The 144,179-nt window shown below is 46.3% G+C and overlaps 1 protein-coding gene and 1 long non-coding RNA gene across 3 annotated transcripts in view; one reads left to right on the top strand and one right to left on the bottom strand.

The window, feature by feature from the left end:
• Positions 1–17,503, bottom strand: part of IGFBP5 (insulin like growth factor binding protein 5) — a 22,978-nt gene extending 5,475 nt beyond the window's left edge. Inside the window, exons 1-3 of one of the 2 annotated variants that reach the window (XM_061148786.1) lie at positions 16,353–17,503; positions 2,215–2,444; positions 1,787–1,957 (exon numbers count right to left, since the gene is read on the bottom strand). In XM_061148786.1, the coding sequence (XP_061004769.1) occupies positions 1,787–1,957; positions 2,215–2,444; positions 16,353–16,686 (735 nt within the window). In that variant the 5' untranslated portion in view covers positions 16,687–17,503. The remainder of the gene's footprint in view (positions 1–1,786; positions 1,958–2,214; positions 2,445–16,352) is intronic. The other variant, XM_061148787.1, reaches the window with a different exon arrangement.
• Positions 17,504–64,971: 47,468 nt separating this feature from the next.
• Positions 64,972–105,958, top strand: LOC133060439 (uncharacterized). The gene is made up of 3 exons (XR_009693767.1): positions 64,972–64,999; positions 105,428–105,457; positions 105,941–105,958. It is a non-coding gene; the product is annotated as an uncharacterized LOC133060439 (long non-coding RNA).
• Positions 105,959–144,179: the final 38,221 nt, after the last annotated feature.

The raw sequence follows: 144,179 nt of genomic DNA, 5'->3' as shown, positions 1-144,179 counted from the left end.
GTCAGACACGACTGAGCGATTATCACTTTCACTTTCTTTACTGACTGAGTTATGAGGGAAGCCCATTAAATAATAGTAATACTAATAAAAAGCATCACTTGTATAGCTGTACCATATATAAGACACCACTTAACACTTAACTATACTGTAGATACTGTTCTAAGGGCTTTACAAAGATGAGTCTCACATAATCATGTGAGAACAACAGGTACAATTATTCTCCACTTTACACAAGAAACTATCGCCGGAGACATTAACCGACCGGGGTGAGAGGACACAGCTAGTAAGCAGGACCCCCAAGGACTCCCCCAAAGCTGCCCGGCTCTTGAGCCCTAACTTAGATGCTGTGGTTGTTTAGTCACTACGTCGTGTCCGACTCTTTGTGACCCCATGGACTGTAGCCCATAAGGCTGCACTGTCCATGGGATTTTCCAGGCAAGAACACTGGAGTGGGCTGCCATTTCTTTCTTTAGGGGAACTTCCTGACCCAGGGATCGAACCCGTGTCTCCTGCAGTGGCAGGCGGATTCTGTACCCCATGCTACCATCTAAGGGAACTTAGATGAGGGGTGCCCTTATGGAGCATCTGAGTCACCTGGGAGGGAACTTGTTGGAAACGCAAGTTCTCAGAGTCCACCCCAGACCTACTGATCAGAATCTCTGGGGTGGGACCCAGCAATCCGTGTGATGCTGATGCCCTCACGTGTACTCCTTAACAAGCTTACATGACCGGTTAACAAAGGGTAGACTGGCTGTGAATGGGTCACGAAATGATTTCAGGAGGTACATGGTAAAAATACATTTGAGAGTCATGTGTGTGTGCGTGCTAGGTCGCTTCAGTCATGTCTGACTCTTTGTGACCCCATGGACTGTAGCCTGTCAGGCTCCTCTGTCCATGGGATTCTCCAGGCAAGAATACCGTAGTGGGTTGCCATACTCTCCTCCAGGGGATCTTCCTGACTTGGGGATCCAACCCACGTCTCTTGCGTCTCCGGCATTGGCAGGTGGGTTCTTTACTAGCACCACCTGGGAAGCCCCATATATTTATGCATGTGTACCAGAAAACAACACGGACAACATGGGATGTGACACAGTGATAGAAAGTTTCCTTTTAGATGAACTCATGTACCTATGGTGAATCATTAAAACATGAGTAGATAGAACTCATGTACCTATGGTGACTCATTAAAACATGAGTAGATAACAGTGTAGGCGGGAATGGGGTCAGTCGTGATTGTGGTTGGAGCAAGGATACTGGTGTTTTGGGACACAGTGTTGTTAATGACAGAAATCCAAGCATTTAGAGGTGGAGATTTGGTGGCGTTAGTGGTAAAGGAGTGGGATGCTATTTTTTTCTTTAGGGGATCTTCCTCACCCAGGGATCGAATCTGTGTTTCCTTCAGTGGCAGGTGGATTCTTTACCCCTACACAGCCAGGGAACTCAGATGAGAAGACCTAAGAGACTCAGGTTCCATCGTGGAGGAGGGCATGGCAACCCAGTCCAGCATTCTTGCCTGGAGAATCCCATGGACTGAGGATCCTGGCAGGCATGGGGTCCACAGGGTTGCATAGAGTGGGACACGGCTGAAGCGACTTAGCATGCATGCCCTGAACGTGGGATATGGGATGGGGCATGCCTGCTTTCCTTCTTTCTTTTTTTTAAGTTTTACTGGAGTGGAGTTGGTCTACAATGCTGTGTTAGTTTCAGGGGTACAGTCTCTTCACTAAGTGGAGCTGGCGACACTGGATGTACCTGCTTTCTCTTGTAGAGAGAGGGCTTCACGTACCTGCTTTCTCTTGTAGAACCCTTTGCGGTCGCAGTTGGGCAGGTACACGGCGCGGGGCACCATCCGCGGGCTGGCTTTGAGCTCCTGCAGGGAAGCCTCCATGTGCCTTCGGCAGGGACCCTGTGTGCGGATCGGAGGCGTGAGAGGCGTGGCCAGGCCCCAGGGAGTCACCTAGACGTGCGGAATGCAGTGGCCGAGGTGTGTGGGTCAAGGGTCTGCACGGAAACTCACCACCTTGGGTCGAGATTAGGTGCTACCCAAGGTCTTCCTCTGCCTCCCGTGCCATGACCCCTGGGTGTATCAAGTGCTACCACGCATGCTCCTTTAGATAGCGGGGGTGGGGGTGGGGGGGCAGGTTAAAGCTGCGGGTGGCAGAGACCGAGGGTGCGGATATAGAGGGAGATGGAGAGAGGGTCCTTGAGCCTCACCTGCTCAGATTCCTGTCTCATCTCGGGCGCCGAGATGACCCGGGGATGGGCGGTGTTCTCAGCTCCCCCCACGAACTTGGACTGGGTCAGCTTCTTTCTGCGGTCCTTCTTCACAGCCTCGGCCTTCAGCTCCGAGATGCGGGTGTGCTTGGGCCGGAAGATCTTGGGTGAGTAGGTCTCCTCCGCCATTTCGGAGGTGGTGGGCTCCTCATGCTCACGGGAGTCTCTCTCTGCGGGGAAAAGCGGTGGAGGATTAGCTTCTGCCAGCTGAGAGCCAGCCGTGCGGAGCCCAGAGCTCCAAGCTTTGGAGCGAGGAGACGGGCTCTCTGCACCCCCATGGGGCTGCCCGAACTGGGGAAAGGGGAATGAGCATCAGGACAGGAGCCAACACGCCCGTGAGTGGTGGGAAGTCCAGAGGAGCAAACCTAGGGTGACTTCGTGGAGCAGGAGAGTGCTGGAAAAGTCAAGCTGATACAAGGAGGGAAGTGATGCAAGAGGAGGAGGACGGTCTGGGGGCAGGGAAGGGACTTGTTTGCTGGGAAGTGGAAATGGAAGTGGGAGTCGCTCAGTCCTGTCCGACTCTTTGTGACCCCAGGGATTGTAGCCTGCCAGGTTCCTCTGTTCATGGAATTCTCTAGACAAGACTACTGGAGTGTGTAGCCATTCCCTTCTCCAGGGGATCTTTCCAACCTAGGATTGAACCCAAGTGTCTTGCCTTGCGGATAGATTCTTTACCACCTGAGCCACCAGGGAAGGCCCTGGGGGCGGGAATCTGGCTAAATAGATGGGGAAGTGGCTAGAGGTGGGGCTGAGGTGTAAGAACACCATCTGGAGGTCAAGGCTGTAGGAGGAAAGGGATTGCTAGGGCCTGGACAAGAGGCCAAGTCCATCCTCTAGTGAGATCTTCCTGCTTTTGGAACCGCTGGAGTTGAGATACATCTGCATTTGGGGAACCGAGGGCAGGAGGGCCCTGGGGTGTCTGGACTAGCAGACCTGGGGGGAATCATAGGAGGAACAGGAGGAAGGGACCCGGGGAGAGCCAGAAATGTGGGATCCGGAGGGGATCAGTGCAGGCGGGTGGAGGTGGGGGGCATGGGAGCCTGAGGCCTTGCTCCCTGCTCAGAGCTGGCCCTGTGCTCTGTGCCCTGGGACATAACAGCTCCCGGCCAAGAGCGGCAGACAGCTGGCTGGGGCTGGAGTGGTTATATATAGCAGTGACTTGGTGACAGTCTATACTTAGCTGACTTATGACCTTTAAAGAACTAGGACTTTGTTCATGTATTTGTCGATCTTTTAATTCCAACCCCAACCCCCCAGCCTTTGGCCTTTTCTTGGTCCACAGATTTCCATGAAATTCCCCTCTCACAGACACCCTCCCCTGGGCCCCTCCTCTCAGCTCCCTGACCCCACCAGACCCGGATTGCTCTTCCCAGGTGGGCAGGGCATGGCCAGGATGCCCAGGGCCAGAGCAGGTGCAGGGCAGGATGGCCGGGGGCAGGGAGCCCTGTCTTCCCTGCTCTCTTTTCTTTTTCAGTTCTGGAAAAAGAAAATAGGGCTTTGGGGTGGCCCTGGAAAATGCAAGTGTTAGTTATTCTTTGTGACCCCATGGACTGTAGCCCACCAGGCGCCTCTGTCCATGGGATTCTCCAGGCAAGGATACAGGAGTGGGCAGCCATTCTCTTCTCCAGGGGATCTTCCCGACCCAGGGATGGAACCCCAGCCTCCTGCATTGTAGGCAGGTTCCTTACCATTTGAGCCACCAAGGATGAAGGGAAATCCTCCTCTCAGTGGGCTCCCCAGGAGGCGAGAAGAGGTGTGGAAAGGGAGCAGTTTGGTGAGAGGACAGTTGCATACCCCCAGGGCAGGAGTTCTCAGCCCAGGGGAAGTTCCAGGTGTGTGTTGAGGGAGGCATTTGGAGACCCGGCCTCACCTGGTCAGGATGGCAGGTGGCAGAAAGCACCCGAGCACCTGTTTGTCTCTTGGCTCAGGGTTTGTTGGATTTAACTGAATGAGTATCCAGCGTTTAAGCCCCTTTAGGGAAGCTCCCCGCCCTAAAGAAGCCTCCAGAGGTGTGCAGTGTTCTGGGTGGTTAGCTGATCTGGGTATTTATCCACAGGAGAGGAAGGGAAATAGTTTCTGGAGAAGAAGGTGGGAGGAGGCACATGGCAAGAGAGTGGGCAGGCTCTCCCCGAAGAGAACCCCGCACCGGGGTCTCTGACCCCTTCTGGCCTTTCACTCCCTCCTCCCACCACGTCCTGCCCCGGGCTCTGCCTCTAGTTTATCAAAACCCGCTGGAATGATGAACCGACACGGCGATGCACTGAGTCCGTGGAGTGGAGCCTTCTGGGGATTAGCTGACCATAAACCAGCTTTGTGGCATAAACCAGCTTTTCTTGGTTGTGGGATGAGCCGCGATGGGGGTAGAAGGCAGGGCGGAACAAGCCGATTTGGGGGACTCTGTACAAAGTGAAAGATTAGGGCTCTGCTATCTAGTAACTCAGGCCCAAACCTGAGGCTCAGATCTGGAAGAAGTTGGTTGAGGAGAGGAAAAGCTGACCATGGCCTGGTCCCATCTTACTGAGTGACCTGACCTGTCACTCAGCCTCCCTGGACATCACCAAGCATTCTGAGTGTCACCTGAGTGGTGCGGCAGGGGAGATGGCAAGAGGTGGTTGCTACTGAAAGGTTGGGAGCATTCTGGGGGTGCACGGCCACCCCTTCCCCAGTCAAGTTTGTAACCAGATGAAGGGAGGGGAAGTAGGGCCAGACAGCCGGGTGCTGACCAGTGTGTGGAAGAAGGATGAGCTTTCATCTGGGGCCACAAGTACATGCGTCCATCCCAGTGGTGCTCATTCTAGTTCTTAAAGACATCTGGGCTGAGGGTGCCACTCCCTGTCCTCTGGCCACCCATGTGTCCCTTTGGTCAGAGGGCGTCATCCTCCAGATGCCGTTGCACCTTCTCTTAGGGAGCTTCTGGCTCTGGCTTTGGTGGTCGTGCAAGTACATTGGCTCATGCCCCCCACCCCCAACCCTGCCATCGGCAGCTCTTCTCAAGACTCTTTATATTTTAGGATCTTTGAGAAGTGCTGTGGGCTGCCGTTAACCTGGAGTCATCTTTCCTGGGAGGAGCATGAGCTGTTCACAATTATTCAAGAAACTTTGGGGCAATTTACTTAGACTTCTCTCGGTCTTTCCTGTGAAGGTGTTAGCCTTGAGACTAAGCAAGGACAATACTGGGGAACGAAATTCTTGTACCTTCTTTGGTAGATTCTTGTACCTTCTCTGTGTTAGTCGCTCAGTCATGTCTGACTCTTTTTGATCCCATGGACTGTGGCTCCCCAGGCTCCTCTGTCCATGGGGATTCTCCAGGCAAGGATACTGGAGTGGGTTGCCATTCTCCAAGGAACTCCAGACACTTTTGCAAACCTTCTGTCCTTCCCCTGGCTTCACTAAGGCAGGATTCCCTCCCCAGTTTGCAGTCTCTTTGGCTGCTTCTGAAGGGCAGGCTTAAAGTTTTGATGTGCCTCCCAGGTTGTGCCGCCACTTAACCCCATGGGACCTATTACTTAGGCAGCGGGAGAGTCAAGTATCAGATACTAATCAGGGTCTTGTGGTCACCTGTAGGTTCCAGAGAGACAGCGGAAAGTTGGATCGGAGCCAGGGCAGGAGCCTGGAATATCAAAGGGCTGGAAAGTAAGACTGGAGCTGGGATGCCAGAGCCAGCTAGTCCTACTCAGCTGCTCTGTGGCCGAGTCATAAATAGGCTTGCAATTTCGGTAGGGTTTAAATTTTAGATAACTCAAGAAGGCACAGGTAGACTGGCAGCTCCCGAGCTGTTTCATCAAAAGAAAATGGGTCAGGGTTGCAAAAGCATTTAGGACTTTCTGGCTAAGTTGCGCTGCAAATGAATAGCAATCTCTCAGGTACTTAACAATGCAGTAGGTTCTGGAACTGTCGCCTGGCAGGTCAGTACCTGCATATGGCCAGTAGGTGGCGGAGGAGACTGATGGCTGCAGAACAGGCTTCCTTGTAGGAATTGTAAGCAGTTCTAAAATCTGGAACTTTTTGTGGTCTCCTCCTTTTACTTCTCTGACCACCACCCCAGTCTTCCTATCTCAGCATGCATTTAGAGTCAGGAAGATGGACATGCATAGACTGGGAATGACCTACGTGAGGCCAGGGATGGCGGGGAAGGGACAAGGCCATCAGTGTGTAAACCCTGGTTGTTTCTTTAGTCAACAATGCAAGCATAATGATTAGGGAAAGAAGGGAAGCAGATCAAGGACCTCCCTTCCTATCTCTAGCTGTCCTTTTGAAAGGATTCTGCAGAGAGCGTTCACTGTTGTCCCCTTCTTTGGGAAGCTGTGGAAGCAGGACCCTTTAATTCAGTGTCAAGGAAGCAAGGGCTCTCAGTGTCTTGATAGTTATCTTTAGGCTGAGTTCCGATTCTCTGCTCTGTTCTGCCCCTAGTCTTGCCAGCTGGCTCTCTGATGGTCCCAGCCCTGCCATGTTAGGGCAGCCAACTCAGTTTCTGCTTCATTCCTAAGATGCTGCCCACTCATACTAATACAACATCCACTGAGGCACCACCCTTGGCAACACGAAAAGCTGCTTGAAGACTGTGTCATCCTCATGTCAGTGAACTTTTTTTTTTTTTTTTGCTGTGCGGCTTGTGGAATTTTGGTCCCCCAACCAGGGATTGAACCCAGGCCCTGGCAGTAAAAATGCTGAGTCCTAATCACTGGGCCACCAGAGAATTTCCCCAGTGAATGTTGAGGGTGTGTGGGTGCAGGCCCGGCCGCTGTGAACCCAGACGCATCCCCAGTTGGGGCGGGGAGCACTTCTCACAGCACAAGCGCCAATGCATCTTCCTTCCCCAAGCTCACCACGGAGACCTGCTCCTATGATTGAAACTACAATCGAACATTCTACCCTGGCGTTCTTGGTCCTACCCTGACACCATCAACAGCCTGGGCCCAGACTGGTGGCCGTTTCCCACGCTATCTTGACTTAATAGTCAAAACTAGAGAAAAACGGGTGGATCAGATATTGTGACTTTGCTTACGGAAATTGAAGAAGCTGAGGCGTACTTGGAACTTGCAGTGCAGGAAGGATGTAGGGCTTTTCCAGGCCACCTGGACCTGGGAGAGGAAGAGTCTCTATTTCTTGCCAGTAGGCAAGAGGGATTCACCCAGAATTTCTCTGCCAGGAATGAAAAGGGGAGCTGGGTTTCCACCGGCTCTCATTCTAGCTCCCTCTGTGGAATTCAGACAGTCAACGTCTTAAGGGCAGAACTTTGTCATTTATCTTGGTCTCTCCAGCACATGGTCTTCAATAAAGAACCTTGAAATGGAGAGATGCGTGAATCGGCTCAGGGGACAAAGTGTAGGTCTAGGGGTAGTTATGCAAGGCTAGCTGCGGCATGTTGGAGCTAAGTGGATGCCCTGGGGGGTCATGTCACCCACAGACCTGCCTTTAAACACAGGGATTTGCTACAGAGAGAACAAGGGGCAGAGAGGTGGGCCTCAGGAGCGGGAAGAAGTAGGGTCCCCTACATTTACTGGGCTTCTTTGATCTAAGACTGTGCTGTTGAGTACGATAACCAGCAGCCACATGTGTCTATTGAAAAGAGTAAATATTAAATCAGATTATGAACTCAGCTTCTCAGTTACTTGAGGCACATCTCAAGTGCTCGATAGCCACATGGGGCTGGTGGCTACCGTGTTGGACAGCGATGACTGAGAACACTTTCTTCACTGCAGAAAATTCCACTGGACAGCTTGTCAGAGGGCCCTGATCCGTGCCTGGGGATGGCTGGATGCTCCGTGCTTCCTCCCCACTTTACCCTGTTTCCTAGCCAACCTGCAGCCTCCTGCTGTTCGCTACAACATGAGGCTTCTGGGAAAATGATGGATCAGCTGCTCACTGTTGAAAAAAATGTGAGACATGTCTCAGCCTCCTGAAGTCTGACCGTTTCCCAGCTGCAGATGTCAAGAGACTCAATTACATTGTGTGTGTCTCTGCATAAAAAAAAAGGGACAGGGACCGAGGGAGGGCTGTGAAGCCTCCTAGGGGAGCTGCACCATCCCCAGCCCTGCCCATGACATCGCTGACCAGGGCCTCCCTTGCCCCAGTCTTTCCTGGAAAATTGTTTTCTTTTCCTTTCTGGTCAGTAACAGACATGCATGTTCTGGGCTCTTTCTTCACCTGAATTATGGGCTGAAAAGGGAAGGAGCACGGACTTTGCAAGAGGAAAAGAAATCCACACAACCGTCATCCAAAGGAACCAGTTGCAGGTAGGGAGGAGTTGCAAATGGACATGCGGAGGGAGTCCTGCTGACTTGGGGTGCATGGCAAAGGTGGGGAGCAGATTCAGAGAGTCAGTGACTGGACCTTGAGAGCAACAGGCTTAGTCCTCTTAGCTCCTTTACAGCCCCCTCCCCATTTCAGGCCGGGAAAACCAACAGCCACATTGACCGACATAGGTATGTAATATCTCTATTCTGAGCAGGGAAATAAAGCCACCTTACAGCAAAGCAGATAAACAGAATCAGGAGTTGTACGACCAGCCCTTGACCGCCAGTCTCCCTTCTTGAGTGGAAGATGGGGCTGCTAACAGTGCTTCACTAAATCCTGATGCAGGATTTTGCCGTCTCTCAGTTGCTTCCTCCCATCTCCTTGCCTTAGTCTCATCTGACTTATGGGGAGGATGACAACAGCCCCCTCTTCATAGGGCTATGAGGATTCCACGAGTTGTTACGTGCTCGTGAACTCTCCGCACAGGTCTCTGCCTTCGTAAGGTCTCTGTTGCCTCCCACCTCCCCTGTTTGCATCATCAACTAAAAATCTGGTTGCTGTGATACGTGGCTGACAGGTGTCTGCTTGTAGATCACAAGGTCTCAGGCGCCTTGGACTGCAGAAAGCTCTGCTGGGAAGCGATGGCTCTACCCTCGTCCCCAGGGAGTTTAGGTTGCCAGCCCCAAGTGAGAGGAACTTTACCCAAGTGCTTCTGAGAAGCAGTTTCCACTTAAGAGAACACAAGGGAGTTTGTCCCTTGTGTCACCTCACTCCTTGAAGCTGCATTAAGGCACTAGGTCTCCTTGCCTGAAGTTGGAGACAGAAAAGGTGACCTACCACCTTTCACAGTGTAGATGTGGCAAGTGTCAGGTTGGCGACCCTTTCCCAGAATGAAAGACTGGGGTCCCACTCACACATCCTCTAGGTAAAAGAAAGGATCCTCCTCACTTTTTCTCCCTGAGGACGAACTAGGATGCAGGGCCGTGACTCTGGTATACATTTCTTGATTCCTGGGCAGCAGCTGGTGATAAATGTACACATGAGAAATACATGCTTATGCACAACACCCAGCATGAATTCTCCAGCCAGGTCTCTAGACTTGGGGAAGGTGGAGCATGCTCAGTAAAAACGTCTGTATCTGTTCCCTATTCGCCGCACCGCCCCCCCCCCCCCCCCCCGCCCCGCCACCCCACTCCGCCCAGGGAAGCCTGGCGTGCTGCAGTCCATGGGGTCACAAAGAGTCGGAGACGACTTAGCCACTGAGCAACAATAATGCACACCCCAAATCAGAAGCTAATGGAGGAGTGAGGTGGGGAGCAGCCTTTCAATGGGGTAAGGGGAGATAATGAGAGGGAGGAAGTGAGGGGCCGTTTCTCTGACCTGGCCACACTCCCACTGGTGACTCATCACGGCCCATTCAGAACAGCACCATTTAGCCAAATTCCCTGGAAAGCCCTGCATGACCAGAAGGGGGCGGCAGGGAGCAGATTGTTTGGACTCTTTCGTCGACGACCTCCCCACCCCCACCCCGGCCAGGTCCTCCTAAGAGAGGCTTGCTAGGGGTCAAACAAGAGTATGTCCTTTTTGGCGATTAAAGCCCAGATTCTTTTCCTTTTTGACTTTTTTGGAGCAGGAGCAGAGAGTGGAGACAGGTTCCCTTCACAGGTGTTTTTAAAATGTGGCTGTTAGAAAGCTTGAAATGACATTTGCATGTGGCTTATATTGTACTTCAGTTGGACAGTGCTGCTCTAAAGGGTCTGGAATGAGATGCCTCAGGCATCTCCCTCAGGCACAGGGAGACTGGGGAGCATGCTCAGTATAGCTTTACTGGTACAATCTACACAGTTCAGGATGACAAGGACCCACATAGAACATCACTGCAAGTCAGAATAGGTCACATGGGGCTGGATTCTGAGTGCAAATTCAATTTGGATCTTGCTTCAGGATTTGGCAGGAGAAGGGCTGGTCTCTGATGGTTTAGGATGGGGATCAAAAATGAGATAACCTAGGGGCTTCCCTGGTGCCTCAGTGGTAAAGAGTCTGCCTGCCAATGCAGGAGACGCAGGTTTGATCCCTGGTCCTGGAAGATCCCACCAAGAAGGAAAAAAAAAATGAGATTACCTATTTATTTTAAGGGGCTTCAGATGGGTCAGTGGTAAAAAAATCCACCTGCTGATGCAGGAGATTCAGGTTCGATCCCTGGGTCGGGAAGATCCCCTGGAGAAGGAAATGTGAAACCACTCCAGTATTCTTGCCTGGGAAATCCCAGGGACAGAATAGCCTGGTGGGCTACAGTCCATGGGGTCACAGAGTCCGATTCGACTGAGCATGCACATTTATTTTAGAACCCCCTCCAGGACTTCCTTGGTGGTCTAACCCATTGGGAAGAGAGTTTTATCTTATCTGCCTCCTTCTTGGGAATCCCCCAAGGGAGCAGCTGCCACAGCCTCCAAGGTGTGTGAGGATGGCGCTCAACAACTCCTCAGGTCAACTGGAGGCTTCCAGCTATAATCTGGAGGCCTTCCTCTCCTCTCCTTCTAAAAAAGCTCTGACTGTGTTAAAAAACCTGGCAGTTCTCTCTCTCTCTCTCTCCCTCTCTCTCTCTTCCTTACCAACTTTTGTGGCATGTGGTTTTCTCTCTTTGTTTCTGATGTGAAAATCCCCCGATCACTCCCTCATCCCACCTCACCCCACCCCAGCTTGGATCTCAACATCCTGCTGTCCCGCTCTGTGGAAGCTTGTGCTGGAGGAGGCTGGTTACCACGGGAAGCCAGCGGCTTCTATGCTGAGGGCTCCTTAGAGACTGTGGCCTGCTGCTCAGCCAAGGGGCAGCGAGGGCTTGCCTGCCTGCCCACATCAGGACAGCTCCCTGTCATTCAGAAAATGAGGTTTGGCACATGGGCCTGAAGTCTGGGCTGAACACACCCCTTTCCACCCTCCTTGCCCCCCCATCCCTCACCAAATCACTCGCCTAAGCCAGCTTTGCCTGCAAGACTGTGCAGAAAAAGGGATGGAACAGAACAAGATTGAAAATAAAGGGGTACTGCTTTCTCCACTTTGGGGCCACTTTGCTTCTCCTTAAACGGAGCACTCCAAGTTCTGAGCTCTTATTTCATCTTCACAGCATCCCCCCTCCACCCCTCCTGCTATGAGATGACAGCATTGGGTAATATTTGGCAAAGGCTTCATTGCAGGTTAGACCAGGCCCAGGCCAGAGCCCCAGGGACTTAAGTAAGAAAGGCAGGGAGGGCAGAACTAGGACTAGGAGGACTAGGCTCAACAAGATTCTAAGACTGAGTTCTAGCCTTGGCTCTGCCTCTAACCCTGCACCTAATTCTAAGCTTGTGGCTTGTACTTTGGGCTTCAGCGTCCTTATCTGTAAAATGAAGGCCTGACTGCCAAGATGCTGCGATCATGGCAGGTTCCTTCCAGCTGTAGCATTCTTTGGCCAATACCCAGGCAATTCCTGGAGAGACACTCGAACCTAGCTAAGCTGAGTGGCCAGGCAAGAAAGGCTACTTCACCTCTGATACAGATTCCCAGTCACTTCTTTGAATTTATATTAAAGAAGAAGAAAAAGACATCATAACAGAAATCATGGAAAGAACTGGAGTTGGAAACAAGAATGGGGAATTCTGTGGATAGAGGGAGAGGGGAGTGGAAGCTTAGAACTGTTTTTGTTTATTTGCTTATTTATTTTTGCAGATATGTAATAAATCTTACTGTTTTGGAAGACATATTTCCAGGTTACAATTGAAGGATGGTCTCTGGGCATGGTTGCAGACTGGACCCACCATAGTAAAAATGCAAAACAGACATGCAAACAAAACCCCACCAGATAGCGTCCATGTCATGGCAGCCATTCTCTGCCCTTTTCACTTCTGCTTCCGGTGGGACCTCATAGGTACCTGATCTGTTTACGATGTTCTTCCAGTTTCTGGAGGCAGTGCGCCTGGAGTGCGGTGGTCCCTTCTCCAAAATTTCATTTTCCATACATTAAATAATCCAGAGTTTTAAATACATTGCTCAAGTACAAAGTAAAAGCTTTAGACAAAAATCACCTTCCTTTCCTGCTATCTCCTCCCCTCTCCCCCCGCCTTAAAGGGACTGAGGTTTCTGTGGGGATTTCTGCTCCCATGCTCTTTGTTGTAACCTTCTGGTGACCCCTGGCTCCTAGGTCAGCTCGGTCCTCCCTCTGCAGCTGCAAGCCCACCTGCCTGCTCAAATCCAACCCTGAGCCCCAGGACTACCACAGCTGCTCTGGTTGAAAAGCCAAGCCCCCTGGGGATGTCTTGGAGTTGGGGGATGGAGAAGGGGGTGGGGTAGGAGGGAGGGATAAGAAAGTAGGGGGGGATGAAGCCTCACTGTGGCCAACTGTGCTTGCTCTTCCAGTCTGAGCTGACACGGCAGAAAGAGGAGGAAGGGAGGGGAGGGGGGAGGCAAGAAAAGTCGTTAAAAGCGCCCTCTTCTTGTCTTCCTAGTTCCCATTTTGGTTGGCTCTGGGCACAGCCAGCCTCTCAAAGACTTGTTTCAAAGGGAGGGGATAAGGGTGGGAAAGGAATCTGGCTCCTTCAGTTTTCCATGATCTTGTTCAATCCAGACACAAATTTGGCCAATAAACCTAAACCTGGAACTTGACTTCAACAGGGCATTTGGATTAGGCTGGGAATGGAAGCCAGGGTGATGGATGGCCAAACCCCTCAAAGAAGCAAAGGCTGAATGCATTTTTATTAAGGTAATTTTTCTTTCTTTCCAAGAAGCATATTTTCTGCTCTTCCCCTCTCTCTTATTTCTCAGTGACAGAACTGAAACCTAGCACCCACTTCCCCCTGTATCCCAAACTTAACGTCTCGAAGGCACAAGAGAGATCTTCCAGACCCGGGTAAAGTATGCGGGCCCGTAAAGCCGCAAGGCCCTTTCTCCAAAGAATGCCAGAGCAAAGCTCGGTCCTTCCCCGGACTCGACCCAACTCACCCATATTTATTGAGCTTGGTCCAATAAATATCTCCAGCCGTCACACACACTGCCCTCTGTTGCTATATCTATCTCTGCCCCTGAACTGGCCAAAATAAAATTCAGGGCCCGGAGCGCTCCCAGGACCCGCTCGCAGGCGGACTCCCTCTCCCGTTGCCCAGCAACGCGCCTAGCAAAACACCAGTCCCCGCCGGCCCTGCTCTCTTCCTCCCACAAGCTTTGGCGGCTAGCCATCTCTCCTTAGCTCCCCATTTCTGATTCTAGAAATGCACTTTTTTTGTTGTTGAAAAAAATCTATATCTATCTCTCTATACACATATTTTTGGTTAAATGTGTATATATACATACATCATCTATGTCTGTCTCTAAATCTACATTGGAAGGGGCAAATCCCAGTTCACACTGCTCGATATTGGTAGAGAGGCGTGGCGGTGGAACGTCGGGGTAGGGGGGAGCAGCAATTTTGGCTAAAGGAGCCGACACTCTCCTCCCTCTGTTCCTTTTCCTCTCTTTAAGTACTGTCGCTGCACCATCTCCAACTTTTGGGAGACCCACCCAAGCTGAAAAGCTCCAGCCAGGAGGGCCCACTCCCATCCCATCTGTCCGGGAGGAAGGCGTCAGTTCCAGCTACCGGTCAAGGGCAGCCATCCAGCAACCGGAGCGGGTCAGGCACCTGCTTTAGGAGAGGCGGAGTCTTTCAGAGGGGCTGGGATGCAGTGGGGGGAGGGGGAGGGGGGGGCCGCTCCATGCTTCAAGGCACTTTGAAGGTGGGGGCTGAGGAAGGGGTTGCAGAGAAGTCTAAAGGGCATCTCATCTTGCTTGGGACAAAAGCCCTTGTGTGTGTGTTGGTGGGGGGAGGGGTTGGGATGGAACTGGAAAGTTGGATGCGCCAGTTTGCTCTCCCAGCAATTGCGCGCGCTCACCCTCCACACCAACCACATCACACCAACCACACGGCTGGGCAAATAAAAGTGGGGCCAGAATGCGGCCAAGCGATACCCTGCATACTTTCGCTGTGACCGGATTGTTACCCAGAGCGCTGGCTCCCAAGCCAGGAAATCGATTCATGCCTTCCCCCCGCTCGGTGCCGGTGCTAAGCTTTTCCACACCACATCTCACAAGATGTAGCGGGGGGGGGGGAGGCGCGGGGGCGGGACCGCCTTTGAAAAATTGGCTCTTAATAAAAATAAGTTCACCAACTGTCCCCGGGGGCCTCCGGGGCCTGCACATTGCCCTCTCTCCCTTTTTTGCTGGCCGTAAACTGGAGAAACGCTACCTCTTGCAAAGCTGGACAGACAAAACCTGCAGGGTTTGCGGGAATCCAGGTCGAGCCCACGAAAGCTCTCGTGTCTCTCTTCTCAACCGCAGACGCACTCCTTTCCTACATGAGGGTGTCTATAGTTTGCAGTTAAGACAACTCATGTTGGGGTGCTCGTAATGGACGGAGATAGCAGGAAAAGGCATTGTCCCAGTAAGAAAATACCGCACAGAATAAACACAATTTAGCCAAGACTTAACCGCTTTGGGGGAGGACCAATGCTCAGAACCCAGACTTTTGTGTATGATTCATTAAACTTAAGAAAAAAAATTAAGATCAAGTAACTTTCCAAGAGGAAGCCGAACTGTTTCAATTGAGCAGGCAGCTCTGTCAACCTTTTAAACCCCAGCACTGATAATTTGGGGGCGGGGCAACCCGGGGGCGAGGCTACTTGGAGGTGGAGGGGAGGAGCCTGGTGCGTGGCTTTTCCGTCTCCGCCCCCTTGATTTTGCATTCTGCGTTTCCAGGGCCCCTCACCCCTTTACACCACACCCACTTGTGATCTGGCTTGAGAGCTCGAGGGGCGACGCGACAAGGCGGGGCATTAGCACTGGCGGGGAAGCTGCGGTATCTGAATTTCACATCTCTTCTCGTTTCCCACCCCTATAGCTACCTTTCTTCCTAGGTAAAATCTGAATAGGAGCAGGGGAAAGGAGTTCGATTCAGGAACACCCAGCCCTGGAACATCAAGCCCACCCTCCCTATTCCTTTCCTTCACTACCCCCCGCCCCCGATTTGCTCCACCTCCCCGCCGCCTCTGAGCTTGCCCAAAGTCACCTTTCTTTTCCTGGGAGGAAAAAGAGGTATTTTGCATTTCAGTATGTTTTACCGACGACCAGTCAATCATATCGAGTCAAGAGCAATGAGTGTGCACGTGGGAGGGGCATCAAAGCCCCCGCCCAAAAGGCAAGAGCTAACAAGGGTGCGTGCGTGCGTGTGTTGTGTGTGCACGTGAGTGTGCGTGTGCGCCCGTGTGTAGGGGGGGCGGGGTAGGAGAATGGAAACGTCAGGGAGGGACTGATTGCGGGGTAGGGGGCTGGGAGGGACAAAGGTAGAATTAGCACCGAAAACCGGTAACGCCTCTCTCGCCAGGTCCCCAGTTGAAGCAATATTTTAACAAAAGGCTTTTTTTTTTCAAGTTCAGAAAAAAAAAACAACCCCACAACATATTGGGTACATGGGGGTGGTGGAGAGGGAGTTGATCATATAAGATGCACACTTTCAGACTGCTGATTGAGTACCTGAGGATTTGCATCTAGAGAAGAAATAGGAGCTCAGAGTCACCGTTTAGTCGAGGGGGGAGGGGTGGGGCGAAGAAGGTGGGGGTAGGGACGAGGAGAAGGAGCGAAAACCCGGAGAGGCTCGGCTAGACCGACCCCTGGGGTAGCAGGATCGGCTGGGGCTCCGATTCCGAAGTGCAGGGACCCTCCCCGCCCTCCTCCCGGCCAGCACCCCGGCTCTAAGCCACTTACTGGGCAGAGCGCGCGGGGCCAGGCTGTCCCGTGCCCCCACCCCGCCACCCCGCCCGTGGCACACGGGGCGCGCTCACCGATCTTGGCTTGCTCGCGGTAGCTCTTTTCGTTCAGGCACACCCCGCGGCCGTGCAGCAGGGCGTGCAGCGGCTTCTCCTCGTCCTGCCGGGGAAGGCAACGCAGCCCCTGGGCGCAGCGCTCAGTGTAGACGCCGCACGACTGCCCCTCGGCCAGGGCGCAGGTCATGCAGCAGCCGCAGCCCGGCTCCTTGACCAGCTCGCAGCCCAGGGGGCTGGGGGGGCACATGGAGAGGGCTTTCTCGTCGCAAGGCTCGCAGTGCACGAAGGAGCCCAGACCCTGGGCCGGTCCCGCACAGGCGGCCAGAAGCAGGAGGAGCGCGGTGAGCACCATCTTCTCCGAGTCTCCCCCTTTACCTGGGGCGGGGCAGGAGCGCGAGAGTGCAGGGAGAAAGGGGCCAGGAAGGTGCGCGGAGCAATGTTGTTCTTTTTGGAAAAAAATTTCTGGCAGGTAGAGCAGGTGCCCTCCCCCGGACAATTGCAAAATGTAGGGAGCGATGGAGGGCTGGAGTGCCTGCAAGCAAGTCTCAATTGCAAAGATTACAGACTTGCAACAGGTAGGGGGAAAGGGATCCGCGCCCGGTGCACGCAGAGGAATCGGAGGCTGGAGAAACAAATCCCCCTCCCCACGAGTCTGACCTGGTCAGAATTGCGGCGGGGGAGCCAAAAATGGTTCACCTCCAAACAACCACCGGAAAAAAGGACTCGGAGGTTGTGGAGGAGAGGCGGTTGGTGGGGGTGGTGGGGGGGGGGGGAGAAAAATAGATTTCGTCTTCAAAATTTTTGTTTAAAATCTCAAAGTACACCCTGCTCCTTTCTAACCCTCAGCTGCCAGCGGCGCGCGGCTGCTGCGGAACAGGTAAGAGGCGGCGGCTGCAGCCGCGAAGGTGGGGGAAAAAATGTGGAAATCAAAAAATAAAAAAAAAAAAAAAAAAAAGGAAAGAAAACACACCAAATCTCCTAACACCTCTTTTCTCCCAACCTGCTAGCACCTTTTCGAAATTCGCAGGTTCTGCGTGAAGCCCGAAGAAAGGTGCAAACAGAGGAGAGGGTAGTAAAGAGGAGGGGGAAAAAAAAGGAAAAAACCCACACCGCTTTGCAGCTCTTTCCTAGCTCTTTTTCCCCCGGCAGAAGTTTCCAAAGAGACTACGGGCTCCGGTTGAGCCGGCGCTTTTAAATAGACGGCCCCTGGCTGCCAGCCAGTTTGTAGCTGCAATTTGAGCTCCCCAACACCCAACCCAGGCAAGGATGCCAAGGAGTACACTCACACGGGGTGGGGGTGGGGAGAGGCCTTCTAGACACACGGGGGCTCCCCTTCGCTGCCTGAACAGCGCCCTCCTCTCCCTAGAATGGAAGAAAGTGGTGAGGGGACGGGGGAGGGGGAGCGGGGAACAGAGCTGGAGCTGCCCAGAGAGGGAGAGGAGGTGGGGGTCGCGGGGGAGAAGAGAGTTGTTGCAGCGCGGTGGATACAATAAGGAGCAACTCCTCTCTGTCCCTCCCACCCTTTAGCTAGCCAAGGAAGGCTCAGGCTGGAGGGAGAAGAATTTTCTTATTAGCCAACTGGATATATAGAGTGCCCAAGAAATGCTACCTTAGCTGTGGGAAATGACTGTCTGCTGGTGTCTGAGTGACCAAGTAAGGGTGTGTGTGTGTGTGTGTGTAGTGTGTGTGTGGGGGAATGGGTGTTAGTGTAAGATGGCCAGCGAAGGGTGGTGAGGGGAAATAGAAAAGAAAAACTAAATTTTTCCCCTAAAAATCTGGGGAAGGGGATTTCATCTATTGTTTCTGTTGCTGGTGAAGTGACTGCCTTTGGTCACAGGGGGAAGGGGCCATTTTTCTTTAGTTACACTGGTGGCCCAGAGAAGCTGTGTGTGGACTTGCACCAAGGGACGTTGATAGCAGCAGCATCATAGGCAGCACTGAGTTACAGACACTGGCACTTGGGAGGAAATGCTGGTTCTGAAAATTGTGCCTGGAGGCCCACAGTGTCCTGCCCTGCTGTGGGGTTGTCAGAGGCAAGGAAGGTGGAGTGGAGTGATCCTGTCCCTCCAGGTTCTTTGAAAGGAGTATTTCTATGGGGCCACAGCCCTGGAGGGCATAGGTAACAGACCAGAGGGACCCCAGGTTATGAGGGACCCTCTTGGGAGCAGGCATAGCCCAGGAATTGGAGCTGCTGGCAGACCACGAGACCAGCTGATCCCGACAGGAAACACCGTGATCCCGTTTGAAACCTCAGAGGATCTATGGGAACCCTAGGGACCCTTCTTGAAAGGAAGGAAAGTGAATGTCTTCAAAGAAGGAAGGTGGGGATTTTAGTTTTTCCTGCACTTGGTATGGGGGGGGGGGGTGTGTGGCCTTCAGAGCCCCATCCGACAGCTGAGCAGCTGTGGCTGTCCCGTTTGAGGGAACTTGGGTCAATACTGTCACCCCTTTTACATTTCTCTTCGTCGCTCTGGAAGGGCTCTAACTTCCCTTTGGAGAAGGGGTTGCATTTCATGAAGTTTGCCACTAGACTGCACCCTCCTCTACGATAAGAATTCCTTCTGCTCGTAGAAAATATTTGTCTTCCCGGTTGGGTTCAGAAGCATCTCGCTCTATGCTGTTAACACCCCCAGATCCTGATCTCTCTTCCCACTTACCTACTTGCCAAAAGGCACATTTTAAAATCAAGGCAAAAATTTTCAGTTTTCTTTTGTTCGTATTGCCAGAGGGGCCTTAAGTGTTGGCTGGGAGAGGGAGGAGGAGCTGTGTGTAATGATTAAAAAAAAAAAAAAAGCAAGCGAGGCTCATTAGTATTGCTTCTCCTCTGTGTCTGGGGGCTCGGTAAGGTAGGAGGAAAATTAATATTCCCAACTCTGGTTGGAATATTTGAGGAGTGAGGGAGATCACGTATTATTTTCCCTTTTGTGTCAGGTTCGGACAGGGTGTTGTGTGTGTCCCAGCCCCTGCTCCTATTTCTGCACCGAGTCCGCGGCAAAGCCGGCTCTGGGCACACTGGTAGCATTTCAGATGAATGGGGAGATTGTGGTGCTGCTTCCAGAGAAACATGAGTTGCCTAGTTCCAGCCACCCTCTATTCTGAGAGAGACGGCCTCAGTGACACGTCTTTTTGTCTAGCCGACTTCCAGTGGCTGGAAAATAAAATGTGTGAAGACAGGTAAAAGGGAGAGGGGATGATTCACAGAGAAGTCGAAAAGGGTAGAGAGAAAGGAAGCCAGAGCTGGTCTGTGGGGTAGGGTGGCAGGGGGCCAGGGAGAGGGAGAGGGGTACTCTGCAAGCCTGTACACATTGTGACTGTCTGTCTCTCCATAGAGAAGTGGGCTTAGGTCATGAGAGGTTGACAGTTGGCTGATGGGACAGAAGCTGCCATCCAAGGGACCCTCAGCTAGGCAGGCTCCCTGGGAAGGCTTAAGAGAGAACTTTCTTGGTAACCTGGGCTAGTCTATGGCAATTTGGCTCAAAGATGGGCTCTTGGCCGGATGGCTTTGCCTCTAAGAGCTGGTAATTAACATCTGACAGTGGACTGGAAGATCTGTTCCAGGATGTTGGATTATGGGAGATGCCTTGGAGCCTTTCTTGATTCCATTTTCCCCTCCCCTGAGTTCTGAAGCCTTAGATCTGTCACCAGCACCTTTAGAGGATAGCTTGTGGGGAAAAAAAAGTTTGCATCAATGAATTTAGTTTTGTGGTGGGGAAGGGGGCACATTTGTGCCTGCCAGATTCAAATGTCAGAAGCTGGGGTTCCTTTCCTCCTTCTCTGTCAGGAGCTTCGCAATACTGCTTTCCAAACAGTATTGATGCCTTTCAACTACATCTTTCTTGGAAAAGTAAGAAGTTAAATATCATTCGCTTGTGTTCAGTTCCTCAGAGATCACCCTTTCCCATTCCTTTGAACGATTAACCAAATATCTTAAGAAATGCAACTGAGTAAAAGATTTGTGCTTAGGACAACTTTTCCAAGGATACATAGCATTTGTGTTTTATAAAGTTTGAGTCCTTTCCTGTGGTCATTTTTCATGAGTTTCTAAGTGATTCTTGAGCCCAGGGTGATGCCTGATGACTTGGGGAAGCGAGGCTTTTAATGGGACATAAAATATCATGGATTCCTCTGATTGGAGAAGAAAAATGTTAGCTAAGGATTTTGTCTTTATTCACTCCTAGTCATTGCTCTCCCTTCTGTCCTCGACGGATTTGCCTAAACTGTGAGTTATTATTCCTTTTTAAAGGTCCTATGGGATTGACTGGTCCTTTTCCCAAAGGAAAATGCCCTTTCACACTGGGCGTTTCAATGCTACCGCTTCATCCTGGTCTGAATCTAAGGTACGGTGACCCTTAAGAAATAAAGTCCCCCCAGTCACCCAGGTCCTGTCCCCCGCCACCCCCCCAAGATTAGGGAAATTCAGCAAGATTGAGATCTGTGCAGAAGAGCTAGTTAAGGCAGCTTTGTTGTAGTGATGGGGCTGAAGGCTAGGTGGCAGAATGGATACATCATTTAAAACACACCTCCTTAGGAGAAGGAGAAGAAGCTGAAGCTGGTGGAAGTCTGACAACAGAAATGGGGGGCAGGGGAAGCAACAGCACGGATGAACGGGTTGTATCGACGCCCCCGGGGTGCACTGTCCACCACCCCAGCCTCGGCACTGCCCTTTGCTGTGATAGCACCAATCCACCTGGAGCGAGGAGATCTTCTGAGTCTCCCCAGCAGCTGTATTCACAATCACTTTCCCTCTGAGCTGAGGACGGGCCAGGTCAGAACTTGATTACTTGGGGTTCATCAAAGGATGCCCTAAAGCTTCTCTGGTGAATAATTAGAAAATAGTCTTCAGCCAAAGTTCAGAGAAATGTCCTTTTGTTTCACATTTTAAAATGTTAATTATGGTATATTTCCAGCATTCAAAAAGCAGGAGATAACACAGTAGAGTAGATATCCCCTACTCACTACACACATTTACCACCTTAAGATTTTGCCGCCATCTTGTTAGAGGTTATTTATTTATTGTTTTATTTTTAAAGAAATTCAATGTTACGGAGAACAACTCACCCCTGGCTGCAGCCCCTTTTCCCTCTGCAGAGATAGCCCTCCTCCTGAAATAGTTCTGTATCCTTTCTGCACAGTGTTTTTCTAGGTTTTATGAAGTTTCTTAGAACGATTTTGGGGGTGAACCCATGGACTTCTTTTGACCTCATTTTGTAGCCGGGCTTGCTATGGCGGCCATTGAACTAGAGGCTAAACAGAACTCAGGCTGTCTTTTGAAGAAGTTGGAGCCAACTGCAGCTCAGAATGATTTGAATTTCTATGCAAGCAATATATAAGTTATAGTTTTAAGAATTTATGTTGGGAATTCCCTGGTGGTCCAGTGGTTAGGGCTCTGCACTTCCACTGCAGGGGCCACGGGTTCAATCCCTAGGGAAGCTAAGATCCCACAAGCTGAGTGGGCAGCACCCCCCTGCCCCCACCAATAGTAATGCATATAGAACCAGAAGGATATGCAGAATAGGGAGGGCTTCATGTTTCTGGTTGGAGGGCTCTTATTTTCTTGGGTCATGGGACCTGGTATGTCCTGACAACATGCAGGCCCAGGGCTGTGTGTGAGTTTTGGGAAAATGAGATTAACCAGGAAGAATGTGAGAGTTAGAACATAAAGAGGGTTGAGCATGGGAGAATTGATGCTTTCGAGCTGTGGTGCTGGAGAAGACTCTTAGAGTCCCTTGGATAACAAGGAGATCAAACCAGTCAATCCTAAAGGAAATCAACCCTGAATATTCATTGGAAGGACTGATGCTGAAGCTGAAGCTCCAATACTTCGGCCGCCTGATGCGAAGAACCAGCTCATTGGGAAAGATCCTGATGCTGGGAAAGACTGAAGGCAGGAGGAGAAGGGGACGACAGAGGATCAGATGGTTGGATGGCAACATCAACTCAATGGACATGAGCTTGAGCAAGCTCTGGGAGATGGTGAAGTACAGGGTAGCCTCGTGTACTGTAGTCCATGGGGTCTCGGACAGGACTTATCAACTCAACAACAACAGGAAAAGTGATCCATTGAGTCAGAAGACAGTGTGGGTAGACCCACATCTAGGAGGGATACAGATGGACTGATTAGGGAAAATGGAATGACATGGGATAGGAGGAAAGTGAAAGTGTTGCCTGCTTGAAGCAGGTTTGATATAATGCATTTGCATCATGAAAAGGTCAAATGCTAGTTTACCACCAGTAGTCCATAGGGCACATTTTTGTGAATTAGGAAAAGATGCCCTTCCCCAAGATGTTAGCACCTTACTTCTATTTGTCAGAAAAGTGTTATAACATGCAGATTTTGTTAGGAAAAATCAACTCTCCTACCCTTTCCAGTAAAGTGTCATAATGAAAGTGTGTATCTATGCTGTCTGCTGTGTAATACATGCATCTTAGGTGGGGCTCTTATTGTCCAGTGCACAGCCTGTATAGCTGTATGTGATGGTCCTGATGGGAAGAGTTGAGCCTGGTTTCCAAACCATCAGGAAGCACTGCTTTTCTACTAGTGTGGGAAGGATGGGTCCAGTGACATGACTTGGCTTGATCCCTTCCTAGGGTTGAGGGATGGGCGAGAACCCCTTCAAGGCAGCTGATTCAGCTGGGCCAGTCTACACCTTTGTGCCATTCCTCAGAGAAGCCATGCTTTTCTGTGCCCCCATGGCTTTGCACAACTGTCCCTTCTGACAAGAATGCCTTTCCGTCTCTGGGCTGATTGGTGAAACACTAGTCATCATGAAAGACTCAGATGAAACGATATCTACTTTGGAAGGTTTCTCTGACTCCCATGTGTGATTTTCTAAGAGCACCTAGCTGAGTAGTGGTGTTTATCCCACGTGGTTCTCTGTGTCCTCATCAATAAAATGGGGGAATAATATTGCCTACCCCTAGGGTTGTTGTGAGCCTTGAATGAGGTCATCTATGTGAACCAGGTGGAGCTAGTGGTAAAGAACTTGCCTGCCATTGCACGAGACAAAATAGACTCTAGTTTGATCCCTGAGTTGGGAAGATCCCCTGGAGGAGGGCACGGAAACCTACTGCAGTATTCTTGCCTGGAGAATCCCATGGACAGAGGAGCCTGGTGGACTATAATCCATAGGGTTGCAAAGGGTTGGATTCGACTGTCGTGACTTAGCATGCATATGAACCTCATTAGCACTTAGGATTACCTGCTGTACCCTTATCTTCCCATTAGACTAAATGTCTTGAAGGACCCAAGGTCTTACTCATCTTGATATCATATTTCCACTTCTCCTTCTTTCCCTACCTCTTGGCTGTGAGTTCCTAGTACAGTTCCTGGAGCAGAGAGCACTTCATAAATTATTTTTGAATGAAAAACATTTACCACCCCCTAATTATCCCAACATCTTCCTAAATGAGGTTTATCTCTTCATCATTCTGGCTGTTTTAAAATTCACGTTGATGTGTTTCTACTTTGTAACTTTATATACTGATCTGGTCAATCCTTTGTGTTTCAAATGTGAGTAATTTATGAACTCTTTAAAAATTACAATAAATTCCAATATACTCTTATTGTTGGACTTAAAATATGTTAATTGTAGTGTAACCTGAACACGTACAAACATATTAAGGAATGGGCTCCATACACTTATCTCACTGTGAAATCCAACAAATATGTAAATAAACTCAATCAAAACTACAAACTCAACAAAACCCAAAATGACAACATTAATTTAGTGTGTTGGTTGATGTTTGGTTGATGTTCTGCTGGAAATAAATCACTGTTCTTGTTGTGATTATGGTTTAACTGTTATGGTGCAGAGTTTTTGAGCTTGGCGTGCACATATTTGATGTCCTGTCTGATGAGTTAAGTCTCCCACTATTTTTTTTTTTTTTAAGCCATAGTGGAGTCATGGCTTAGATAGTGGTTAAAGTCAGCCTGACATACAAAAACTGAGTATAAGCAAAATTACCCAGGAAAACCCCTTAAATTGTTTGAAAAACAAAACAATACTGCAAAACCTTTGCTTTTATAACAGTCTCAGCACACCCAGCCTTTGCTCAGTTCCTATGGGTTGTCTCAGGATCAAAGCCATACCTACTCTTTGGCCCATTAGCACATGACGATCACAATGAAGTTAAGTGACTTCTACACCTTTGAAAATGAAAAATGTCTTCTATTCCTGGATACAAGGCTGAGGTGAGGAACTTGCATGCAACTGGGTGATGAGCTTTGGAGAAAAACACAAATTAAACAAATAACGTGAATAGCCTGTACTATTTTGGCTGGTGTGTGTGTGTGTGTGTGTGTGTGTGTGTGTGTGTGTATGTTTGGGGGGTATATTGGAGGTTGCGCACAGAGGTCATGAAGCCAGGGTGGTTGGCTACTTGTTTGTTGGTGAATGAGTGCTACGTTCAGCATGCCATCATGACTCACTAGGCCATCCTACTTGTACAGACTTAGAACAGGTAGAGGCACCAATTTGACTACCAAATAGGAAGTAGGAGCATCTTAACCATAAACCAACAGAAAAGACTAGCCATAAACCAACAGAAGGGACAACATGTGTTTGGAGCAAAGATCCAAAGACTGAGTGGAGAGAGAGGTGGGGTTTACTGAATTAGAGTAGGCTGAGTGTGAAGGGCAGCGTTCCCTGAGCCCCAAGCTTTGAATACTTCTGTCCTTTTATGTTAAAGCAGCTCAACCTTGGACAAATGACTTAACCTTCCTGTGGTTCAATTTATTCTGTAAAATGGGTTATGGTCCTTGTCAGTGGTTGTTGTGAGGGTTACATGAGATAATTGTGTATCTTGTTTAGCACAGCACCTATTGCATTGTGAATTAATTTGCTAGGGCTGCTGTAACAAAGTACCACAAACTGAGAGGCTTAAACAACAGAAATTTTATGTCTCATGGTTGGAGAGTCCAGAAGTCTGAGATCAAGGTGCTGGCAAGGCCACAGTATCTTGGAAAGCTCTAGGGAAGGATCTGTTCCAGGCCTGTCTCTTAGCTTCTGGTAGCTCCCCGGTTCATGGCAGCCTAACTCCAGTCTTCACACGCCGTTTCCCTGAGTGTGTATCTGTGTCCGAATTCCCCCTTTTAAAAGGACACGGGTCATAGTGGATTAGTGGCCCATCCCACTCCAGTGTGACTGCATCTTAACCAGTTATGTCTGCCAAGACCCTGTTTCCAAATGAGGGCACATTCTGGGAGTGAGGATTTCAACATGTGAATTTCGTGGGGATACAATTTCGTCTACGACACGGAGTTAACACCCCTGTGGTAGTTATTATTATTCACAATGCCTTCTTCAGTCTCCTTTCCATTGGGTAGTTTTATAGCTGGAATTTTCAGATCTTCTTCATTCTCATTGTCTCTCCTGGCCTGTTTATGTCTAGAAAGTGCCCTGAGACCAGGCGATTGGACAGTTGTGTTCACCATCGCGTTGTTAGGTGCTTAGAACAGCGATGGGCACGCTGCAGACACCCTGAAGTTTTGTGGATAAGTGAACAAAGTCTGTTTCTTTCCCCTTACTTCCTTCCCATTCCCACCCCCCCCCCCCCCCCGCCCCCCACCTTTGGACTGATTTCTCAGTTAGCCAGACTCTTTCTCTAGTTATCTTTTCTCGACTGCCAAGTATTAAAGGGGAAAGAAATGAAATCAAACAAATTTTAATTTCCTCTGTTGATAGTTATTAAATCCTCCCCAATCACTTACTCTCTGCAGCCAGTTAGAAACCTGGCCAGATGGCAGTGGGTAGTGGGGGTGTTGGTGGGGAGTGGAGGGGCCTGTGTTAGAGCCAGCTGGAGCCTACTTGGAGCACTTCCTGGGACTTGATGTTGGCCAGGACTAGGACTTGGGAATGAAGGGCACCCAACTCTACCCTGGGAGTCTGGAAAGAAACCCACGAGGTCAATATTGGCTCAAGAAGTTGAGAGTCAAAATCTACATCAGGAGCCACAGGCTGGAAATGTGTGTGTCTGTGTGGGTTAGTCACTCAGTCGTGTCCGACCCTTTTCAAGCCCGCAGATTGTAGCTCGCCAGGCTCCTCTGTCCATGGAATTCTCCAAAGAAGACTCAAAAGCCACATCAGGAGCCACAGGCTGGAAAGGTACAGGGGTTTTATTTAGTCTTCAGAAAGATGCATACCCACTTTGGTGCAATGACTCTCTGCTCCACAAACCACCAGCTCAGCTCAGGTCCCAAAGATGTGACCACCTTTGTCATATGGTGCCCTGGTCTGAAAACCAGGAATTCTATATAAATCTTGGACTCAGGCAGGAACTGGCGTGTCAGTTGTGGTAGTTTGAGGAGACTATGCTCTGTATTTTAGAGACCCAGAGGGGAGTTGTCATGGTCTAAAAACAAGTGACTGAAAGCTGAAAACACACTAATAATTTACTGATTGTCACCACCTATGCGTATATATAGCTATCCATCTACTTAGCTGTTTTCTCGCAGCTGTAGAACAGATGTCACAAATGCTCATAGCCCCTGGCAAATCACAGGATGCAGGCTGGTTGGGGGCTGGGGAGAAACTTGGGTTCGAGAGGTGCTGTTACAATTCACTTTCAGACTATCATTACCCTTTGAGATTATGAAAGCAGCATTGCCCCACCCTACTCTGACTTTTTTTTTTTTTTTTTAATTTACTGGCTGGCAGGGTGGTTTGGGATACATGTATACATATGGCTGAGACCCTCAGCTGTCCACCTGAACCCACCACAACATTGCTAATCAGCTCTGCCCCAACGCAGAATGTTTTTGTGTTTAAAAAAAGATTTCATTGGATATTTAATTTTATTACAAAATGCATCTTATTTTTATCATGGAGACTATCAAGTATACATAAAAGTAGAGAGAATAGTATAATAAATCCCCATGAGTCCATTCTTCAGCTGGAAGCAACCATTATTCCATAGCTCTATCACTCCACTTAGTTGCTCAGGTGTGTCCAACTCTTTGTGACCCTATAGTATGTAGCCTATATGGAGTGGGTTGCCATTTCCTTCTCTAGGGGATCTTCATGATCCAGGGATTGAACCTGCGTCTCCTGCATTGCAGGTGGATATCGCTGAGCCACTAGGGGAAGCCCATTCCATGGCTGTCCTGACCCGTATACACAGCTCTCTTCACTTCTTCCATTCCCTTTGACTGAGCTTTTAAAGCAAAATGAAAACATAATGCTTCAGCTTCAGGTACATGGTTATATTTATGGAGCTTCTTTGTTCTTGCATGCTGAAAATTTACCCAAACATTTCTACATAATAAACAGGGAGATGCTTTCCTTCTATATTATGGAAGAAGAAATCGGTGACCAATAAAAGAATATTTGAGGAAAGTGGGTTAGTGGAGGACAAGCGACTTTGAGGTTTCAGAGTTTGGACATCTGAGAGGATGGAGTGGGAGGCAGATAATCCAGACGGAGGAAGCACTGAAAAAAGATGGAGAGAAGGTGGCAGACAGGGTACGTCCGCTGAAGTTGCCCTGAGCGCAGAGAAGACAGCAGGGATGGTGGGAGAGATCTAAGGACTGTCCACAGAATCGTGGCAGTATGAGCATGAGTGCCCAGAGGGAAAGCTCTATGCAGAGAAGAGCACCTTGTTCTGAGTTTAGGAGGAGAATCCAAGTTATTGCCTGGAAACTGGTTATTATTCAGTTTCCCAGGAAGGCAGAGAGGTGGTACTGGGAGGAAGAAGTGATGGAGGACACTTGTTTGATTTGAACTTGGTGAAAGAAGTCAAGAACTGGTCATCATGTCAAGGTAGGAAGAGATTGGGGCATGTGGAGAGAAAGTAACCTTTGAAACAGCTGGGATGGACTGGGCAGGAGAGAGGAGTCCCAGGAAACTCAGAGGTGGATGTGACTCCCCGACTCCACAGATGGCAAACCTCTGTACCCACAACCAACAATTATCTGTTCCAAGAGAGAGAGGAGAAGAAAGGGAGGAGAAGAAGGATAACCTCTGCTGGTTTGAGTTTCTAACTTCAAGGAACATTTAGAGCCTCTTTTAATAGTTCACCTCATTAGGGTATATCTATAACCTCAGATATACAGCTGACACTACCCTTGTGACAGAAGGTGAAGAGGAACTGAAGAGCTGCTTGATGAAAGTGAAAGAGGAGGGTGAAAAAGCTGGCTTAAAACTCAACATTCAAAAAAGATCATGGCATTTGGTCCCATCACTTCATGGCAAGTAGATGGGGAAACAATGGAAACAATGACAGACTTTATTTTCTTGGGTTCCAAAATCACTGCACATGGTGACTACAGCCATGAAATTAAAAGACATTTACTCCTTTGAAGAAAAGCTATGACCAACCTAGACAGCATATTAAAAAGCAGAGACATTACTTTGCTGACAAAGGTCCATCTAGTCAAAGCTATGGTTTTCCCTGTAGTCATGTATGCATGTGAGAATTGGACCATAAAGAAGGCTGGGTGCTGAAGAATTGATGCTTTTGAACTGTGGTGTTGAAGAAGACTCCTGAAAGTCCCTTGGACAGCGAGGAGATTAAATCAGTCAATCTTAAAGGAAATCAACCTGAATATTCATTCTGCTGAGGCAGAAACTCCAATACCTGATGCAAAGAACTGACTCATTGGAAAAGACCCTGATCCTGGGAAAGATTGAAGGTAGGAGGAGAAGGGGACAACAGAGGATGAGATGGTTGGATGGCACCACAGATTTGATGGACATGAGTTTGAGTAAACTCCGGGAGTTGGTGATGGACAGGGAGGCCTGGCGAGCTGCAGTCCATGGGGTTGCAAAGAGTTGGACACAACTGAGTGACTGAACTGAACTGATTAGGGCAGGCCCACCCAGGATAATCTACCTTTTGATTCACTCAAAGTCAACTGCAAATTAATTGAATCTGCAAAGTCCCTTTACCTTTGCCATATAAGGTGACATAATCACAGGAGTTAACATTCTATTGTCATATTCTAGTGGTTAGAAGCAAGTTACATGTCCCACCAACACTCAAGGGGAGGAGATTAGAGAAGAGTATATGGGTCATTGGGGGTCATTTTGGAACAGTGCCTACCCCAGTGTTTGACAGGTCAATGCCATTTTTGTCCTCAGATTCCCCACAGGTACAATAATAGGACTTTGAGTCCTATGCGTGAGTACTAAATCTCATGCATAGATCTAACTGTCAAGAGAGAAAAGACTTAAGAGAGGAAGAAATATTAAGTTATTTTCAAGTTTCTCAAGTTCTGTAGTGTTTCAAAAAAGTCAGAGGAAGATACCAGCAAATGAACTCAAGTTAGCAGATGTTGAATGAGAGCACTTTACCCCAGGCACTGTCTTTCACTTTTTGTTACCAGAGACAAAAAGATGAGTGTGTTTGAGTGCATAGATCTTTACAGTTTTCTATAAGAAATTGGACATATATAGTTAGGACACAGTAGTCTAAAGGAAATACCTTAAGAGATGTAGGCAGCCTGGGGGCCTTAAGACCCACACTCGGGAGTATCCCGATAATACACACTTTAGTTGATGTCCTGTGGCTTCTGGTCACTTGCATGCATGCATGCAAGTCACTTCAGTCGTGTCTGACTCTTTGTGACCCCATGGAGCTTGCCCATTAGTCTCCTCTGTCCGTGGCATTCTCTAGGCAAGAATACTAGAATGTGTTGCCACACCCTCCTCTAGGGGATCTTCCTGACCCAGGGATCGAACCTGCATTTCTTACATCTCCTGCATTGGCAGCCAACTTCTTTACCACTAGGGCCACCTGGGAAGCCCTCTGGTCACTTGAGCACCTCCTTTTGTTTCTGATTGCCATGGAGATCATAACCAACTCCAGGGATGAACATATAGACTCTATTGTTGCCAGACTGTTCTTTGGCATTGGCTGACATCTGGTCAACCCCACGATACTAAAGCTGCACAGGCTGGCAGTGCAAAAGAGAATGACAATAAAGTCCTGGTGAAAAAAATCAGGTTTTCCAATTCTAACTTCCAGGGGTCATTCAAAGTATTAGGGATATGAGAGGAAGGGAAGACATTCAAGAAAATTGACGAGAAGTGTTTGGTCTGGGAGGGGAATCTACTCCTTTCCTAGGAGGTTGGTCCAGCCCACTCCATCTCACCCCCAAGTCTTTGAAGTGTGTTACCTGGACAGTGAGCTAAGCCAGGCTTGGCAGGAGGGGTGGGGAGGCTGTGTGGTCTGGCAGAGAGCAGGGCAGGGGGCAGAGGGATGGACTTGGATCTGCGACTGACTCACACCACCTCTCATGCCAGGCATTGCACCATTCAGTCCAGTTGGAAAATGAGGAAAAAACCCAAGTCAGGATCGCACCGAGAAATCCAGATGCCTTTCACAAGAATAAACAAGGCAGCTTTCCCTCCTCCCTGGTCTATGTTTCTCTGTGTGTATTTATGTCTATCTCTAGGTCTTTAGGGGTCTGTGTGTGTGTGTTTTAGCTGTGTTCATTTCTCTCTGTTTCCTGTCCTCTTACTTTCTCTGTGGAGTAGCTTCGGGATTTGTTTTTGGTCTCCACTTCTGTCACTGTCTTTAGGTTATAATTGGGCCGAGCCCATGGTGCCCCCCATGGGAGACTGATGGGCTACAGTCCATGGGGTTGCAGAGACTGGGACACGACTGAGTGACTAATACTTCTTTCATGGTGCCCCTCACCCCTCATGCCTCTCTTTAACTTCCCTGCTAATTCAAGTGAGGTCTGAATTTCTGTCACATCTTCTGACTGGTGTGTCTCAGCAAACCTCTGCCCCTCATCTCGACAATGGAAATGTTGAGGGTGGGGGAAGTAGAGAAAGCTCTTGACCTGGCAAAGGCCTTGCAGAGTCCTGGCTCTGTTGCTGGAGCAATGGCAGGGTTTTTTTTTTTTTTTAATTTTTATTGGCACTTCTGGTACAGGAACAAAGGAAAACAAAAACAAACAAAAAAGATCACTTATTTAAAGTGAGTACTTTTCTATGGCCTTGGATTTCATTTTCTCTGCCCCTCCCAACCCTACCCAGGGTCCCCAATGGTCCAAACTTCCTCCATTTTTCTACCATTTCATCCTTTCTATTTCCTCAGGAAAAGCAAATCCATTTTCCCTCTATCTGGCCTTCCTCCCTTCTCTTTCATCTTTATTTAGGGTGCTTTAGGGAGTAGATTGACTTTTTTGTGTGTGTTGGATTTGACTCCATTTGTAGAGAGAGAACCCTGTTTGGTGGCTGTGGCCAGAATGTCTGAATACATACTGGTTAGGAGTCATATAGACCTGAGTTGAACCATTTAGCTGAGTGATCCTGGTGAGTTACCTTTCTGAGTTTTAGTTTTCCTTACTTATAAAATGGAAATAAGCCTACTGTAGAGGAAGGGAATACTAAACAGGATAATATATGTAAAATTCTCATCATTCAGTCCACTAAATGAATGGGCTCCAACTTTCATACTCATGGGTAGTGGACACAAAGTAGGGCCACATCTTTTAAAGATGTCTTCTCATTGTCCTCCTTCCTCTCCTCTTGTCAGGCTTAATGATGATGGCCCTGCCCCTACTCATGCTTACCAAAGCTCAGTGCCCTAATCCTCTCTGCCAATCACAGTGATTGACTCCGGGTAGGATACCTGACCCCATCATGGCTCGCCAATGGGTAAGGCTGGGCTGATTAGATTTTCCCTTACATAAATGAGAATAAAAGACACTGAAGCAAGGACCAGTTGGTGGTGGTCACCGGAGCTAAGAAGTCTCTTAGGAGACTGGAGTAATGGGATTACAAGATGAACACGTACCCAGCAGCAAAAGGCCCTGACTCACATAGGCTCTTGGCTTTCTTGTCCCACAGTCCCATGATTTTCCTCACGATTCCATGACATTTCTGCTATCCTCTCAACAACCATGACTAACTGGAGAAAGTTTCTGCTCTTGGCAACCAAAGAGCTTTTACTAAAACATCTTCATGGATTTTCTGATTTGCAGTAGTGCTGGGCTCTCACGGAAGTCCTCTTCTCTCACCTTGAAGCATATTGGGATTGTGTGTCATTATGGAATGTCAACTCTATAAGAGGTTGTGTGGTAAGAGTTCATCATCCTGTCAGTTTTCATGCATAGGGATCTTTTACTCTTAGAAAACTCCTGATGTGCTGAACACTGGCCCTCTTGCTAAAGTTTAGATCTCTCTTTTCATAATTCTTTTTATTCCCCCTGGAATCCTTGTAGTGCTCTCTTTTTTCCCTCCAAATTCTTTGGGTTCCAGGAGACTGGAGATCTTTTTTCTGCATCCAAAAGAGCCGGAGTTTCTCAGCAGAGAGATCCTGGAGATATAAAACCCATTTTGAAACCTTAAACCATATCTTTCTCTCGAAAGATGGCTCTTGTCTCAGATCTTGAGGCTATGCCTCTGAAAATTCACCATATATTCACGGTCAGTCTTTCTTTGATTCTCCTGATAGTACCTGACTGGTTAAGTAAACTCATTCTGCCAACCTGGACATAGACACTCAGAGGAAGATGGTTTGCAGTACAGGTCTCTGAGGTGTGTCAGCTTTGGAAACCTGGGTAGTATGCCTCCTTCCCCACTCTCCCAGGCCGGTTGCCAAACTTCCAGCTACAATCCTGAGCTTTGGACGCTGAATTTGTTTTAGGAGAAGTAAAAAACATGAGGGATTCTGTTGATCTGTACCCAACAAGGGAAAGGTCTCTGACAGAGATGTTTCAAGGAATCCTACCAGGCACTTGGGAGATCTTTGCTTTTATCCACTAGGAGAGAGCACACCAACTTGGAGGATACACAGCTCTCTAGGTGATGAGCAGAGAAGGCACTTAGAGATGCCCTGAGACCCTGTTTCCATGGTGATGGTAGTCTCATGGAGCACAGGGTTGGGGGACACTCATAACAAGCTCAAAACGCACCTCTCACCCTTCAACACTAGATCTTCTAGGGTAACACCATTGCTGTCATGGACGTCTCTGGGATATTACCTTAGAAACCAGCTAAACCACTTCTTTGATTGTCTCTAGTTCCATGGGAATTAAACTTTTCATATAAGCTACACTTACAGCCTTTTCTTAGTCCAAACCGAACTGTTGTGGAGGGAAAAATTAGAATAAGTGTGCTAATAATCTTTTGGGATACCACAGATCTTTGGCTCTTGGTGAGTTTGCACACTGCAACACCTCAAACTTTGAGCCACTGACAGTCTTCCTAAGTGAGATCAGGAGTAAGGCAAATGGGTGAACGGCCTGAAAATAGCCTTCTTTTCCCTGTATCCTCAGCCATGGTAGCTTTCAGATGAAAATTGAGAAAATTCACAATGGATCAAGGTTCATGTTCAAGGTAGAGTGTGTATGTGGGGCTAGGAGAGAGAACTTTTGTGGGGGATCTAGAGGTAGATCCCTTAGGGTTAGGGGTGCCAAACAGGGTTTAGAATGGCCAGTTCAATTGGAATTTCAAATAAACAATGAATAAATTTAATATAAGTGTATTCCATGCTCTTCTAGAGCTTCAAAATCAGTGTGGTTAGTGACTGGAGCCCATGAAATTAAAAGATGATTGCTCCTTGGAAGAAAAACTAGACAAACCTAGACAGCACGTTAAAAAGCAGAGACATCACTTTGCCAACAAAGGTCCATATCGTCAAAGCTATGGTTTTTCCAGTAGTCATGTAGAGATGTGAGAGTTAGACCATAAAGAAGGCTGAGTACTGAAGAACTGATGCTTTCAAATTGTAGTGCTTTAGAAGATTTTTGAGAGTCCTTTGGACAGCAAGGAGATTAAGCCAGTCAATCCTAAAGGAGATCAACCCTGAATATTCATTGGAAGTACTGATGCTGAAGCTGAAGTTCTAATACTTTGGCCACCTGATGTGAAGAGTCAATTCATTGGAAAAGGCCCTGATACTGGGAAAGATTAAGGGCAGGAGAAGAAGGGGGCGACAGAGGATGAGATGGTCGGATGGCATCACTGACTCAATGGACATGAGTTTGAGCAAACTCGGGGAGATAGTGATGGATAGGGAAGCCTGGCATAGTACACTTCATGGGATTGCAAATAGTCGGACACGACTTAATGACTGAACAACAACAATGCAATATTTGAGACATATTTAAATTGTATCAGTTGTTTATCTGAAATTCAAATTTGACTGCTGTATTTATATATTTTTGTATTTTTCTGACAACTCTGCCTGGGGTGCGCACAGTCCCTGGTGACCCCAAAAGTTTGTGTGAAGGTGAAATATGCATAGATTTGCATGTGGGAGACATGGGTACTAAAGAGTTTCTGTGTCAACGTGTGTCTGTATCCTAGGAGGAAACAATATCTGGGTCTGAAATAATATTTTGTGTGTATTTTAAGTGATTCCAAAATTTGCTAATTTTTCTTTCCAAACATTTCCCAAGAACTTGGAGCTCCTTGGGGAATTCCAAAGGCCTTCCTAAAATTTGAGCAATTGATTCAATAGCCCCATTAGGCCATTTGGAATGAGCTAGCTAAAATTCTAAGAGTAACATGTAGATCTTTACCCCTTCTTTTTTGTTTTTTTAAAATCATTACTAAGGATTGTTCTCATCACCCTCCTCCTTCTCTCTTTGATGAGCCACCGAGGAGATAAAATATGAAGACAGAAGCTATAGGAGCTTAGGCGTGGTGGAGGAAAAAGAAATCGGCTCTTAGACGTTCCTGCGCAAGAGGGGCTTGCAGCAGGGCTTTGTGGGCGCGGTGAGAACAGGCTCTGGGCTGGGACTCAGGGAAATCTGGCAGCGGATGAATCAGTCCCAGGCAGGTTTAGGAATGGAGGACTCCACACAGCTGGCTCCGGGCGGCACAAAGGGAGTGGCAAGTGAGGGCTTTTAGCCTCAGGCTAAATCCTGGAGGAGCATGGGAGGGACAGGCAGCTTGACAGGTTACAACAGAAATCCAAAGCATTGCCTCGAGCTCTTTGGTTGCCGTGGAATGGAGGTGTAAGCTCAACTGCCAGTCTGGGGTGTCTGGATCTTTCTGTTCAAGGCAGATTTGTTACTGCCTGATGCTAGCTGTCAGAAGACTTGATCAGGATTAAGCGGTGTTAAGTGCAGGGCAGGGGTGGGAGGTGGGCTGGTCCTAGATTTTCCGCTCTGGCAAGCTTACCCTGCTTGCGTGGGTAGGACACACACTCTTGAACCAAGTGTTCCTGTGACATTCAGGTGAGCATCTCTCCTTCTTGGTGACCTTCTCTGGGGATACATTGGCCCCAGCCTGGAGCACACGCTCTGTCTCAGTGAGTGGCCACCAGCCAGTAGGAGGATGTTCAACCTCACTGGTGTCTCATTTTCCAAATCCAGACAATATGCCTGGCTGCAGATCCTGTAAAACTTGGGTTTGATCAAGTTGGAGGCTCAACCTGTTTGTGCAAGTGGGAAGTCAGGGTTCCTGCTGGCTTCCCTGTTCCCTGGCCAATGCACCCACCAGCCCGTTCTCTGCAGACACTGCCAAAGCATTTCCCTTCTCTGCCACATTTTGATTCCCATGTAACTGAGGGCCACAGACAAATTGATCTCTCCCCTTGGCTTCAGTTTTCTCATCTGTAAACTGGGTGGCACTTTATCCATCCCTCAGCCTCAAACTGAGATATCCTTGAAGCTTATGATGCTATAGATTAGATATGGAGTTACAGTTTCTCTCTCTTTTATAAAACTATTGTTAGATCTTTATTTTAAATACATTTTTTCTCTTTCCATTTTTAAAAAATTGTGGCATAGTTGATGCACAACACTACATGTTACAGGTGTGCAGTCTAGTGATTCACAATTTTAAAGGTTATAATCCATTTACAGTTATAAAGTATTGGTTGTGTTGTTGTAGACTATATCCTTGTAGTTTATTTTATACATAATAGTTTGCAACTCTTAATTCCCTACTCCTCTGTTGCTCTTCCTCCATCCCTCTCCCCACTGGTAACCATTAGTTTGTTCTCTATATCTGTGAGTCTGCTCCTTTTCTGTTATATTCATTAGTTTGTTGTGTTTCTAGATTCCATATATAAGTGGTATTTGTTTTTCTCTTATTTCAATAAGCGTAATAGCCCCCAAGTCCATCCATGTTGTTGAAAGATTTCATTCTCTCTGTGACTGAGCATATGGATATTCCACTATATATATAAAATAAATATATATTTACATGTGTATATTTATATAAAAAACATAATATTGGGACTTCCCTGATGGTTCAGTGGTGAAGAATCCATCTGCTAATGCAGGAGACGCAGGTTCAATCCCTGGGTCACGAAGATCCCCTGAAGAAGAGAATGGCAATACACTCCAGTATTCTTGCCTGGGAAATCCCATGGACAGAGGAGCCTGGAAGGCTACAGTCCTTGGGGTCACAAATGGGTCTGACACGACTTAGCAACTAAACAACAGCACAAGATAATATTATTCAGCCATAAAAAATAAGATGGGGTATATACAGATAAAAGATGTGATATATATATGATGTATATATAAAATGTGATATATATGTTTATATATAATGGAATATGTCATATCTTCTTTATTTGTATGATACACTTAGGTTGCTACCATGGAGTTGGAATCTCTTTGTAAAGCTTCTTGAGGTTGATTGCCCCTAATATTTCCTTTTTCTTTAAGGCAAATATTGTATTTATATATTATATTTACCTATGATTGGAAGATATATTCCTGATTTATTATCTCCGTATTCAAATTTCAAAGTAACAAAATAATAATTTTATACACTATATAATCCAGATATAATAATTTGGTCCAGATGACCAAATTCATTGTTCACAGCGTGGGCAGAACCCTCTGCCTTCAAACTTTTTAAGCTAGTTTAACTTTCAGCTCTGAGTCCTGGTCGCAGTCTTGAGATCACAGAAGGTTAGGGGCTGGAATTACTCAGTCACAGGGATGAGCTTCAAGTTCAGAGGTGAGGAGAGGGTTCCTGGAAGTGACCAATGAAGCTTCATTGGTAGAGGAAGACAAGGGCAGAGGGCACAGGGGCTGAACCAGAGGGGCCTGGCGAGGGCCTCTGTGTTCACCCTTGCGTCTCCACTCCGTAGAACAGGGGTTGCCTTAGAGCAGCAGCAGCCAGTAAATCTGATGTAAGAACGTTCTTCTCGTAGCTTCCAGAATTTAAAGACAGGGCCCAGTAGGACCCTTAAATGGACCCAGGAGATCCCAGGACGCCAGGAGCTACAAGCCCTTGATTACTGAGGGGGCCCAGCCAGTAGTTCCAGCTCCTGGAAGGCACGGTCAGGTTGCTTTTACAAGAATGGCCTAGGGACGGCCCCACACAATGACACTGGATTGGGGCCTACAGACTCCATATTGCTCAGGCCATGAATCAAAGCCCTCAACACTGTGGTCAAACAATACAAAGTGGACGCCCTTCTTGATGTTAATCAATGTACACATGACCCAAAAGGAGAAACTCTCTGCCTGCCACTGGATGGGAAAATGTTTATGAAAGAAACACTGCAGGATGGCATAGTTGGCACCTAGAAGTCTGATGTCTGGCTGATACGTACGGTCACTGCCTTGTTGTTCTGTCCAGCAGCGAGGGATAGAAATCCAGTCTTTCCACTCTCCAGAAGTTCCAGCCACAGACCCTTCTTCTCCAAGTCTAAAAGTTCTCCCTGGTACCCACACCCATAGGCTGGACAGTAGCTCGCCTCCCAGGAAGTCTCCGGCCTGACCTCCACGTTTTCCTCCTCTTCCTCTGAGTCATTGCTACCGCTCAGCATCATACAGTTCCAGATGTCTTCGCCCATGGGGTTCATGATAGACTTGCATCCTGTGGGTTTGTGCTTGCAGAAGTGGCCCAGGATGCAGGGCCTGGGGCCCTCAGCAGGGGGCAGGTAAGTGCGGGTGACGGGCCTCCGCTTGGCATGGTTATAGGGCAGGATGCTCTGCCACAGGTCCTGGCCGTCTGGCCAGCACGCCTGGTGTCAGGGCCTGAGAAGCATGCTTGGGGGCAAGTCGCTCAGCACCTCCCTGCATCTCAGCCAGTGCCCCTCACCAGTGGGCCTTCACTTTGCCGCCTCCTTTTTCTTAAATTTGAAGATTCATGAAGATCTTGAAACACAGTTCTTGGGAGTGTCAAGAATCTACTGTACATCAAAATATTGATAGTGTGTTATCTCTGGTGGTTGGAAGAATGATCTTAAGTGTCTTCTTTGTAGCTTTTTCATGAATATGCATTACTTGTGGAGAAATTAACATTACCTTTAAATGCTGTCTTGAGGTTAGGCTTTTTGTTAACCTTTTTCTGGAGGATGCTGGATGGGTGAGCAGTGTGTAGAGGTGGGGATCCAATTCAAGTGGGCCCAGCCAGCTCCTACCTTCCTGCAACAGAGTGTTGCCAGGAATCAGATAATGGGGAAAGGAGATGGAGGAGGAGGCAGGAGAGTAAAAGAGAAAACCGCACTGTCACAAAAAGCTCAGAACTCCCCTTTCAACCTTTCCCTTGTAATTAGTTGGTACAGCTAGCGGGGAAGAGCTCTTGGTAAGTTAGAACTTGTCGGGCCCCCGTCCTCGGGATGTTTAAGACTTGCTCAAGTGTTTGGGGAAAGCTTAGTTCTCAGATAGCTCCTCCTCCTTCCCTGTCTTTTTATTTTAATTCCCTGCCTGGAGGGGATTTGCAAAGAGTTGGAAACTTTCTAATGCCCTGACCAAAGAACCTTCTCTCCAGGGCTGGTCTGGGGATGCTGGGATGAATTTGGTTGAAGCAGGTTTCTCTCTGCAGTGATTTGGGAGCTGACTCTGCAAAGTTCTTGAGGGGAGCAGTGGGGGAGAAAGAAGGGTGGCCAGGGTCCCAGAGGGTCAAGTGCATCTGCCTCTTATAAGGTCTCTGTGATTGCATCATTAGGTCCACTCAGATAATCCAGGACAATCTCCCCATGTCAGTATTATTGGCTTCCACCTATAAAATCCTTTTTGCCATAGTTGTGTCTGACTCTTTGCAACTCCGTGGACGGTATTCTGCCAGGCTCCTCTGTCTATGGAATTTTCCAGGCAAGAAAACTGGAGTGGGTTGCTGTTTCCTTCTCCAGGGGATCTTTCCGACCTAGGGATTGACCTATGTCTCTTACATCCCCTGCATTGACAGGCTTACTCTTTACCATTAGCACCACCTGAAGATGCCCCTTTTGTCATATCAGGTAGCCTATTCACAGAATAGAGATTAAGACATGGACATCCTTGGGGTGCATTATTCAGTCTACCACAGATGTTTTGCTGAAAGTTTTGTTTTAGGTTTGAAGGACTTGTTAACAAAAGAAACTGCTGGCTACCCAAAAACAATTTCAATTTTTTATAAAATAATTATTTAACTTAACTTCAATACACAGTTCTTGGAAGAAAAGAAAGAGAAACAGTAGAGAGGAGTAGCAGCATGTACATTACCCAGTTGGGCCGAAACCTACATCCAGACTTGAACAGTGCTGGGAAGTCCCGAATGACAGTAATCTGAAGTCCCACATGGGAAAGGGTCCCCAGTGGTGGGTCCACTCAATGGGTGAGACTTCAAATTGCAGTTTTGGGGGTTTGTCATCAGTTTGCATGCAAAAACGCAGCTCTGGTTTTTCTTTAACTTTTACAATGCCGTCTGTTTCACCTTGTGAGTCATAAGATTTTCCAGACCCCAGGTGACTAACCAGGTCCCCAGGGGATCCAGAAATTCCAAGACCCACACCCTCTCTTATCTAAAGTGCCTCTTGGTTTGTTGGTGACAACTGTGCTTCCTGGCAGGCATGTTGTCCAGGCAGAGTCAGAAGTCGGTCAGAGGCCTGCTCTCCTGCTTTTGAAGCCTGAGCAAGACTAATTCCATTTTAATTTCCCTAACAACAGAGATGGTTTTTGCTTCTAGAACAGTTGTTTCTACCTTCCTGTGTTGTAGTCCCAGTAAACAAACTCCTATTTACCAAACACAGCCTCTGGCCTTGAGCTGGACCAAAAGTTCTATGAGGAACACCTAGTAACTTTCTGTACTCTTTCTGATGCTGGAGCTATTATTTTTATCCTCATTCTGTGCTGTGCTTAGTCGCTCAGTTGTGTCCAACTCTTTGCGAACCCATGGAGCCTGCCAGGCTCCTCTGTCTGTGGAATTCTTCAGGCAAGAATGCTGGAGTGCGTTGCCATGCCCTCCTCTAGGGTATCTTCCCAACCCAGGGATCGAACCCAGGTCTCCCACATTGCAGGTGGATTCTTTACCACCTGATCTACCAGGGAAGCCCCCTCATTCTACAGAGAAGAAATTAAAGCCTGAGATTTGAGTGACTTGCTAAGATCACACAGTCAAGGACCTGAGATTTGAACCCAGGTCTGTAATGGCAACCCACTCCAGTATTCTTGCCTGGAAAATCCCATGGACGAAGAAGCCTGGTGGGCTACAGTCCATGGGGTCGCAAAGAGTCGGACACGACTGAGTGACTTCACTTCACTTACTGTTTGGTTCCAAGATCATTCTCTTCCACATCTCACTCTTATGACCATGGTAGCAATCCCCTTGAGAAAACTCCCATTGGTCCTTGCTCATTCCCTTATGTAGACCCCCCCACATCGTACTGGGATTAGTCAGGGTGACCAATAGAATACCATGAAAGTGAAGGTGGGTGTCTTCTGCAGTTAGGGCATCAAAGACATTGTAACCATGCTCTCTCTTGGACACTCACTCTGGGGAACTAGAGGCCATCCCACAAGCCTCTCAAGCAACCTGTGAAGAGGTCCACATGGTGAGTGACTGAGGTTCCTTGCCGCAGACCTAGCTGGCATCTCGAAACACCTAGAGCCCAAACCTTCCAGCTGGGACACTCGGGAAACTGTAAGACAATAAACTTTTTTGTTTTGTGCTTTTTAGCCACTACTTCTTGAAGTAATTTGTTACACAGCTATTTATAACTAATATAAGGCCCAAGTTCTAGAAATGTGGGCAAGTTTGTTCTGAGTTCTAGCTATGCAAAAGAGGTGCTGGTCAGACCTTGATCCTCTGAAGCTTAAGTTCTGTTCCAACCACTTAGCACCTAAACTTGGAGTGAAGAACCCAACAGTTATAGAATGTTTCTCCTTCCCGAGCCACTTTCCCCAAAGAGCAGAAATACTGTTCATCTATTATCCGACAGCTCTACGACCATCCATGGATCCATAATGCCCATAAATGATTCTGTCAAGCCCGAACTCCTTTGGCTGGCATTTCCCCTTCCCATCTCTCTCATGTTACAGCCCTTCTGGTCTCATTTTTCACTGATCCTCAGGCTGACCCTTCAGGCCTGGTTGGACCAAGGTGTTCACTGCTACACTCTCTTCTTGGTCATTGATTTGTACTGATCTTCCCCCATTAGTTGCAAAGGAACGCACAAATCCAAAAGGAGAATCTGCTAGGTACTAGAAGCCAATGAAGGATACTCTTTATGTGCAGTGTCTCTATTTGCACAATAAGCCATTTTTACAGAGAAGGGAATGGAGGTGAAATGACCTGCCCAAAGTCTTAGGGGAAGTAGGTGATGGAATCAGTACTGACAGTCAAGCCCGCTCAGCCTTGTGGCTGTAAGCTCAGGATTTTTCCACTACACAGTCTTTCATCTGACTCACATTTCTGTGGAATTTTACAATTTTAAAGCCCCTGCCTGTGATCATCTTTACTGAGCTTCACAACAACCCAGGGTGATAGAGCAGGGACTGCTTACCCTTTTTCACAGATGATAAACTCCATGGGGAAGAGTATTCGTCCCCATGGGGACAAATGTCAGAGCTGTGATTCCAAGTTAATCTCTGCCTCCAGACCCACCGCTCTTTCTTCTGTCTTCTCTTTGAACCTCTCCCCAAACTTACCAGAGAGTTCTGTGTATCACTTACTCAGTGCATATTTGTTGGCTGATTAAAATTTTAATGTATTCTTTAGTAAATGGAACTTCCCTGATAGCTCAGTTGGTAAAGAATCTGCCTGCAATGCGGGATACCTGGGTTCGAACCCTGGGTTGGAAAGATCCCCTGGAGAAGGGAAAGGCTACCCACTCCACTGTTCTTGCCTGGAGAATTCCATAGACTGTATAGTCCATGGGGTCGCAAGAGTCGGACACGACTGAGCGACTTTCACTTTCACTGTAAATGGTACAGAGAGAGTCTGATGGCTGGAGAATTATCTGTGATGACTGAGACTGACTTAAAGAAAAAGCTATGAGGACAAACTCCAGGAGGAGCTTTATGATTGAAAGGCTGAGAATAGTAACACAGTGTTGAACAAAGGAAATATGGTATTAACTCTGCTGGGGAATCCCTAAGAACGACCCATCCTTACCTGGATTTACAAAAGTTCTGTTTGTTTTTAGGGGCAGGGGATGGACAAAATGAGCTATAGAGGGTCCAGCATCCATGCCTCTGGTGTGGATGTCATTGTTATCTGAGTCACTGAGCCAGAACAAAGAAGAGAAAGAACGTTGTTACGTTCTTTGTAGGGGATTACCCAGTGCTCAGGAATTCAGCTGATGAAATTCTACAGAGAGATTCTTGGGGACAAGTCATATAAGATCAGGTTCCTTGGGCCTGTGAAGCTTCACAGGTTGTCCCACCCATGCATAGTCCTTACATATCATGAGACACTCCAGAGGGTGCTCAATGAGTATCTGCTGAATGATTGATTGAAAGTCACATAAATGGATAAATGGACAGCTGTGGCTTTCTCCTGTTTCTCTAGGGTTCTCACGGTGTTTCACCCTGTCCCAGACACCCATCCCAGTTACAACTGTTCTTTATTGTTACGGCTTCCTTTGGCTCTAACCACTTGCAAATCAAATCCATTGGACTCTTGTCCTGCCTTCTGTGGGCATAGTCCAGGACTGGTCACCCCCGGCCGGTGATCATCTTCCCTGTTTTTTTTTTTTTTTTTTTTAAGCGCCTTTCATTGGGATTCAGAACATACTTGGAGTAAGAGATGTGAAGAGACTCAGGCATAGCCAGAAAGCAACCTTGAGCACTGGGGTGTCTTCGGGGGCTAAGTTTTCCTTTCAGAATCCACTCTGGGGGGTTTGTGAGTGAGGGGGCCATTCCCCGGATTCCGCTGGCCTCCATCTGGGGGCCAGGAGACATGGCTGACTCAGGATCGATCACACGTGAGTCTGCATGTATGATCTTGAACACGTTCTTCCTGACCTGTGCCTGGGCCACTTCACTGTGAATGGGGTGGTCAGATTCCTTCATTCTGCTGTCCACTCATCAGTTGTTTTCTGAGCATCTGTGGTGTGCCAGGCTTTGATGACACGTTCCTCAACACAATACAGGGACAGTATGTACAAGGAGAGGAAGAGAAAAACCAATGAAAGCAATGAACAAGTGGGGAGAAGATGCAATGTCAGGTGAGTGTGGGGAAGGTAAGTACAGACGGGCAAGTAGGGGGTGACTGATGGGGGTCTACTTTAGGTAAGGTGGTCATGGCAGGTGTTTCCCAAGAGGTGACATTTGAGCAGAGATGTGAAGAAAGGAGGGAACAGGCCAGGCATGTCTCTGAAAGAGTGGATCCTCAGAAAAGGGACAGCAAGTTCAGAGGGCTTTGAAAATAACCTATTTAGTGTATTTAAGAAGCTGCAAGGGACTTCACCGATGGTTCACTTGGCTTCCCTGGTGACTCAGATGGTAAAGAATCTGCCTGCAATGCAGGAGACCTGGGTTCGATCCCTGGGTTGGGAAGATCCCTTGGAGAAGGGAATGGCAACCCATTCCAGTATTTTTGCCTGGAGAATTCCATGGACAGAGGAGCCTGGCAGGCTACAGTCCATGGGGTTGCAAAGAGTTAGACACAACTGAGTGACTGACAATTTCAATGATTAAGAATCTGCCTGCCAATGCAGGGGACACAGGTTTGATCCCTGTTCTGGGAACTGAGACCCCACATGCCGCCGGGGACCTAAGCCTGTGGACCACAACTAGAGAGCAGCCCTCACTCACCCCAACTAGAGAAGGCCTGTGCACTGTAACAAAGACCCAGCACAGCCATTAAAGTGTCCGACTCTTTGCGACCCCATGGACTGTGGCCCACCAGGCTCCTCAGTCCACGGGGCTCTCCAGGTAAGAATACTAGAGTACATTGTCATTCCCTTTTCAGGGGGATCTTCCTGACCCAGGGATAGAACCCGGGGTTCCTGCATTGCAGGCAGATTCTTTACCATCTGAGCCACTAGGGAAGCCTTAACTAAATACTTAAAAAACAACAGCAGCAGCAAGGAAGCCAGGTAGGGACAAAGTGCAGAGAAGTCACCAGGGCCGGATCACATGGTAAGGACCTTGGATGACCTCTTGAGTGACTGGGGCAGTCATGGGTCTCTGAGAACAGGGGGCTGGCGAGGTCTGACAAGTGTGTTAGAAGGGGAACTTGATCCCGAGAGGTCCGACCTGGGCTGCTCCCAGTCCCAGGCTCAGGAGATCAGGCTTGGTATGGGAGGGGGCAGGGTGGCCCCAAAGCGAGGTCCTGCCCAAGAGGCAGACTTTGTGAGCTGTGCCAGGACAGACCGAGGGAACCTGCCTGCCCATGCCTCATCCTGTTCCTGCTCCAGGGCGGCAACCCAGACCTCGGTGAGCAGTAACACAGAGCTGACTGACAGATGAACCCACACCCCCAAACCATAGGCTGTGGTGGCCTCGGGGTTGGGGCGTGGGATACTAACTTAGGGGTTAGATGTTTGGGGTCTTGGCCACTCCCAAAGGATATGTTCTTCCCTCTTTAGAAAACTCCTTCCTCTTCCCTCCCCTCTTTTCTCTAGTTTCCCTTAGCACCATCTTTATTTTTCCAGTCAATTCCCTTTTCTTCCTTATCTATATCCAGCCTCCAAGGACTGCATAGCAGCTCCTAAAAGTTGAGAGCTTATTAAATAAAATCTAGTAAGATGAGCTCCCTGGGGAGGTGGGAGGGGGGGATCGGGATGGGGAATACGTGTAAATATATGGCTGATTCATATCAATGTATGACAAAACCCACTGGGAAAAAAAAAAATAAATAAAGGGGAAAAAAAAAAAAGATGAGCTCCCTGGCCCATCGAAAAGCTAAGACAGTTGCCTTTGTTCCGGAAACTAGAAAGATGTAGTTTCTGATGTTAGGGATTGTGATTCTGGAGTCCTCTAAAACCTCCTAGTAGGTCCCAGGGAATTACATATTGTGATAAGACCGAGGATGTAGGTCCACCCAAGGCATTCTGGGAAGACAGGGGAGGGAGCGCTGATCCAGCAGAGTGGGGCGGGGCCATCAGGGAAGTCTTCACAGAGAAGGGGCTGTTTGCAATAGGGTTTGAAAGGTGGGTCAGATTTTGCCAGAGAGAGAAAAGTTGTATGCGAGAGAATGTTAGGAAAGGCCAAGAGCAAGGAGACTGGTGTGTCTGGGGAGTGACCAGTCAGTTATCTAAATTAAACATCAAAAAGTCTTACCTTAGTGGAAAAATCAGATGTGCTAGTTGTTTGATCCCATCCGGTAGTTTTTGTTTTGTTTTGAAGTAACTATCACTAAATAAACAGCATAAACACAGATGATCTTCAGGTAATAAATGAGATTAAATATTTGTATTATGTTTGGGTCAAAGGATGAATATAATGAGAGAAGGGAGGAGAAGGTTGGGGTCAGGGACAGGAGATTTCCTGTTTAGACAGAATGGTGTCTGGTCAGTTAGCGACATTTGATCCTGAAAGGAAAAAAAAAAGAAAGTTTGGGAAGCCTGGTTGAAAGATTTCAAAACACTCCACTCAATTGGAAAACCACTTCTCAGATCTCCTACTCTCTTTTCCTAGAAATGGTTCATTTTGTTAAGAGTATTAAGAGAAGAAGGGATTTAAAGAGAAGACATTCTGATTCAAAATAAGAATACCTAGTGTTCCTACCACACCTTTCTCCCAAGGAGCTCGGGTTGCTGGAGAGAAATTATGTCATTAATTCCTCACCTCATTCCCGCCTCCTTTTCCCTCAAATTATCCCCCTCACCCCAGCTTCCCTGATAGCTCAGATGGTAAAGAATCAGCCTGCAATGCAGGAAACCTAGATTCCATCGCTCGATCCCTGGTTCAGGAAGATCCCCTGAAGGAAATTGCAACACATTCCAAAGCACTGGTAGAGCGAGGAAGTGCTTCTTGATACCTAACTCAAATCTCTTTAGCTGTAGTGGAGCCTCATTTTTGGGGGCATTGGTTCCAATTGGCACAAAGAACAAGTGTCTTGCCCCTCTCGCATCAAGAAGCTTCAGAAACTTCCCTCAACTGGCCAATTTTTAAAGTTAATTTGTTAGATCCTCCATCTTGCAAATGAGAAAGCTAGACGTTTCCAAAGCTGACGGGAGGGAAATCCTTGCCTCCTGCCTGCTTGTGGGGGTGGACCACTGACTCAAGGATTCTTGGGCCAGTACTGAGCTCAGAGCCCTCTCCTGTGCATGACAGACGAGAGCAGCCAGTTCTGACGGTTCCCTGTCCTGTCCCTGTCCCTGTCGGAGCTCCCTGTCCCTGACGGAGCTTTCTGGAAAGGATGAAGCACGTATGTGTGTGTGCTGAGTCATTCAGTCGTGCCCCAGTCTTTGTGACCCCAGGGACTGCAGCCCCCCAGGCTCCTCTTTCCATGTGGATTCTCCAGGCAAGAATACTGGAGTGGGTTGCCATTCCCTTCTCCAGGAGATCTTCCCGACCCAGGGATCAAACCTGTGTCTCCTGCAATGCAGGTGGATTCTTTCCTGTCTAAGCCACCAGGATAACATGTGTCCACAAAAAGCTAAACATCAACTTAAGCATTAAATGTCAATGCAAGATAACCATGGACAATATCATGAAGAAGAGTATTATTATAATACTTTAAATAATCATAGCTAATGTTTATTGAGCACTTGTTATGTGCCAGGCCTGTCCTGAGTGTTCTGGGAAAGGTCAGTTTTCATTCCAATCCCAAAGAAAGACAATGCCAAAGAATGCTCAAACTACTGCACAATTGCACTCATCTCACACGCTAGTAAAGTAATGCTCAAAATTCTCCAAGCCAGGCTTCAGCAATACGTGAACTGTGAACTTCCAGATGTTCAAGCTAGTTTTAGAAAAGGCAGAGGAACCAGAGATCAAATTGCCAACATCCTCTGGATCATCAAAAAAGCAAGAGAGTTCCAGAAAGACATCTATTTCTGCTTTATTGACTATGCCAAAGCCTTTGACTGTGTGGATCACAATACACTGTGGAAAATTCTTTAAGAGATGGGAATACCAGACCACCTGACCTGCCTCTTGAGAAACCTGTATGCAGGTCAGGAAGCAACAGTTAGAACTGGACATGGAAAAACAGACTGGTTTCAAATAGGAAAAGGAGCACGTCAAGGCTGTATATTGTCACCTTGCTTATTTAACTTATATGCAGAGTACATCATGAGAAACACTGGGCTGGATGAAGCACAAGCTGGAATCAAGATTGCCGGGAGAAATATCAATAACCTCAGATATGCAGATGACACCACCCTTACGACAGAAAGTGAGAAGAACTAAAGAGCCTCTTGATGAAAGTGAAAGAGGAGAGTGAAAAAGTTGGTTTAAAGCTCAACATTCAGAAAAAAAAGATCATGGCATCCGGTCCCATCACTTCATGGCAAATAGATGGGGAAACAGTGGAAACAGCAGCTGACTTTATTTTGGGGGCTCTAAAATCACTGCAGATGGTGATTGCAGCCATGAAATTAAAAGACACTTGCTTCTTGGAAAGAAAGTTATGACCAACCTAAATGGCATATTGAAAAGCAGAGACATTACTTTGCCAACAAAGGTCCGTCTAATCAAGGCTATGGTTTGTCCAGTGGTCATGTATGGTTGTGAGAGTTGGACTATAAAGAAAGCTGAGTGCCGAAGAATTGATGCTTTTGAACTGTGGTGTTGGAGAAGACTCTTGAGGATCCCTTGGGCTGCAAGGAGATCCAACCAGTCCATCCTAAAGGAGATCAGTCCTGGGTGTTCATTGGAAGGACTGATACTGAAGCTGAAACGCCAATACTTTGGCCACCTGATGCTAAGAGCTGACTCATTGGAAAAGACCCTGATGCTGGGAAAGATTGAGGGCAGGAGGAGAAGGGGATGGCAGAGGATGAGATGGTTGGATGGCATCACTGACTCAATGAACATGGGTTTGGGTGGACTCTGGGAGTTGGTAATGGACAGGGAGGCCTGGCATGCTGCAGTTCATGGGGTCGCAAAGAGTTGGACACGACTGAGTGACTGAACTGATACTGATCTTTACTATTCCCTTCTGAGGTAAGAATGATTATCTCGTAGAAAGGACAAAGCTGAGTCATAGAAATATCGAAAACCTTGCCTGAGATCACAAAGTTAGTAAATGTAAGAATCCACGATGTGACTCCAGATTACTTAATACCAGAGTATGAATAATTAAATTCCAATAGGGAGAAAAAGCAATTTAAAAATATTTATTTATTTATTTTTGACTGTGCTGGGTCTTCGTTGCTGCGTGGGCTTTTTTTCTAGTTGGGGTGCACAGGCTTCTTACTGCAGTGGATTCTTTTGTTGCAGAGCACAATTTCTAGGGCGCTTGGGCTTCAGTAATCATGACTCCTAGGCTCTAGAGCACGGGCTCAATAGTTGTTGCACGCAGGCTTAATTGCTCCACGACATGTGGGATCTTCCTGGCTCAGGGATCAAACCCATGTCTCCTGCATTGGCAGGTGGATTCTTTACCACTGAGCCAGCAGGGAGGCCCCCAAAGCAATTTTTTTCATGATGGGACATTGATCAGATTCTGATACTTATACATGTCTGAGGGAGTGTATGTTTTGGAGAAGGTGCAAGGGGTTTCAAACATCAAACTGTGACTGGCAGGGCTACTGTGACTTCTCTAACTTTAGTAAGACCAAAAATTCAATTGTCAACATATTATAGAGATAGCTGGATGGTTCCCAAGGCAGAGTAGGTAGAGAGAGCTGGGGTTGAACAGGCAAGACAGATGTCATGGAGAAGGTGGGATTGGAGTGCAGAATATGTGGGGGAGGTAGCTGAGGGCACCCTTTCCTGCCCTAGAGATGTGTCTCTAAGTGTCTAAGTTATTGCGTTAGGCAACTGTCTTTAGTCATTATATCAGATAGGATGTGCTTATTTGCAAGTAATAGAGAATTTCCCTGCTATTGGCTTAAACCAAAAAGGGGATGTTTTAGCTTGTATAATCAGCAAGTCCAGTTGAGTGGTGGACTTCAGGCAAGACCCAGTCAGGGCGCCAGCTCTCTGTGTCTCTCAGTTCTGCCCTCTACGTGTTGGCTTTGTCTTCAGGTTGCTTTTCTCAGGGTTGCAAGATGGCAGCGTACAGTAGCCATGGCTACACACTTCTTGATCTTGTCCACCCTCAACCAACAGGCTAAAGTCCTGTGCAGGAATGGTGGGATCCAGTGTGAAGGAAAATGTGGGCATCTTGTTCAAAAATTATTGAGAATTTCACAGAGGAAAAACCAGAATATTAAACCAATTATGGAATCCTAGTAAGTAAAGAGCCCTGGGTGACTGTATCGGTCATATGCCCATGAGGTTGATTACGGTCCTATGCTTATTCTTCTTGGGCTAACTTGAACTAATTATTGTGATTCCCAGAAGGGTACCATGAACTGATTGACTTATTTGAATTATTGTTGTTTCTTGGACCAATTATTCCTTTTTTTTTAAATTTAATTTTTCTTTTCTATTGGAGTATAGTTGATTTACAATATTGTGTTAGTTTCAGGTGTACACCAAAGTGATTCAGTTATGCATATACATATATCTGCTCTTTTTCTGATTCTTTTCCCATATAGGTTATTACATAATATTGAGTAGAGTTCTCTGTGCTTACAGTAGGTCCTCATTGATTATCTATTTTATAAATAGTGGTATATATATGTTAATCCCAAACTCCTAATTTATCACCTGCTCCCCACCGTTTCCCCTTTGGTAACCATAAATTTGTTTTCAAAGCCTATGAGCCTGTTTATGTTTTATAAGTAAATTCATTTATATCATTTTTTAAGATTCCACATATAAGAGATAGCATCTGATATTTGCCTTTCTCATCTGATTTACTTCACTTAGTATGATAATCTCTAGGTCCATCCGTATTGCGACAAATGGCATTATTTCACTCTTTTTTATGGATGGGTAATATTCCGTTGTTTATATGTACTACATCCTCTTTATCCAATGGACATTTAGGTTGCTTCCATGTCTTGGCTATTGTAAATAGTGCTGCAATGAACATTGGGGTGCATGTGTCTTTTTGAATTATTGTTTTCTCTGGATATATACCCAGGAGTGGGATTGCTGTGTCATATGGTAGCTCTATTTTTAGTTTTTTAAAGATCTTCCCTACTGTTCTCCATAGTGGCTGTACCAATTTACATTTTCACCAACAGCGTAGGAGGTTTTTCTTCAGGCCCTCTCCAGCATGTATTGTTTGTAGAGTTTTTGATAATGGCCATTCTGACTGGTGTGACGTGATACTTCTCTGTAGTTTTAATTTGCATTTCTCCGATAGTTAGTGATGGTGAGCATTTTTTCATGTGCTTTTTGGCCATCTGTATGTCTTCTTTGGAGAAATGTCTATTTAGATCTTCTGCCCATTTTTGATTGGGTTGTTTGTTTTGTTGATATTGAGCTGCATGAGCTCTCTGTATCCATATATTTTGGAGATTAATCCCTATCAGTCCCTTCATTTACAAATATTTCCCCCCATTCTGTAGGTTGTCTTTTTGTTTTGTTTATGATTTCCTTTGCTGGACCCACTCCTATGATAAGTTGGGTGAAATTATCTGATTAGCTTAGACCAATCAGGACTCAGCTTTGGAGTTCAGGTTGGGTCATGCTCTACCCAAATTACAAGTGCTGCAAAACAAAGACGGTGGAGTGAGGCATTGTTGGCTCTGTGCATGGCTTCATAATGCGTGGATTAGACAGTATCTCCCAGCCAGATGAGCACCCGGAATAGGCTCCCATTTCAAGAAGTAGCCTTGTTGTATTCTCCTTCCTCTTGTTCAGAGCAAATCATGCTTCCCTCTGGTGAGCAGAGGAGAGCATAGATTTCAGGCAGTACGGAGTTAGGGTAAGAATTCTTGAATTTGCACTTCTAGGTTTCTGTTCAAAGGAATGAAATCTGGATCTTGAAGAGTTATCTGCACGCCCATTCTCATCGTAGCATTGTTCACAATAGCCAACTATGGAAACAGCCATGCAGTGTCTGTCAAGAGATGAATGGATCAAGAAAATGAATATATTTACAATGGACCCCTGATGCGAAGTACTGACTCATGAGAAAAGACCCTGGTGCTGGGAAAGATTGAAGGCAGGAGGAGAAGGGGGTGACAGAGGATGAGAGGGTTGGATGGCACGATTCGATGAGCATGAGTTTGAGCAAGCTCTGGGAGGTGGTGATGGATGGGAAGCCTGGTGCGCTGCACTCCTTGGGGTCACAAAGAGTCAGACATGACTGAGTGACTGAACTGAACTGATTACTCAGCTTTAAAAAAGAAGGAACATCTGCCATTTGCAATAATGTGGATGAACTATTTCTCTAGTTCTACAGTTTTAGAGTTCACATATATATGATACTATGCACTCTTTGTCTTTCTGTGTTTGGATTATTTCACTAAGCATAAAGGACAGAGGAACCTGGCAGGCTGCAAAGAGTCGGACACAACTGAGTGACTAACCACACAGAGAAATAGAGAGCAAGATGGTGGTCTTCAGGGGCTAGGGGGTGGAGTGGGGAAATGGGGTGATGTTGGTTTAAGGGCATAGATTTCAGTTATGAGTAAATTCTGGGAAGCTAAAGTAAAGCATGGTGACTATGAAAAGAAAGAGTTAGTCACTCAGTTGTGTCCGACTCTTGCCACCCCATGAACTGTAGCCTGCCAGGCTCCTCTGTCCATTGGATTCTCCAGGCAAGAATACTGGAGTGGGTTGCCATTCCCTTCTCCAGGGGATCTTCCCCACCCGGGGATCAAACTCTGGTCTCCTGCATTGCAGGCAAATTCTTTACCATCTGAGCCACCAGGGAAGTCCTCTAATATTTTATTGTATACTTAAAATTTGCTAGAAGAATAATAGAGCTTAAGTGTTCTCACCACACACACTACACACATGCACGAATGGTAACATATGAAGGGATGGATATGTTTAATAGCTTGATTGTGGTAATCTTTAGACATCTACTTATGTCAAAACACTATACTATACACCTTAAATATATACCTTTTTTTTTTTGGTCAATCATACCTCAGTAAAGTTGGGGGAGAAAGATGATTCTGTGTGAGCTACTTGCAAGCAGATTTAAGATCAGTGCTACTGCAGTAAATGAATGTGACCACCACACTGTAAAACTTGTGAATAGTGTTTAAACATACATGTATGAAAGATATTTTTAATTCTAAAAAAAAAAACACATTGAGGTTAACCTCTCTGCTTGATTCCTCACCAGGTACATTATCTTGAACATATAACCTTATTTCACTATTACTGTTTCCTAACTTTGAAGAAAAACAAGGCCAGCCTTACTCTTTCCATAGGCTGATGTGACAATCAGATGAGATTATATAAGTGAAAATGCATTTCAACCTGGTCGGGACAATATGCATGAAAAAGATAGCTGTTATTTAAAGTCTGTGGGCTTAAACATCTTGAAGGCTTAACATGCAAGTCTTTCCCAGATTTTATATAGGAAATAGGGGAATGGGAAGTGGAAAGAAAGATGAATTGGGCAGGGTAATTCAGGAAGGTCATGAAAAAAGGCTCTTGAGCTTTAAAAATGAGGCAAAAGGTGATGGGTATTAAAGCTAGAATACAGAATCGAGTTTCTTGTCCAAAGCAGTAATTTCAAAGGCAAATCATTCTAGTTTCTTACTGACATATAAAATCACCTCTTGGTCTCCCCCACTGGGTCCCCTACCACCTCCCCTCTGATCTCCTTTCCTTAACCCCCACTCCCCACACATAATTCTTAAGCTGCTTCTACTGTCTTTCCCATCACTTTTCTGGTGCCGTGGCTCCATGTCCTCTAGGCAATTTGGAAAGTATCACCAGTCATCGGTCCTTAATAGTCGAGGGAGAAAAGAATGGAATTATGTTCCAACAGGTTCCCAGGGCTCAGGCCTCTGGTTCATGCCTCCCTCCAACCTGAGATTCCAGCATCCATCATTCTTGACAGTTGCTTGCACGGGGACGCCCCTTCCAAGTCTGTAAATCCCAGGTGCTCCAACAGGGAGGGCAACTTGCCTGCAGCCTATCAACACATCTAGATGGCTATCTTGTCGTAAACACCTGCAACACTGAAGGCGCATCTACAGGTAAATTAGATGTTACCCAGCCAGCCTAAAGGTGGTTATTGCAACAGTTCACCCCATCGTGTCCTCTTCTGCCTCACTACCTCCAAGCCAAAAATGCCACAGCCTGATTTTGTACTATCGCACATAAAATGATATGCTAAAAGACAACACTAACCCTTCCAGGCCCCCTTGGTTGCCCTGAAACTTTGATTCTTGTAGATGTGGGAACAACTAAAGATGTTACCTTGCTCATTCTTCTATTTCTAGGCAAATCTATCCATTCAGATAATCTCAGGAAGGGGTTTGTATAGGCCTTTTCCTAGAAATTACTATAGAAGGAGTTGTTGTAGTGTCTTTGGGTCACCTGTTCTAGTGCTTTTCAACTTGACATTTTGGTGAAACTTCATGATTATGAGAACACATGTATCAGCTGCTCAAGATCCATTTTCTCTTTTTTTTCTGAAACCACCACCCTGATTTCACAGGGTGGAATTACCTGTGGGTGCAGTGTGTGTGTGTTCACTCAGTCGTATCTGACTCTTTGTGATCCTGTGGACTGTGGCCCGCCAGGCTTCTCTGTCCATGGAATTTCCCAGGCCAAAATACTGGAGTGGGTTGCCATTTCCTCCTCCAGGGGATCTTCCTGACCCAGGGATGGAACCCGTGTCTCTTGCATCTCCTGCATGAACAGGCATATTCTTTACCAACTGTGCTACCTAGGAAGTGGGTGCAGACTTGGTCTCGGTAAAGTCCTGCCCTGGTCTAACCAAGAGGTGGGTCCATGCCCCAGCTAGTGGATTTTCTGTCTTGAGACTTAGTGGAGATTAGTGAGCCGGATGAGCCATGCTGGTGGAGCCCATTCCAGAGGGGCTCCTGGTACACTGGGCTTCTTCGCTGCCCGACACTTGCCCTGACCCACTCTGGACCCAGCCTGCCTGAACCTGACCTCCAGTTTTTCCTTTGATCTTGGGATCCAGCTATGTCAACCTCCAAAGTAATCGCCAATCCCCAGGTGAGTTCTCTTTGTGCGGTTCAGGTGCAGCTGGAGGGGAGCTGGGTGCCCTCTCCTCTAGCCCGATAGCTGTGTCGTCCCCTTAGGTGGCTTGAGCCCCTGGCCTCGCTCTGTGCTCTTGGAGCCTTGGGCAGCCATCCAGCTCTCAGGTGTGAATACACACACTTTTCAGATTTTCAGCCTTTGCTCATTGCCAAGGCCATTTCTACCTAGGGTTCATAGTGGCACCCGCGTAAACCCCGAGTCCCTTCTCTCCTGCCACCTGCCACTTTACCAGCAGGAGTAATCACAGGATGATCGTGTTAGCCTTGGATCAGATTTTAGCAAGAGGTCCTCTGACCTGGTTTTCTCATTTTCCAGATGAGGGAATGGAGGCCTAAGAAAGATCAGGGAGTTTGTGAAGATCACAGAGTTAGCAGTGATTCGTCTTTTTCGGAAAACTGAAGAAATGAATCAGGAATCCTGGAGAACGCTGGCAGGTGGGTTTGTGTTATTTCGATGAGAGGCTCTAGCCCCAGTGGCCATGAGAGACAGCAGAATGGGTTCCTGGGATGTTATGGCTTGGCTATCAACCAGGCTGTACGTACAGTGATAATTCAGGACATCTGTCCAGCATGGGATAGACATTTCCAGAGATGCTTGTATAATGTCTTTCCAAGTGTCTGTTAATAGAACAGGTTCTTTGGGAAACCAGGGAGGTGTGGTCAGATGGAGGTTGGAGTGTTGCCGGATGGTGAGACTGTGGGAGGGATTTGCTTGTGGATTGGGGAGGGGGATGAGAAAATTCCTGAAGTCCCCACAAACCCCCAGATTCTACAAATCTCGCTAAGCTGGGACTCAACCCAGGCCTGGAGTCGTTTTGTTGTTTGCTTATTTGATTTTCAGCTAGGGCATGCTGCCTCTGCCCAGACCATTAGGGCCATCAAAGGTCACCATGGCCATCCTTCCACCTCTTCACTCCTATAAAGCTGACCGAAGTCTTATCACGATAGGAAATACCCCAGGGAGGCAAATTCATTCTCTCTGGACCCCATGCTTTGGTTTCATATGCTTTAGATTAGGAAGTTCCTCCCAGTGTTATCCCTGGGTGTGGATTTCATTCTTCCCTTCTCTGCTGGGCAAATTGTATTAACCAATTCATGAAACGTTTATTGAGCCCTATGGTGTAACACTGTGCTAAACTAAAGGAATATCGAGATGGACGAGTCGGAGTTCACATGTTCTTCAGCTCCAACTGTCCAGGAAGCCAGATTTCAGATTCAGGTCACTGGCCTACCCCCTCGCCCCCTGCCTGCTGCATCCCTCCCCTGCCCACCCCCCCAATACAGGATTCAGTTATAGCCATGGCCCCTGCAGGGTTTGCTTTTTTCTGGGGGCTGTTCTTTGGAGCACAGTTAGTCCAGGTGTTGGTGGGCAGTGAGATGCCTTCGGAGTCTGAGACATTTTCCCCTCCTTTCTCACAATTGCTGATGAGAGATCACACTCCTTCCATTTATGAATTTGCTGCTCATTGAAATGTAAATCTTTCTAAAGAGAAGATTCAGATATGCTCTGATCAGTTGCAGCTGATGTCTATGTAATTGGTGATGAAATAAGATGTTTTCTTACTTTCATATAATTAAAAAAGTTACCCCTGACCACTAGAGAAAAACTGGAATATAGAGAAAATGCATAAATAAAGAAACAAAAAATCACCCATGTTCTTAAAACCCAGAGACAACTGTGGTTGAAGTTTTGTTCTAGTTTCTAGTGGGGCATATTGCTTAGTTTACTGAGAGGATAAAAGCAAAATCTCTCAGCAAGGTGTTAGGCTAGTTACTAGCTTTGTGTTCTTCTACAAATGACTAAAATCTTTTTTTTTGCTTCAGTTACCTCATCTGTAAAATGGGGATAATTGTGGTGGCTATGCTATAAGGCTATGATGAAGATTTAGTGAGTTGATACATGTAAAGTACTTAGAGCACTGTCTGGTATACAGAAAGTGCTCAAAAAAAGATAATTGTTAGTAGTATTATTGTTATGGCTGTTGGGTTTCCCAGGAGGTGCTAGTGGTAGAGAACCCACGTGAGTTTGATTCCCGGGTCAGGAAGATACCCTGAAGGAGGGCACAGTAACCCACTCCAGTATTCTTGCCTGGAGAAACCCATGGACAGAGGAGCCTCGTGGGCTACAGTCCATGGGGTCGTGAAGAGTTGGACTCGACTGAAACGACTTAGCATGCATTACGGATGTTTTGGTTTTGTAACTCATGCACAGCTAAGCCTCCCTGGGTTGCCTTTGTGATTGTCGTTCTGTGCTCTCTGGAGGCCAGTCCTTGTGGTCCCCAGTCCTATCCAATGCCAGTTCCTAACTCATTGCTGAGTGAAGTAGATTGTTCCAGAATATCTAGGGAAATGATGGAGGTGTTTACGTCACACTCTGCAGCAAATTCTGCCCCTTTCTGTAGACTTTAAACATCTGTGAGCTTTCTCCAAAGTTTAATCCTGGTGGAAATTGTCCCATTTTCTCTCCTCTCTCTTTCCCAAGAAACTCATCTTCAGCCTCTCCAGCCACCTGGCACTTAATCCTCCCACCACCCCCTCAAAGTCTCACCAGCTCACAAAGCCAGCAGCTGCAGTCAACAGAACTGAAGAGCCAAATCCTGACCAAGCACACCCCCGGGGCCTCGTCTCAGCCAGCCCTGTGTGGGTCAACTTACACACATGGATACACTTAGAGCAAAGTGTCTAGGTAGACCCCCAAACAGGAGTCTTCCTTCTTACACTGTTTGGTGTCTTGTTTTTTTTTTTTTTTTCTTTTCACTTGCTAATGTATTGTGAGCACTTCCCATTACATGATGATACATCCATGGGGCAAAAGATTAGATGGTCATTAAAAATATTCTTAGAAGTTCTTTTAAGCAGATTTTTTTTTTTTTTTTTAAACAGTGAGGAGGCTGGATGCTGCAGGCGCTGGAGGTAAGAGGCTAGCCAATAAGGCTGCCAGCAAGTGAGGTTCTGTGCCCACGTTCACAGACCTCTTGCTTGCTCACTCTCTCAGCCGCTTCAGTCGTGTCTAACTCTTTTTGCTACCCTGTGGACTGTAGCCCACCAGGCTCCTCTGTCCATGGGGATTCTCCAGGCAAGAATATTGGAGTGGGTTGCCATGCCCTCTTCCAGGGGATCTTCCCGACCCAGGGATCGAACCAACATCTCTTTATGTCTCCAGCACTGGCAGGGAGGTTCTTTACCACCAGCGCCACCTGGGAAGCCCTGTAAGCTGGCTTAATCACACCTGCTTGGTCATCATTAATCCCTTCCCGAATGCTCTCAAAACCATGGATTAGAACATGTTTTTGTAGCTTTCAGGCAACTTCTCTTCCGTTTCCTCTGCCTGTCTTTCCTCTTCTACCCGCCCTTAAAAATGGCAGTCCTCAGGATTCTCCCTGGGCTGTCTTCCATTTCCCGTCTGCGTGGTCCCCTGGGCACCTGCCCTATTACAGAGCCTTCAGTCATCCTTCACTCGCCTAGGATCTTTTCCCTCAGCCCCACATCTCTGCATTGGGTCCTGACTGCTCTACTTGGCTTTCTCCCAGACCCCAGTCAATGTATTCCAAGTGGAATCCATCATTTCTGCCCCAAACGTGCCCCCTGTCTGGTTCCCTGTTTCAGTCCATACCATTCTGTTCACCTACTCCTCGAGCTAGAGACCATGTGTATCTTCTCTTTCCGCTTTCCTCCCATGTCCAATCATTGTAGTCAGTGTTTCATAATTTTTTTGTAATCAGTCCAAACTACTACTCTGTACTCCAAGTTGTGTTCGTATTCTGTCCTTAATATCAAAATGCTTAGAAAAAATGAAGCATAGGAGATGGTAGATGGCAGCGGTTTTTGTCTGTTGGTGTGTTTTCAGTATCAGTGATGGAGTTGCTGTTGATTGCTACTGAAACCCAGACTCTTTCCTTTTTTTCTAACAGAATTCAGTTTTGTTCAGATTTCCACTTCATCTCCTGCTTCAGAGGACAATTCCAAATAGTCTAAGGCACCAATTCTCCAAGTCCCTGAGACCCTTCCAGGGGGTCTGGGAGGTCAAAACTATTTTTATTCTAAGCCATTATTTGCCTTTTCACTCTCATTCTTTTATGAGTATACACTAGACTTTTCCAGAGGCTGTCATGTGATATTGCAATAGATTGAATGCAGAAGCAGATATGAGAACCCAGCTGTCTTCTATTAACTGGAAATTAAAGGGATTTGCAAAAATGTGGAACACTGCCACACTTCTCACTAAGCTTTAACAAGGAGTTTTTTTTAATAACAAATATGTTATGTTCACATGTAATGAGTTTATTATTGTTGTTTTAAAATAAGCTGACAAATGTTTTGAAAACTTTCCAGTGTTAATTTATAATACAATACACATCAATACCTTTAATCCACCTAAACACAAGCTCTCTGGTGTCCAGTTTTAGAATATTAAAGGGGTCTCAAGTGGAAAAAAATTTGAGAACCACTGTTCTAACTTGGTGACAGCTATTGGTTATGTAAGTGACCCAAATTAGCCCAATCAGATCAGATCATGGAAAGATTTATATTCCATGTCTGGGGCAGAGATTTCTCTGCTTCCTCTTGTTGGGTGTGAAAAGTTTTAGTTTCCATTGCCACTGGTAGGGTGTCGCAAGGATGCTGTTGTGACCTTGTCTGAGGCCACCCTCTGCTCTTCCTATGATTTGAGAAGGTCATTCTCCATACTGCTGGATCCAGCTTGAGTTGGATTCTCCATTATTTGCCTCTGAAAGCCTGTTCACTGATGTAGCACTTACCAATGATCCCAACTCTACATCCAGTTCTGGTGTGTGCCTGGGTGTCTTTCTTCCAATAACACCAGTTACCCAAATTCTGATACTACCTGGAGAGGTTACTAGCATCACATCCCACAGGTTAAGGATTCAATCCCACAAAACTGTCCTCCTCCGACCACTCCCCATCCCTACTTCAGATGCCAGGGTACCTGTGCTTCTGACTGATGGGCTATGATTGAAGGTTCCAGTGGCTCCTCCCTTGGTTCAATTCATGTGCTAGGGTGACTCACAGAACTCACTTACTTACTGGATCACTGGTTTCTTACAAAAAAATAACCAGGAGTAGCCAGGTGGAGAACGTGCCCAGGGCAAGTCATGGGGAAGGGACTTGGAGCTTCTGTGTCCTTTCCCTGTGGTCCCCTCCCTGTAGCAACACATGTTCACCATCCTCAAAACTCTCTGAACGTTGTTCTTTTGAGTTTCTATGGAGGCTTCATCATGTAGGCGTGATTGATTACATCATTGGCCATTGGTGAGTGATTCAACTTCCAGACTCTCTCAATTCCCCTGAGGCCAAGGAGGCGAGACTAAAAGTTTCAACCTTCTAACCAAGTCTGGCTCTCCAGGCAACCCGCCTCCATGCTTAAGTGCTGTCCAGAAGTCACTGAAGACATCTTTATGGCTTTTATCTCTTGGGAAATGTCAAGGGTTTCAGGGGTCTGTGCCAGAAACATGGACAAAGACCAAATATATATTTATTATCAGAAATCACAATGTCATAGGTAGAAAATGAGGAGTTGGCACCTCCTCCTTCCTCTCCCTCATTGGTCCTAAACTTTGGAAGATGTTTTACTGTCGTAAGTGAAAGTGAAGTCGCTCAGTCATGTCTGACTCTTTGTGACCCCATGGACTGTATAGCCTACCAGGTTCCTCCATCCATGGGATTTTCCAGGCAAGAATACTGGAGTGGGTTGCCATTTCCTTCTCCAGGAGATCTTCCCGACCCAGGGATTGAACCTGGGTCTCCCTCATTGTAGGCAGACGCTTTACCGTCTGAGCCACTAGGGAAGCTAGTGGTAAAGAACCCACCTGTCAAGGCAGGAGATGTTAAGAGACACAGGTTCCCGGGTCGGGAAGATCCCTGAAGGAGGGCATGGCAACTCACTCCAATATTCTTGCCTGGAGAATCCCCATGGACAGAGGAGCCTGGTGGGCTATGGTTCATGGGAGTCACAAAGGGTTGGATAAGACTGAAGCCACTTAGCATGCACGTATAACCTATCAACTGCCATGTTAGATGAACACAGAGGTTTCTCCAAATGTGAGAAACCATCTAGAAGGAAGAAGGTGCTGAGAAGGATGGGATAGCAGAGAATCGAAGCTGTGCACCATAGAAGGTTCCCTGCATGTAGATGTTCCCGGGCACAGGGAGAGATAGGTCAGAAGTAGGGATGTCATGGAAATCGCCGACCTGGTGTGTCCTTTGAGAGCTAGACTCCTCAAAGCTGCATCCCTTTCCCTGCCCCACTTCTGGTCCCCACCGCTCCCTCCCCTGGCTCTCTTCTTTGTAAACCACACTGTCAATATCTGTGTGGCTGAGTTGACTCTGGGTGACGGCTGTGAACACTTAACCCCTCTGTCTGGCGAGGGGTGGGCTAAACCTCACGACCCTGGGACAGAGGCGTGTTTTCTACCCGCAACATCCACACTGCCAAACTGAGAACAAAGAGGCATGGATGGGGCCAGAGTCACCTGCGGCAGCTTGGTGACCGTCCCCGGTACCTTTTCCTTCTATTGGCAGTTGTGCTAGTCTGTATGTTGTTGCTTTATTCAGGACTTTCAAAGGATCTTGCGGGTGAGTTTGGGTGCAGTGGGTGGGATGCAAACCTGGTAGAGACATTGCTTCCATACCTTTGAAAAGAGCATTCTTGCCTGTTTAAATTTAGCTTGGTGTCATGGGGCAAGAACTGATACCTTTCTTTTTTTTTTTTTTCTTCTGGATTGAAGCTTTTTTGAACTTTTTATTTTGCATTGGAATATAGCCAGTTAGCAATGTTGTGATAGTCTCAGGTGGACAGCCAAAGGACTCAGCCATACCTGTAAATGTATCCATCCATTCTCCCCCAAACTCCCCTCCGATCCAGGGTACCACATAACATTGAGCAGAGTTCCCTGTGCTATACAGTAGGACCTTGTTGGTTATACATATTGTAAATATAGCAGTGTGTACATGTCCATCCCAAATTTCCTAACTGTCCCTTCTCCCCCTTCTTCCCCTCTGACAGCTGGAAGTACATGTGTTAGTCGCTCAATCGTGTGCAACTCTTTGCCACCCCATGGACAGTAGCCCGCCACGCTCCTCTGTCCATGGAATTCTCCAGATGAGAATACTGGAGTGGGTAGCCATTCTCCTTCTCCAAGGGATCTTCCCAATCCAGGGATCAAACCCAGGTCTCTGCATTGCAGGCAGATTCTTTACCATCTGAGCTACCAGGGAAGCCCATAAGTTCGTTCTCTAAGCCTGTAAGTCTGTTTCTGTTTTGTAAATAAATTCATCTGTATCATGTCTTTTTAGATTCCTTTCTTAACAGGACACTTTTTAGCCACAGCAGATATTTTCTGGCAGTGTGGGAGTGACTACCTGCAGATTTACAGGTACTTCTTGGGTTGGAAATCTCGAAGTGAAGTTGTAGAGAAGCTGAAAAACATTTGTTTGACTTATGTCTTCTTTTTGGTGGGCAGCAGAGTGGGAAAGTAAGCAGAAAAAGAGCTTGGGGGCCTAAAAGGACAAACTGGACTTTTCTCTAATAAATTGCAAGTAGGATACTAAAAGTCTTTCTTGTTACAAAGAGATTAAAGCTGGATAGAAGCTCCTTGAACTTTTTTTTTGGTTACAAAATAAAAAACTGCTAGGAGGACACAAAGCCCAATGGAGTTGGGATAAGCCCTGGGGAGACTTTATGTCCAAGTTAGGATAATCAAAAAGAGTTTAATTTACTCAATTCTGGAGTAAAACCAAAGCTGCATTCAGCAATATTTGAAGCCAGTTAAAGGTCAGCGAATGAGATGCCCAGTTGTGTTTAAATGTTTGCTTCTATTTATTCATGTCTTACTTTGTATTCTAAATCACATGCTTTCCTTTTTAACTAACTAAAAAAAAAAAAAAAGATAATCATCATGCCTAATTGTTTTATCATAGCTTTTAATTTTTAAAAAGCACAAGGAATGAAAAAAGCATTTCCTAATCTTCAGTATTTACTTTTTTACTCTCAGGGGTCCTCAAAGCCAAAGAGAGTATCTGCTAGTGAATTAGAATAAAACCACAGGATAATTACTTTCTGGGCTACCAACGCAACATGAGTTGCTTTCCGTTGTGAGAATGCTGAAAAGTTGCCACAAAATTAAACCAATTAGGATAATAAGGGGAGAAGGAGAAGATTAAATTTATTTCCATCTGATTTAACTTATTAATTTCTCAGGGGAGAAAGATTTCCTGCCGTTAACCTCTAGGTTTTAACCCATGAACCCCTTTTGTTCTCAAGATGTACTTGGGATTTAATTCATACCCCAAAGCCTGGGCCCTTTCAGTTGACTCAAATGGCTGTGATTTTTTTTTTTCCTTTTTGGTTGTGCCCCACAGAATATAGGAACTTCGTTCCCCAACCAGGGATTGAACCTGTGTCCTATGCAGTGGGAGCGCAGAGTCTTAACCACTGGACGACTAGGGAATTCCCCCTTTGATCTTTAGGAAGTAGGTTTGAGGAATGAAGAGTCAGTGAACAAATCAGTCAGTCAACAGATTTGTTTTGGAGCTCCTACTGTGTGCCAAGCATGTTTTACAGTCTGGGTATTCAGTGTGAACAAGTCAGAACTCCTGACCTCCATAGTCTTACACTCTAATGGGGAAAACACATAATAAATACACAAATAAATAGAGCAATAAAGTAACTGATGAGAGCTACAGAAAAGATAGAATAGGGAAATATGATAGCAAGTCACTTCTGGAAGCTAGGACAGCAAGTGCAAAGGTCCTGGGGCATGGATACACTTGATGTGTTTGAGAGCAAGAAGTCCCGCATGACTGAGAACTCAAGGGGAGAAAGAATACAGTGTTATACTCATCTCATCCTTTACTACTTCATTGTGTAAATTTACTACTTCACTGTGCCCTGTGCAGCTAAAACCTTCCAAACTCTTCTCTGTCTGGTGAGTAGGGAAGCTTATTGTAAAGGCAAATGCCTGGGAGGGATTTGTTGAATCTCATGCCAGCTCCTACTGTTGGTGCTGGCCAAAGGCTAGAGAAACTAGTGTCTTCCTTCTTAGTTCCTTGGCGGCCGTGGTCCCCAACCTTTTTGGCACCAGGGACCGGTTTTGTGGAAGACGGTTTTTCCAGGGATGTGGCAAATGTGGGTTAGGGGATGGGTTAGGGTTAGGGTTAGGGTTCAGGCAGTAATGTGAGCAGTGGGGAGCAGCTATGAAGTGGAGCAGCAGATGAAACTTCATTTGCTTGCTCGCTGCTCCCCTCCTGTGTGTGGACCAGCACGGGTCCTTGGCCCAGGGGTGGGGGACCCCCTTCCTTAGGGAATACAGTTTTCTCACTAGCTTTAGGCTTTGGTTCAACCATTGTTAGGGATGGTCAGTTCTAAATAGGTTCTCCCATTTCTAGTTGCCAAAAGTGAAAACCACTCCAACTAGTACAGGCTGAAAAGGATTTTTTTTTAAGAAATATAGATACTGGGGCTTCCCTGGTGGTTCAGTGGTAAAGTACCCAGCTTCAATGCAGGAGACATAGGAGAGACGGGTTGGATCTCTGGGTAGGGAAGCTGCCCTGGAGAAAGAAATGGCAACCCACTCCAGTATTCTTGCCTGGGAAAGCCCGTGGACAGAGGAGTCTGGCAAGCTATAGTCCATGGGGTCTCAAAGAGTTGGACACGACTGAGCATGCACACACGCAGGGCATGCATAGATAGATATATCATGGACCAAGCGGAATGGCTGAAGAAAAAGATTCTAGGCTGAGCTTCCAGGAATGACGCCTAAACCACACTGCAGAGTTGCACCCCCATGGGAACCGCTGCCTCTTCTGTGGTTAGAAAGTTAGCATCGCCACGGCCGGCTGCTCCCACCCCGCCCCTGCCTTTGTTCCAGCCTGCTGCAGTTGAATATACATCCCACACTGATTCTCTCATCCCTCATAATTTGATTTCAAATCAAAGTCTTAAATGAGTGTATATGGTTAATAAGTCCCAAGCTGCATCCCCGACCTTAGCTGCTTGGACATCTGAGAAATGTACCTTCTGGGTTTTTAGCCTCCACAGTGGAGGAAGGTCAGCTAGAAGCTGGCATGGTTACTAGGAAGGTAATCTACTGAAACTACCACCCGGCTCAGCTTGGGTTGATGCCATCTGCATTCCAGAATTTGGGGCTCATTCCGGTGACTCCAGCAATTTTCTCTCCGGCACACAAGCCTGGGTCAGCTGTAAAACCACAAGCAATTTTCCTTTTCAGATCCTGCATTCATGGCTGTGTGCCCCTAGGCAAGATATGATCCGGGGCTGGGCTGGTTTAGCCTGACATGGATTTGGAGGTGCTTGAGGGTAAAGCTCATCTAAAGAGTGACATTTAGACTCTGAGCCCGAAGAGTGGGTAAGTCATGGTTATTTTTGCTCATTTTTACAGCTGCGATATCAGCATAGAAGTTGACATATAGTAGGCACCCAATTAATATTTATTGAGTAAATAAATGAAAGAAAATAGAGTGAGGAATGGTTAGGCATTAAATGCTAAGCAAATTCATTGGAGTCTCTGTGTGTTTAACAAACGCTAGTAATGCTTGATATGTGCCAGGCACTGTTCTAAGTGCTTCACAAATATTAACTTCTTTAATTCTCATAACTACTCTAGGAGATATGCACTATTCTTAATCCCATTCTAAAGCTTAGATACAGAGAAGTTCTGTTACTTGCCCAAGGTTGTACAGATAAGAAGTGGTGGGGCCAGGGACTGGTTGCCCCAAATATCTTCTGTTGTTGTAAGACTTATCTATTATTGATTTGGCCCCTATAAATAGTCCTACATGCCTGCATGTGATAATATGAAAGTAAACATTTGTGATAAGTACATACCTACAAGGGTTTTTTGCTGTTAAAACATTGAAATCCACCTGTCTTTATTCTCTCTTTATACTGCCTCCCAACTCCTTTCATTCTCCTCTGGGCTGGGCCTACTCAGGTCTCCTTCTCTTTGTCCCTCCTCCATTCCTGTACTGAACTGCATTTTGGTGTTATTTCAGCTCCCATTGAGTCAGGTGGGCCCTTGGGTCCCCTGCTAAGCTATGTAGGAGGTGATTCCTGCTTGAACGAACCCCAACACAGTGGTAGGTCCTAGAGTGGACCCCACTGTCCCCTTGGTTCAGTCCAGAGTTAGAGACTTCTGACTGCCTTGACTACTGTGATATCCTTGAGCTCTGTGGCCTCTTCTGGAAATGCTGGGGTGGCCACAGCACCAGCACACAGCATCCTGCCTCCGCACCATCCATGGGGTCCATCTGCCAACCTCCTCCTTGCCTGGTTTATTTTAGGTTAATGGATGTCTTGGAAAGACCGAGCTGTAGTGTTGTCAAAACTCTCCTGGCCCAGGAGAGCAGGGTATTTGCAAATGCTTTGCAGAGCTGGCTCTTCTTACTGGGGCAGCGCGGATTGTTTGCAAAACACCCAGATACTGTGCTTGCATTCTTCCTGAGAGCGTGGGGGTGTGGTGGAGAGCGTTCTCTTTGTCAGTACAAACAACAGGGTCAGGGGAGTGGGGGTAGGGAGGAAGGGTGTGCTGTTCAGAATTTATCCCATCCATCCCCTGCTTCTGAGCAGTCGGCTCGTCCCAGGCTTAGATCTCTTGAGGCACCTTGTTTCCACGAAGGGGCCATGGGGAAGTCCTCCTGGTGTCTACCTATAGGCCCTCCTGCTTCAGGACTCCCTCTGTTTCCCATGGAAAGTCTAACCCAGTGTGCTTCAGATATCCACGGAAAACCACCCATTTTCACTGCTCCTGACAAAGACTTTCCCACACTGTGGTGGGGGGCTCAAGACACCCTGTGCCCAAGTAGCAAGAGCTTCTCTGTGGCCTCGCTGCAGGCCCAGCGGGTTCTGAGCCCTTTAGCTCTTGACCTTCCACTCTCTGAGTCACAGGACCCTGCTTCGTCTTGTTGGAGCATATTTTTTCCCTTGAGTTTTTTTTTTTTTTTTCCTCCCTTTAGTGTTTACATGAACTGGTTGAACCCATCACGTGGTGAATCTGTGTTTATATTTGCAGAAGCGCTGCCTAGGGAAGTTCTGTTTGTACAGAGGTCACCCCATCCCTGGGGCTTGGCTGCCGCCCTGCACTGGGTTTCAGCAGTAGTAACTGAGCTCACAGCAGGGACCACCCTCCCCCCTTTTCACTTCTCTCTTTATCCCAGGTTCCAGGATCTTGGTCCCTGTGGCTCCATGCCTCCCACTGGAGGAAGAGGAGGCAGACGCAGAGGAGAGTGGGGCCACCTCCCTTCCTTCTCATTCTCAACTCGACCCAGAGTTTTCCCAGAGTTGCCTGATTCCTTCCTTAGAACTTAACTGTCCTCCATGGTCTTAGAGGTAGACTTGAGCTGGTGGAGTAGATGGTAGAGTCTAAAGATGGGTTGCTGTCTTGCCAACCTCCCTTCTACTGGGCTGACGATGCACTCAGCATTCAAGGATGGTTAAGACCATGCACTTTGGAGGCAGACAGAACTCGGCTGGAATCGTGCCTTTGCCAGTTGCTAGTTGTGTGGCCTTGGACAATACCTCTAAAGCTATTTCATCATCTTAAATGACTATAATAGTCCTTCTTCCTGAAGATTGTCAGGAGGATTAATTTAGGGCATGCATACAAAATGTTTTTAATTACGATGATGATAACTATCATAGCAGTTAGAACTGGTAACTTCCCTTCATCCCCATTTTTCTCCTCTATTAGAGCAGTGTTTCCCAAGTTTTCTCATTATTACTCCCCCATGTGGCCTTTTTGGGCTTCTCAGGTGGCGCTAGTGGTAAAGAACCTGCCTGCCAATGCAGGAGATGTAAGAGATGCATGTTCGATACCTGGGTCGGGAAGATCCCCCGCAGGAGGGCATGGCAACCCTCTCCAGTATTCTTGCCTGGAGAATCCCATAGACTGAGGAGCCTGACTGACTACAGTCCAAAGGGTTGCAAAGAGTTGGACATGACTGAAACAACTTAGCATATATGCATGCAAGTAATCTTTTGAAGCATTGGTTTTTTCCATCATTTCTTCTCCTCTGCTGTATACTCTGTATATTTTCATATACTTTAACCTTTTGAAGGCCCAAATCATTGTAATATCTAAGATATTTTTAATTCCCCCTAAGAACTAATGTTTGCAGTGATATATCCCCTGTTGAGAGAATGTGTGTATTAGAGAGAGATTCTGCTATCTGGGGAGTCATGTAGGTTATTATTAAAGTTTCTTGACTTGATGGAGAAACACATATACCCCAGTGTAACCGTTTTGTGGATATGGCTGTCCATGGGAGAGAGCCCCTAGGAAACCAAATGCTTGTTGCACAACAGTGGGTACCCATTGACCAGAAGGGTGGAGCTAGAGATCTTATCCACTGTGGTTTGTATCCCCTTTTCCCTCCTCTCCTGCGCTTAGTGTTTGCCTTTAGGACAGCTCTCCCTGGTGAGAGAACTGGAGGATTCATCTTCACTGCTTGCGGGACTGGAGCCCATTTTTCTAGCCTTTGAGACTCAGTGATGACCAACACACTGATGTTGACCACAGAGCCTCATCTATAGTTGTACATGCAAGTGTGTATGCTCAGTTGTTAGAGCTGTGTCTGACTCTCTGTGACACAGTGGACTGTGGCCCACCAGGCGCCTCTGTCCAGGGGGTTCTCCAGGCAAGAGTACTGGAGTGGGTTGCCATGCCCTCCTGTAGGGGATCTTCCTGACCCAGGGCTTGAACCCGAGTCTTCTGCATTGCAGGTGGATTCTTTACCGCTGAGCTACCAGGGAAGCCCCCATAGCTGTACATCAGACTGTAAACCATAGGATTGATTTAGGGAGCTGGCACCTCTGTATGCAAAGGAGAGAAAGGTTCCTGAAGAAGAATAGCATTTAGGACACAGAGACTTGAAGAAGTGGTGTTTAAAGGCCTTGTGAATAACCTGAGTGCAGAGGGGTCCACTTAGGGGTGAGGCAAAGCTGCTTTTCTATTTGTGTAGACCAGGCCCTGCCCAAGGAGGCGTTACACTGTTATGTGAATGGTGCTCACCGGAGTTGTGCAATATATGGTAGACCTGCACAGATGAGCTCTTTCTTGTCAAAGCCTAACTGTTAGATGCTGTCCCTTGGGAGCTGAAAGAGAAACTTCATGTTCATAGTTCACTCAAAGTCTGACCAGTCTAAATGACCATTTCCTTTTGAGTTTTCCCTAGTTCTTCAGCAAAGCCATGTGCATATATAGTTGCAGTGTGGAGTGCTATTGTGGTGGCCAAGAAAGAGGAGAGAGACGTGTTGTCTCATCTTGATTCACCCTGGGTTCCAGTAGAAGATGGATAATGACATCCTGGATGGGATGTGGTTCCAGATCTGTAGGGTGACCAGAGGTAAAGCCGGTGGCAGAGTATCCTGAAAGAATATACGCATGAAATAATGTTTGATTCTGCAAATACCTACCTAGGTCAAGCTCTCCTGAGAAGGGAGGCAGAGTTGGGGTAAGCCCTGAGTTGTGGTCCTCTGCTGAGGGCTTGCTATATGCTGGGCAGGCTGAGAAGTGCTTGGATTTATATCCTTGTTCCACAGCATGGGTGACGATAATACCTAGTATTTAGCTTCTAGATTAAAAACATTTTTTTTCCCCCATTCTAACTTGGCAATGTTAGTCTTGGTCCCTTCTAGCTCTGACATCTTAGAGAGTCTGCCTGAGAGAATGTTCAGTCAGTTCTGCTTCAAAGGGATGCATTTGTTAACATCTTTCCTGAAAAACAAATGTTGCTTATGAGGAAGAGGAGCTTGATGTCTGAGAGGGACAAAGGCAGAGAAAAGGAAACTTGGGAGCATGGAACACAAACACTTACATCTTGTGCTCTGCCTGGAGCAGAAGCGTTCTTAAGCTTTTCCTCCAACATCACCACCCTAAGCTTTTAACCTTTCTGGTTCCAACCATTTGGATGTCGTTGCTCTTTCCTTATTTCTTGGCCAGTTGCCCCTTTCCTGAGAATTTCCCTAGAGACTTGGTGTTCTGCTCTGCAGCACGCTTTGCCACCTGCTGCAGGGGAAATAATCCTCACTCTAAAGCAAGATGCATTTGGCATTGTTTATGGGAGAGGATGGAGGGCTTACATGCTGGTGGTGTGAATGTAAACAGAGAGTAACACAGATAAGCCTAGGGCTAGATTCAAAACACTGTGGCTGCAATCCTGGCTCCCACTTGAACTTTGGAGAAACCATTTAGGCTGACTAAACCTGGATGCCTTCATCTCAGAAGGAGGAATTTTTGTGATGAGCCTTGAGGTTCATTTTTTCCAACTACTGGTATGTTATGATTTGAAAGAAATTTTGTTGAAAGAATCACCAACTCCTTCTCCCCGCAGTGTTGAGCCTCCCCAACCACTTAGGGCTTGCAACGACATTTTTCCAAATGGGGCTCTTAGTGGCTCTGCAAGCTGGAGGATGACGTTGTCTTTTCTCTTCAGCTTTGGCTTGGGCTTTTTATGAGACCCATACCATCTGCTTCAGCCCTCATCTCCCACTCCCTGCTTTATCCTTAGTCAGGAGGGCACTTCCCCTGAGCAGCTAGATGAGGGGCCTGAGAACTCAGACACCGAAGGCAGAAGCCAAGTTGGGAAGAAGCCGTCCAAAGAAAGGAGGTGGAGGGGACCGATTATTAATGGTATCAGTCAGTTCCCCAAATTGCCAATGATAACTGCGTAACTGTGAAATATTCCTCTCATTCTAGGCCTTTAGGCAACTAATCTTGAAAAGAAGAACCTCTTTTCTTCCAAACTGTGATTACTCCCATCTTTATTTTAATTTTTTAAATTTGTTTATTGGCTGCACCACGCAACTTGTGGGATTTTAGTTCTCCGACCAGGGATTGAACCCAGACCCATAGCAATGAAAGTACTGAGTCTTAACCACTGGACCACCAGGGAACTGTGACCATCTTTATTCTTCCTTGAACTCTGCGGGTCCTGGCAGAACTGTGCAGGGCGACTGGTGGCTTGCTCTATGAGGACCCCATAGAGCTGAGGTCCTTTGTACTTGGACACAGCTGCTGACAGCTGACACCTCTCTGGAGCCTGGAGAGTGAGGATGGTCTGGCTGTTGGTGTTCCATCCCTGCTCTATGGACCAACCAGGGAGTTGAGCGGCAGGATGTGTCAACTCTGCAAGCTAAGGTTGGAAGCTTCTCTGTTCCTTCTCCCACATGGACCTTCACCTCTCCAATAGTTATTCCCCCACAAAGCAGTATCTGCTTCTTCACCTAAGAAGCACCTCTTTTTTTTTTTTTTTTTGTTACATCAACACCCTTCTGCTTCAGACATCTCATCAAGCTCCTTTCTGGAATTTCTGTCTAAAGAAAAAGAGGGTAGAAACTAAGGACTTGTGAAACAGGATACCCTCACCCTGGCTAAAAGTTATGTTTGCCAACAAGTCTTCAATTCCTGAGGTAAAGCAGTATTTTTAAGACTCCCTCTACACCGCCTCCTTGGAACATGCCCAGTCTGTAAAAAAAGGAGCAAGAGAGGGCATGGATGTTTAAGAGGTGGGAAGGTATGTTCTAGGAAATGAGAATGCATATGAATTTAATTTACAGTGGAAAATAAGAACTGAAGAAAGGGTCCATTAAAAACCTTCAAATACTAAATCCTCTTGGTAAGAGGAGCCACATTTTGTGCATCTCTTGGAACCCAGAAGGGAGTGACCACAATCCACCCTGGACAGAAAGATCCAGGGAACTTTAATCCACTTTAGAGTATAATCATCTTAATGGTCAGCATGATTTCCTTCACAGCTTCAGTGTTCATTGCTTTCCTCTTATTTTATTCAGACTGTAAAGCAATGGAGAAGACAGTGCCTTCCATAGTGTGTCTGGAAGTAGCTTTTCATGAGCTTAAACACACAAGCCAAAGATCTCCTTTGGTCTTCTGCCCCTTTTTAAAACCTTGAACCCCTTCCACAACCAGTCCTCAAATTGGGCTCCATTCCATAAGAAGCCAGGATGGGAAGACTATGTCACAACATGGAAAACTGCTTGTGATAAAATGATAGGAACAAGAAGATATCACAGGACTGAGAAGGTGTGAACTGGTTGACTTTTGTTGTTCAGTTGCTCAGTTATGTCCAACCTTTGTGACCCCAGGGACTGTAGCCCGCCAGGCTCCTCTGTCCATGGGATTTCTCAGGCAAGAATACTGGAGTGGGCTTCCATTTCATCCTGCAGGGAATCTTCCTGACCCAGAGATCAACCAGGGTCTCCTGCATTGCAGGTGGATTCTTCACCGTCTGAGCCACCAGTGAAGCCTGAATTGGATGATAGTTACATGTATTGTCAAAAAAACTCAAAGAAATATAACTCAAGTACTACCCATGATGAAATTATGAAAAAAATTTTCTCTCTGTTTTCCAAAATGTATCTTTTGCAGAGTGTGTATCAGTTGGAAGGGGCGTTGGGTTCTATCAGTCATTCAGCCTGGTCATTGGCTGTCTTTTGGATTTAAGAAAACTGGGTGGAATCCAGGCATCTTTCCAAACAGAGAATCTATGGGAGGTTTTGTTCCAAGTTTCAGTACTTATGTCCCTCATCCTGACTTTTCCCAGAGCAATCTGAACACACACACACACACACACACGCACACTCCCTTCTGCTGCAAGCTGTATTCACAGAAGGCATCGGAGTGTTTCTGGGAGGGGCATCTGTACAGACACTGTTTCAGGCCAGCCAGCTGGCCTCCACCTTCTCTCCAGCCACTTGAGATGGTGGGAACTCAGCGGTTGCTGAGTCGGACGTGGGAGAATTGCAGAATCCACTGGTGAATTGCTCCTTTGTTCTCCTCCTAATCGTCTAATCCTGGGGAATAGAGGAAGGGGTTTTCCTGGGACTTGGGACTCAGCTCTCCAAATCTGTCTGTCTCTGACCCCACCCTGAGGCTTGGGATGGGGAAGGGCAGGTGGGACGACACCAAGGAGAGGGTGGTGTCAAGGTTGTGAGACTTTGATCAATGCTCCCTCCGATCACCTTTCTCAAGGGTCTGGATTTACACTGACCTCATGTCAGGACTCCTGCCTTTCCTGGTCTGGGCCTGAGTGCTATCTCAGAAGGTTCTCTGTGACCCCCTTCCTGCCTCATGTACCCTCCAACCCGCAGCCAGGAGGTGGCTGAAATCCAGGGATCCAGAGCAGGCCTTTCATCTGAATGTTAAGATTTGAAATTCTTACTTCCTGGCTAATCATTGTTCCAATAATCAATTTATCCCATGGTCTATACACATGATAAGTGCTCATTTTCTTGTACTTACCTGGTTAAAGCCCTGGGCAAGAAGGCCAAACTCATGGTCTAGTTTCTTGTAAAAACCGTTTAGCTTTGCTCAGGTCTGTGGCCTCGATTGTGGCTCCCTGAAGCTTGGCAATGACTTTTGCTAATATGTGCGGCCAGCTGCAATGATAACAATAGTTAAATGTTTATTGAGTGCTTGACACTGTGTGGAGAGAGTTACGCGTGTTAACTCATTCAGTTCTCATCTCAGCTCCATGAGTGGGTTCTGTTATCAGCTCCATTTTGCGGGTGAGGAAGCTGGGGCACGGAGGGAGGGAACTTGCCCGGGATCCCTCAGCTCAAAAGCAGCAGAACCTCCCACTGAACATGAACCCTGTGTCCCCACGCTTACCCCTGGGCTGTTAGGCCTGCTGCTGCCCTGACCAGGGAGCATGGATGACTCAGGGGGACCCACCCTGATGCCCAGAAAGCAGTCGTCCCCTACTGGCGAGCCTGGCACATGTGGGTCCCACCTGGCAGAGGTCACATCTTTCATTTGTGCGGCTCCAGTGACCACCATGGTGCCAGGCAACTCAGTGAACAAGTTGGGTTGAACTGAATGAATGGATGGCTCAGCTATTTAATACCTGTCTGAGGGACTTCCCTGGTGGTCCCTGGGTTAAGCTAACCACTAACGCAGCTAAGCTAATGCAGGGGATACAGATTTGAGAGATGGGGAGATTCCACATCTCATGCACCACAAACCCATGTGCCACAACTACTGAAGCCTCGAACCCGAGCTCCACTGCGAGAGAAACCCCTTCAGTGAGAAGCTCATGCGCTGTAGCGCTGTAGTTGTAATGAAGGGTAGCCCCCGCTTTTGCTGTAACTAGAGAAAGCCTGTGTGAAGCAATGAAGACCCAGCACAGCCAAAAATAAAGAAATAAATACATACATAAAAATTAAAAAAAAAAACCTGAGTCAGGGACACTGCACTTTCCATTCCCATAGGGGCAGATGCATCTGATACACACTGCACAAAAGAAGCCTTTCTGGACGAAGCAGAACATGCGGTTGTGTTCTGCTTGCTGTTTTTCGTATTCTTCTCTAATATCCACCCCTTCCCTCTCACTTTCCACACACATACGCATCATCCTCTCTTCTGATTGTTCTCTGGGTGTTGTCCTGGTGCTTGTTCCCACCTGCTGCCTGCCTCTCCTTCCTCACTGACCCTGAGGAGGCGGGTTTCGCCAAGCTGCCCTCTGGGACTATGAACAGATACCTCTGGAGCAGCAGCTTTGGGGGTGGGGTACTCTGAGACCCTGGGACCGAGGCTGGGGCTCATCAGGCCCAGGTGCATTTTTTGCAAGTTTCTTGCCCTCTCTGAACCCAAAGAGGAAGCTGTTGCACCATGAAATGAAAGGAAAGGGGTAGAAAAATATCCTGAATCTGGATTGTGAAAACTTCTCTTGAAACCCTTAAAAGTTAAGAGAGGCCACACTCTTGATGGCTGGACTGAGCTGGAACGTGGAAGGTCTGGGCTGGTGGATGAACTTGGTGAGCAGCATGGGGACCTTGAAAGCTGGTCACATGGCTTTAAACATCGTTTCTTGTTGCATCTGGTTTTCTTTTTGCCCCATGCCAATCTGAGCCAAGGGGACTGAGGGTGCAGGCAAACCAACTCAAACCCAATTTCAATTACATGAAAGTAAACACATCGCCCTTTGAGGGGTGCCTAACTCTGCCAACTCCAGTCTCCAGAGGCTGGCAAGGACTGTCTAATGTGTCTAATGGCTCTGGCATGGACCAGCAGGGCATTCTGGGTATGGATGTGCAAATAAATGGGGCAGAATGTGTGTGGGTGGGCAGAGGGATGGTCTGCTTGCAGGTTCAGGTGTCCTTTGCCCCAGGGGACTGTCAATCTCGTCCCAATGCAGTGACTTAAGAGTAGGTGAGTGGTGGGAGATAGAGGAGGGTTCAGAGAAAGAAAATGGAGAAAAAGACTGGGCAGTGGGAAGCCAGTTGCTGGGACACAGTGCCAGCTCGTGTTTCAGAGACTGCTAGAGAAAGAGCCGGGCCAGGTCTCCCATGAGGCTTCTGTGCTGCCCAGGCTGCCTGTCCCGCCCGCCACACGGGCTTTCTCTCCCGCCTGCTGGTGCAGCCTCGTTGGGAGCCATAACTTCTTCCCTCTTTGTAGCTGCTCCTGTTGGTCCCTCTACACACAAGTAGCCCTGCTCTGAGAACATGAAGGCAGGTCTCCTATATCTTCCTGTTCCTGGGAATGTGGCTTAGCAATCTCCAGCCTGCTCTTCATCTTTCTTTCTTTCTTTTTTTTTTTTTTTCACTTCAGTGTTTTTTTTTTCTCTATTACTCTTACCTTTAACTTAAAAAAATTTTTTTAAATTTATTTTAAGCAGCTGGTTCACCCAGAGTAGTCAGAATCCTGCCCTCCAGGTGCGTGGTCAAGGGATGAATGGACGTTGGGTCTTCTCTAAGCATCCCCGGGGGCCTTCTCCCTACCCGTGCTGACATAACATGGCTCCTACCACTCACAGTCTGCTTCAAATATAACTTTAAGATCAGCCATTTATTGGGCCCCGTTGTGGTCAAGGTGGGGTGAACTGCTTCAGCAGTCCACACTCAGATCTCAATGGCTTTGCTGAGGACACTGACTTCTTGCTCACATCTTCAGGGCAGGAGGGGTAGATTTGCCTGGAGTGGTCATGGGAGGACTCTGCTCCACGAAGTCACTCATTGATCTAGAGGCTCTTTTTATCTATAACTCTGAGTCTTCCATGGACACTCAGTTCTTGGTGGCAGGGATGGTGTGGGAAAGACCTTGGAGGAACTCATGGGAAGTTTTTATGGTCTGGGTCTGTGGGTGTTCACCACCGCGCCGCCCCCCCGCCCCCCCCACAACGGGTGTTAGGCACATGGTCGACCTGACATTTGGGAAGCTGGGAATGTGTGGCCCTGGAGGTAAAGGCCAATGGTTCAGTGAACAGATAGACAGTCTCTGCTGCAAACACTTTGTGTTTAAGAGCATAATCTTTGGCATTAGAAAGACTTAAGATGAATACTGAGTCCCACCACTGAGTAGTGTGTGCTGAGAACTCTGGAGAAATAATAGACCACTGGAGTTAAGTGGAGAGGTAGGTGTCTCAACTGAGATCATTTTGACTCCAGAGCTGTGTGTTTTGGGGCTGATTGCTTGCTCTCTGTGGGCCTCCATTTTTTCATCTGTAAAGTGAAGCTAAAAATACTCATCAAAAGTTTGTATGGATAAAAAGATGATGTGTTTAAACGCTTAGCACAGGGTCCAATCCATAAAGACCTGATAAGTGTGACCATCACTATTTCTACTACCCAGTGTCATTATGGTTGTTAAAAATAAAGATAATAGTCACTTAGTCATGTCTGACTTTCTGCAACCTCATGGACTATAGCCCGCCAGGCTCCTCTCTCCATGGGTTTCTCCAGGCAATAATACGAGAGAGGGTAGCTATTCCCTTCTCCAGGGGATCTTCCTGACCCAAGGATCAAACCTGGGTCTCCTTCATTGAAGGTGGATTCTTTACCATCTGAGCCACCAGGAAAGCCCACCCACTGTCATTATGGTTGTTATTTCCTGATAAATCCAGTGATGACGGCTGCGGGCAAAAAGTTAAACTAAGTAGAAACTGCACCCAGCCCTTGACGGTCTCAGGCTTTTAGGGGAGACAACTTGTCAACCAGTGATTTTATCATGTGACATTTCTTTGTGAAAGGATGACTGTGGCACAGAGAGGGGTGAACCTCATTTTAGGGTTCAAGGGAATGAAGACCTCTGAGATGCAGATCGAAGAGAGGAGACGCTTTGAGAGATGGAGACGTGGAAAGTGGACACTTGGGGCTGGGGATCAGGAGGTGGGTGAGACAGGAACCAAGGATTCAGGGTGGGAAGGGCTGAGCAGCCCATGGGAGATGACGGGCTGGAGCAGAGCCACCCCCTGGAGAGGTACCAGGTCACAATGCAGGATAAAGTGTAGGTTAGATGGAGCCGGATCAAGAAAACAAAACTTGACTTGAAATGAAACTTGACTTTGGCCTGTAGACAGCAACTGGGCTTCCTTGACAACCTCTGGCCTCTTCTTGTGCTTCCCCCGAGACTAGCCTCAGCATGTTGTCACTTTAAAAACCCACAAATCATGCTCCTAAAGTGGGGGAGATGCCCCAAAAGGATATATTCCATCCCATATAACAGAACTTTATAACCTTTAACCATCTGGGCTCTCCATCTGGTGGCAAAGGCATTCTTTTCCTCTCCATTAATACAGACTCTCCCCTTTAGTTTCTATTTTCCCCTCCCCAGAGAAGGTCCAGGCCTCTTCCACTCACACAGGATTCCTGTCCTTCCCCTGGGCTCATCTTTCTCTTATGTAGAAGAATCCAGCACTCATCTGCTGTTTCCTTATGCATACATCCACTTCCCCTCCTTTCTGTAAGACAAGGGTCTCCTTACCCTTTTCCTAGGGGACGGCCGAATGGGTTTTTTTCTCCCTGTCGAACAGATTAATTGACCTCCAACTCCATGGGAGACACCATGTGTGGTCATTGTTAGGGCTGTTTACAGGTATGGGGTAGAGTCACCCTTCCCTGCCCTCTTGAATCCAGATGTGGCCAGCGACTGGCTTTGGCCAGTTGAGAGTGTGTGGAAGTGATAAGTCTCACTTCCTGTTAGAGGTTTTCAAAGCTACCGTGGATTGATGTTCACCACACTCTTTCCTTTTTGCCTTTTGTCACTGACACTGACGACGCTTGAGATGGTGCAACCTGGGTCCTCTCAGACTGGATCATGGAGGAAGGAGAGACAGGTCCTGCAGCAGACCTGCAATCCAGTTCAGTTCACTTGCTCAGTTGTGTCCGACTCTTTGCAACCCCATGGACTGCAGCCTGGCGTGCTGCAGCCTGGCATGCCAACTCCCAGAGCTCACTCAAATTCATGTCCATGGAGTCGGTGATGCCATCCAACCTTCTCATCCTCTGTCATCCCCTTCTCCTCCTGCTTTCCATCTTTCCCAGCATCAGGGTCTTTTCTAAGGAGTCAGTTTTTCTCATCAGGTGGCCAAAGTATTGGAGCTTCAGCTTCAGCATCAGTCCTTCCAATAAATACTCAGTACTGATTTCCTTTAGGATTGACTGGTTTGATCTCCTTGCAGTCCAAGGGACTCTCAAGTGTCTTCCCCAGCACCACAGTTCAAAAGCATAAATTTTTCAGCGCTCAGCTTTCTTTATGGCCCAAATCTCACATCCATACATGATTACTGGAAAAGCCATAGTTCTGAATAGACGAACCCTTGTCAGCAAATTAATGTCTCTGCTTTTTAATATGCTATCTAGGTTGATCATAGCTTTTCTTCCAAGAGGCAAGTGTATTTTAATTTCATGGCTGATGTCACCATCTGCAGTGATTTTGGAGCCGAAGAAAATAAAGTCTCTCACTGTTTCCATTGTTTCCCCATCTATTTGCCCTGACGTGATGGGACCAGATGCCATGATTTTCATTTATTGAATGTTGCATTTTAAGCCAACTTTCTCACTCTCCTCTTTCACTTCATCAAGAGGCTCTAGTTCCTCTTTGCTTTCTGCCATAAGGGTGTTGTCATCTGCATATCTGAGGTTATTGATATTTCTCCTGGCAGTCTTGATTCCAGCTTGTACTTCATCCAGCTTGGCATTTCACATGATGCAGTCTGTATATAAGTTAAATAAACAGGGTGACAGTATACAGCCTTGACGTACTCCTTTCCCAATTTGGAACCAGTTCATTGTTCCATGTCCAGTTATAACTGTTGCTTCTTGACCTACATACAGATTTCTCAGGAGGCAGGTAAGGTGGTCTGGTATTCCCATCTCTTTCAGAATTTTCCACAATTTGTGGTGATATACACAGTCAAAGGTGTTGGTGTAGTCAATAAAGTAGAAGGTTTTCTGAAACTATTGCTCTTTCTATGATCCAATGGATGTTGGCAATTTGATCTCTGGTTCCTCTACCTTTTCTAAATCCAGCTTGAACATCTGGAAGCTCTGGGTTCATGTACTGTTGAAGCCTGGCTTGGAGAATTTTGAGCATTACTTTGCTAGTGTGTGAGATGAGTGCAATTATGTGGCAGTTTGAGCATTCTTTGGCATTGCCTTTCTTTGGGATTGGAATGAAAACTGACCTTTTCCAGTCCTGTGACCACTGCTGAGTTTTCCAAATATGCTGGCATATTGAGTGCAGCACTTTCACAGCATCATCTTTTAAGATGTGAAATAGCTCAGCTGGAATTCCATCACCGCCACTAGCTTTGTTCATAGTGATGCTTCCTAAGGCCCACTTGACTTCACACTCCAGGATGTCTGGCTCTAATTGAGTGATCACAGCATCACGGTTATCTGGGTCATGAAGATCCTTTTTGTATAGTTCTTCTGTGTATTCTTGGCACCTCTTTTTAATATCTTCTCCTTCTGTTAAGTCCATAGCATTTCTGTCCTTTATTGTGCCCATCTTTGCATGAAAATTTCCCTTGGTATCTCTAATTTTCTTGAAGAGATCTCTAGTCTTTCCCATTCCATTGTTTTCCTCTATTTCTTTGCACTGATCACTGAGGAAGGCTTTCTTTTCTCTCCCTGCTATTGTTTAAAACTTTGCATTCAGATGGGTATATCTTTCCATTTTTGCTTTGCCTTTCACTTTTCTTCTTTTCTCAGCTATTTGTAAGTCCTTCTCAGAAAAACCATTTTGCCTTTTTTACATTTCTTTTTCTTGGGGATGGTCTTGATCACTGCCTCCTGTACAATGTCATGAACCTCTGTCCATAGCTCTTTAGGCACTCTGTCTATCAGATCTAATCCCTTGAATCTATTTGTCACTTCCCCTGTATAGTCATAAGGGATTTGATTTAGGTCATTGAATGGTCTTGTGGTTTTCCCTACTTTCTTCAGTTTGAGTCTGAATTTTGCAATAAGGAGTTAATGATCTGAGCCACAGTCAGCTCCTGGTCTTGTTTTTGCTGACTGTATAGAGCTTCTCCATCTTTGGCTGCAAAGAATGTAGTCAATATTGTTTCAATATTGATCATCTGATGATGTCCAAGTATAGCGTCTTCTCTTGTGTTGTTGGAAGAGGGTATTTGCTCTGACCAGTGTGTTCTCTTGGCAAAACTCTATTAGCCTTTGCCCTGCTTCATTTTGTGCTCCAAGGCCAAACTTGCCTGTTACTCCAGGTATCTCTTGACTTCATACTTTTGCATTCCAGTCCCCTATGATGGAAAGGACATATTTTTTTGGTGTTAGTTCTAGAAGGTCTTGTAGGTCATCAAAGAACCATTCAACTTCAGCATCTTTGGCATTAGTGGTTGAGGCATAGATTTGGATTACCGTGATATTGAATGGTTTGCCTTGGAAACGAACAGAGATCATTCTGTCATTTTTGAGGTTGCACCCAAGTACTGCATTTCAGACTCTATGTGCTTGTTGGGGGGAGTGTGGAGAGGATAAAATGAGGAACAGTGGAAAAAAGAAACAGAAAGAAACCAATGGACAAAGAGAAAAGTCTTTTGGGGACAAGAAAAGTGAAAGGCAAAGCAAAAATGGAGGATGGTACATGATGGGGCTGGTGGTATGGGAGCATGATTAACTCAAACTTCAGTGCCGAGAGCTCCCCAAGAGATAGTAAATTATATCCAGTTTGAATCATCCTCAGTGCTTGTTTACTCATTCATGCATTCATTCACTTAAACTAATTACCTATTGTGAGTTGTAGGCACCATGCATTTGAAGATAATCAAGACATAGTTTCAGACCTCCAGTTACTACAATGCAAATTTGTGATTAAAACACGGTAAGCTTACTTAGGCCTACTGGTATCCACAAGGGAGTGGGCATAACAGTTAAACAGTGAAGTTTCCAAATCACTACAGGTCCTGAGGAATGAACACCAGATCCATTTGTAGCCTAGTCTCCAAATAGGACCTTCCATTTCCCGCCAAAAAGAATTTGAAATGATCCTCCAAGCCTGGCAGTAGAGAACACTGGGAGTCTGAGATCTTAATGCCTGGGTTAGCCCAAGAGCTGCCACAGGCTCAAACTTTTGCACTGTTTTATTACTAGGGCAAGGTATGATTTTTTTTTTTTTTGGTTTAATTAAACAAACTGAGCAATTTGAGCTTTAGTAAGTGAGCCTGGGAGATGAAGAGTAAGCCGTGGGACTCACAGGTAAGGAGAGAGGAGCTGCAAGCACAGCTTGGAGGACAGGCCAAGACTCAACAGTCTGTTCTCTAAAAGTTGAGGCTTTTTATGCTTTAGTGGGAGGGAAAACTGGCAGATGATGAGACCCTCACCCCCACCCCCCAGACTTGTGCTTGGTTGGAGTAGGTAAAGTTAATGGCTTAGTAAAATGTCAGGAGAACTCATTGTGGAGTTGGGGCTCTGCCTGCCTCATCAAACCATCTGGGCATCTTCAGACAGCTCAGAGTTAAAATGCTGCGGGTTCAGGTTATTGCTTCCAGGCTGTGAGAACCTGGTTTGACAATCAGACAAGATTCTGGCCTCCAGAGTCACAAAACCAGGCAAGATGCCCTGTCTTGGGGCTCTGTCTTTGCCCAGCTTTTTGACCTTCTGGAAGGGCCATGGTTGACACAGGAGCTGGTCAGCAGAGTCAGTGTTGGGTACAAGCAGAGAGCAATGTTCTCTTTTGGTGCTGGAGACTCCATCTCCTCCTAGAGCAGGTCAGGGAAGGCCCCCCAAAAGGCGAGTCTTGAGTTGCATTTTCTGGATGATTACAGGTGTTTCAAGCAGAAAACTGTTTTTGAAAAGGCACAGAAGGATGAAACAGCCTGATGAAGTCAGGGAGCTGTGAGTCGATGATGACTAAAGACTAGCGTGTTGTCTAAAGGCTTATGTTCTTACCAACGGTGTTGGGTTTAGGGTGAAAACTGCCTTTCTCTCTGCCACTTCATCATTCCTGCCAACCCAGGTTCTATTCCTGTTCAGCATCTCTCTAGCAGGGCTTTCTTCCTTGGGCATTTGGTCTTTTGAACTACCTGAATGTTGGTCACAATTGATACCTTGGCAGATTTTTTTCCTTCCTAAGTGGGACCTAAACTATTAATAAATGGCACATGTTACAATGAAGGCACTTTAGGTTTGATGAATTATCATTTAGTTGGTTGATGTACTTAAATGTCTCCAAATTCACTGAAACACCACCACCTTCTGTCTTTTATATAGGTCTCTTCTAGTTTCCCTTGATTTTTCTCCTTGTTCCCATCATAGTTATCATCTTACATGGCTGTCCGTTAGATCCTTGTTAGTAATCATGAAAGGAGCATGCCAAAGACTCACTTTATGTTTGATAACCTTTTCCTCTGTAATGAATTGTAGATTAGGATCAATATGTAACCCCTTTCCAGAGGATAGCTTGAAGTAGTGAAAAATTAGAAGTGGATTAAACTATCAATGTGGAGAAGGAAATGACAACCCACTCCAGTATTTTTGCCTGGAGGATTCTATGGACAGAGGAGCCTTGTGGGCTACAGTCCATGGGGTCGCAAAGAGTTGGACATGACTGAGTGACTAAGCACAGCACAAATTGTCAATGATAAGGGGTAGCTTTAATAAATCATGATATACTCACAGGATAGCATGCGATCTCCTATTAAAAATTATGTTGGCAAAGATCTACATAATTGACAGGAGAAATATTCCAAAAAAGCAGAAGATACACCAAAAAAGCAGAAGAGATATGGAATGATCCTGATTATGTTGAAATATTTATGTAGATAGATACACAAAATACGAGTTTTGTTTTCTTCTGTCCCTTTTCTTTATTTTACAGATTTCTACATGAACATGTGCTGCTTTTATAATCAAAAAAATCTGTTAAATTTGTTACACATATTTGAGAGGTGGGAAATTCTTCACCGTGACTTTTTAGGGTCAGGCAGGACTTCTTTAATTTTGGTTGGAATTTTGCAGCCCTAAAAACAGAAACTAAGAGTTTTGCAGACTGTTTCCTGAAGACAGTGCCATTAGGTGTGGCAGAAGGAAGCCAATGCCGTGCTGAGCTTCAAGAAGGATATTTAAACCAGAAGTCACGGCCCTGCCCTCCTCATCCAAACTTGGTGCCAAAACATGCTACCTGCTGGGTCTCAAATAAAAATAATAGAGAAGTTCACACCATAACCCAGCTTATGGAAGACATTCTGTCTGCTTTACCAGAGGATTCTCCATGCTGAAAATGTGGAGCCTGGGGAATTACATATGGTGCATATTTGGTGCATATGGTACATATGAAGCTTCCAGAGTTGGAAGGTGACAAAACATGGATATGATCTTCAACATCTTCCCTATGAGAAGAAGGGAACATCCCTAGAAGAATGAAATGGGTAATTTTAATTTTTTTTTTTAATGGCACCACACAGCATGTGGGATCTTGGTTCCCTGACAAGGTATCAAATGTGCACTCCTGTATTGGAAGCTCAGTCTTAATTACTGGACCCCCAGGGAAGTCCTAAAATGGGCAATTTTAGAAAAGAGCTTAAAAGGACACTTTACAGAGATTTTAATACCTTCTGTAGAGATGATTACACTTTCAAAAGTGCTCCACATGGGTCACAGAACAGCCTAAGTGAAATTAGTAGAGTAGGACTATGTCCCTAACTTGGTGGCTTCCAATTGTTTTTTTTTGCACTTGTGGCATCATATTGAAATGCACTTGATGTGATTAAAGATCTCAAGACAGCACTGATGAGCCATTAATGACTACAATGCAGTCATCAACAGCAGTACAATAATGTCTTTCAGTGGCTGTAAAAGCATCCAGTCTCCTTATAAATGTCTTATTTTCTTTTCAATGCTATGGTCCTTAGGAGTAGAACTCTTTATTACCCTGACACACTCTCTCTAGTGGGTTCTTCCTGCCTTCCCTCTTGGGACCTCCCTCCTGCCTCCCATTCCCCACCAGCCTACCCCTCTGTTATCACAGAACACTGAACTGAATTCCCTGTGTCTATAGCAGCTTCCCACTAGCTATCTGTTTTATACCTGATGGTGTATATATGTCAATCCTAATCTCGAAATGTGTCCCAACCTCCCTTTCCCCCGTGGTGTCCACAAGTCTGTTCTTTCTGTCTATTTCTCCACTCCTGCCCTGCAAATAAGTTCAACTGTACCATTTTTCTAGACTCCTCTAGTAGGTTCTTACATGTTCCAATGAACATGAGCTGCTTCTTCGGAACTTACCTCTGTCCCTGTTATAGTTTGAATGTGGGTGTCCCTGCATATGTCTATGTTGAAGCCCTAACTCCCAGTGTGAGGGTATTTGGAGATGGGACCTTTAGGAGGTCATTAAGTGTAGATGAGGTCTTGAGGGTGGGGCCCTGCAATGGGATTAGTGTCCTTACAAGAAGAGGAAGAAAGAGCAATTCTTTCTCCCCATGTGCAGGTACCGGAAAGAAAAAAAAAAAAAAAGCCACATAAGCACAGTGTGTGGGCTTCTCATTGCAATGGCTTCTTTTGTTGTGGAGCACAGGTTCTAGAGCTTGCTGGCTTTAGTAGGTGTGGCACACGGGCTCAGTAGTTGAGGCTACAAGATTTTAGAGCACAGGGTCAATATTTGTGGCTCATGGGCTTAGTTGCTCCAAGGCATGTGGGATCTTCCTGGACCAGGGAGACCCTTGTCTCCTGCATTGGCAAGCAGATTATTTCCCACTGAGTCACCAGGAAAGCAAACCCCTCCCCCCAAGGTGATTCTGATTCACTTTTTCACTTAAGAACTGCTCATTTAGGTAATTGTCACCTCACTTTCACGTCCTCATGAAAGGGTCCTTTTGACATTATTTCTCTGGAGCTCCTTCATCCACAGTCTAGACTCTTCACTTTCTAGAATCATTGTCAGAGGGACAAAAGCCTAGCTCATTATCAAGTGGATGCAATCCAAATGCATGATTTTGCAAAGCAGTGTCTGGCTGTAAGAGAGACAGCACCCATGGGTTTCTATATATACACAATGGAATATTACTCAGCCATTAAAAAGAATGCATTAGAATCAGTTCTAATGAGGTGGATGAAACTGGAGCCTATTATACAGAGTGAAGTAAGTCAGAAAGAAAAACACCAATACAGTATACTAATGCATATATATGGAATTTAGAAAGATGGTAATGATGACCCTATATGTGAGACAGCAAAAGAGACAGAGATGTCTTTTGGACTCTGTGGGAGAAGACAAGTGTGGGATGATTTGAGAGGGTAGCGTTGAAATGTGTATATTATCATATGTGAAGCAGATCGCTGGTCCAGGTTTGATGCATGAGACAGGGTGCTCAGGGCTGGTGCACCGGGATGACCCTGGGGGATGGGATGGGGAGGGAGGTGGGAGGGGGGTTCTGAATGGGGAACACATGTGCGCCCATGGCTGATTCATGTCAATGTTTGGCAAAAACCACTACAATATTGGAAAGTAATTAGCCTCCAATTAAAATAAAAAAAAAAAAAACCCAAAAAACAAAACAAGTGGATGCAACTCCAAATGCCTGATTTTGCAGAGCAGCGTCTGGGTGTAAGAGAGGCAGCACCCATGGGTTTCTATTGGAAATCATCTCAGTGAACGGACAAGTTAAAAATCCCCAAACTCTTTGTCTTTTTCATGAGTCAGTCTGGGCTGAGGTTCGAGTTTGCTGAATGGAGGCTCTCTGAGTCTTTGATGCTATCTGCGGAGGGATAGGATAAGGCCCAGAGAGGCTGAGGGTATGTGTCCCGTGGAATGGAACAGCAGGCAACAGGTCTGGTGTGGGAAGGGAGATGCCAATCAGAAAGTGTATGGATAAACAAGGAAATATTCGGGGTCTGGAGCTGAGCCTGAGAGAAGTCCTACGTTCTCTCTTCTTCCCCTCTCATAAGACAAGCTCTGTTCAGCAGTAGGCACTCTGTGCCTCCTTAGGCAGGTTTATTCCTAGGTATTTTATTCTTTTCAGTATGAAGGTATATAACATTCTTGAAATAATAGAATTTTAGAAATGGAGTGCAGATTGGTGGTTGTCACCGGTTGAGGAGAGGGTAGAATGGGAAGAAGGGGCATGTCTCTAGAAGGCAAACAGGGGACCCTTGAGGTGATGGCGACCTTTTGCATCTTGTCTGTATGAACAGCAGCATCCCAGCTGTGATATTGTGCTACAGGTCTATAAGATTTAACCTCGGTGGGACTTCAGTAAAACGGTACACGGATCTCTCTGTATTATTTCTTACAACTGCAGGTGAGTCTCCGGTTTTCTCAAAACTGTAGATTCACATGAAGCGGTCCCAAACTTTAATTAAAGAAACAAAAAGGCTTTTGACTTCCAGCACCCGGAACAGGGCTTGGAGAGGTGGCCAGTCTTCCAAGGAGGCACAAGGGAGTTCTAGGAGGCGGCATGTGTGCCCTGAGGGCACTTAAGTGGGTTCGGGCCTTGTCTCTAACACAATTTATGCCACCTTAGAAACGTTTCCTCACTTGTGAATATGGGCAACTAAACCATTTCCTCCAATGCCAAGACCCTATTTTTACACACAGCACCAAGTGTATGGGCCACGGAGGGTTCCCTCGGTGAAGGTCTGTCTGCCTGCCTTTGTTCTCGCTCATACCCTCCCTCTCATCTCTCTCCTTCCAAGGCTTCACGAACCCCACTGGGCTGAGGTGCCTGGGTGCTGGGTCCTGGGGAGCCGAGGGTAAGTGGAGTGGGTGGGGCTCTCTTTCTTGGGGACCTTGGCCCCCCTCCCTTTCTCGCCCCTCCCCGGTTGACCGGGCCCAGCCACGTGCAGGCTGTAGGGGGGAGCCACGGGGGAGAGCGCTGGGTCAGCAGCACCAGGCGGCTCCTGGCTGGCTCCCCCGGGTTGGCTTTGCTCAAGGCGAGAGCTGTCAACTCTGCCCTTTTGAAAATGAGCAACAAAGGGGAAAAGAAAGAAAAGAGAAAGGGAAGTGGGGGAGCCTAGGGTGGGAGTCGGGGGGAGGCCGGGGCTGGGAGAACAGGTGGGGACTATTTAAACAGAAGGCCTGACTCAGCCGTTTTCTTTCACTGAGTTTCCAAAGGACTGTTTGTTTTAACTCCTCCAGGCGGGTGACAGGAGCGAGGCTGGGGTGGGGGGTGGGGTGGGGCCCATGGCCTTCCATGGGGAGGAAGGAGCCTGGGCTTTGAGGGGTGGGGCAAGGCAGGCAACCTCTGGGCTCACAGCAGCCTATTCTTCTCCAGAGGCCGGGGTTAGGGGTTTCCTTTTGCTTGCTTTCTGGTTTCTGAGTTCCAGGGTTAACATTTTGTCAAAGGGAAAATTAAGGGAACTTTGGGCTGTACAGAGGCTGGGGAAGGGGGCTGAGAAGCTTGGGGGAAGAGCTATGAACACACCCTGCCCTGAATGGAGAAGAGAAAACAAATGCCATATGTTAGAGATTCTACAAATTGATCTCAAAGCCTGTAGATGGAAAGAATGACAAGGGGTGAAGAAAATAGAATTCCCAGAATATCCCCAGTCTAATTATTGTAAGACACCAGAAAGTCACTTCTCTCTTCCCAGAAGAAGGCTTACACTTTCTGAGTACTTAGTTCCATAATTATATTCACAAATAGGGCAGAGCCTGGGGCTTGTAATTAGTTTCCAACAAAGCACGCCGCCTGCAGGAAGGCCTCCAGGTCATCACCTTAAAAGGAATTTCATTTATATTTGGTCTCCTTAAGCTCTCTTTCTCTCAAAGACTTTATGGAGGACCTGCAAGTATAACCCCAGATGAGCAATGTGGTCTGTAGCTGAGAAGAAGTATGATTTGTAAATCTAGAGAGGTGTTTTTTTTTTTTTTTTTTTTAATGTGTGTAAGCAACCGTTTTGAAAGATGATTGCTTTCAGAAAGTTCAGCTTAATTGGAGCATTGTTTAATGCATTGAAAAAATGAAATATTTTTTGGATTTGATCAATTTCTCCCTGGGGAGTCAGGTTCAACTTGAATTCCAGCTTGAAATACATTCTGTGGAACACAAAGTTGTACTGAGTCTAACAAATAATTAGCATTAAAAGAAAAGTGTGGAGAAAAAAAAAAGTGTGAATAGGACTCTGGGTCGTGCATTTGTTAACTCACCCCCACCCCCACACAGCCTTCAAGACTGCAGCCCAGGCTGATCTTATCAGGTACTGTCCACATTCTCAGTCTCCACTCTGGTTGGGGTTCCTGGCCCCTCCTTTGTCTCCCCTTCTCCATCCATCCCCCAGTCCTCCCTGGGGCTGCCTGGAAGTAGCTCAGCAAGGCTTTGCCTGAGCTTGTCCACTCCCACAGGTCAGGGAATCTTGTATTACCCCTGCACAGAACCCAGCGCGGTGTCAGGCATACGTGCTTATTAATAAATGCCTGTTGACTTTGATGATGGTGAGTAAGGGAAGGAGGTGGGTCTGGGGCAGACCGGCAGTATTTCACCTGGTTGTTTTGCCTGACATCAAATCACATTCAAAAACACAAAAACAAGGAAAAGAACAGAAAACTCTCCGAATTTCTGAATTTGACCAGATTCCTATTTGACCTCACATCCTGAAGATATGGGAAAGTTCATTCCTTTTCGAATGCTTCTACCTAAGCAGGGAATTGGGTGAGGGGGTAGGATCTGTGCCTTAAGAGTCTTCTGGAGACTCTGGACTAAAAAATTAAGAGGTTGGATTAAATGAGAAGTTCTCCTCTTTTTTCATCACTGAGGATGCCATGATTTCCTTTCTTGTCACCTGAGCTCCACATTATGGAATATTCGTGATTTGGAACTTTAAGTTAGCGTTCCATGTTCCAAGTACTTAAAATCAAAACCTTAAGCGCTAATTAATGCATAACTTATATTTACCACATGGAGTCCACTCAGTTTTAGGAAAAAAACAAAAACAAAAACAAAAAACCAGCCCTGCAGTTATTCTAAGTATTGTTGTGCTTCCCAGGTAGCTCAGCGGTAAAGAAAATGCCTGCCAGAGCAGGAGATACTGATTCAATTCTTGGGTCAGGAAGATCCCCTGGAGAAGGAAATGGCAACCCACTCCAGTATTTTTGCGTGGGGAATCCCATACACAGAAGAGCCTAGCTGGCTACAGTCCTTGGGGTTGCAAAGAGTTGGACACGACTTTGTGACTAAACAACAAAGAATGACAAGAACAAAATAGTTGTGCTAGGTCCTGTGCTAAGTTCTATATGCTTGACCCTTTTATCTTCATCAAAACCCTTTTAGGCAGATATTATGCTACCCTTTTCATCCACTATACCCACTTTATTATTTATCCCTTTTTTAAGAAAGATTAGAGAAATTATGTAACTTGCCTAAAGTCACACAACTGTTAGAATGTGGTGTAGCTGTGATTTGAACCCACATCTGTTTTAATCTAAGACTCTCACTCTTCTCTACCATTAATACTCCCTACTTTCCAGTGGGCTTCCCTGGTGATAAAGAATCTACCTGCAATGCAGGAGACATGGGTTTGATCCCTGTGTAGGGAAGATCCCAGGGAGAAGGGAATGGCTGCCCACTCCAGTATTATTGCCTGGAGAATTCCATGGACAGAGAAGCCTGATGGGCTACAGTCCATGGGGCTTGCAAAGAGTTGGACATGACTGAGCAATTAACGTGTGCATACACACACACACACACACATTTTCCCCAACACAAAATATTACTATCATGTCATTTGCCTTGTTCCTTTCCTTCAGGATTAGTTTCTATTTTGCCTTTTAACATCCAGAGCACAGCCCGTGAACCCTCATCATAGGTCTAGTTTGAACTACTTCAATTCAGTTCAGTTCAGTTGCTCAGTCGTGTCCGACTCTTTGCAACCCCATGGACAGCAACAAGCCAGGCTTCCCTGTCCATCACCAACTCCCAGAGCTTGCTCAAATTCATGTCCATGGAGTCAGTGATGCCATCCAACCATCTAATCCACTGTTGTCCCCTTTTCCTCCTGCCTTCAGAACTACTAGATCATCCTCAAACACAGAGACAAGATTTCAGTAGTAGAATACAGTTAAATATTAAACAGTTAAGTAAAACAGATAAATTGACTTCATCAAAGTTATAAACTTTCATGCTTCAAAAGATATCAATAAGAAAGTAAAGAGACAACCTATAGAATTGCAGGAAATATTTCCCAAATTATATATCTGATAAGGGACTTATATTTAGAATGTATAAAGAACTCACAGCTTAATAATAGAAAGAAAATCTAATTAAAAATTGGCAAAGGATATGAATACACAATTCTCCCACACACACACATATATATATATATATATATATAATATATATATATATATTATTGTTGTTGTTCAATCGCTCAGTCGTGTCCAACTCTTTGCGACCCCATGGACTGCAGCATGCCAGGTTTCCCTGTCCTTCACCATCTTGCAGAGCTTGCTCAAGCTCATGTCCATCGAGTCAGTGATGCCATCCAACCATCTCTTCTTCTGTCGTCCCCTTTTCCTCTTGCTTTCAATTTTCCCAGCATCAGGGTCTTTTTTAATGAGTCAGCTCTTCGAATCAGGTGGCCAAAGTATTGGAGCTTTAGCTTCAGCATCAGTCCTTCCAATAAATATTCATGATTGACTTCCTTTAGGATTGACTGGTTTGATATCCTTGCAGTCCAAGGGACTCACAAGAGTCTTCTCCAACACTACAGTTCGAAAGCATCAATTGTTTGGCGCTCAGCCTTCTCTATGATCCAACTCTCACATCCATACATGACTACTGGAAAAACCATAGCTTGGAGGGAGTTGCCATGCCCATCTTCCTGACCCAGGGATCAAACCTGTGTCTCTTAAGTTTCCTGTATTGGCAGGCAGTTTCTTTACCATTAGGGCCACCTAGGAAGCCCCTATATGTATGTATGTGTATATATGTATTTATACTCAATAGGTACTTGAAAATATTTTCAACCTTGTTAGCCACCAGAGAAATACAAATCAAAACCACAGTGAAATATCTCTCCATCTTCACGACTATAATTAAAATGTCAGATAATAATAGTAACAAGTGTTAGTGTGGATGTGGGAAATGAGACCTCTCATACACTGGCTTCCCCACTGGCTCAATGGGTAAAGAATCCACCTGCAATGCAGGTGACACAGGAGATGTGGGTTCAATCCCTGGGTTAGGAAGATCCCTTGGAGGAGGAAATGGTAACCCACTCCAGTATTCTTGCCTGGAAAATCCCATGGACTGAGGAGCCTAGTGGGCTACAGTCTATGGGATTGCAAAGAGTTGGACACAATTGAACACATGGCATACATTGCTGGTGGGTGTGTGAACTAGTACAGTCTCAATGGAGAATAGTCTGGGGGTTCCTCAAAAAGTTAAACATAGAGTTAACATAAGACCCAGCAATTCCACTCCTAGTATAGGCTCAAGATAACTGAAAACATGTCCACACAAAGGCTTGTACATGGATATTCATAGTAGCATTGCTCGTAATAGCTAAAAAGTGAGAACAACCTAAATGTCTATCACTGTATGAATGGATAAATAAAATGTGGTCTGTCCGTGCCATAGAATATTATTTGGCAATAAAAAGGGATGAAGTACTGATACATACTACAACATGGCTGAACCTTGAAAACATTATGAGAAGTTAGATCAGTTAGACAGAAAAGACCGTGTATTGTAGGATTCCATTGATATGAAATGTCCAGAATGGGCAACACTTTAGTGGCAGAAAGAAGTTTAAAAGTAAAGTAGTGATTGCTTAGGGCTGGAGGGTTGGGAAGGAATGGGAAGGGAGGAGGTAATTGCTAAAGGGTTTGGGATTTCTTTTCAGGGTGATGAAAATGTTTCAAAATTGATAAGTGATGCTGGTTACACTTTGTGACTAATGGGTGACTCTGAATATACTAAAAACCATTGAACTGCACGTTTTATTGTTTTTTTTTTTTTAAAGATGTGGACCATTTTTTTAAAAGTCTGTATTGAATTTGTTACAATATTGCCTCTGCTTCATGTTCTGGTTTTCTGGTTAAGAGGCATGTGGGATCTTAGCTCCCAGACCAGGGATTGAACTCTCACCCCTGCATTGGAAGGCAAAGTTTTAACCACTGGACCACCAGGGAAGTCCCTGAATTACACATTTTAAATAAATGATCATGTGGTATGTAAATTAAATTAAAAAATAAAAATAAAAAAAGGAATTAAGTACTAAACTCTCTGCTGTGTTGGTGAGGGAAGAGCATTGAAACAGTCAAGTATAGCTGCCCAGAGGAGGTGGGATTCCAGCTGAGTCAGGAAGAAAAGTAGGATTGACTGTGGAGAAGCAGTTTGAGGTCTTCCCTGACTTGGAGGGACAGAATCAGCAATGGCCTGGAGGCAGGGGTGGCCTTGGCATGTGTAGGGGGTGATGAGATGGTCTCCCTGGTGAGTGAAGAGCATGCCTTGGAGAACTTCCACAGGAGGATAGTGATCAGGTACTGCAGAACCAACCTAAAGACCCAGAAATCCAACGTAGGGCACTTATGTCCACAAGCAGGGAGACCCCGAAGTTCCTTGAGTAATTTGGTGAAAGCAGTATTTTAGGGAACTGCAAAACTTCATTTGGCAAAGACGCACAGCTGGAATTAGAGTAGGGAGGGGTCAGTGCTCATGCTCAGGTGCTAAGTCGTGTCCAACTCTTTGCAATCCCATGGACTGTAGCCTGCAAGGTTCCTCTGTCCATGGGATTTCCCAGGCAAGAAAACTGGAGTGGGCTGCCATTTCCTTCTTCAGGGGACCTTCCTGATCCAGGGATCGAACTTGCATCTCTTGCGTCTCCTGCATTGGCAGGCGGATTCTTTACCACTGTCATCCCCTGAAAGTGCCAACCACAGAGCCTCCCAATTCCCAATGCTCATGCTGCTTTGCACCTTGATTCCCCTTCGCAGACCTTCCTCTACCTGCAAAGCCGTGCCTCTTTTCCACTTAGTAAACTTGTAGTTGGCCGGCTTGAATGGGCTCATGTTCCTCTGGCAGGGGATGAGAGTCAGGACAGAGGGTCCCCAGAGCAGAGAGAGCTCTACAGGGGATCAGAGATGGTGTTCTGAGCAGTTCTGCCAGGATGGACAGCTCAGCAGTGGTCTGGAGAAGCCAAAGTCTTGCCTTCCATCAACGACAGAGGACAAGGCAGACATGGGGCTTGAGACATCATGAGGAACCTGTGACTAGGGCTGCAGAGACAGGCGGGGAAAGTTCAGGATCAGGCATGCTTATCTCAGTCCACAAATGGAGTGGAGGTATCCTGGCAGCAGGTGCTGTGAAGGAGCCAAGCTGGGCTGAAAAGTGTCACTTCCCTGGACTCTTCTTTCAGGAGACATAGTGGCTCCCTCTTCTCTGTACTTTTATTTGTTACGATACACATTGGAATGTGTGCAGTGTTAGTGCTTGCTCATCTCCCTGCAGCTTGCATTGGACAGTAGACTCCTGGGAGCTGGTGATCTTGCTTTTTCTTCCACAGTGGTTCTGCCCAGTCCCAGGAACTGTCCTGACACATGGTTTGTGCCTTAGTAAAGGATTCATTTGTCCTTTCAATCAATGCTAACCGCTCCAGTTCTCCTTGAGGACTTCAGAAGGAAAATTCATGGCTTTGAAATGACTCTGGCTAATATCCTAAAGTTCTTAACAACTCAAATGGTCAGTATCCACTTATCTGATATTGCCTAATTGATGATGATGTCTCACCAGTTGTCTTCTGCCCTGGTTATCATGATCTTGTTTCAACTCACCTCCAACAGTGGACTCTCAGTTAGATCACAAGTATTAACGCCTCCTTTTTTCTATAACTATATTTTCTACGACAGTAGAGGTGGGGGTGGTTCTGGGTCATCTACCCCTTTATCTGTTAGATGTTCCTCTTTAGTCACTTGGGTTTCCCCTGGTGGGTCAGATGGTAAATAGTCTGCCTGCAATGTGGAAGACCTGGGTTTGATCCCTGGGTCAGGAAGATCCCCTGGAGAAGGAGATGGCAACTGACTCCAGTATCCTTATCTGGAAAATCCCTTGGATGGAGAAGCCTGGCAGGCTATAGTCCATGAGGTCGCAAAGAGTCTGACACAACTGAGTGACTTCACTTTCACTGTTAGTCACTGAGCAATGAGCAGCCCTTGAAATGGCATTGAATTAAATAATGTGAGTTCAAATGTATGAAACTGAAAGACAGCAAGAAAGAAAGAGTGAGCCAGTTGCAATGGTGCATGTAGTCAAGTGAGCCTGAGATGGGTGTGTTGATCTGCCACTACCTTCTAAACTCGGTCCCCAAGTACCACCCAGCATGAGGGGCTCACTAGGTGAAGGGTGGCTCTAGGTTTACACCATGGCCCCTGAACACTGCTCGGAGACTTCACTTGCTGCACAGAGACCCTGATCTCTTTCTGTGTATGGGCTAAGTCACTTTAGTCATGTCTGACTCTTTGTGACCCCATTTACTGTTGCCTGCCAGGCTCCTCTGTCCATGGAATTCTCCAGGCAAGAATACTGGAGTGGGTGGTCCTGCCCTCCTCCAGAGGATCTTCCTGACCCAAGGACAGATCTCGTGTCTCCTATGTCTTCTGCATTGTAAGGCGGTTTCTTTACCACTAGTGCCATCTAGGAAGCCGTGATCTCTTTCTACCCTGGAATTAAAATGGAGTTTGCTGGACATACTGAGAACTAATGTAGGCTCTGTAGCGGATAGAATCGAAAGCTCGTGCTGACCTCATGATAAAGTTGCCTTAGATGCTGACTTTGTATCCAAATCCTCATGTGAGATGCTTCATGGAGCCACTTCTCATACCTTCAGCGCCTGTTGCAATGATGATATGAACTAGGTTCATCCCCGAGGGAGCTCACACAGACGTTTTCTATCCCTATAACACCCCCAGGGGGGATTTCTTGTGTCTCTACAGGTGACCAGATGACCCTGTCCTTTCTCTCTTTATAAGTGATCTGATATGGAAGAGTGAGGAGTGGGTTGCTCTGATCCAGTAAATAATTTCTAACAGATCCAAATATCAGCCTTTGATTTCTCCTATTCTTTTTATTCATTAAAAGGAAAAAGATACCTGACTATTTCTGGCATTAAGAATGAGGTTTAGTCAACCTCTCATGATATGATGGCTGGTACACCAAACCTAACCACAACAGCGGGTTTAAACAACTGCCTTAGATTGTTCCTTGTTTATCATCCATCCATCGACCTGTCTACTTATTTTAAATAAAAAATGTCCTATACATGTTGGCAAATTTTTGTATATTATAGAAGGAGTGACAGTGACAAGCAAACTCTCTTTTCCTGCTCATCCTATTTCCCTACTTTCCTTCCCAATTTTCAAGGTATATTTCCACAAATATTTCTTGCAAAAAAGCATTGTGTTTATTGGGGAGGGATAAATTAGGAGGTTGAGATTAATGGATATATACTGCTGTACATAAAATAGATAGCCAACAAGGACCTACTGCATAGCCCGAGGAACTATACTCACAGTCTTGTAATAACATATAATAGAAAAGGATCTGGAAAAGAATATATATATATACGAATCACTTTGCTGTATGCCTGAAGCTACATGACAGTGTAATTAACTATATTTCAATAAAAAACATTTGAAAAGCATTATATTTAAATCCTTATATTTTATTTGTTTTTTTCTTTGCTTGCTTTATTGATTTCAATATTTACTACATTCTCAGATGAGAGGCTCCTTCTTCTGGTCTGGGAGCTGCCTTTCATCCCTACTAGGAGTGATCAAATTCAAACAGGATCTGGGATGGTAAAACTGGGAGTTGTGAAGCAACACACACTCCTGGGTGGAACGCAAACATTTACATGTATTCTCACGTTCCAGGGATTACCTGATTGGGGAAAAATTAGGCCATAGCAAGTTCCCAAAGATTATTTCTCTGCTCTGGTTGATGTGTCTTTGGGAAATCTGTGCAACACTCCCTCTAATTTCTCCCAGAGAGGTTTTGGAAGAGACCTCCCAGAGAGGTCTCATGAGTGCTACACAAATCAGTCCCCTTGACCATCTCCCCTGGAAGCTGCCTGTCCTGGCTCCCGGCCAGGGTGCCTCTGATTTTGCAAAGGCTGCAAGAGGCAGTGATGTCCCAGATGGCTGGCAAAGGGGCTGCCCCCCTGGTGCCTGCCTGCCCTGCAGTGAGAGGAGATAAGTGTCCTCCAAGAGCTCTGAACAAAGTGCTTGGAGACGGGGCCCCGAGGTTGGGGAGAGCCTTTGGATCTGGGGCTTGGGGAGTGCTCGCCAGGGGGTGCCTTTGATCTGTAGACCGTCTTAGTGGATGCAGGCAGATGCTATTCTGGGCAAGGAGGAATCATAGATGAGACACACAAATCTGTCATCTGGGACGGTGTGAGCGGTGCTCTGTGCCGAGCCCTGAACTCAGCTGGAGCTGCCCCTAGTTCCCCAGTGACTCAGATCTTACAGGCCCGGGTAAAGCTTTGCCTGCTCCCACTCCAGCCCACCTTGGACTTCGGCAGCATTTATCACCCAGAAGAAATGGACACATATTTTTTGACAGCCAGATGTTTGTTTAGCAGCACTGCTTCCATTTGGCGAATATCTTCACTGGAGTTGGGTCGGGTGGGGTGAGACAGGACCCTTCTCTCCTCCTCTATCACCTCTGCCCCTCTGCTCATCGCAGATGGTGAAGGTTTTCTCACTATTCAGCACTCATTGAGTGGTTGGCAGCCATGGCCAGAGCACAGACTGGAGTCGGGTTTCCCAGAGCTCAGTTTAGATTAGGTGCTTATAGCTGATGAGATGGGCTTCCCTGGTGGATCAGATGGTAAACAATCCACCTGCAATGCGGGAGACCTGGGTTAGATCCCTGGGTTGGGGAGATCCCCTGGAGGAGGGCATGGCAACCCACTCTAGTGTTCTTGCCTGGAGAATCCCGATGGACAGAGGAGCCTGGCGGGCTACAGTCCATGGGGTCGAAAAGAGATGGACACAACTGAGCGACTAAGCATACAACACAGCTGATGAGATAGAGCATGAAGGGGAGGAGGAGACGGGTGGCTGAGTCCAGCAGCATCGGAATCGCCTCCATCTCAAGGTCCTGAGATGCAGTCTCCTGTGGACATGTTTGTAAGTTACTGGTCAAGTTCTTTGACCACAGGGTGTCTTTGGGGGTTTAAAAAAATAAAAAAAGCAAAGAGGAGAGAATATTTTCAGACTGTTCAGAGTTGTTAATTTCTCCAAAAAGGCAGGCAATGTGAAGGTGGGACTAGACAGAGACCCTGACACCCTGGGTCCCAGACTCAAGTTCTCATCTGTATGTGCTGCTGCTAATCAGAGGCTGGGATTTCTTGATGCTGCTTGCACGGAATTTTCCGAAAAGATCTGGGTCTCTCCATACACCAGAGAGGAGAGCGGCTCCCAGGATCTTAGGCTGTGTGACTCGAAACTAGGTTAGCAACAAAGAAAACCACAACACAGCCGCATAAAGAGGGGCCAGGCTGTGGAGGTGGGTGGGACCGCCTGCCTTGAGAAAAGATGCTCTGAGCTCCTTGATATTTGAGAACAAGAGTCAAGTGCTTATTTTTTTTAAGAGAAGTGGGATAGGAATGAAAAGGAGTCAGTCCCCCCAAAGTAGGAGTTGAGTCTTCAGAAGGATATTTACTGTTTCTACCCCATAAGCTTTTGAAAACAATGAGAAGAGGTGTAGCATTCTGGGGGATGTGGGGGAGATCTGGGTTGCTCTGGAAGGCCATAGAAGCTGAGTGGGAGAGGGAGGGAAGCGGTGTCTAAAAATACTCGGTGGAGGAAGGGCCCATGAGGTCATCTCCCCAGGATACTCTGTCCACCCTGGCCAGACTCTGGCTCCCGCCCCTTGTCCTGTTCCGAGTACAGTCATCTGAACAGAGCTGGGGCTCAGTAATGAGTGTTGACGGACGGGCAGCCTGAGAGGGACACGGGGAACCTGGAGAGGGTTCAGAGGTGATGAAATGGCTGGAAACTGGAGCTCAGAGGCAAGGTCAAGGGAATGGGACTGGTTCCACCTGGACAGGGACAGGGTGGGGGTGAGGACTGGGGAAAGAATCATTTCTAGCCACCAAGGGGTCAGGTCTTAGCTCTGCTCTGGCCAGGTCAGGATGGAATCAGAGTCACGTGTGACTTTGCTCTTGGAGGTGGACCGTGAGTTCCCAGTGCATTGGAAACCCCAGGGCAAGGCAGAGATGCATTTTCAGGTTATCTTCACAGTTACCCCCTTCTGTCAATGAGAGTGGCCAAGACTCTCAGCCATCGCAACTAACAGATCCTGAAGCCCTCCCGGCCTTTGAGAATGACTCGTGAGTGGTGTATTTCAGACAGCTGGCATGGGGGTGGCGGAGACAGTCTTGAACAGGTGGGGAGCCTGTCTAGTGTCCATCAATCACCCTCTGCATGAGATCACCCACTTCTACACTGGACCCTGGAAGGAAGAACTGGAGTGAGGCCAAAGTGGGTGGGTAAGGACTCTTTTTCTGGGGGCGGGGAACAAGTTCACACTCATAGAATCCCTACTATTGCCAAGAACTTTATGAAATGGGTTTCCCATTAAATTTTTCAGTAATTCAATGAGGGCGAGAGGGGAGGGATTACTCTCCCATTTTATAGATTAGAAGATGAAGGCAGGAAGAGATCAAACAATTTACCCAAACCTGCATAGTTAATGGGGCTTCCCTGATAGCTCAGCTGGTAAAGAATCTGCCTGCAAAGCAGGAGACCCCGGTTCGATTCCTAGGTCAGGAAGATCTGCTGGAGAAGGGATAGGCTACCCACTCTAGTATTCTTGGGCTTCCCTGGTGGCTCAGATGGTAAAGAATGTGCCTGCAATGTTGTACAGTTGGAGTTTGAATCAGGACAGATCTAATTCTAGAGCCCATCTGCAGCTGGTAAGGGGAATGTGGAGAATGCAGTCAGATTTCCATTTGGCAACATGATCTTCATTGGTACCCAGGGAGCATCCTTAGATCAAGCTCACTTCTGACTCTCAGGGTCCATGTCTGAATTGCGAGGCTAGTTGAAAGTTTCTTCAGCATCCCTCCCCATCTTTTAGATCTGGATCTGCTCTAACTGGAGGGTCCAACTTGGAGACTCTCTGAAGTCCCTTCCAGGCTGAGACGGAAGCTGCCTGGGGAGGAGGAGGGATGCAGTTTATGTCTGGAAGCTGCGAAAGAGATACAATTCCCAAGCTTGGATTTACAGTGGGTATCTGGTTGCCTCAGCCTGGAATCTGAACCAAACCATTTTCCATGGGTGAATTAGCTAAACAATCCAGCCCACAAAGGGAGCAGCTCCGCTCTGTCAGTTAACAAGCTCCGAGGGGTGGGGGTGCACCGAGCTTGGAGGGGAGGGAGGAGACTGCTGGCGAGAAATTGACCTCCTCTTGTCTTGCTGCCCTCAGTCCAGCCTCTCTGCTTGGGAACCTGGGTAGGAGGCTGGTCTGATTTCCCTGTGGTCTGAACGGTGGGAATATTTTTTAGTGGCAGATTATACTTTCCCCGAGGTGGTTTGAATTACACCTGCCCCATTTCATTTAATTAGGGCTGGTGCTGCTGTCTATTGTGTCCAGTGGGCCTTCCTGCATGAATAAATAGTAACATGTTTGTTTTCTTTTGGGTGGGGTATTTTTTTTTTTTTTTTTAAATGATGGGGTTGGCAGAAAATAGGAGAGCATAAGAAACTGTGATGAAATCATCAGGAAAGAAGATGTTAGAGGGCAAATTCTCATCCCACTAAGCCTGCAGGGGTGACTCCCCCTCTGCTTCTTCTTGAGCCCACTTTCACACAATGTATTCAGAACCTCCTCTGTTTTCACTTCTATTCTCCAGCCAGGCTTTCTTTCTCTTTGCAATATACCTGGGAATCAGGCATTTCCTCCTTCAGTACTGCTTGTCTTTCCTGCCCCTTCTCATTTTACTGTAGTTTTCCATCCAAATTCTCTTTCTCTCTCTCTTCCTCTCTCAATAGCTTCTGTCTACTATGAAATCATTAATAGGGAACTTGTTGAATAAGTCATGGTATGGTCTTGCCATCGGATGTTATGAAGCCAGGAGAAAGAAAATAAAGAACTCTATATATGTTGACTTGGAACACTTGCCAAGCAACATTGCAAAGAAAAAGATGCAAATAGTTTACTCCTTTTGTAAATAAAGGGCTGCTTGTACGCACACATAGATTTCTGGAAATATACAAAAGAATAGGCAGCAGGGGTTGCTTTTAGGAAAAGGGGATAGAGCCTAAATTTGAAGAGAAATATACTCTTATATTGCATATCTTTCTGAGCTATTTTATATATATATATATATATATATTATATATATATATATTATCATCTGCTTCCCTGCTGGCTCAGACAGTAAAGAATCTGCCTGCAATGCAAGAGACCCAGGTTCTATCTCTGGGTTGGGAAGATTTTCTGGAGAAGGGAGTGGCAATCCACTCCAGTATTCTTGCCTGGAGAATTCCATGGACAGAGGAGCCTGGTGGGCTACAGTCCATGGGGTTGCAAAGAGTCTGACACGACCGAGAGACTAACACTTTCATCTTTCACTTGCATTATCATCTGCATGTATTGGGCATGTATGTATGTATGTATGTATGTATGTATCTGCATGTATGTCAGTGGTAAAGAATCCACCTGCCAAAGCAGGAGACATGGGTTCGATCCCTGAGTTGGGAATATCCCCCGGAGAAGGAAATGGGAACCTACTCCAGTCTTCCTGCCTTAGAAATCCCATGGACAAAGGAGCCTGATGAACTGCAGTCCATGTGGTCGCAAAAAGTCAGACTCAATTTAGTGACTAAACAACAACAACAACAACAACTGCATGTATTACTTTTTCAATGAAGAACTGATTTATAAAAGGAAACATGAAATATGAAAATGTAATATAAGACAATACATATTTTACTACCAAGTGAAGTAGTGATTAAGATCTGGCTTAGAAGATCCAGGTTTGCATCCCAATCCCACCAAATATTAGGTGGGATTATATGTATGATTATAGGTAATTTATTCAATTTTTTCCAATTCTCAATTTCTTCATTTATAAAATGGGGATAATAAAGAAGGCTGAACCCAAAGAATCGATGCTTTCAAATTGTGGTGCTGGAGAAGAGTCTTGAGAATCCCTTGGACAGCTAGGAGATCAAACCAGTCAGTCCTAAAGGAAATCAACTCTAAATATTCACTGGAAGAACTGAAGCTGAAGTTGAAGCTCCAATACTTTATTGTATTATGTGAAAAGCCCACTCACTGGAAAAGACCCTGATGCTGGGAAAGATTGAGGGCAGGAGGAGAAGGGGATGACAGAGGACGAGATGGTTGGATGGCATCACCGACTCAATGAACATGAATTTGAGCAAACTCTGGGAGATGGCAAAGGACAGGGAAGCCTGGCATGCTGCAGTTCATGGGGTCACAAAGAACTGGCACAATTTAGTGACTAAACATGAGGTTTTTAATCTTACAGTTTTCAGGGAAGGATATTTGTTAAATATATGAATAAATGGATTTAAGTTTCAAATTCTTTATATAATTTTCCATGTGAGTAAACGCACAGATCATTAAAAAATTGTTAAGACCATGGATCTTGATTTTCTGCTTAGAAAATGATGGAGCTAGATAAAGAAAACTCTCAGTTCAAAAGAGAGTAAGTGCCTTGTTTACCTAGCATGTTCCTAGAGGCTGTGGGGAGGAATTGTCAACAGCTGAACCTTGAGGGGTGAAGGCAAGTTGGTTGGGCTGCTTGGTGAGGCCATTCTAGTCAGGCAGCAGTGAGGTCCAAGGGACCAAGGAAAGAGTAGAGGATGTTGGTGAAGTGGTGAGTAAACCAATTTGTTAGGAGCAGAAGTTTCTTCCAGAGGGCAATAAATGGAGGCAAAGAGGTTGGAAGCAGCTTGTTGAGGGTCTTAAAGGCCAAACCTAGGGTCTCACAGGGTATCCTAGAAGCAATGGGAGGCACTGCTATTATGATAAGGGAATGGTTTAGCTGTCTATCACAGTAGAATTAATTATGCCCAAACACAGTGGATAAAACAACCATTTGTTATGTTCTCAGAGTCAGATGTGTCAAAGAGTTGGACTGCACAGAGCAGGAATCATCTGTCTTTGCTTCCTAATGACTGAGGCTTTACTAGAAGATTGAAAATTGGTGATGACTTGATGACTGGGGCTGGAATCATCTGAAGGCTTGTTTACTAGTATGTCTGCAATTGATGCTGACTGTCGACTGTGTCCTTGGCGATGTCTGTCTGCCAGGACATGTACTCATGGCTGCTCCTGGAGGCTGGGCTTTCTCTTAACATGGGTTCCAAGGATTAGCATCCCAAGAGAGGCAGAAAGCTGTAATGCCTTTTCTAACGCAACTTCAAAAGTCAGGCAGCGTCTCTCTGCAGATTCTGTTCATCAAGACATCGGCAAACTCTTGACCGATTACTAGGGGAGGGAAAGTAGAGTCTACATCTTAATGGAGGAACAGTATATGGGACCAAGCATCTTGTTAGCCTCATTTTTTCAAAATACAACCTGCTGTAAAGAGTGACATGGGAAAAGCCATTCATTTAAAACAAATATTTGTAGAATGTCTGTTATGTCTTAGGTATCATACTAGAGACTAGGGATAGAATGACAAGTAAAAATTGACATCATTCCAACCTCCTAGAGCTGACAGTCTTGTGGTTGAGACAGACATTAATCAAACCATCATACCAAAAATATAAAAATTTGACAATGTAATCCTGGAGGGAAACAGGGGTCTATGAGCTCATATAATAGAGTGTGGATTTTACACAGTCAGAGAGGGCAAGAAAGTTTCCCTTAAGGAAGTGATGTTAAGGCTCACAACTGAAGGATTATAGAAGAAGAGCAAGCAGAGTGGCCAGGAAGTGGGTTTTCTGTGTGAAGGTCCCATGACAGATGGGAGAAGGTGTGTGTGATGACTATTCATATAGCCCTGATGAGAGAGGACAGTGGCAAAGAGAATTAATAGCCATCTGTTCTATGGAGAGAGAAGTTTTATTTTATTTTTTAAAATTTTATTTATGTGTTTCTTTATTTTTGTTTTTGGTTGCCCTGGGTCTTCGCAGCTGTGGGTGGGCTTTCTCTAGTTGCAGTGAGTGGGCGCTACCCTCGAGTTGTTGCACATGGGCTTCTCTTCTCGGTGGCTTCTCTTGTTGTGGAGTATGGCTCTTGAGTGCGGGTGTCAGAAGTTGTGCTGCAAGGACTGAATTGCTCCGTGGCAAGTGGAATCTTCCCAGACCGGAGATGGAACCCATGTCCCCTGCATTAGCAAGCAGATTCTTAACCACTGGACCACCAGGGAAGTCCAAAAGAGGAATTTTTAAAGAAAGAATCAGCCAGCTGTACATGGGGAACTTAGGAGAAGTGAGGGGTCAAATGTTTCTATATGGTTTCAGGTCAGGATGAGAACAAGGATGATGCTACCATGAATGAGAGTTAAGGAGTCAGAACAGGGAATAATTTAGAGGGTAAGAAATTGTGTTCCGGTTGAGAGATGTTGAATCTGAGGCAGTAGTAATATGAAATAACAGAGATATGGGTAGGTAGTTGATTTGTCTGAACAGGTAAGGAATGGAGCTATAGCTTTTGAAGCTATTGATAAAAAATTGAGAGATGAAACCATAAGCATGAGTTAAATTTTCAAAGAAAGAGGAGGAAGGAAGCCAAACAAGTAGACGATGAGAATGGTCTGAGACAGAACAGGGGTAGGGAGTCATCTGGAAAATCAAAAGGGAAAAACATCTCAGGAGGAAGAGGTGGTCCATGATGCCACATACAGCAGCCAGGGCAAGAAGATCCAGCCCTGGACAAAAGCCCATAGGGCAAAGAATCTATCTGCCATATGGGCTTCCCAATTCCTAGGTTGGGAAGATCCCCAGGAGAAGGGAATGGCTACCCACTCCAGTATTCTTTTTTTTTTTTTTTTTTTTTAAAAAAAGTTCATAGAAAAGAAGAGGAGAGAGGATAAGAGTTCATAACATTGTTTCCTTTTTAAAAAAGTTTTATTTATTTTTATTTATTTATTTTAGTTGGAGGCTCATTACTTTACAATATTATAGTGGTTTTTGCCATACATTGATATGAATCAGCCTCTCCAGTATTCTTATCTGGATAATTCTATGGACAGAGGAGCCTGGTGGGCTGCAGTCCATGGGATTGAAAAGAGTCAGACATGCCTAAAGGACTAACACTTTCACTTTTCGTACCAAGCTAAATGGTTTGGTATAGAGTTTTCCCAGGGACTGGAGACAGAAGGAAGTTGTAGGGTAAGTAAGAGTAGAGAGGGTGGTGAGGAACAGAAGGCAGATGATGGGAGTGGCTTCAAAACTTCGTCAGTAAAAGAAGGGACCAAGCTTTGGGGAGAAATCACAGTCAGGTCAAGGAGGCTGGATAAGTTCGAGGAGACCTACTTTCATGAGAGAACAAGAGGATGGTGCTGGAAAATGCCGGACAAGGAGCTAGGATGTGGTGGAAGGCAATGCCTTTGGGACTTGGGCTATCACTCTTTGCCTAAGGATTCTCTACTTATATTTTAAAAGGATGGCAACCCCACAGGGTCGTGGTTAGAGAAGACCTTGTCAGCTAGAGAGGTATAAACCGAGTAAAGATTAATTAGTGTTTTTTTTTTTTTTTTTTTTAAAGACCATGGAATCTTAGCTTATTATTTTCTGCTCTGGTCGAATAAATAGAGGGACCATACCCACCCACTCCAAACTCTTCCTTCTTGTCCACTCCCAGTGTCTCCTTTATATTTTTGTTTTTAATTTTATTGAAGTATAGTTGATTTACAATGTTATATTATTTTCAGGTGAATGAATGTTTTAAATCCATTCCTGCCAAGTAACTAATGTCAAATTATAGCTGGAAACCACTCATCCATATAAAGTTTTGCCTTAACTTTCCCTAATAATTAAAAAAAAATTTAATGTTAAAAATCCCTCCAAAGATGTCTCCTATACTCTCATCATGGCATTTACAATACTGCTTTGAAATGTTTTACCTCAAATGTTTACATACTCCTCTCTCTTAACTTGCCCCCATCTCTCCAGGCCAAGGGTTGTGTCTTATTTGTCTTAGACTCACTCATGATATTCACAAGATAATTGCAAATTTATTAAAAAAATTATTCTTAGTGAATAATCTTCATTCAGTTCTTTTAGTCAGTCTCCATGACTTTGCATAGTCTCATTGAGAGATGAGGTCAACATCTATATTTGAGGCTCTTAAGCCTGTGAGGCAAAGGCCAAATGACCCTCTTGCCATGATAGTTTTCCCAGTCATCCCCTAATCCTGCCTGGCCCGCTGCAGGGCACTGTGGCATACAAAAGACAATACATGCGCTGTTTCCTGAGCTTGGAACACAATGTTCATGGACATCCCTTTCACATCATCCTTCACTTCTTTATTCAAAACACTTTGGAGTGGCCTTCTCTGCCACCTCCAACTCCCTTCTCAGCTTTATTTTTCTCCATCGCACTTATTATTACTCAATATTTTATACACATTGCTCACTTGTTTTATTGTCTGTTCTTCTCTTATAGAATGTGAGTCCCAGGAAGGCATGAATGAAGGTATGTGGCTTATATTTGGAATAACAAAAAAAGACCACAAACTGGGTGGCTTACACAGCAAAAATGTATTATCCCCCAGAACTGGAGGCTAGAACTTTGAAATCAAGGTGTTGGCAGGTTGGGTTCCTTCTGTGAGCTGTGACAGAGAATCTGTTCAAGCCTTTCTCCTAGCTTCTGGTAGCCTCAGGAGTTCCTTGGCTTGTAGACAGCATTCTTCCTGTTTTGACATTGCCTTTTCTTTGTGTGTGTCTGTGTCTAAATTTCCCCTTTAATAAGGACACCAGTCATACTGGGTTAGGATTAGGGCCCGTCCTAATGACCTCATTTTAACTTGATCATCAACAAAGACCATTCTCCAAATAAGGTCACATTCATAGGTACTGGAGGTTAGGATTTTAACATTTTTGGGGGAGAAGGGTGTTACAATTCAACCCATGATGAATATTTATTGAATAATTAAGTGAGGTCACTTCTTTTCTTTAGGAAGAAGATGGACCATGTGAAGGTAGAACTGATGTTGGCATACCTTGGTGAATATGTGACAAGCATCTGCTGAAGGCCTGGTAGGGCGGGAGGGTGATGAGGAGGGAGGCTGGAACTGCTGAGCCATGAAAGGCAGGGACTATCTGCAGCCAGACTGAGACAAGGGTGCCCTTCAGGCTCAGCAAAGCAGAGACCAGGCAAGGCTCAGAGAGGTCATCAGGGCAGTGCAGAGAGCTCTGCAAGGAGATCTGAAGCCAGAGCTCGTTCTGAAAACATCCAAGAATCACACCAAGCTTGGCAGTAGAGAGCTTGACCTTCTCATGATCTAGAAGGATGAGCAACTTGGTTTAATGTCTTACCTGGGTCACAGGTGAGCCTGGGAACTAGGAGCTGAGTGCCCTGTGTGTTGTCTTATGTCATGTGATGATAGAATTCTGGGCCATGTGATCTGCCCGCGTCCATGCTTTGATATATTATTTTCTTTTCCTTTAACTTCTTTTTCTCTTGGTGAAAGTTAGTTTTGTCCTTTCTAACTTTTCCTTGGCTGATCTAAGGGGAAAGGGAACTGCTGTTGGTGAGACCAGTTGGGGAGGTTGAAAGCTCCGTGTGGCTGGGAAGCAGCCAGCCCAGTTTGAGAGGACAAGGAGATGGGAGCAGATAGACTCGGGAGGGGCCAGACCCAATGGGTTGACCGCTGAGCCTTTCCCATTTGAGGTTTTTAATTCACAAGATATAGAACCAGAAAAAAATGTAAAAAGCTCGTCTGTGGCCTCCTGCTGACGTAATATCACTGGACCAAGAAGGCAGTTACACACATAGTCACCGTGGCACAGACTCAGCATCCAGGACATATGAACCTTAATTCAGTTCGAGGAGCAACTATCAATCATCAGTCAGCAATACCTAGACCTGGGATTCAGAGATAAGCTAACAACCTAGAAGAGGAGGAGCTTCCCTGGTGACTCAGAGGTTAAAGCGTCTGCCTGCAATGCGGGAGACCTGGGTTCAATCCCTGGGTCAGGAAGATCCCCTGGAGAAGGAAATGGCAACCCACTCCAGTGTTCTTGCCTGGAGAATCCCATGGACAGGGGAGCCTGGTGGGCTACAGTCCACGGGGTCACAGAGAGACACGACTGAGTGACTTCACTTAGAAGAGGAGACATGCATGTAAATAAAAGTTCAGCACCACAGGGAAAGTGTCACATGAGGTACAGAGGTTGCCTCTATTCGTTTCTTAGGGCTGTCATTAACTAAGAACCAGAAACTCGGTGGGACAATAGGAAAGTATTGTCTCACCACGTGGAGGCCAGAAGTCTGAAATCAAGGTATTGGCAGGCTCATGCCCTCTCCGATGCTCTAGAGGAGAACCAGTCCTTGTCTCTTCTAGATTTTGGTGTTTGCCAGCAATCTTGGTGTCCCTTGACTTGTAGGTGGATAACTCACTCCAAACACGTGGTCGCCTTCTCCCTAGACCTCACACCATCTTCCCTCCATACATGTCTGTCTCTGTGTCCAGATTTCCCCTTCTGATAGAGAACCCCAGTCATTCTGGATCAGGGCCCACCTTAACGACCTTGTTTTGACTTGATTACCTCTGTGAAGACCATATTTTCAAATAAGGTCACATTCTGAGTACTGGGGGTTAGGACCGAACTTGTTTCTTTTCGGAGCAGGGATACAATTCAATCCATTGTTGTTTAGTCACTAAGTCACGTCCGACTCTTTTGCGACCTCATAGACTGTAGCCCGCCAGGTTCCTCTGTCCGTGGGATTCTTCAGGCAAGAATATAGCAGTGGGTTGTCAGTTCCTTCTCCAGAGGATTGTACTGACCCAGGGATCGAATCCAGGTCTCTCACACTGCAGGCAGATTCTTTCCTGTCTGAGCCATCAGGGAAGCCCCCATGACATCAGCATAATACTACCTAATTCAGTGTTGTCCTGGGTATTGGATAAGATCAATATACATTTTGTTAACATTGGAGTGCTACGTGCATTCCTGTGTGCTCAGTCACTTCAGTTGTGTCTGACTCTTTTCGATCCTATGGACTGTAGCCTGCCAGGCTCTTCTGTCCATGGGATTCTCCAGGCAAGAATCCAAGAGTGGGTTGCCATGCCCTTCTCCAGGGGATCTTCCCAACCCAAGGATCAAACTCGTGTCTCCTGTGTTTTCTGGATCACAGGTGAATTCTCTACCGCTGAGCCACTGGAGAAGCCCCTAGAGTGCTGTGTATAGAGAAGTTATTTGGACTCTTGGTAGAGCTAAATCAGATCATCTCCTCTTTCATTCTTTCTCTTTTGAGCAGGATCTTCTAAAACAAGGGGTCTATAGCCCATGGCCCACAGGCCAAAACTGTCCTGTCTCCTGTGTTTGTATAGCCCATAGGCTGAGAAAGACTTTTACATCTTTAAAAGGCTGGGGGGGGGGGGGTGGAATCAAAAGAATAATATTTCATGACATGTGAACGTGATATGAAATTCAGATTTCCATGTCAATAAATGAAGTCATATCAGGGTATGGCCACACCCATTGGTTGATGTCTGTGGCTGCTTTTGCGTTACTAGAGCAGAGGTGAGCGGCCGCGGCAGACACTGTACGGCCCTCAAAGCCCAACATATTTACAGTCTAGTCTTTACAGAAAAAGTTTGCTGCCCCTGCTCGAGAATAATAAAACTAAGCAAATAGAAACTCTGAGCCAAGACCCAGTCTTTGAACATTCACTTTGGCTGTATGCACACCCCTTAAATCTTTGGGTCTTTGCAACGTCACTCTAGCTCTGACTTCTTGGAGTCTTAGAGGAGCAGCCTGAGCTTCTCTTGACTGGGGCTGACTTCACGTAGCTCCCAGGGGGAGCCCCAGGGTAGGGTGGTCTCCAGATCTGCCCTACAGGAGAGTTGCAGAGCCACACAAATCCGATCCTGCCTGCTGCACCTCCATCATGGAAGTTGCCTCATGTCAGCTGTTGGTGGACTTCGCCTACTGAGAGATCTCCTTTTAGACATAATCACCTTTTTATATACATGTAGCTCTCTAAACGCCTCTCCCACCCCAGAGCTTTGCCTGGTGATTGAAAGGAGCTAATCCAACAAATGGCATGATCATCTCTGAATGGCCTCAGTTTATCACCTGGACAAGCACAGAGGGTTCCACCCTGAGCTTCTCTTTGTTGTAGCAACAGGTGCTCAGGAAGTGGATGGGGGTGGTTGAGGAGGAGGATGGGTTTAAGGGCCGGAATGGGGCGATAGGAGGGAGGCTGTGGAATGCTCTTTGGGGGGGAGCTTTAGAAATAGGATCAGCTTTGCTAGTTTGGAATGGTCTGGGACACAATCCTCGCAGGACTCAGGGGTGGCAGATGACACCAGAACCCGTCGAAGTTCTGAAAAATAGTCCATGACAGATGTAAGTGTTGTCTGTCCTAAACTGAGAGTTCTTAAAGAATTTTCTGAAAAAGTAATAAGGGAAAAAAGATTCTAAGGGAAAAAGGATTCTAAGGGAAAATCTATTTTTCTTTATATTTTTTGGTTTTGTATATGACTTAATCTCTATGGCACAAGCCAGGTGAGAGACCACATCGTCTACCTAGTCCTGTCTGACAAGAGGGTTCCAGGAGGCTTCCAGAATGGTTACAGGTTTGTGTACAGCTGAGTCCCTTTGCTGTCCACTTGAAACTCTCACAACATTGCTAATCAGCTATGCTTGCGTGCATGCTAAGTCGCTTCAGTCATGTCCGACTCTTTGTGACCCCCCCTGGACTGTAGCCAACCGGGATCCTCTGTCCAGGCAAGGACACTGGAGTGGGTTGCCCTGCCCTCCTCCAGGGGACCTTCCAGGTGCAGGGATCAAATTCACATCTCTTATGTCTCCTGCTTTGGCAGGCAAGTTCTTTATCACTAGAGCCGTCTGGGAAGCTTGTTAATCAGCTATACTCCAATACAAAATAAAAAGTTTTTTTTAAAAAAAGGAGCCTAGGAACTTTTCATATGTCTCAAATGCTGATTTTTTTTGAGATGTTATGTTTAAACATTACTGTAAAATTTGATATTGGGATGTCTGGAACTAAAGTTCAGAGAAAGCAGTCTGGCATAGGGCAGCTATTGGTAAAATTTTTTTGGAAAGATCTAGATGGTAAACAGTACAGGTTTGCAGGTCATGTGGTCACTGCTGCAGCTATTCAACTCTGCTGTTGTATAAAAGCAGGCACAAGTCATATGTAAATAAATGACTCTGACTGTGTGTTAATAAAACTTTATTTACAGAAGCAAGTGGCCAGCCAGATTTGGCCATGGGCTTTAGTTTGCTGATCCCTGGTAGAGAGTTTTATCCTCTTCTATATTAGCTTTCTTTGCTTTCCCTAGAAGATGCTAGGGACCATTTATTGGAGTCCATACGTCAAGGCTGTATATTATCACCCTCCTTATTTAACTTATATGCAGAGTACATCATGCAAAATGCTGTGCTGGATGAAGCACAAACTGGAATCAAGATTGCCAGGAAAAATATCAACAACCTCAGATATGCAGATGACACCACCCTTATGGCAGAAAGCAAAGAGGAACTGAAGAGCCTCTTGATGAAAGTGAAAGATGAGAGTGAAAAAGCTGACTTAAAACTCCATATTCAAAAAACAAAGATCATGGCATCTGGTCCCATCACTTCATGGCAAATAGACGGGGAAACAATGGAAACAGTGACAGACTTTATTTTTTTGGCTCCAAAATCACTGCAGATGGTGACTTCAGCCATGAAATTAAAAGATGCTTGCTCCTTGGGAGAAAAGCTATGACTAACCTAGACAGCATATTAAAAGCAGAGACATTACTTTGCTGACAAAGGTCTGTCTAGTCAAACTATGGTTTCTCCAGTAGTCATGTATGGATGTGAGAGCTAGACCGTAAAGAAGACTGAGCAACGAAGAACTGATGCTTTTGAAGTGTTGGAGAAGACTCTTGAGAGTCCCTTGGACTACAAGGAGATCAAATTAGTCAATCCTAAAGGAAATCAGTCTTGAATATTCATTGGCAGGACTGATGCTGAAGTTGAAGCTCCAATACTTTGGCCACCTGATGGGAAGAACTGACTCATTGAAAAGACCCTGATGCTGGGAAAGGTTGAGGGCAGGAGGAGAAGGGGACAAGAGAGGATGAGAAGGTTGGATGGCATCACCAACTCAATGGACATGAGTTTGAACAAGTTCTGGGAGTTGGTGATGGACAGGGAGGCCTGGCGTGCTGCAGTCCATGGGGTCACAAAGAGTTGGACATTACTGAGCAACTGAACTGAACTGAACAAATGCTAGAGCAGAGAGAGTGTGTCAGTATATGGCAGGAGTAGCTCTGCCATATGGGAGAGCTGAAATTTGAGTAAGCAGAATCCAGGAGAAAAGGGGTGAGATGCTCAGAGTCTGGGTGAGATAGTGGTCAACAGTGGAAGGAAGAATATCAGTGGAAGGGGAGGAGCTAGGTTCACTTACTAGCTGAACTTCTGGATATTGATGCTGAAGTTAGGGTAGACTGTAGAGGGAAGACATCTGGTTCCTTGAGCTCTCTAGGACCCTGAACAATCTCACTCTTCCAGGCTCCACATGACCCACTTCTACTATGGTTTCTGCTCTTTTTGTCTACCCTTGCAGTCTCCTAGGATTTCTGTCTCTTTTATCCCATCCATATTATTGTAAACTCCCAAATCTTGGCTCTCTCTAAAGCTCTTTATAATAACCCTGCCTCATGACACCTGTCCCAGGATTATGACATTCAGAATGAATTAGCCCTCCTCTATGCTCCGCTGGTCTGGGTGTAAATTCCATAATAGTGCCAATTATGCTTTTGCCTTCCTCATTTCTTGACTGTGAGATTTTCATGTGTAGGTTCTATTTTATATTCTTAGTGGTTAGTTGGGGAAAAATGCCTATCAAAGAGAGAAATACATAGGTGCAATAAGGAGCTAACTCAAAGCTACTCAATCTAGTGCCTCTTGCATGACTTTCCAGTTATTTTGTTTATAGTGTCTTCTTTCTCAGGAGTTTATACTGGTTTTGAAGGAGGGGACAAGGTTGTATACTTCAACTACAATTATACTGGGCTGGCCATGAAGTTCATTCAGGTTTTTCCGTAAGATGTTATGTAAAAACCCAAACGAACTTTTTGGCCAACCCAGTGTTATATTGTGAGTGGTATATTGTAAGCAGTATAGTCACAAATGGCAGAATTTCTATAGTCAGCCCAGGCTACAAGGGGGATTTGTTGGTTCTTGTAACCATAACAAGGGGAAGCCAAGTGCAGCTGGCCTCAGGGACAACTGGGAATGGGGAAAAGAGGATGGACAGTCCCTTATCTCGGTTTTTGCCCAGATGTCAAGTTTCACGCCTACTATCTTTACCCCAAGCAGGAACTGCCTTTTTTGTTTCCAGAAGTCTGGTCCAGAAAGTCTTAGGAAAGCGTTGGCCTACCTTGGTCATCTATCCAAGCTGTGATCAGAGAGGCAGATTTTCATCACTGGTAGCTCCTGGTAAAACACCAGTGGCATGGGGCGGGAGGAAGACACCCTGACAAAAGGAGGGTGCGTTTCTTAGAAGCAGGGAGAAGGGGTGCCAGGAAGACAGAATGAGAGACACCACATCAGTGTCTGCCCTTCCTCAGTGCTCGGTCCTGAATTGGGCAGAAAATCAAGTGACCAATATCAGCCATTTTCCCTCTCAAAGTGTCACCGCTCATCTCTTGTCCAATTGATCTCTAGACTGCGACTGCCAAAACTTTCTCAGAGTAAATGCAGTCCTTCCCTTCCCATTAATAGATTAAGAACCCACCTTTTCCATAGACATGATAGCGTAGAAATGCTGCCATTGACTCTGCTCTTTTTTGCTAGTCCTTGAGTGTTGAATAAATGAGTCCCAACCATTCATCAGAGAAGGCAATGGCAACCCACTCCAGTACTCTTGCCTGGGAAATCCCAGGGACGGAGGAGCCTGGTAGGCTACAGTCCATGGTGTCTCGAAGAGTCGGACACGACTGAGCAACTTCACTTTCACTTTTCACTTTCATGCATCAGAGAAGGAAATGGCAACCCACTCCAGTGTTCTTGCCTGGAGAATCCCAGGGATGGGGGAGCCTGGTGGGCTGCCATCTATGGGGTCGCACAGAGTCTGATATGACTGGCGTGACTTAGCAGCAGCAGCAGCAACCATTCGTCATCCCTTCAACACACATTTGTCCAGCACTATTTTTTAAAAAAAGAAAATTTCTGCCTTTTTTTTAAAAAAAATAATTTTATTTATTTTTGGGTGTGCTGAGTCTTCTTTGCTGTGCAGGTTTTTCTCTAGTTGTGGTGAGCGGGGGTTACACTCTAGTTGTGTGCAGGTTCCTCATTGTGGTGGATTCTCTTGTTGCAGAGCACAGACTCTAGGGTGAGGGGGCTTCAGTAGTTGTGGCATGTGGGCTCAGCAGTTGTGGTTTTGGGGCTCTAGAGCACAGGCTCAATAGTTGTGGCACACGGGCTTAAGTGCCCTGCAGCATGTGGGATCTTCCTGGACCAGGGATTGAACCTGTATCTCCTGCATTGACGATTCTTTACCACTGAGCCACCAGGAAAGCCCTGTCCAGCACTACTTTTTAAGAGCAGTTTTAGGTTGCAGCAAAATCAAGCAGGAAGTACAGAGTTGCCACTGAGCTTTTCATAAGCTATAGCATGATCACCTTCTATTGATGTCATCTCATTTGTTCTACTCAACAACTCTGTGAAGTAGGGATGCATTCTCATCTCACTTTTCAGATAAGAAAAAGGTCTAAAATGGTAAAGGGGCTTGACAAAGACCTCATGGTTTTTGAGGGGTCAGTTTGGGATGTTACTGTCATTTTCATTGAATACATTCAAAGCAGAAGATTCCAAGGCAGGAAAAGGGCTGACTCTTCAATGGTAGAATTCTCTACACCTATATTTGGTACAGAGAGAAGTAGCATAGGTCTTGAAATGTTTTCAAAACCCTGAATTCAGCAAACAGACCATATTTTTTTGCCCAAATTCATTCAAGTCTTCAATCTTGAGCCCCACTGCATCTCCTGGAAGTGAGTCTGATAATTCAGTTAAATGGTGGAGATCTGCTGCATGGCCCCCTCTGCAATGCAGATGTGGACACTCTGACCCTTCCATGCCCATTTCATTGGCATCAAACAGCAAAGTCTCTGGAGGGAAAGGTGCCAGGGACAAGGAGGAGGTGGCTGGCAGGGCTCCCCAGATGCCCCCAGTTGATTTCTTCCAGGAGTAGTTCTCATGCCCAAAGCAGTCTTGTGGTTCAGCTCATGAGGTCTGCAGGGTTACACTTCCAGTTTCTTCTTTCTTTGGCTTCAGTATCTCTGAGCCCTGGTCTCTTGGGATTAAGGTGTATGTGACTGGGAAGTGGAGACTGGGGCAAGGGAGGGGGCAGTTGAATGGAGTGGGTGGCTGGTAATATTTTCCAGTTCTTTCTAAAGCGTCTGCCTTCCCTTAATGGACACGGAAGTGAGCCAGCCAACAGACTGCTCCAACTGCAAGATTGGTTACTGGTTACATCATCTGGGCAGCCAGACTGGGGAGGTGGGGAGAAACTGAGTAGGGATTAACCCAGCCCTGAGTGAATTGATAGACAAAGGCTGTGGTGATCAGGTAACCTTTTTCCCAAGCACTGGCCTTGGGGAGGTGGAGAGGAGCCAGATACTCGTAATAGTGCCCGCATGGGTGCTGGGTGGCTGCCCGCCCTTTACCAACATTTTAGCTCTATTTCATTCCACTCTATACTGCTCCATCCTGAAAGTTTTGGTTGAGAATTGAATGTCCCAGGAACATACCAGTGCATACATACTAACTCACTTTAGTCATGTCTGACTCTGTGCGACCCCATGGTATAGCCCACCAGGCTTCTTTGTCCCACGGGATTCTCCAGGCAAGAATACTGGAGCAGTTTGCCATTTCTTTCTCCAGGGGATATAATATACCAGTGAAGAGACGACATTGAAACATCTAAGATGTGCAGCCTCAAGGCACCCCCTTTTTCAGTGAGGCACAGGGGTACACATCAGTTAGCTGGTGCTGTGTGCTAAGACACCCCCAACATGAGTGGTTTCTGACACCATTCCTTAATGCTGCTTCTGAATCTAATGAGCTGCTGGGCAGTTCTGCTGAATTGGATCAGGCTCTGTGGTGGGTGGGTCAGCTGGCTGATCAGTGATGGTCTGGACAACTACAGCCTTTCTCTATATGCCTTCTCATCCTCTCCCAGGCTAACTTGGGCTTGGTCACGTGCAGGGGAAGGCTTCCAAGGGGGCAGCAGACAAAGCCTCTGGAGGTCCAGGCTTGGGACACATTTGAAGTTGCTTCTGGCCACATTCTACTGACCAAAGCAAGTTACAAGGCCAGCCTGGATTGAAGGGGTGGGGGAAAGGGCTCCACCTCTGGTTGGGGGAAGGGACAGAGACATTTTTGTCCTCTGCTCTATACCCACGAGCCGTTATTATGGACAGAAGACTGATAACGCTCTGTTATAGCTCTTATCACAAACTGCTAGGCAGGATGGAGGAGGAGGAGGAGTACATTCTGACAGTGGTGGGTGGGGTGGGAAGGAGTTTGGGGAAGAGTTCACAGAGAAGGAAGCCTTGAAGGACAAACAGCATTTCAACAAGAGCAGAATCACACACCCGTTTCGCTTCCTTTTCTCTTCTGTCCCTCTTGCCAAAATCCAGCCCTGGACCCACTAGCTACCACCACTGGTCTGATTGCAGGGATTCTCAGCAACCCAGGGAGGGGGGAGCATCATCTCTGCCCCTTACATCTAGAGACAAGAAGGGCTCCAGTAAGTCCTTCCTGTAATTAGAAAAAGGGAGATTCCTTGACTCGTGTTTTTGCCAAACTGTGGCATTTCTCGCCTATCTCTCTTCTCTTCTTGAGCTCTGCCCCTATTTCTCTATCTTTCTCCCACTGTGATTTCTGATGGGATGGGTCACTGGAAGTCAGCAAGGAAAAAGATAAATAAAAATTGCTTTCATTCCGTTGTCAATGGAAAACAAAAACTTTTCTCTTGTTTTGTGGTGAATCACGTAGCATGTAAAGAGCTTCACCCAGTGCTGGGGACAGAGTATATGTGTGCACTCAGTCACTCAGTTTGACTCTTTGTGACCCGTTGGACTCTAGCCTGCCAGAGTTCTTCTGTCCATGACATTTTTCAGGCAAGAATACTAGAGTGGATTGCCATTTCCTCTTTCCGGAAATCTTCCCAACCCAGGGATGGACCCTGTGAAAACTGCATTGCAGGTGGATTCTTCATTACTGAGCCATGGGGGGCAGGTGTTGGGGGAGAGTGGAGGGGAGCTGGGCAGAGTAGCTGGGTTGATAAATGGAGTGGGGGTGGCAGGAGCAGTATTGGTTGCGGTAACTATTACACCTAATGAGTCTTTGGAACAGAAGTGTTGTCTGGACAGACCTCTACTGCCTTAGCAGAACTGCTGGCGTGCTTGACAAGTACGATCATTAAGAACAAACAAACAACTTTCTGTTTCAGCAAATGCTTGGGTAGCTCCTTTCTCCTGAGAACAAACAAACAAACAAATCCCAGAAGGAATCTGTCTGGAGTTGGTCACCCTCTGGTGAAGTCCACCCTTGGAAAAACCCTGAGGCCTCACTTACTGCTGCAGGACCATTACCCCACCCCCCACCCCCCACCACGCTCCCCCTCCCCCATCCCAAGTCACCCTAGCACCAGGTAGAAAAGACAAGAGGGGTTCTGAGGGCACAGGCTCTTTGGTTAGGTTCCCCAATTGCCATGGCCAAGACTACTTCTGCAAAGAGAAGGATGATGCCCTCTAATCCTGGTGTGTCTTTCCTCTGCCTCTGCTCTGCCTTTGAAGTCTCCAGGGGCCGTCTGTTTCCTTGGGTCCTGATAATGGAGGCGGTTGGAGTCTTTGGAGGGCCTCCTGTTCAGTCTGCTTCCAGTCTGAAAGGTGTGGCCGAGAGTAGGATGTGAGAGGGAGCCAAGGCAGCCCTGGCTTCCTCCACTCACACATGGATGTCAGATCTCCTTCTCTTCTTGGTGACACCAACTGTGTCTAAACCTGAAATGTTTGGTTATGAGGAGCAGAAATGTAGCTCCAATGAGCTTAGGCAAGTGAAACATTTATTCCATAATTGGGCCGGACACTGAGGTGTTCCTAGAAATAAAGGAAGAGTTACAGAAATTGAAACCGAGTGGAACCCTATAGGCATGGGCGTGGGAACCATCCTGTCATGGAAGCCTTTCTGTCTCTTGAAACCAGTGTTTCTTGTTTGTAGGGAATAGACCCCAGCCTCCTCGGTGGAACAGCCAAGAAACAATAGCGCAGCCTTGGGGCAGGGTCCTGATTACACCTCAAGGACTACACCTGACAATATCTTTGAGCGCTTTATAGAACTAAAGCTCCCAGCTAATGGAAGATGTCAGCATACTTCATTCCAGAGAGATCACCCGAAGCCCAGGTGGCGCTAGTGGTGAAGAACTCACTTACTAATACAGGGGACTTAAGAGATGCAGGTTCTATGCTTGGGAAGAGAAGATCCCCTGGAGCAGGGCATGGCAACCCACTCCAGTATTCTTGCCTGGAGGATCCCATGAACAGAGGAGCCTGGCAGGCTTCAGTCAAAGGGTCACCAAGAGTTGCACGCTGAAGTGACTTAGCACTGCACCCACAGATTAAAGGAACTAGAGAAGCTCATCGAGAGATTAACTGAGACCAGGTTAAAGGAGTGTAGGCCCTGCCCACACCCTGATGTTATCAACAGCCCACCCTTGAACCGTTGCTGTAAAACTCCTCTCCAAATCCTTCCAACTTGGGGCGCACAGTTTTCAAGGCATGAGTCTGCTGTGTCCCCCTTTGCCTGGCAAAGGAATAAAGCTCTTCTTTTCCACTTCACCCAAAGCTCTTGTCTCTAAGATTTGATTTGTGCACAGAGGCTGAGTTTTTGGCATCAAAATCAGGACCCCCCTCTTCATCATTGTTTGCCTATCTCCACTTCTTTGTGCTTTTCTTCAACTGCTAGTTAGTTGTGACCCCTTCTGAGAGGCTTTCCTCTGGTAGGTATGTGACCATTAGCAGTCCCCACTTAGCAGCTTCTGCAGAAACAGGGTATTCTTCGTTCAATCCTAGGGAAGGGTTATGAGTTTTCCTACTTGGGTTATAAACCAGTGTTGTCTGAACATGGGCGCTAGTCTTTGGGTCCTTGGACATGTCCCGCTCCCTCTATATAGGACTTTAGATTCTGGCACCAGAAGAAGGAAGATGAAAACGTTTGCTGAACAGATCACAACCAATAAGTGCTCCCACAGGTACAAAGCTTTAGGAGGTATATACTCTTTTTCCATAGTCAGCAGAGCCCATTAATGTCTTTGCTGTCTACTCTCCTTTTGAAAGACAAATTAGTATAACCTAATTACTGTTGTTCTGTTCCCACTGGCAGTGGTTGGTTTAGACACAGCATAGGATGTACTTTTGGCCAAAGTGGTATGAGGAGACACTAACTGGAAGCCTTCAGAGAAAGGTTCTCATTCTAAAGAAGGGAGATCTCTTTTGCAGACCACCCACTGGTCTTCAGAGGATGCCTGGAGCTGCTGGATCAGGATGCAGCTGTGAGGACCGAGTCAAGATTGAGGCTGATCTGCTGAGGAAGACAGAGCAGGGTAGAGCCAGATCCTAAAGGACCTGACTGAGCCAGTGTATCAGCTGACCTTGGATCACCCTCTCCAAGGACATTTTGCCTATGAGAGGACATTTTCTTTATTGTTTAAGCCAGTGGTTTTCAAACTATGGTCTCCAGACTAGGAGTTTCAGCCTCCCTTGGGAACTTGTCAAAAATATAAATTCTTGAGTCTCACCCAGACCCACTGAATTCTGGGGATGTGGCCGAGGCCTGTGGGTTTTAAGGGGCCTTCCAGGTAGTTCTGGAGAGAACTACAGCTAGGACACAGAGAGGATAGTTGTCATGGGGTGAGTGGTGGCCCCCAAAAGATAAATCCACACCCTAATCCCTGGAATCTGTAGATGTTACTTTATTTGGGAAAAGAGTCTTTACAAATCTATTTAAAGATTTTGAGATGATAATCCTGGATTATCCATGTGGGCCCTAAATCCAATGATGTGTCCTTATAAAGGAAGAGCCGAGGGAGTTCAAGACAGACAGCAAAGGAGAAGACAGGGGAAAGGGGGAGGCCTTGTGACCACAGAGGCAGAGATGAGTGATGGGGCCACATGGGTCCCGACAGCGCTGGAGTCTGAGAGGCAGAGCACAGATCCCCCTCAGAGGATCCCCAGGGAGCGTGGCCCTGCTGACACTTTGGTTCCAGACTTCTGACCTCCAGCACTGTGAGAGGGCAAGCTTCTGCTGCTTTAAGCCACCAAGTTTGTAGTGATTTGTTATAGCAGCCCCAGGGAATGAATACAGTCCTCTCCTCTATGGGGAGGACTGCGTTGCTTCTTATGCAGAGAAGCTGGGTCAACCCGATAGAGTGCGGCAAGGAGGGAGCGGAGGGGCTGGTTTTTCACTTTCTTCATCCTCTTTGACCTCCAGATGATGCCCCCTGCCCCCCACCGACCTAATCCAGAGGAAAACCACAATGGAGACCTCTTGATATGGTCCATTGGGGTTGGCCTCCAGAGACTCAGAGCAGGGTGGAACAGGCGGGAGAGAGGCTCTGGAAGGGCAGCTGGAAGCCACCCAGAACACACACAACTGCGGGTAAAACACAACTGAATGGTAACCTTTGAACAGACCTGGAAGGATAAGGTCCAAACACGTACATGAGTTGAATGTGGCAAGAGTTTGTGCTTTGTGAAGTTAGAGAACGACAACATTCATCTGGCAAAAGTGGCCAGATGAAGTGGAAATTCTAGTGATGTTTAAGTAAGGGGACAAAGACGGCTGGAGGCCCTGGGGGTGAAGAAGTGATTCCTTGCATCTGTCCATGCTTGGAAGATAGAGATGATAGCGAGATAAGAGGATGAAAGATGTGTGAACAGCAGGTGCTTAAAAGGGGTGGGTAAACAGAATGGGGAGAGGGAGGGAGAGGGGAACTACTATGTCACCTAATGGAGGATTTTGACATTTTTATACATTTCTGGCATTGTGGTTCAATCAACAATAGGGTTACTATTGCCCCTTTTAGCCTCCTAATCACTTCTTCTACTGACAAGTGAGGACAACCTCATAAGATTTAGGCTCAAAGCCCCAGGAGTTCTGCTTACAGAAAGGTGGCAGAGGGTCTGCCATTTAGATGAGGGAGGGCCCAGGGCTCAGAGGACAGACATGCGTGTCCTGGGCTCATCTTCCTAGACGGAATTTGCCAGGCAGTGTCTGGGGATAGGGTTGGATCCATCACAGCCACCATGCTCTGTAGCCCCAGGCCGTATCTTTTGCCTTTTCTGTGCCTCAGAACCACGGGAAGAATGAGGCTCTCTCTATCTTGAAGAGCCTTTGAAAAGAACAAATAATGGTAAATAAACTAAGGGAAATAAATAAATAACAACCAGTGATTTACCAAACTACACAAAATTATCTAATTACAGAAGAGGAAAGAAAAACAAAAGGCTAGGGAGGGAAGGGTGAAAACCTCTCGGAGTGAGGGGGGCAGGGTGATGGCTACAGAGGGATTAAAGGAATTCGGATTTGTTAGCGGGAGAGACAACCTGGCTCCCTTTCCTAATTCTTCTTAACAAAACTTGCCTTGCTCCTGAAGATGCTCCAAGAGGGAACATCTGTCTACAGGCTCCTGGATTCTGATGTGTGAGCCTTTGGTCTAAGGAACTGTTTTCAAGCCTGCGAACTGCTTGGCAGACTCTGGTCTGGGACACTTCCTTATGCACCAAGTAAGGAACAAGCTACAACCACCAACAACAGCGAGCCAAGTTGCGTAAGGAAATACACACTTGTCAGTCACTTGCCAAATGCCCTTCTCTGAGTCAGGGGGTTGGGTGTCCCACCCCTGCAGGGTCCTGCAGCCTGCGGAATAGTTCTTGCATGGTGCATGTTTCATTGTGAGCAAAGACTGTCTCTACCACGTAGGGAGAACTTTATTTTCCCTAAATAAAGCATGTAGTTTGTGTTTGGAATGTGTGTGTGCTTGCATGTGTGCATGTGTGTGCGTGCATGTCACTGAATGCATCTGTGTGCCTGCCTGTGATGCTGGGCCAGCAGAGATGGACACACTTCCACGCACGAGATGAGGCCCTGGCCTAGCAGCGAGGGGATGTACGTGTGGGCGTTGAGTGTGAGTCGACCCAGAGTCCAGGCCCAGGGCCTCTGGGGACCTGTCGCCTGCAGGGCTCATTACAGAGGAGACCAGGTTCTTGGAGTGTCCCCAGAGCAATACAGAGTGCAGTCATGAGTTTGAAAAATATTCCTGCGAGAGATATAAATAAAGACTCCAAACCCAAAGCCAGGGTTTGAGAAAGCCATCCTTAAACACAGGATAATTTATAGCTGCTGCCGTCCTGTCCCGAGGATGACTCAGCTCTCCTAGTCTGAGCAGGCCCAGCCTGCTCCAGTAACCTTTGGGTTTGGCTGAAAGGAAGGCGCTAAAGAGAGAGAGCGCTCCAAGGAAGCTGGTGAGCTAACCACCCGGCTACCGGCTGCCCCTGCTGGGTCCCCTCCCCCCTACCTCCTCCTGCTTCTGGGCAAACTCCAGCCTGGACAGGGTTGATCAGACCCTGGAAGCTGAGGACTAGGCCCCTTGGTTATTCCTGGCTGGCCAGCCCTCGGGAAATCTCTGAGAAGGATTTTGGTCTACCTCTGGGATCTGGTGGGTTCTGGTATCCACACAACAGGCCAATCTTCCCCAGGAGGCACCATCTCAACACAGACACAAGCAGAACTGGAGAGTTGTTCTCAGTCATGGAGACTTTTGAACCCCACCGAAAGAACAGAAATGAGAGTATTTTCCTCTTTTATTAAAAAATAACTTACTCCGGTCAAGTGCCAAAAGTGGGCTGTGAAGAGGGGCAGATAAGCTTCAGCATTGTGGTAAGTGTGTGAGGGAGCAGTCAGAGTTGAACAGGGTTAGTTTCTAATTCTCTCCCCCTCCGCACTGCCTGCCCCCCTTCCTTCATTATATTTTTAGCAGACTCTGGCCAACCAAGGCGAAAGAGACAAATGCAAGTACACAGAGTGCTTATCAAAACCCATGGATGTTTCTTTTTTTCTTTCTTCTTTTTCCCTTAAAAACCTTCCAGGAGCAGGGAAAGGACTGGAAGTACTTGAAGGTCTTTTTAGCTCCGTGCCTCACCCCGGCTTGGATCTCAAGAACGTTTCGATGCCAAGGCCGTGTGCCTGACTGTCCAAGTGTAGAAAAGAAAAAGCATCATTCAGAGCTATTTTAAAAATAGTTGCGCTCTTTGATTAAATGGCTTAACAGCCCTGGATGAAGTTTTCTCTGCTCTAGCCCACGAATTTGTGTAACTGGCCTAATTTTAACCTAGATCCTTGCATATCAGGAATGTAATCATTGCTAAAGATATGAACAGTTCCTGAAATCTGTAACTAAGTGTCTTCTTTCAACATACTTTTAGTAAACCATTGTGTGTGTGTATGTGTATGTGTATGTTTGGATGTGTGTCTGCAAACGGGGTTGTTAAAGATCTAAGTGAGGAGGAGTTGGAGTGGGATGCATGATGAAGCCCAGAGCCTCTTGTGTAGGGCGGGCAAGGGCTCTGACCTCTGGGCAGGGCATTATCTTTGGTGCCTCTCTCTGTTGTGTGTGTGCAGGACTTATTGCTAAGCTGCTGTCCAGGAGGGGTGGCACTAGGCTGGGACCCCTCAGCCTGGGTATTTATTGCTGTACATAGTGTTTATCTGTGGTACATAGGGTTTTTTTTTTTTTTAAGTTGCAAATATGATCAATAAGGGGAAGATCCCTTGGAGGAGGGGATGGCAGCCCAGTCCAGTATTCATGCCAGAAGAATCCCATGGATAGAGGAGGCTGGCAGGCTATGGTCTATAGGGTCACATGACTGAAGCAACTTAGCACTAGCATGATCAATAAATACTGTTAAAGAGAAGGAAATTTCTTCTTCCATGAAGGAAGTTTCAAGTCAGTCAACTTAAAACACATACACACACACCTCCTCCCAGATCTACACAAACTGCCTTCATAAATGGTAGAAAGCAGAGGACCACGGTAGCTGCATAACTAAAACCACAGTTTTGGCCTGGCCTGGTCACGGTGGAAAAACAAGGAGCCTGCTTCAGATTTTGCAGCTCAGTGTTTTGAAGTCCAGCCTCTGTCCCCTGCCTCCTCTTTTTTCTAATCTCTCCCTCTGGGAGTATTTTTTTTTTTTTTTTTCACCTTCCCCCAGTTTCTAAAGGCCCCCTGCTCTTGTAGTCACCTGTTTTTTCACATGATCAAAATAAAAGAGGCTGCCGTGATTGGTAAGTGTGGATTGATTAGCACATACAGATTGATTAGACACTTCTAGATTGATCAGAGGGGCTTCTCTGGTGGCTCAGATGGCAAAGAATCTGCCTGCAATGCGGAAGATCTGGGTTTGATTCCTGCGTCGGGAAGATCCCCTGGAGAAGGAGTGACTACCCATTCCAGTATTTTTGCCTGAAGAATCCCATGGACAGAGGAGCCTGGCGGGCTATAGTCCATGGCGTCACAAAGAGACATGATTGAGTGACTAGCATTTCCCTTCAGTTTGATCAGACCCCTGCACTTTATGGGAAGAAACAATCTTGTGGAGAAGTGAAGAGTCTCAAGATCCCACAGTCATGGATGAGCAGCACCCTAGCCCTCTGAGACCGATGGAGAATGAATCTACAATAATTGGTAAGCAAGAGCTGGAGAGAAATTCCACGAGCCTGCCAGATAGAAACCTGGAGGTGGAACTGTGGCTGAGTCAGGCCTCTGCCCTTTGCTAGCTGATCGCCCTGCCTGGATTAACACGAGGGTGTATTTGGTTGGGCTGTCAGTGGTTTGTTTCTTCTGCTCTCTTTGGAGTAATCCACGCATCTGGCAGGGCTCCCCCGATGTCATCTGTTCTCCGAACGTCTCAGCTGCCTTGGCAGAAGAGCCCAGCCCAGCAGTCTTGGTTCTGAAGGTTATGGGAAGGCCCTTGGTAAGAAAACCAGCTTTGAATTTCTTGATTCTCTTCCAGAGACAGTGAGGCCCCTTGGATTGGGTTTGCTGTTAAGCTTGGATGCCCCCTCTGTGCACACACTCTGATCATCTGCAGTTCTCGGGGAAACACTCCAAAGATACAGGACCCATCTTGGGGGCAGCAAGGGATCACAGAGCCGAAAAGATAAACTTCCCATCCCCCAGGATGAAGGTCTGAAGAAAGATGTATATCTGTTGCTCAAAGGAGAGGGGCTGTGTGTGTCTGCACAAGGCGATGGATGGGATGGCCTTTGTCCAAAAGCAACACAATTGTGATCTGACAGTCTTGTGAGATGGGCTGCTCACGTGCATCACAGCCCACATCAAGGTCTCTGGGACCTGCACACAGGACTACCCTGGGAAAGGAGGAACTGCAACTTCTGGAGAGAATTCAGAGGAGTGCAGGGGGGAAGAGGAGGCGGAGAACTGAGAGGGAGGCGGTCCACCTTGAGTATCCCCCCTCTGCTGCCCTTCCCCCACCCTACTCCCCTAAGGCAGAAGCCCAGGGCAGAGGTCAGACTAAAACCAGCTGATTCTGTGGCTGTTTATACCCTGTAACCAGAGCCTGTGCCTGCTAGGCTGCCCAACAGCTGCGGAGATAAGGGAATGGGCCGTCACTTCCAAAGACTGGGTGACCTGTGCTGGCGTCTACCTCGGGGGCTGCTTATCCTGATCATTTACCTAGCCAGTGGGTGGGAGTGGGGAGAGGTGGGGCTGGCTGCCAGCTCCTGCCCAGGTGGCCGGGGTGACCTTCTGGAATACAGGGTGAATCTTCGAGCCCCATATGGGACTTCCTTCTAGACTCTCTCCAAACCCCTGTCTCCTCATGGGGTTGCTTTCTACCCGGTCAAGAGAGGTGAGAGAGGAGTTCTGCGTGTTTCTTGGGTTTGTTTTCCTCTCTCTTTATCGTTGTCATCACAGAAACAGAAAAGAACGCGTGATAAAGCTCTGGATCAGGCGAAATTTCTAGATTCTGCTGCCAAATGCATTTCAGGCCAGGGCACTTCTTGCCTTGCCCCCATCCCAGAGTTCCCCTCTGAGGGTAGCCTTGTCTTCCCTCCCATCTCCATCCTCTCAGCCCTCCAGGCAGGGGGAGGGAGCTCTCTGCCCACTGGGGACTCCCTGCAAGAAGGCAGAGGTAGTGAACCCTCCCTGCTGGAAGACTCCAAACCTGGCTTATCCTGCTAGTCCTTCAGTAAGCGGTCCTTCTAGTCCATATCCCCATCCTATGGGGGCAGGCTCCCTCCACCTCCATCTTCCAGTCTGCCCCTTTCCTCTCCCATTCTTTCCCCTCCATCCACTTCTGACCGTCTCCAGCCCCTTGGTCCTGGGCACCCCTCTGGAGCAGGCAGACATCCTGTTCTGGTTCTGCGTTCACACCTCTCAAGTACGAGATTTGAAGATGGCTCACATGTTCTTTCCTTCAGTTTCTTGTTCCCTTGCCACTTGGGCTCATCTTAGAGCCCAGCACTGGCATGGCCCATGACCTGGGACACTCAGCACTGCCTGCCAAATGGCTTTTTATTTTTTACTGTCCCTGCCTGTCCCTTCCCTGCTGGCAACCTGGGCAGGGGTGGAGGTGGGGCTCATGGAGTTGGCTGAGTTTGTTCAACAGCTGCCTCAGAATGGAAAAGGTGAGGGCAAGTCTCTAGCGTAGGGGAAAAACAATGAAAACCAAGGAGTTTCGACTAAGAGAATCCTGAGTTCAAGTCCACACATGACCGGTGACCAGCTGTGGAACCTCAGTGTCCTCATCATTTAAAATGGGGATGATGACACCTTACCCTTCAGGGTCAGAGGAGATAATGAAAAGGAAGATGCTTGGGAAATTGTTTTTCCTTAGTGTGTCTGACAGTGGGTGTCAGCAATCTTTGCTGCCTGCATGAATACAAGACAGGAGAAGAAAAGGGTGAAGGAAGGAGGGAAGGAGAGAGGGGGAGAGGAAAGAAAGCGAATGGAGCTTGCAGGGACCCCCTGCTTTTTCAAGTATCAAAATCTGAAGCAAACTGAACTTAGAGACTGCTGAGCTTGCAGGTTCTGGCTCCAAGATTTTCTGTGTCTTAACTTTGTAATTGGATACGCACTGACAAAGCTGTTTTTTTTCTTTTTCCTTCCCCTGATCAGAGTCTAAGGGAGCTGAGAGTGCATTAATCTAACGGCCAGAACAGAGGGGTTGATTAATATCTGCTGGTGTGTGTCTAGAGGACTTCTCCAAAGAGGGGATTGCCTGAAGCAGCCACGCTGACCTCTTGCTGCTCTCCCCCTCATTCTGCTCCCCACTTTCACTGCCCTGCTCAGGTCCTAGGCTTCTCCTGCTCCCTCTGGAGCCTGAAATGTGTCTTATGCCGCATCCCCCTTGGGCCTGGAACATTTCTGATGCAGATCACTTCCAGGACTCTGCCACTTTCCAACCAACCTGGGTAGATCACTGAACCCCTCTGGGTTTCAGTTTCCTTATCTGTAAAGAGAAAAACTGGATACAGCCTTTGTTAGGAAAGCTAAATGGGATCATGTAAGCGAGAGACCTAGCCCAAGGCCTGGCTTCAGGCTGTAGCACAGGTGATGGCCACTCCTGCTTGGGTTCATCAGTGTAGCTTCCCCCTTCCTCTCTCTGGGGGAGCTGTCCCCTTCCATTCCGTTCCTTACTCTGTTCCTCCCTCCCCCACAACAAAGACTGGCTTTAGCTAATTTCCTCCCTGTCATCAAAGGTAAGCCCATCACCTCCTACCCTACCTGCCTGCATCTTTGTTTTACTGGATGTAGGAGAAGTTATAGATTTTAGAACTTTGCACCATCTTGCAAGCTTACAACTGCACATCTTTTCTGGTGGGATAATAGCCAGAAGCTCTGTTGGGAATTAGCCTCCTGCTTGAATTGTTTTTATTTTAAAGTAAAACCACATTTATGAGACTTCCTGGGCAGTCCAGGGGTTAAGACTCTGTGCTTCCAAAGCAGGGGGCGTGGGTTCAGTCTCTGGTTGGGGAACTAAAGATTACACATGCCACATGGTTAGGAAAAAAAAAGAAAGAAAAACCACATTTATTTACTAACCAAAGGGTTGATCCTAATTAAAGGAATACTTTGAAATAGTTGCATGTAAAATGTTTGTGATAAAAATAATTAAATGCAATGAGGAAAAGGAAAAAAAGTGTATGAAGATATAGACAGAACTTGCGTATCATCTCAAAGCTAATTGTCATCAAACATGATGATGAAATTTTTACTCTGCTTTTTCATAGATCTGAACACAGGTGACATTTTTCCTCACACACTGCACCCACTAATTTTCCATCTCTCATTTTTCTTGTCATTATGCTTTCGTTTCTCCTTCTGTTCCTGGTGTTGGAGCAATGTACCATTTGTAAAGTTAAAGATCTGAGTTTTTCTGCCATCAGCTGCAGTTTCTTCAACTCTCTCTCCCAGGTCCCAAGAAAACTGTGTTATTTTCAAACTGTGTTATTTTACTGGAGGCCTTTGTCATCAGAAGAGATGACACAATCTGGGTTTTGGCCATTGCCCCTGTTTTTGACAGAGGTGTTACCACTTTCACTGCCTTCGTGTATTTATCAAAGTCCATGCCCTTTGCCTGGCACCAGAGGGTGGTTCTTACACCCTCTTCTTGTGAGGTGTGAGCATTTCTAACATATTTTAGCCAATCTACATATTGTTTTTCTAATTTCAAGGAAAGAACCCATTTCCATTATTCTTCATGCTAATAAACAAGGGACCAGTAAAAAAAACCAGTTTTGACTAGAAAATTAACAGTGTTGTTGTTGTTCAATTGCTCAGTAATGTCTGACTCTTTGCGACCCCATGGACTGCAGCACGCCAGGCTTCCCTGTCCTTCACTGTCTCCCAGAGTTTGCTCAAACTCTTGTCCATTGAGTCGATGACGTCATCCAATCATCTCATCCTCTGTCGTCCCCTTCTCCTCCTGCCCTCAATCTTTCCCAGCATCAGGGTTTTTACTAATGAGTCAGCTCTTTGTATTAGTTGGTCAAAGTATTAGAGCTTCAGCTTCAGCATCAGTCCTTCCAATGAATATTCGGGGTTGATTTCCTTTAGGATTGACTGGTTTGATCTCCTTGTGGTCCAAGGGACTCTCAAGAGTCTTCTCCAACATCATAGTTCAAAAGCATCAGTTCTTCACTGCTTAGCATTCTTTATGGTCCAGCTCTCACGTAACTACTGGAAAAACCGTAGCTTTGATGTGATTAAGAACCAGATACTCGAAGGACTTGGGGTGGCTGACTGGAGACAGGACTTACCTTTCTGAGGCCTTGGGAGATTGGGTGGAAGCCACCTTCTGCTGGACTTCACATCCTTCCTGGTGTCCTCCCTTCTTGCTCTGTTTCCACATTTTCTTATCAGCCCTTTTGGGGAGCACTTTCATAATACAGTGTGTAAGAGCACTGTCTAAGATCCCCCTTCTCAGATCTACTTCTTGGGAACTGAATCTAAGACAGCTGGCTGTGCATTTCTGCATGTTGGTGGTTCTCAGAGTTGAGAGAAAATCGGAATTACTAGAGGAGCTTGTGAAAAATGCAGATTTCCAGGTCAGGTGTCAGAGAGTGTAGTTGACTAGGGTGGGGCCCTCAAATCCGCAGTTTGGTGAGCTCTCTGGGGGGTTCCTGCATTGTGGCCCTGGAGCCTCGTTTTGAGAGCCATGGTTGCAGCCCTGGGACAGCGCTAACCCGTAACAAGTTGGTTGCTGGCTTGGGCTTCTTCAGCCCCACCCTACCTTGACATCTGCTGATCCCACAACTCCAAGTGGCTTGGCTTCAACCAGGAACAAATTGCTGCTGCCTACCGTCCAACTGGCACTCCCCTGGTGTCAGGCTGATCCTTCAGGCAGGGTCACTTACACATGGCTCTGATTCAGCCAGGGCACTTTTCAGAGACCTCCACGTTTGGATGTTTGGGAATCACGAGACTTCTCCTTGGCTCCCATTCTTCTGTTCTTTCCAGCATCTGCCCAAGTTGCCCAGTTTTCATGTTCTGGTTACCGAGGTCCCCTTCTCCCCCGGCTACATACATTCTTTATCTCAGATCTCAGCAGCATGGGGCGTGGGACAGAGCCCTGAAATAGCCACTTCTGGCAGTAAGTGTGGTAGTTACACACACGAGCATGATTGTTACACTTCTTGGGTTGAATCAAGGCACCATCACTTACTAACTGTGTGGCTCTGGGCAGGCTATTGATATTTAGACTCTCTGTGCCTTAGTTTTTTTTTTTTTTAACTGGAAATCATGAGAGTAACTACTTCTGAGAGTTGATCTGTTGCTGATCAGTAAAATGCCCTATACATAAAGAGTGCTCAGTAGATATTTGCTAATCTTATTGTACAGGCAGAACAAACTTCTCTGACTGCCAACGAGACAAGCCACCTGGAGATGAAGGGGTGTTATTTGCAGCCTCCATGCACGGGGTACATCCCTCAGGGGCCCTGGTGTCTTGTTACTTTCAGCTCTGTACATTCTCTGCTGTGTAGGATACAAGCAGTAGAAATAAGTTGCCGAGTCTTTCGTAGCTCTGCACGGTTTTGCTTTGACTGCTGACAGGCATATGGAAATTTTGACCCTAGGGATAGCTGAAGGGACAGGAAAACGACAAGATTTGTGCTGGAAAGCAGCCTGGTCCAACGCACACTCACATACACATTCTCATCCACTCCTGTACACCCTCATACAGTGCTCTCATTCAAACACAGACTCAGATCACTCGCTTCCACACATACTCTCGCTCACACACGTTTTCAAGAAGACTCACACAGAAGCTTGCTCACCCGCTCTCACATGTTGTCTCAGAAACACCTTCTCCATCCCCCACAGTCTCACGAGTGATCCTTGTGGAGTCATAATTAAAAAGACCTTTGACTATTGTATAGTAATGCATATACATGGAAGCTAGAAAAATGGTATTGATGAACATATTTACAGGGCCAGAATGGAGATGCAGACGCAGAGAATGGACCTGTGGACAGAGCAGGGGAAAGGCAGGGTGGGGCGGATTAGAATAGCACTGTGTACAGACAGTACCGTGTGTAAGTAGTGGGAAACAGCCGTAGAGCACGGGGAGCTCAGCTTGGGGCTCTGTCATGACTTAGACGGCTGGGATGGGGGCGTGGAGGGAGGCTCAGAAGGGAGGGCATATGTGTATACACAGGGCTGATTCACGTTGTGGTACAGCATAAACTAATACAACTCGGTAAAGCAACTATGCTCCCATTAAAAACAAAAAGTAAACAATTCAGAGAGGGGAAAAAATAAATAAAAAGAATTTTACTGGAAGTCAATGGAGGCAGGGGTGGGGGGTGGGGTGGCAGGATCTGAGCAGGAGGCTTCATAGGATCTACTGTGTTCCGGGCTTGGGAGGTGACCAGCCAACCAGGTTGGATTCCTGAGTCTTCTGAGTGAGGCGACCAGAGGCAAAAACAATTTCATTACAGAACCAAATAATTAAGCCCTATACCTGAGATTCAGGCAGCCTATGGTTGGAGAGTCTGAGACCTCTCCCTGGGAGGCACCATCACCAAAGGTGGAAACAGCCTTGTGCCAGGTGTGATGCTATACACTTTTAATGAAGTAGCTCATTCCATCTGCTAACGACTGGTAGGCAATGCTATGGTCCCATTTTACAGATGAGGAAAATGAGCCATGGTGGGGTTTGGTAACTTTCCTGAGGTCCCTCAGCCCGTCTGTGCAAGTCGGGTGGGAACCCAATGGCAGCCTGCTTCCAGGATCACATGGAGAGGCTGATGTTGGAGCTGAACTTGGAAGTCTTTGTGCAAGCGCAGGGTGGGTGTTGGGGATGAGGGAGGCAGAGAAAAGGCACACAAGTGGGGAATTGGACGGCATGTTCCAGAGAAGGGAAGGCAGCCAAGGTAAGTGAGAGTCAGATCTGGGAGGAACCTGAATATTTGTTTAAGGAGATAGGCTTGTGTTTGGCCCTGTGGGCAATGATGGAGGGCAGAGGCCAGGAGGAGAACAATTTGTATTTTAGGAGGATGATTCTGACAAAATGGATGGAAAGGACCACAGATTAGAGAAGGAAAGCCTGGTTAGGATGCTGTTACAGTGATATGGCCCACCCGAGAAGACATGGGGGCCCACTAAGTCCAGAGGCAGAGTTCAGGCCACTGCAAGGGTCTGATGGGCAGGACTTTCTGACTGATGGCAGGAGGTGATCTTGGAGGAGAAGGAAGGAAGAGGACAAGTTTGGTGGGAGGTTTCTAGTCAGGAAGCTGGAAGGATGGTGGGGTTGTCACCAAACAAAGAACGAAGGAGCAGAGGAAATCAGCTGCACGGTGAAATATCAAGAAATTTTTGGTGGTGAGGACATTGTAGAGTAATACAGAAGTAGAAATACAATGTTGTACTTGTGAAACAATAATTCAGTGTTACCTAGGTAAGAAATTTTAAAGTATATGCTAATAAATTAAAGAAGTTAGTAACCTAAAAAAAGAAAGATGCTTTTGAGTTGTGGTGTTGGAGAAGACTCTTGAGAGTCCCTTGGGCAGCAAGGAGATCAAACCAGCTAATTCTAAAGAAAATCAAGCTTGAATATTCATTGGAAGGACTGATGCTGAAATTCCAAGACTTTGGCCACCTGATGTGAAGAGCCAACTTATTAGAAAATGTCCTGATGCTGGGAAAGATTGAGGGCAGATGGAGAAAGGGGCAACAGAGGATGAGATGGTTGGATAGCATCACTGACTCAATGGACATGAATCTGAGCAAGGTCAGGGAGATGGTGAAGGTCAGGAAAGCCAGGCATGCTGCAGTCCATGGGGTCGCAGAGTCCCGCATAACTTAACAACTCAGTTCAGTTCAGTCACTCAGTCATGTCCAACTCTTTGTGACCCTATGGACTGCAGCACTCCAGGCTTCCCTGTCCATCACCAACTCCCAGAGCTCACTCAAATTCGTGTCCATTGCATCCATAATGCCATCCAACCAACCATCTCATCCTCTGCTGTCCCTTTCTCCTCCCGCCTTCAATCTTTCCCAGCATCAGGGTCTTTTCCAATGAGTTGGTTCTTTGCATCAGGTGGCCAAAGTATTGGAGTTTCAGCTTCAGTCCTTCCAATGAATATTCAGGACTGATTTCCTTTAGGATTGACTGGTTTGAACTCCTTGCAGTCCAAGGGACTCTCAAGAGTCTTCTCCAACATCACAGTTCAAAAACATCAATTCTTCGGTGCTCAGCTTTCTTTATAGTCCAACTCTCACATCCATACATGACTACTGCAAAAACCATAGCTTTGACTAGATGAACCTTTGTCTCTGCTTTTTAATACGCTGTCTAGGTTGGTCACAGCTTTTCTTCCAAGGAGCAAGCGTCTTTTAATTCCATGGCTGCAGTCACCATCTGCAGTGATTTTGGAGCCCAAGAAAATAAAGTCTGTCACTGTTTCCATTGTTTTCCCATCTATTTGCCATGAAGTGATGGGACCAGATGCCATGATCTTTGTTTTCTGAATGTTGAGTTTTAAGCCAACTCTTTCACTCTCCTGATTCACTTTCATCAAGAGGCTCTTTAGCCACTGAACAACAAGAAAAAAGAAGACTTTCTTCCTAAGAAATGAATGGAAAAAGAGCTAATGGGTTAGGAGATCTAAAACGTATTGTGATTTCAACTTTTTTCTTAAAGAAAACTGTGTATCTTTAAAACTCTTCCCCAAATCAAAATGTCTGAAAGCATTTGGATTACAGTATCTTATAGAACTGTAATAAAATAATTGTATTAGAAAAAAAGAAGACTAAGAACTTAGACAAGGTACTCTACTTAACCTATATATGTTTCTCTAGTTTAACTGATTTGCATAGCCTGTTAAAAAAAAAAAGAGAGCACAGGAGGGGACTTCCCTGGTGGTCCAGTGGTTAAGACTTCACCTTCCACTGCAAGAGGTGGAGGTTTGATGTCTGGTCAGGGAGCCAAGAGCCCACATGCCTTGTGGCCAAAAAACCAAAATATAAAACAGAAGCACTGTTGTAATGAATTCAATAAAGGCCTAAAAAAAATTAAAGCATGCTAATGTGCCAAATTCAGACTTAAAGTGAAGAAAGTAGGGAAAACCACTAGACCATTCAGGTATGACCTAAATCAAATCCCTTATGACTATACTGTGGAAGTGAGAAATAGATTTAAGGGACTAGATCTGATAGACAGAGAACCTGATGAACTATGGATGGAGGTTCATGACATTGTACAGGAGACAGGGATCAAGATCATCCCCATCAAGAAAAGAAATGCAAAAAGGCAAAATGGTTGTCTGAGAAGGCCTTACAAATAGCTGTGAAAAGAAGAGAAGCGAAAAGCAAAGGAGAAAAGGAAAGATATTCCCATTTGAATGCAGAGTTCCAAAGACTAGCCAGGAGAGATAAGAAAGCCTTCCTCAGCAATCAATGCAAAGAAACAGAGGAAAACAACAGAATGGGAAAGACTAGAGATCTCTTCAAGAAAATTAGAGATACCAAGGGAACATTTCAGGCAAAGATGGGTTCGATAAAGGACAGAAATGGTATAGCGAAGAGTTGACTCATTGGAAAAGACCCTGATGCTGGGAGGGATTGGGGGCAGGAGGAGAAGGGGACGACAGAGGATGAGATGGCTGGATGGCATCACCGACTCGATGGGCATGAGTTTGAGTAAACTCCGGGATTTGGTGATGGACAGGGAGGCCTGGCGTGCTGCGATTCATGGGGTCTCAAAGAGTCGGACACGACTGAGCAACTGAACTGAACTGAACTGAATGTGACATTTGTGAGCCCCTTGTGGCTCAGATGGTAAAGCATCTGCTTGCAATGTGAGAGACCCTGGTTCGATCTCTGGGTTGGGAACAGCTCCTGGAGAAGGAAATGGCAACCCACTCCAGTACTCTTGCCTAGAGAATCCCATGGACGGAGGAGCCTGGTGGGCTACAGTCCATGGGGTTGCAAAGAGTTGCATACGACTGAGTGACTTCACTTTCACTTTAATGTGACATTTGTAGGAAAGAAAAAAAAAGAACATGGGAGAAGACATGGGTGAGGGAGGTGGTGTAGAGATATACTCATTTGGAAGGGATCCTGAGGCAGGCTCAGGGGCCACTGGGCGGCAGGAGGCTCTGCTGGCCCCGGGGCCTGTGGGGAGGCACGTGGGGGCAGTGCTCTGAGGAGAATGCCCAGGGGGAGGAGGGGAGAGCCAGCGGCGCTGGTCATCAGAGAGGTCAGGCAGAGGGTATTCCACTGGGAGAGAATGGTCAGTGTGTGTTCTGGGACTGCCCTTATCATTCCCTCCAGCTCTTCCCCTTGGGGCCGGCTTTCTTCAACTGACCTCTTCCCCATGGCCACTGACCCAGCCTGAGCCCTGGCTTCCACCTCCAGCTTCCCTCCACAGCTTTGCCTGCTTGGAGGGAACCAGCAGCCTGTGGGGAAACCTTTCCCTGAAAAATGTATAGCTAAGACTGAGCCAGCACTGGGAACTGATGGGCTGAAGGAGCGTGGTGGTAGTGAGATCCGTGGTGTCGATATTGACCAAGATCTCTACTCTTCCCAGCTCTGGGGCACAAAGATGAATGAGACCCAGTCTTTGCCCTCAAGGCCTTCAGAGATGAGCACATGTCGGTCTCAGGGTGGAAATGTTGTAGTGGGATCATCAATAGAGGATCTGGAGAAAGAGGATTGATTGATTCCTTCCAGGAGCACGGCAGACACTGCCTCTAAGGAGGAACTTTTTGCATTGGGCCTGGGCGTGAGCACGGTTTTCTATGCAGATAGGAGCAGCCCAAAGTTACATGACTAATAAATGACAGAAACAGGATTTGAATGCTGATTTCCTCTGTAGTGAGATGTTCATGGTTATTGCCCTGGGCAGTGTTAGGCTCTGATGTGTGGTTAAGAATAAATGTTTGTCACAGTAGTTTTTGAAAACTGGTTTTTGAAAAGCTTGGGATCCAGTATAGGGAGGGCATTCTCAACAAGAAAACCACAGGAAACAAGTCACTGTGGAAGTAACAGCCAGGAAGAACATGTGATTTGGTGGAGAATATAAAGGAGCAGATGGCTGGGTGTGACAGGAGAAGAACCTGGACAGGAAGGTTGGAACCAAACCATGAAGGACCCCATGGCTGATGTGTTTTGAGTACCCTCTGGCCGCCTTGAGGAATAGCATTTTCTGTGATGGATCAATGTTCTGTATTTGTCCTGTCCAATATGGTAGCTATTGGTCACATGTGGCCACTGAGCACACGCACTGTGGCTTGTGAGGATAAGGAATTGTATTTTTATTTTATCTTATTTATGTTTCAGCTTAAAGAACCACATGCGGCTAGTGGCTCCTGCATGAAACAAGGGAAGTCATTTGCTCCTCACAATAAGTTGGACAGAGATCACTTGTCCATTTTTAGGCAAGCTAAAGTTCTAGACCCTGATGCTGGGAAAGATTCAAGGTGGGAGGGGAAGGGGACAACAGAGGATGAGATGGTTGGATGACATCACCGACATGACTTTGAGTAAACTCCAGGAGTTGGTGATGGACAGGGAGGCCTGGCATGCTGCAGTCCATGGGATCGCAAAGAGACAGACACGACTGAGTGACTGAACTGAACTGAACTGAAGGTTCTAGAAGATTATGTGACCTGCCAAAAGTTACATGACTATTAAATGACAGAACCAGGATTTGAATGCAGATTTCCTCTATAGTGAGATGTTCATAGTTATTGCCCTGGGAGGCATGAGGCTCTGATGTGTGGTTAAGAATAAATGTTCACCACAGTAGTTTTTGAAAACTGGTCCCTGTGGATTATATAGGGGAGCTGTGTTTGTTATAACATCCAAGCTCCTGCCATAATGGAGTAACACAAATATCAAGCAGGCAATACAATCAGAGGGAAGGATGGGGCTGTGAGATGAGGCTATTGTTGGGGTAATAGAAGGAGCACCGAGTTCTTCTTTTGATTCTGTCAAATGGAGAAATGCAGTTATGAATCTTAGACCAGTTGCCTTCCACCTGTGGAATGGAGCATCTTTATCGCTGGAATAGGGAGGCTTGCCAAGATGATCCCATGGCCCTTTCCATCCCACTTTTGGAAACTCAGACTCAACAGGAGCCATGCTCTGGAATTGTTACAGCCCAGACATCTGCTGATGGGGTTTATACTCTATGAAGGTGAGTGTACAGCTGCAGCCTCTTAACCAGAGGGCCTGGGTGTGAGATAGATTCAAGGTTCCAACTCTCATACAATTCAGCTTTGTTCTCACCAGGGATGAGGGACAAAGTCCTGGGACTCAAATGGAGTTGTCACTCTGGTTAGATTAAGAACCTGGGCAGGAGGGCAGCAGGCTTCTGAAAGCATAGGGCTGAGGAGGCCTCACTAAAGAACAATGTGAAAGTTCTGGAAATTTTGAAGCTACAAGAAAAAAGATATAGATTGCATTATTTTTTCTATTTATGATTTTAAAATATTTTTTTATTAAAGACTTTTTATTGGAGTATGATTGCTTTACAATGTGTTTGTTTTTGCTGTCCAACAAAGTGAATCAACTATATTTAGACATGTATCTCTTTCCTCTTGAGCTTCCTTTCTACCCCTACCCCCGCATCCCATCCTTCTAGGACATTACAAAAGCATTGTTTTTTAAGCACTTAAATTCCTGAACTCAAAATAAGAAACATCTAACTCTAGAGCTCTGAAGATGATCACATTTGGTATTTTGGAGAAGTCTGCTTGAAAACAACAAAAGGATTTGCAGGAAAAAATATTGGCTTTGTCATTCTTATCTTCATTATTAATGAAAATTCATATTTCTGTTCTTTCATTCCCTGTAGGTCTTGGCATTCTTGTAGATATTCACAGCCATGGAGGGACGTGGTGGCGAGCCCATCATCAGCCTGGATTTGCTCAGCCTGAGGTCTTATGAGTACAAGCACAGGATTCCTTTTCTGGGCTTTGAGTCCCCGAAGAACTAGAAATTTTGTGTCCCACTTCATATTACCTGGCTGCGTTTCTCCCTGTTACCTCTCTGGCCTTGTACAGAGCAGGTCATCACTCATAATTCAGCTACTTCTATATCAGAAATTTGGAGAAATGGGAAATTTAAAGGTCTTCAAGGCAGATAGGTAAATTCTTTAGAGGAGACTGGAGAGGTAGGGCTGGCGCTTAGCATGGCCTGCCTTCTGTTCCCAGCTGTGCATTGCACGCAGGGTTGTCATAAAAAATGTGGGACACTCAGTCAAATTTGAATTTCAGATCAATAATGAATAATTTATTTAACATAAGCATGTCCTAGATATTGCATTCATTGTTGATTTGAAAATTCAAATTTAAGTGAGCATACTCTATTTTTGTTAAGTCTGGCAAACTCTGATTCTCTTGGCCTACCTTTTAGCCTCTGGCAGTCCTCCCTTAAGCTGTAAGCTTGCTTCTTGCTGGGACTTCTCCGTTACTGTACAGAACTGCTGGTCACTGTCAAGGTGCACCTTGGGAAGAGGGAGGAAGTTAACTCCCATGGGACAACCATGACCAGTGGGATGGGAGCTGATGTGAAATGTTCCTCTCTTTCCATCCCTCTAGGGCATGGAATTATGAATGCGTTCTGTCTGGCTCTTCAGAGGATACCAGTGAGACTGAGCCTCAGTTTCCTAGAGTGGTGACTAGCTCAACAACCCACTCTTGTGTTAGACTCCCTCCCACCCTTCCTCCCATTGCCCCACTCTTATTTCCTGGGATCACTTCAAAAACTAAGCTTCCTGAAGATAAATAGTATATATTAATACATATATGTGGAATCTAGAAAACTGGTACAGATGAACCTATTTGCAAAGCAGAAATAGAGACATAGATGTAGTGAACAAATATATGGACACCAAGACAAGGGTGGGGGAAGAGGGCGTGAATTAGGAGGTAGGGACTGACACATACACTACTATGCATGAGATAGATAACTAATGATAACCTCCTGTATAGAACAGGGACCCCTACTCAATGCTCTGTGGTGACAAAGAAGGGATATATGTATACATTTAGCTGGTTTACTTTGCCCTACAGCAGGAACTAGCACAACATTGTAAAGCAGCTATACTCCCATAGAAACAAACAAAGAAAAAGAATTTAGCAACATTAGCTGATTCAGAAATGAAGTAAAACAAAAAACTAAGTTGCCTGCACTCAAGCCCTGGGCTCAGGCTCCCCTCTCCGATGGGGAAGTTCAGGTTAAGAGGGGTTTACTGGTGCTTCTTCTGGAAGGAGAAACTCGATCTCAGAGCTGTAGAGCATTTTAGCAAATTTGGACTGGAAGATTCCTGAGAGATCATATAGCACACCCACTCATTTTAGAGATCTGGAAACAGGCCAGGGACTTACCCAAGATCATTCCCCATCCCCACCAGCCCAGGGATAATCTGGAATTTCTGTTCTTCATGATGTGAACTAATCTATATAAAAGCATAGTGCTTAGCGCCTAGCAGGTGCGTGGAAAATGTGAAAATGGAATGATATGGGGAGGCAAGTGGCTAAAGGCCTGCTGTAAAAGGGGACAAAATGTTTCCATATGTCTCAGTGGCAAGCCTCTGTTTATAGGATCCTGGCTCTCTCCACCTGTTGCTGCTCCTCTGGGCTCTGATTTACACAGATGATGTGAAGGGAACTCTATATGGTTAAAGACATCCCAAGAAAGGCAGCCGGTAGGAAGAGGGACTCAGTGACGAATCTTACTGGAAACCCTAGCTCCTGCATTTCTGCACCAGAGCCTGAGAATTTGGGCAACCAGTGCTCTCTAGGAATCGGTTAGAGCATTTATGAATCAACCCAACTTAAATATTTTAGCTCAATTCCACTAATTTTTGTGCCAGGGACTGCCTAGGTCTGCAGTTGTTGTCGTTCAGTTGCTCAGTCACGTCTGACTCTTTGTGACCCCATGGACCACAGCACACCAGGCCTCCCCGTCCATCACCAACTCCTGGAGCTTGCTCAAACTCATGTCCATTGAGTCGGTGATGCCATGCAACCATCTGATCCTCTGTTGTCCCCTTTCCTGCCCTCAATCTTTCTCAGCATCAGGATCTTTTCCATTGAGTCAGCTCTTTGCATCAGGTGGCCAAAGTACTGAAGCTTCAGCTTCAGCGTCAGTCCTTCCAATAAATATTCAGGGTTGATTTCCTTTAGGATGGACTGGTTTGATCTCCTTGTACTCCAAGGGACTCTCAAGAGTATTCTCCAACACCACAGTTTGAAAGCATCAGTTCTTAAGCACTCAGCCTTCTTTATGGTCCAACTCTCATATCCATACATGACTACTGGAAAAACCAAAGCTTTGACTGTGCAGACCTTTGTTGGCAAAGTAATGTCTCTGCTTTTTAATATACTGTCTAGGTTTGTCACAGATTTTCTTCCAAGGAGCAGGCACCTTTTAGTTTTAATGACAGCCTAGGTCTGAAGAGTCACTAATATGACCGATTTCTGCTCCAGGGGACTCATCGTCCCATGGACCATAAAATCAGGCCTGCTGAGAAAGAAAAAAAAAAAAAAAAAAAAAGAGTCACTCAGTCACGTCTGACTGTTTGAAACTCCATGGACTCTAGCCTGCCAGTCTCCTGTGTCAATAGGATTCTCCAGCAAGAATACTAGAATGGGTAGCCATTTCCTTCTCCAGGGGATCTTCCTGACCCAGGGATTGAACCTGCATCTCCTGCATTGTAAATAGATTCTTTACCATCTGAGCCACCAGGGAAGCCCCTGAGAAAGGAGGTCTGGACCAAATTTATCAAACCAAACTCTTGAGATGGATACCCCCTAACCTGTAATAAGCACCTGCACCAGGGAGAAATGAAGAAATGAATGACAATATATATATATTATATATATTTAAAGTTCTCCTCTGGCATGAAGGAGATGCTCCCTGAAGCACTTGGAATCCTGGAATTAGAGCAAACGGGCTCTGTTAGAAAAGAAGAGGGAAAGGAATGTTTGTTGGTAGGTGGACTAGTCAGGGTTTGCCGGGGGAGGCAGAAAAAAGCTGGTACACCAGAAGGGATGGTTAAAAAGGAAATAAAAGCAAAAATAAACAAATGGGACCTAATTAAACTTAAAAGCTTTTGCACAACAAAGTAAACTATAAGCAAGGTGAAAAGACAGCCCTCAGATTGGGAGAAAATAATAGCAAACAAAGCAACAGACAAAGGATTAATCTCAAAAATTTATAAGCAACTCCTGCAGCTAAATTCCAGAAAAATAAATGACCCAATCAAAAAAATGTGCCAAAGATCTAAACAGACATTTCTCCAAAGAAAACATACAGATGGCTAACAAACACATGAAAAGATGCTCAACATCACTCATTATCAGAGAAATGCAAATCAAAACCTCAATGAGGTATCATTACACACCAGTCAGAATGGCTGCTATTCAAAGGTCTACAAGCAATAAGTGCCGGAGAGGGTGTGGAGAAAAGGGAACCCTCTTACACTGTTGGTGGGAATGCAAACTAGTACAGTCGCTATGGAGAACAGTGTGGAGATTCCTTAAAAATCTGGAAATAGAACTGCCATATGACCCAGTAATCCCACTCCTGGTCATTCACATGGAGGAAACCAGATCTGAAAGAGACACGTGTACCCCAGTGTTCATCACAGCACTGTTTATAATAGCCAGGACATGGAAGCAACCTAGATGCCCTGCCCATCAGTAGATGAATGGATAAGGAAGCTGTGGTACATATACACAATGGACTATTACTCAGCCATTAAAAAGAATACATTTGAGTCAGTTCTAATGAGATGGATAAAACTGGAGCCCATTATACAGAGTGAAGTAAGCCAGAAAGATAAACACCAATACAGTATACTAACGCATATATATGGAATTTAGAAAGATGGTAACAATAACCCTATATGCAAGACAGAAAAAGAGACACAGATGTATAGAAAAGATTTTGGACTCTATGGGAGAAGGCGAGGGTGGGACGATCTGAGAGAACAGCATTGAAACATGTATATTATCAAGTATGAAACGGATCACCAGCCCAGGTTGGATGCATGAGACAAGTGCTCAGGGCTGGTGCACTGGGAAGACCCAGAGGGATGGGATGGGGAGGGAGGTGGGAGGAGGGATCGGGATGGGGAACACATGTAAATCCATGGCTGATTCGTGTCAATATATGGCAAAAACAACTACAATATTGTAAAGTAACTAGCCTCCAACTAATAAAAATAAATGGAAAAAAAAATAAAAAATAAAAAGAGTTTAGCAAAGGGAGTGCATAGTGTGGACAGCGTTGAGGGAAGCCAAGCAGTGGTGTGGGGCACACAGTGACGGGCACTGTGAGGGGCTGCGCCCATCCCTGAGTGTAATGATGTCGAGTAGCTGCAAGAGATAGCTGTCTGGCAGGTGCAACGCTTTTTGCTAGAAGAATTCAGCCACTATTAAGCTCCAGACCTGCAAGGAGAGAGTCGGGGTGGGGGGGGGGGTGAATAGCCCAGCCTTGCTTTCCTTCCGCCTCCCACTTCCTACAGATGACTTCCGTTGGTAGAAGCCAAGCAGAGGCCAGAGGACAGGGAGGCTTGATTGGTCCAGTCTACAAAGGTCAGCCTCCCCGGGCACTGAGCAGAGTAGAGAATGGAACTGGAGAGGCAAATGGAGACCATCCAGTGGAAGACAAACGTCCGTCCCAGTATCTTTATTTAAAACGTACAACTATAGTAACACATACAACCGGCATGGACAAATTTAGGAACACACCTGACTCTTGATAAGCAAGCAGTCAGTGAGAACAGAGTGCATTAGGGCGTGAGAGCTTGGCCCTGTGGCTGTGAGAGGTTAGATCTTGTGGGCTTGTCTGGTTTATGTCCCAGTGGGAGTAGAGGGTACTGGTTGAGTCTGTGAGTTTGTTGGGCTTCCCTGGTGGCTCAGACTGTAAAGCGTCTACCTGCAATGCAGGAGACCCAGGTTTGATCCCTGGGTCACAAAGATATCCGGGAGAAGGAACTGGCAATCCACTCCCATATTCTTGCCTGGGGAAGATCCCCTAGAGAAAGAAAAAGCAATCCACTCCAGTATTTTGGCCTGGGAAATTCCACGGACAGAGGAGACTGGCAGACTACAGTCCATGGGGTTGCAAAGAGTCAGATACGACTGAGCAACTAACGCACATGAGTCTATTAAAGGAGATGGTTAAGAGAAATTTCCTATTTTACCACCCTTCTTTCTTGGGGTAGATAAAAAGCAGAGGGGATTCTGTTAAGTTCAGTTTAATATTGTTTATAGTATTGTTTATTATTCCACTGTACCTACTATTGAGATATAGACACTTTAGGGACAAAGAGAGGAAGGATAAGATATGGAATCAAGTGTCCTGGAATTTACGTTCTAGGTGGGGAGATAAATTCCATAGACGGAACAGAATAATAAAGAGGAGAGCGGATTGAAATGCTAAAGTGTGGGATCCAGATGAATCACAAGGAATTTGACTAAAGCACACCACATCCAAGTCTGTGGTTTCGGCATGGTCCTTAAGGGCTTCCCACCTGGGTGGGACAAGTTAAAGCCCTTATGCATGAGTTTGGAGAGCAGGGTGTGTCTAATCAAAATTGGGCAATGGGACTAAAGAGAATGTCTCATACTTGGATGTTCAGATTCTTCTCTTTTGGGTGGATGCCTCTTGGATCTCCTTGTCTTAACCATGTCTGTCGAAGGCTTATGTTGGGTTTCTCAGGATCCAGACTGATGAGGGGACATTGGCTAGAACAGGCATTTGCAAAACCTTTGCTCTTTGAAGACACTGCATGTGTGCAGGGCAGGGGAGGAAAGCCATTTGCAAGACTCGTGAGTGGTGCTCACTCCAGGGGTGGTGGGCTTGGATAAGGGGCCCAGCTCTATTTTCTAAAGGGAAGGTGAAGTATTTATCCTCCCTCACAAGATAGAGCAGGATTTCACAAAGTGTATTTTATGAAAATAAAGGTCCAGGAAATGATAAAAATAATTTTCATGAAAGAAGAGGGTTCCTTTGCTGAGTAAGTTTAGGAAACACTAGATCAAACAAAGTTACATAGGGTTTCCTCTGCAAGATCTCTCAAAATCTTGAATGTGAAGCTGTGTGTTATGAAATTCCTGCAAGGGGCCAGTAATGGTATATAGGGATTGCCAAACTTTTTTGATCAAAGAACTCCTTTTTTAGGAACACTCAGGAATATCTCTTAGAACACTCGCATTCTAAGGAACAGTTTCAGAAATGCTTAATATGTGGGGAATTTGCTTGTTAAATAGGGACCCCACAACAGAGAGAACTATGTTTAACACCACAAGATTTCTGCTAATGTTATACATAGCATTTCCCAATACCTGTGGGAAGTTGGGGGGATTCCCTCAGCTTTCCTGAGACTCCCCATTTTCTCCATTGGGCTGAAGAGAGGACAACATCTAGGGAGGGTTTAGGTGATACAGCAGATAGCAATGAGAGCTCCTGCTGATGGACAGAACGGAAGAAGCCTGAGGTAGGGAATTTGAGGACCTCTTCACAAAGGGCTAAAAGAACAAAAGGAGGAGAAATGGGGGGGGGGGGCTTCCAAGATGGTGGGACTTGGGGGATCCTGAGTTGATGTTCTCCTTCCTTAAAAAGGCTTTCACTTCTTAGTCCCAAGTCAGCAGCGCATATTTTATAAATTTTCTACACCCTTTCTCCCCAGGGAACAGGAAGAGGCTGAACAGGCAAGAATCTGTTGCATCTAGAATCTATATTTTGACCAGGATTTTTAGTTCACGGAATTGTCTGGCAACTATAGGTCCATGAGGAAGGAAACTCCCCAGCATGCCTGAGATGCTGAAGTGTTTTTCTCAGAGTCTTGGTACAATCATCGTGGGAAATGGATAAGAACAACTGGCTTTGGCTTAAAAACAGGAAGATTCAGAGGTTACAGAAACCCCCAAGTCTGAGTCTCTGGGTTAAATATATTGGTATGGAGATGATAAAATTGCCTCCTTTCCTAGGTCAGAAATGGTTGAATATTGGTTATTTTATATGGGTCAGCCGATAGCTGGCAAATATTTATGGGAGAGTCAGAGGGAGAAGAGAGTGTGTGGTGTGTGTGTGTGTCTGTGTGTGTGTAACGGGAACATTGCTGCGAAGC

The sequence above is a fragment of the Dama dama genome, chromosome 8 (assembly GCF_033118175.1).
Source record: "Dama dama isolate Ldn47 chromosome 8, ASM3311817v1, whole genome shotgun sequence".
NCBI classification, from domain to species: Eukaryota; Metazoa; Chordata; class Mammalia; order Artiodactyla; family Cervidae; genus Dama; species Dama dama.
The sequence above is the reverse complement of the archived record's forward strand: the minus strand, read 5'-3'. Positions and strand labels throughout refer to the sequence as shown.